This window comes from Acomys russatus, chromosome X, assembly GCF_903995435.1.
Source record: "Acomys russatus chromosome X, mAcoRus1.1, whole genome shotgun sequence".
Lineage (NCBI taxonomy): Eukaryota > Metazoa > Chordata > Mammalia > Rodentia > Muridae > Acomys > Acomys russatus.
The window spans coordinates 17,794,634-17,938,812 of NC_067169.1; the positions used below are offsets into that span (position 1 = coordinate 17,794,634).

At 40.8% G+C, this 144,179-nt stretch overlaps 1 protein-coding gene across 1 annotated transcript; it reads right to left on the bottom strand.

The window, feature by feature from the left end:
* Nucleotides 1-7,782: 7,782 nt before the first annotated feature.
* Lancl3 (LanC like family member 3) lies at nt 7,783-108,611 on the bottom strand. The gene is made up of 5 exons (XM_051142164.1): nt 107,734-108,611; nt 23,977-24,100; nt 20,053-20,250; nt 13,451-13,658; nt 7,783-8,470 (listed from the first exon to the last, which is right to left on the bottom strand). Exons 1-5 carry the CDS (start codon nt 108,304-108,306, stop codon nt 8,311-8,313), a joined length of 1,263 nt encoding a protein of 420 aa, XP_050998121.1. The 5' UTR covers nt 108,307-108,611; the 3' UTR covers nt 7,783-8,310.
* Nucleotides 108,612-144,179: the final 35,568 nt, after the last annotated feature.

The following is a 144,179-nucleotide window of genomic DNA, read 5'->3' on the forward strand; positions in this document are numbered from 1 at the left end:
TTAAGGCAAAGGATTATCACAGGTTTTACATTATGAAGCGGACCGTGTGGAGCAGTTGGGCAATAATCCAGAGATGTACGTCACTTTTAAACACAATAAAGTCCAGTTTGTAACAGATTGTTTTCTACAGTACAAAACTAATGCAGAAAGCACATTGGAAAGATCACAGTGTTTTGGGATATTATAAGAGCAGTTAAAAGTTTCTGAGTCAGTCTTGCTACCGAAGAGGTTTTTATTACGCCATGCAGTGGACTGTTAGCAACCTTCTCTGCGAAGCTGAAGCAAATTCAACTGGCAATTGTCCTTCCTGCTCCTGGAACAACAGATAACAAAAGCTAAAATCTGATGAGCATTTCTAAGTTGATTCTTCTTGGTCACAGTCTGCACATTAACTTATCATAGGCACCACACCTTTTTGAATTATCCTTGAGAAAAACATATACAATTAGAGGTTAGTTTCCCTGCCAAACACATAAGTGGATCTTCATTAAAAAATCAACATCATGTATTGTAATATATTTCCTCACTAGGAACAAAATACCCACTATGGGTTTTTCAAAGTACGCATTGCTGTAATAGACTTATAGAAAATGCTGTTTGGAGAAGTCCTATAGTTTGGACTTGAAAAATCATACTTTTTTGCCAAACGTGGTTCATAATTATTTTAAAAGGATTTTTGGTTTGCTTGCTTTTTATTTTATGTATGTGAGTGTTTTGCCAGATTGTATATGTGTGCCATTTGTTTGATATTTCCAGAGGCCAGAGAGAAACTTTCATCAATTTCCAAGTTAGATCCACATCACCCTTGGCCATCTCTACTTTAGTATTCTTTCCTTATTCTTTTTTCCATGTTTATTAGACATCTTATATTTAGCCAATGAGTCAATGCTATCTTCTACCTCATCTTTATTTTTCTTGAGCTTTGTCACATAAATATCCACTTCTTTAATATTTTAAACATCTTTCATAGATCTCATTCTGACTTATTACTAACAAAGCTGATTGTATTTGTATGATTTTTCATTGTGAAATGTCACATGGACTCCATAGTTACTTCACTATTTTTAAAAATATGATAATTTCAATTTTTTATTTTTGTATGTGCAATATATATTTCATTTCTGAAAAAAAAAAGAAAATGCTGTTTGGGTATAACCATATGTAATATGTCAGAAATCATATGTAATATGCCAGAATACTTGAGAATTTGGTTTTATTATAAAATCCTATAGTACAACACTTTGTAATATAGTAAAATGCTTAGTAAAATGTTCTTCTGCACTAAGTTTAGAACTGCCACTGATAGATCTTTCAAACATCTCAAAGTACTAACGAAATATAATAATTAGCAAGAAGTCAAGCTACATGATTTGGGCAAAAAGGCATCCTTACAAATCCTCTCAATTGGTGTGCTGGTATTTCAAAATTCTTGCTATACACAACACATAAGTGACGTTGGATTTAATGTTAATAAAAATTAAAGGAATTTTTAAAGTACTAATAACTGTTTCCTATTATTTGGTTCATTTTATGATTTTGTTTTACTCATAATTATACAGACAAATACAGAAAAAACAGAACTTCAGTAACAATTCTAATCTATTGAACAGTCTTCGACAGTGAATAGTATGTTAAACTATGGTGCTTGTTTCATATTAGGGATAATGAGCAGTAAGCTGTTTTACCATAATGACAATGTACTATTTGGTATGGCCCTAAAAGATTAAGGAATTGCACTGGTTTGCTGCCTATGAAATGTACCATTAGGAAGATGAACTTTTTAAACCCAATAATGATACAATCATGTGTTTATAAATACAGTGAGCTGTGCATAAATGAAAACCATTTTGGTGACGTAGATTCTCTTTACACTAGGATATGATGCTTGACCATTCCCTGGCTATATATGGCTTTTCAACCTGTAGCACTGATTTCTACGAAGTCCATTTTTTTAAAAATTCTGTTGGTTTAGTGCCACTACATCCAAGAGATTAAGATTCACACCTATCTTCCAAGAGCTCCCCAAGTAGTTTCAAGTTGGAAGAGCTCTTCTGTTATTAGAGACTGGACTGTCCTTTACCAGATTCTGAGACCAAAGTATTGCACTCAGAGCACTCCACTCGTACTCCGATATGGAACATCTAAGTAATACAAAATATACTGAATTTAGAGGAAAAGGAGTCTACTGCTGCTACAGTCTTCAGAAGACACCTCTAATATCAATATACTAAAGTCCTAAAAGACAGAGGCAAGACGGTTATGTGAATCGATCTGCTTACTTGAATATATCCACATGTAAGTATTACTACTTTCAACCTGAACCAAATTCAGTGGCATAACTTATTTTAATGATAATTGCCACTTACACACAGATAGTAAAGCGTCAGGGGATGGTATCAGACATCCCACTAAAATACATTGTAGTGCGGTCATTTGTTGAAGACAGTAGACACGCAACAGAGTTTATGTCTTCTTTAAACCGATTGCTACATCACAGCTGCTTCACACACAATGCAGGACTGTACGCTGAGGAACACATCACACCCAAAAACCATGAGGAAATTTTCAGCAGAGCTGCACTGGTCTATGTGTATGAACTGTTTATACATCTACACACTCAGATGTTTCTCCCATCTCCGCTCTCTTGGAGTCCTTCCTGAAAGCACGAGAAGAGAGGGTGTATTGGGGTACTGTTAAAGATCTCTTTCTATATGTAAGACTAAAGCCATCTGCTGGTTTCAATTTAGCGAGTGATTATTCTATAACTAATGGGCTGTCTTGCCTTTTAGATGATTCTGAATATAAAGAAAAGTCTGTTCACTGGAGCCATACAGTTCACCAGCCCTCCTTCTACCCCAATGCAGAACAAAACTACAGAAGATTTGGTTTCCCATTTAAATAACGTTTCAAAGTTCATTCAGAATGGGTGAACAACAGGTCTCCCCAAAGGAAATGAAGATGCACAAGATCCCACAGAGGAGACTTTGTTATGGGTAAAGGGATCTAGATAGAAAGGACAAAGTTCAATATTTAAAGAAGATGAAAATAAACATCAACAGCATCACCCATTAGGTCCCAACCCATTAATGTTTTCAATTTCAAAGTAAAGTGAGAGATTGCACCTCTGATCAAGGACTTAGGACCATGGGCAAAGTCCATATAGGAACAACTTCAGTTTCTGTCTTTTGTGACACTAAAAACAATATGCTCAGTCCCTTTGATGGGGTGGAAGCACAACACGTGCAGCCACCTTATTCTCAGAGCACGGGTACTCTTGTGGCAGCTTGCCCTAGACTTGCGATCTGACCTTGGAATACTCCCAATTCTTGCTGCTACTGACCTTAAAGTCAGCCCTTTTGTCCAAAGTGGAGTCAAGTCCAAGAGCCCTGTGCTCTTAGCTAAGAACAGATGTGGACAGGAGTAAGAAGGAAGCCTGCCTTCCCAGGAGAAAAGAGGTCATGTGTGTGATTAAACAGACATAGAAAAAAAAAATCCATTATCCGAACGAGCTATTTAGAGATAGAGGATGAAAAATGCTGAATTGAAGGTGGTTTAGGATTAAAGAGATTCCAGGGAGCAAGAAAACCCATTGGTAAGACCCACTAAACACACATATGTAAATTCCTTTCAGATGCTGGGCTTTGGGAAGCATCCCCTAACCCTTACCCTGCCTTCTCACCTGCTTTCTTAGCCAAATTAATGCTAAGATCACATGGCCTTAATAAACTTCAGGGCTAATCATTCCAGTTATTAATTTCAGACATACTCAATAAATAATTTAAGGGAGGCCTCAGAAGCAGTATAATTCTATTCTTGTAGGTCACACACCTCTGAGGACCACATTAAAGTGGGGATCAAAGTCAATGTGAAATTATCCTTATTTCCCAATTCATTTTTGCTGCATAGATCTGGCCTGGCTGCCCCTTTTCTTGAGTTATTGACACGACAGTCCTTTATTCTCAGTAAGCAAAATAAATATTTGGGTTAAAAAAAAATAAGGCTTCTAGGCCACACCAGGCAATCCTCTGGGGGTACATTCAGAAACTTCTGAGGTGCAAACACCACAGTCAGAATTGGTGGTAGAATATAAAATGTACACACTTGGAGTTCACCCATCTAGTGGCCTGGACCTTAAGCCCTGCATCAACACATGACATGTGGTCTTTTGCTTGTTTCTTTTTAATATTAACTGAGCATAACTTTCTCTGCACATAGTAGTAACATAAAATATAGAAGCTTTTGTAAGCAATAAAGAGCCTGTATATTACAAATTGCCCCTATGACAAGCCCGTGAACTAGGCAAGGCACCTACTGTATACAGTCACCTCAAGAAAGTGGCAGAACAAGGCTTTGGAATTCCTGACGTGTTCTCTGGACTTTGCTGTTTCCTTCCAATTGTGTATTTTCTTGTCTTTCTCTCTTTGTTTTGTTATTGTTGTTCCTAATGGTAGAATGAGCACCTACGGCTGCATGCATGCTACAAGTGTCCTACTACTGAGTTTCGCCTTCAGCCTGTGTATACTTTCTTAGCCTAGTTCCACATTTTCTTGCACCAAAATTACTGAGCTTTGCTCTCTACAAAGCCAAAACAATTTGCATAACACTTTGATTAAAAATCTCAAAGAAAGCTAAAGAAGTAAGTTGCCAGAGGAAGAGATGGGAATCACTATGGACCCAAAAAATCGTTCTATCTGTATAATGAATTGTCAGAATAGAAGACTGTTATCTTAACAACATCGTTAATTGCCAAAAAAAAAAAAAAAAAAAAAAAAAAAAAAAAAAAAAAACAGTGGGAAATATACAGTCAGACTTCTATTCTATTTAAATATCAGGTTATAAGCTGACAAGAAGTAAAATGTAATGAGATTGGGTAAAATAAATACAGCTAATGTATAGAGGGAAATGTGTAATTGTATTCATGCCACAACCTGCAGTGTTTTACAAAATGTATTGCTATTGAAGTATAAAGTAGTCTCCTTCCTTATTGTTAAGACTCCTTCAATGAGCCCTCAAACATCTCCACTCAGCATTCATAATCGCTTTTGTCCTACAGAGTAAACAGTAGTAAAGCTTGAATAGTGGTGGACATGTCACAGTAAGAGCTGGGGGGGTGGCTCAGCAGTTAAGAGCATGGGCCCTCCTCTTGCTGGAGAGCCAAGCTGCATTTCCATTCCCAGAATTCACATTAAGTGTCTCAGAACTGTCCATAACTGCATCTCCAAGGAGATATAACACGTCTGGCATCCACAGGCACCAGCGCTCTCATGCACATATCTACACACATACATGTAATTTACAATACTTTTTAAAAATCTTTTCGAAATGCCACAGTAGCCTTCAACAGGTAGCAGCAAGCTTCAACATTAAGGATGTTGCCACACATGAAATTGATAATGAAATAAATGACTTGACTTACTTTCCTACTAAAAATATGTGTCTTTCCTCCCTCTCTTGGGAAAATAAGATAGAAGAGGGCCCTCCCAAATCGATAGCACTTTTCTCTCAGGAAAATAAAAAGTTTCAATGATAGGCTTAACAGCCAAATAAAAGTGTATTCCTGTTTCAAATTTACAGAGATGGTGCTACAGAAAGACCACACCCAAACATGACCACTGTTTGGATATGATATACAAAAAGAGTAACCTTTTCATAGTGATCATCACAGAGTTACAGTAACTCTATGACAAGTTTAAAAGGTTAACAGTACTGTCTGTTCTTCCAGAGGTCCTGAGTTCAATTCCCAGCAACCACATGGTGGCTCACAACCGTCTACAATGAGATCTGGTGCCGTCTTCTGGTGTGCAGGCACACATTTGGGCAGAATACTGTATAAACAATAAATAAGTCTTTTTCTTAAAGGTAGGTCCAGTTCTTCTAAAGCGCCTATAAATGTATAAATATAACAGATACAACACATCTATGTGTCGTTCCCTAGTCCTCTGGGTTTGTATTCTGTATGATGAATGGTGGAAAAGGTGGGCATATTTTAAATATGAGGTACCTTTGAGGGGAGGGGTAATTTGTTTACTGTGGTGCTTGCAGATTTCTAATCTAGAATATTTAGCAAACGGACTTGAAAGGAGAAACCCAACTTTGAAGCCTTGTTCTGCTCCTCCCTAGCTCTAAGTCTTCAGGAAAATCACCATAACACACACTGAGTGGCTTCTCAGACACAATAAAAAGCATGTATTCATGTAATAGAAAAGCCCGAATTTTGGCTGGTTATTACCTTTAGCCTGGAGGGCCCATGCAAAATTCATTTAAAATGACATGACGAAGTGCTGTCATTGTCCTTCCAAAAGGAGTCCATTCTGTGGACAGCATCTTCCTTAATAGTTTCCAAAAGGTGCTTGCCCTTCTCAAAAAACAAACAAACAAAAAACAAAAAGCAACAACCACACACACACAAAAAAACCTTCTGGAATCTAAATTTTACCCAGAACACTATTTTCACAGATGTGCAATTGAAGCCAATTTTATATGTTGAAATCTGAGGGTGTGAACATGGGCGAATAAGCCAACAAGGTACATATTTTGCAAGACTTATTTTGTCTGAGATTGTGTTGATGATTGTAAACATACAAAGAGTCATAAAATATTAAAGACAGTTCTTTTCTTTGGTAAGATTCTTTGAGAATCCTATGAATACAAGGGGTCCTCTGTTTCAAAATAAGATCATACATACAACATGCAACCAAAGCCACACAAATCCATTGGGTCACACACAAGGCAGCACACACACAAATGTTTCCAGGCAGTAGCTTATTACCTAACTCCTTCAAAGTCTACCTACAGTTCAAATAGTGTTTCAGCTTATATGGGGATAGATGTCGCATACACACACACACACACACCTACATACATATACACATCCAAATATCTAATGATACTGAAATAGTAGCATCGTATATACCACAACTGTTTCCTTAATATGATGTCTGAACTTCAGTGGTTAAATACCAGGACTGCGGAAAACCCATGTTCTGTGTATTGGCTGCTATTGATGTTCAACAATCCACTATGGACTTGAAGCATTTTTATAACTTGTATTTATAGCAGAAGTAAACTTGATATGACAACTAGTATCAACTGAGGTGATAGCCGGTATCTAGCATGTCCTGTGTTTTTCAAGGCAAGGAGACCAGCCAGGGAGTTCATGCCACTCTTAGCCAAACAGGAGGAAATGGAGTAACATTCTTTCTACAACCACTGCTATTTTTCTCATCTCATGTCTCTCACAGTAACCTATGAAATACAGAAATGAATTACCCTGATTTTTGAGATGAGCTATATTTACCGAGAGCATATTTTACAGTCTAATAACTTCAGAGAGATTACAAAGATAAAGGCATTTGAAAAAATTCTAATATCCACACTATACAGCTTACATTTCAAATTGAGACAAACACATGACAATGACACTTATTTGCTAGGTATGAATTGTCCTGACTTCGGGTTGGTTTTTTTTTTTTTTTTTTTTTTTTTTGGTGTTTTTGTTTATTTGTTTTGTTTTTTGTCTTGTTTTTTATTTGTTTGTGGTGCTAGGCACAGAACTGGGGCTTTGTACATCCTAAACAAGTTACAGCCTAAGCTAGTAAGCTACACACCTGCCTACCCTGAATCTTACTATTCTGAGCTCTAGGAAAGAGAAGGGAACTAAGAAAAGAGATATTCTAAGGCCCACGGCAGCTTCAAATTTCAGTGTTCAAAATAAGTTATGATATAATTTTTTTAAAGTGCCCAGGACAGTGATTTTTTTAAAAATGCACAGATATGCAAATATCTCCACTCAAAAACATCATGAATTTCAGTAAGTAAAGGCCTAGGACGACCAACTGTTTCTGTTCATGTCCTTCACCCTGACACTTGCTCCCTGCTAACAGTTTTTAACAAGACAAAATTACTTTATATCCTGGTGGCCTTTACTTCTGAATTTAGGGTTAGAGGGAATACACAGATGGTCAAATTTGCTCCTCAATTTGAAAGCATTGGCATTTTATCCCCACCATCTCCAGGTCACTTTTGTCTTGTTATTTTTTTCCCCTTTTCTCTCGGGGGTTTTACATCTCTCCCCTGAAACGTTAAGTCTGTGGTTTTTAGATGAGGTGTGGCATCTTTGCTTGGCAGGCTCTCTCTCTCCAGTCTGGTATCACGCCGTCCTCAGCAGACTGATCTCATGCTTCTGGCAGCAATGTGAAGAAGGCTCATGGTTGCGATACCGTTGGATGTGGATGTACGTGGAAAACTGCCTAGAGGAGGCTCAGGAAATCTCAGAGGCCTTCAGCCAGCTGCAACAGGAGATGGAGCCTTTTAAACAAAGACGCTGAAGAGAGGGAATTCAGCCTGATTGGGCTGTAGCAAATCAATGAGAAAGCAAACAGTCCCAGAGAAGCCTTCATACAAGCTGTATATGCTTTCAAGAACCCGTGAGCCGGCTTTGAATTCTTCAGTGAATAAGAACTGAGCAAACCTAAAAAGGAAAAAAAGAAAAAAAAAAAAAAACAGGAACCGTTTCAATATGAATGTGTCCTTATGACCAGCCACAGAATGCTGGTCTTTTGTGAAGTTAACGTTTCAGTGTCATTTTCTTTTCAGAACTGTGTAATTAATTCAAGAAAACTCCGTTCTCTGGGGAGAAAGAGACCAGTTACATAAGTGTTTATGTTTTGCAATAGGTTTTGTTGGCACACAAATCCAACTATTTTTAGAAGTTGCAAATCAAAGTACATTGGCATTTTCTGAAATTGTGCTCCTTCCATTGTCCAATAATTAAAAGTAGAAAAGTCAGCATAATTATCCTACTTGTATTTGTCTTGAAGTGAAGCAAACTGATAGATCACTGGCCCTTTAAAAAATCTAAATAGATTATGTTTCTGGAGACATATTATTTCTGAACTAGGTTTCATGTATATGTGACAGCAGAGGCTGGACCTAAATGTACAGAATTTTACACAGTCAGCTGTGGGCAGCGAAGGACTCAGATGAATGGAAAGATGCCAGCAACGTTTCATAATGATGACATCAAATAGCCAATTCAACTATGAAGCACTGCTGTTAAGACAATCCACCTTTAAAACAAGCCACTGACCTCGAAAAATCTTTGACTTTTATTTCTTATTTAGATTAACTGTAGAGTAGTTGACAGCCTTTCAAGTGCTCTCACCTATGTCATTGTTTTTAACAGATTTTATTCATTTTTCATCAACAACAAAAATAATCACCACTTCTGATGTTGGTGAGATCTGAGACGTGCAACTGTCATAAATTTATATCACTGCTGCCACCCAGGGGTCCTAGAATAAGGAATTGCTTATTTAATCTTTTCCAGGGCCTTGGACTTGTTGCAGGCATCTTAACTAAAGAGGAAAAAATTCATTTCATTCTTACTTATTTTTTTATCAATTGTTTCCTTGATTATGTAAGCACTTAAATAAGATTTTACACTTTTAAACAACACAAAATAAGGCATTTTAGACGGGTGTGGTGGTGCACACCTTTAATTACAACACTCAGGGAGGCAAAGGCAGACAGATCTCTGAGAGCTCCAGGCCAGAGAAACCCTCTCTCGAAAAGAAAAAAAGAAAGAAAGAAAGAAAAAGAAAATGAAAGAAAAAATGAAAAAAATGCCTATTAAGAATCAATCCAAAGCAGGGCATGGTGGCACATGCCTTTAATCCCAGCACTCTAGAGGCAGAGTCAGGCAGATCGCTGTGAATTTGAGGCCAGCCTGGTCTGCAAAGTGAGTCCAGGACAGCCAGGCCTACACAGAGAAACCCTGTCTGAGAAAAAAAAATGACCAAGTGACATTTTAACAACTTAAATAAATGGAAATGTATACCATAATCTTGAATGGGAAACCTTGCTATTTTAAAGACATTAATAATTCTCATGGAAATACCCTGTAATTTGGTGAAATTCTTCCCAATAGAACTGCTTTTAAAGCTGACAAATTGGTCCTAAAATTGAAAAATAAAATCAAGAACAGTAGTAAGGAAAAATTAGAAGTAAGCAATAAAATATAAAAGTAGCAAAATGGCATGTAAGAAAGTCCCCCAAACAAAGCGGTTCATGCATAAAACTTCAATTTGGGATAAATATGAACTGTCAAATCACAGTGCTATGCTAAGAGTTTTTCATCAACCAAAAGTAGAAAACAATCTAGCACCAATGAAAAAATCATATCTAAGCCAGGCGTGCTGGGGCATGCCTTTAATCCCAGCACTTGGGAGAAGCAGGCAGATCGCTGTGAGTTTGAAGCCAGCCTGGTCTACAAAGCAAGTCCAGGACAGCCAAGGCTACACGGAGAAACCCTGTCTCGAAAAACCAAAAAAAAGAAAGAAAGAAAGAAAGAAAGAAAGAAAGAAAGAAAGAAAGAAAGAAAAAGCATACCAAGATAAATAAAATCTTTGCATTTTAAAATAAAATCATGAAAGAACAAGTGTCAGTATTAATTACCTTTTGTTATAACAGTAAAGATAATTTTATAAGTAATACAAAGTACAGAAATCCTCACAGGAAAATTGATGACTTTCACAAGAACAATACTTAGTGCTTTCATATGACAAACATTTAAGAACAAATGGGGAGAAATGGTAAAGAAAGGGGCAGGAGAGATGGCTCTGCAGTTAACAGCATTCGCTGTTCTCTCAGAGAGCTAGTGTTGGATTCCCAGCACCCACGTGGCAACTCTCACTCACTGTCTCTCACTCTAGTACTAGGAAATCTGGTTTGTTTCTCTGGCCTCCAAGGACATAGGGATCACACACGGTACACAGACATATATACAGGCCAAACATCCACACGAAGTACAATAAAAAATTAAAGTAAAAAAGAAAGAGCAATAAAGGAAAATATTTACAGCAAATTTTGTGCAAGAGTTACAATCATTAATATAATCAGCATGCTAAGAAAAAGGGGGAAGGAAAGAAGGGAAAGGATAAAGGTAGGCTTATTTTAGGCTAAAAAACACTTATAAACTTGAAGATTTCAATTCTAAAATTTTAGGCCAGGGATAGAGTCCTCAGTGATAGACAGCTTGCCTGCATTAGCATGTTTGGATGAGACTCTACTCCCATTACTTGGAGATAAAAAAGGGTATATAGAATTTTCAAATATTTCCTACATAAATGCTTCTACCACTATCACACACACACACACACACACACACACACACACACACACACACACAGTATATCTTCATTATAGTGAATGTATATGGTATATTTGAGGCAATTTTGCCTTTATTAGTAAATATTAAACACATGTCAAGTTTCTATTATTTCAAGTTGAATTAATTATGGTACAACTTCATTGAATAATCATTTAGCTGCTTAAAACAATGAAATAAGTCTATGCAAACTAAAATTATTCATTTAAAATTTTAAGTTAAACCAGGCATAGTGGCACACGCCTTTAGTCCCAGCACTCAGGGAGGCAGAGGCAAGAGGATCTCTGTGAGTTTGAGGCCAGCCTGTCTACAAATCAAGTCCAGGATATTCAAGGCTACACAAAGAAACTCTGTCTCAAAAAAAAAAAAAATTAATAAATAGCTGGGTGCGGTGGCTCACACCTTTAATTCCAACACTTGGGAGGCAGAGGCAGGTGAATTGCTGTGAGTTCCAGGCCAACAGGCTCAACAAAGCATGTTCAGGACAGCCAAGATAACAGAAAGAAACTGTCTCAAAAAACAAATAAACAAACAAATAAAATAACACAAGTATTTACATGTGTTAACTTATTCAAACCAGCCAATACCATTGAGAAGTGGCCATTATTTGCCATATGGTACAAATGAGTAAGTTACATGACTGGTTATGGTCACATAGCCAATATGATTCTGGGCATATCCCTTTCACAGAAAGTATCACAACCACGAGGGACTATTCTTTGTCCTCTACCAAGTGACAACATGGATACAAAGGAATCAAATCATATGGATGATGGGGTGGGTCAATGAAAAGCCTCCTAGCTGAGAAGCCATAAGTGCCACACAGGAAAATCCAGACCTCTTGTGACAACTTTACATAGACAGCTTCTAAGAGCCCTCAAAGGGGATACTGATTTCATGCTGCTCGGGTTTTACCAGTCCACTTACAGTCAGTCCATCCAGCGTTTTTCTGGCACAATGAATAAAGTGAATCAGTATGGAGTTATTTCTTTTCCAAACAATTCTGTCTGTTCTACATCTGATTTTCCATCTGTATCAGGGTTTCAGAGAATAAAGTCCACATATATATTCTTAACTGAAAATTTCTACTTCTAGAAATGTACTTGTTAACAAAGGCAGTATCCATTACAGAAGCAAGGGCAGAAACAGGAGAAGTGACAACTATTGATAGAAGTTATTTCGCCCAAATGGCAAGGTCTGGAGGCTCACAGTGAACGAGATTAGTAATCCAAGATGACTGTGCCTCCTTTGTAGCCTACATTCCTTCCTAGACAGCAGGCAGGAAATGATAATCCAACCATATGTGTATTAAAAGGTAGCACTGTTTATAATGAAAATACTGGAAACAATTTAGAGTAAAAATATTTTTTCTTTTGGTTTTGTGAGACAGGGTTTCTCTGTGTAGCAGCCCTGGCTGTCCTGGACTCACTCTGTAGACCAGGCTGGCCTCAAACTCACAGTGATCCGCCTGCCTCTGCCTCCTGAGTGCGCCACCACGCCTGGCCTAAAATAAGAATGTTTAACAAAAATGATAGAAGAGGCCCTTGATGCCTATTATCTAGTATATTAGCAAAATAAAAAGGCACTAGTACCTGTATAAAAAGGACAGAGTTTGATATATAGTCCCATATGCTTGATTTTACAGACAATATTCTTGGGAAAACAAACAAGACAGTGCCTCCAGGAAAGTCACCTAAATGGCTGGAGGGCCTGGTTCCTGTGTTCCTGTTTTACACACTTGAAACCAGGTGGCTATATTACCGACTTAGAAAATTAATTAGATTAAGGTTTCAAGTTTCATCCGGGTGCTGTGGCTCACGCCTTTAATCCCGCCCACCACTTTGGAGGCAGAGGGAGATGGATCTCCATGAGTTCAAGGCCAGCCTGGACTACAAAGCAAATCCAGGACAGCCAAGGCTACACAGAGAGACCCTGTCTCAGAAAAGCCAAACCAAGCCAAAACAAAACACCAAATGAATGAACAAACAAATGAACTAACTAACTAAATAAATAAATAAAGGAAAGAAGGAAGGACAAAATGATTTCAAACACTAGGACTCAGAGTGTAGCTCAGTAGGTAGAGTACTAGCCTAGCAGACAAACTGGTGTGGTGGGGACACCTGTGATTCCCGAACTTGGAAGATGCAAATGGGAAAGAGCAGAAATTCAAGGTCATTGTTCACTATATAGTGAATTTGAGGGCCAGCCTAGGATATGTGAGATCTTGCCTCAAATAAGGAAAATAAAAGGATTTCTAAGAATATGCACATGGAAACAGCTGACCTTTGGGCCCGGTAGATGTATTTCGAGTTTCCTGTAAGACGGTAGAGCAGAAGGAAGACGTAGGCACTGCCAGCTACCCCGTGGCAAATCCCTGGCCCCTTCTTCAGCAGGCCTTTCTGCCATGTTAGCTCCCCACATCGGATACACGTGTCCAAGTACTGTGGTTTCTTGGAAACGAGATAAGCTTTGGCAAACAGATAAGCAATTCCTGTAAAAACATCAAAAGACAGGGAGAGGTGACTTTCGAGGTTTTTAATAACGCACAGCTTCTCAGAGGTGGATGCCTCACTAATCTCCAAGCATTCTAAGACAGCGTGTCTGAGATGTAGCCTGAGACACCGCATTTCCTTTTTGTTTTCTTTTGTTTTGACACCCCTATATTTCCAGCAAGCTGACTTTTAGGCACTATGCTTTCAGTAGCAAGACTATAGAATGTTCTACAGGAGAGTGTGGTTTTTTCCCCAGTGTGATTAGTTTAAGCTGTTTTAATTCTGTCATGGAGCTGGCTGCTGGAGAAAGAGAAACCTTTTGACTGAAGTATCTCAACGAATATGATCTACTATTTTCTTTACAAATGACTTAATATTAAATGATACCTACATACTGGGAAACATTATGCACATGGGGCTGTTTTAAAGGGCAGTTTACCCAGCTTACTAATTAACCCCATAGACGGTCAGAATTTGGAATGTTTACATTTCTATTACAATACCCTTTTCCTTAAGAGCAAAACTAGAAGTCTTTCCAAGAATAATAGCGCAAAAATAAAACAACCTCCGTAAGGCTTCGACTTCAACTTTGAAGTGAGTCCTTCCCATGCCCGGCATTCCATGGAAAGACACATTCCTTCGAAACTTGTCAACAAAGGCAATGCACAAGCCAGAAGCAAGAGAAGAGACCAGACACATGCCAACTCTTAATTGAAATTCTTTTCTCCAAGTTGCAAGGTCTGGATGTTCATAAGGGATGATACTAGTCATCCAGAATGAGTCTGCCTCCTGGATAGCCTACTTTTCTCCAATACAGAATGACCAAGGGCTTTTTAAGAACCTGTTTAGTGGTAGAATACTGATCTAGTAAGGGTGGGGCACTGGAGTTCGTGCCCAGCACCCTCCAAAACTACATATAAAAAGTGGGAAGCCATGGCCTTGAATGGAGTAGATATCTTGAGGAGCTCACTCACTAAGATTTGCTCTGCCTTTCATTGCTTTGAACGAGGTATTTATATACAACTCAATAGAGAAAGAGTTTTCTGTGTGACCATAATGCAGGGCAAAAGGAGCTTGCCTCTCAAAGGGTTCTATGCTGGGTTTCTGCTATTACTATCTTAAGATTCCTAATAGTGTTTTTTTTTTTTTTTTAATAAGCGCTTTTAAAAAATTTTTGTACTGAACTGCATAGCTAGTCCTGGCCCTGGGGAATGTAAAAGAAATGCTAACGATGGCATATGCCCTTTTCAGGTAGCCACTGTAACTAACAGAAAATAAGGTGTGTGTCCGTGTTGCTGCTGGGACATGCGGTGAGTGGTAGTGTCAGTAAAACTAGGGAGATGAGCCAAGTGAAATTGTCCTGAGGGAAACGGTCAGGAGAGGCCTTGAAGGGAAGAAGGGATTTTCTGCTTTGTAAGCTGCATAGGAAACTCCAGGCCCAAGAGGAGGCAAGCAAAGCATATCAGGCACTAAGATCCCAGAGACAAAGGGGTTCCAAGACATTTGAAGACTATACACCACAAGATCAGTGTGGCAGCATCCTAGCCAAGGGGCCAGCAGGGTAGAAAAGTAGGAATGAGTTCAGATGATGGATGGTGTGATAGTTTCTGTTAGGCCTTTTAGACTGCATACTGTGGGTAATAGGAAACTACTAGAAGTCGCTGTATTATAAATTGGTTGATTTTGATTTTTGCACAACAATGTCTTTGTCTTTACACTGTATTGCAAGAAAAGACCTAAAGAAAGGCAGGATAGCTCAGAGCTTGTTTTGCTAGCAGAAAGATGGGAATGAAACTTGTCAAAGAGCAACTTCATAGGATGTGGTGGCTGTTTAGATACCAGTTGAGCATGAACTACATGGCAAATGCCGATTTCAAAAGGCCACTGTCTTTAATGGCTTTTGGAGATACAAACTAGGCTGTGTGTATACAAATACAGCTATGGGACCACACAGGAGGGTCCTTGCCCTATAACTGCTGGAAGGTAAGGCCTATTAGACTATTATCATCTGAGTACTGGAGGATGAGCAGGAAACCAGTGAGGTACCTGGCTCAGCCCCCATTTATCTTACCAGCAAGTACATGATATCTGAGTTCTTGTTAGCTGGCTGCTAACAAACCTCCTGGATTCCCATCTTTGGTGACTTCCTCACAGGCAAACAGATAGTAGTAGCATGTACTCAGGCCTCCAAAGTTGACTATCAAGACAGAATCAGGTTTTTGGGGGGTATATTTTGTGCCCATCAGCATCCACCAGAATCAAAGGAAAGCTAGTCTCCATGAAAGTCACGCCTCTCTGGCTTTTCTTTGTCTGTCCTACAACCCTGCAGCCTACTGGGTTCCCCCAAGAATGTGCTCTGTTTCCAGACACTCAGAAAGTGTGCCGGGTGAGAAGTGCTTCTGCCAAGGCAAAGCTAAAGGGCTCCCTACTGTACAGGTGTCTTCGAATGATACAGAAAGCCCTTTGTGATCAACATCCTGCCCTGCTTGCTGGCCTCTTCTGCGTTTTCTGATTGAAGCTTTTCACTTCTGCAAAACCAGATTAACTGCGGTGCTTCTACACTTCTCAGTGCCCGCGTTATTCTTGGAAGATGCTGTCTATTTTTCTTGGCACAACTTAACCCAGGAATCGCTTTCTTTAGGAAGCCTTCTCTGAATCTGGAGGCAGCATAAGAAATCTCTTTTCTTGGCTCGTATTTCATGCTGTACATAGTGCAACGCATATACCTAACCAAAGGAAAATGATCTGTTTCCCTGTTTGCCTCCCCTACTATAAGTCAAAACACCAAAGAGCAGGGACTTTATCCTATTCCTTTCTTTTCTCCTCATCTGTGGTGTGGTGTTTTGCCCCCATATAGTGCCACAGATGTCCACTGGCCCTGTGATACTTCATTTATCACCTAGCAGAAGCTGGCACTGAAAGCAGAGTAGAAAAGAAGATAGACCAAGATGGTTTAATTGTGATACCAAGCAATTAGCCCCAGAAGCCACAAGCTGTAGACTCTATGGCTCTAGCCAGAGTACCAAGTACTCTTCTCGAAGCCTGGGATCACAGAATGATATATGTGTAGCGACCTTGAAAATGTTCTCAATTTCTTAGCTCCCACTATGGCCTAATTGAAACCATCCTAAAGCTTCCCGACTCTCTTAAGGAAAAGGGTGTCAGGTTTCTTTGACAGTGATAGGAACTTTCACAACTTGTTCCCCCCCCCCCATCACTAATTAGCATTTGACAATATGAAACACAAGGCAGTGACAGGGTATGACTTTGTCAAACACAGCTAGGAAATTAAATTACAATTTAATGCAGATGATTTGGGAGACTAAATCTTTGAAATGTGGGATCTCCAGAGACTTGTGCCAGGTAGAAGACACTGTCTCAATACACGGGAGCAGCAGCATCACCCAGGTTCATGGTAGGATGTGTAATTTTGCCAAGCCATTTACAAAATGTGGTTACCAACCTGTGCTTCAGAAGCTTTGTTCTTTGTTCAAAGTCACCTATCCAAGAGCCTTTGGGGAATGAATTTTTAAAACTGCTCACACCTGTGTTTCACACAGAGTAAAGGAAGTGCACTGTCAGTGTTACCAAAGTGCTGATGTAACCTGATGCCGTGGAGGAGGTTATTTTAGCCACAGCGTTTGTTTCTAATGATTTTGCAAATGACTTCTATCCTGTATTTCAGAGTGCTCAAGGTTATGAAGGGATCACATGAGTCTTCCTGCAATACTTTATTACGTTTAGTGAGGGGGGAAAAAAGCTATATGTTACTGTAGGTATTTATAAATGTGGGTGTTTCTAAAAGCATCTGAGATATAGCCCTTAGGAATGGCAATGGTCCGGGTGTAAAACTGTGTCAATGGTGACAAAAATACCGAGATTCACTACTCCACTTCAACATGTTCATTTCAGGTTTTTTAAAAAGTGACTTTTCTCAAGGGCACTTAGCTGGTTAGTGATAGAACTACAGTTAGACCCCAGATTTGCTAACCAATAGTCAAGAACTAGTTATACATTTCATACATAATAACTTGGGCAGTCACTGGTCGGGGTGGGCTGAAAGAAAGTCAGCTGGAAACAGTGGCTCAGATAAAAGAGCATTAATGTTAAGTTCCATGTTGTAGCTTCTCTCTGGCAGGGTTTTAAGCACAGGACTGGACTGTCATCCCAAACCATCTGTGCTGCTCATACATCTATTCTCAAGATATTTTTTTCTCAAACAAATGAAATGATTTTTCTAGACCATTTCCTGTTAGATTTGGAGGTTTTTTTTCTTTTACTCTAGCAAGATCTTGACTGTCTTTGACCTGCATTAACCAGTTTTATAATCGCTCCTCAGTGAGGGTTGAGGCTAACAGAAATAATGGGCCTCATCCTATTAGTGAATCAGGGTTTTTTTTTGATACTTCAGTGATTACATGGATTTAATGATTTTTGTTTTGAAGCAATATATTTATGCCACTCTTCTCAAAACACTTAGCATGAATGCTAAAGGATGATAAGCAAAGTCTCCAGTGTCATGAATCCTATGCTGCAATGTCATGGCACATGATCTGCTGAAACAGATGACATTTGGCACACATAAAGGGCAGAAAAGCAGCCATTTAAACACCTACATCAAGAGCAGGCTCATTCACTCATCTTAGTAAATTATCTTCCCACTCTATTAAGGGTTTTTACCAGCACAGTGAGTCTTTTTAAACTATTCTATATTCTAAACTAAATATATTCTATATTTGGGACATCTCCAAAATTCAAGGATCCTGGCATGCTTGGAGACTATCCAGAGACCATCACTGACAATGATTACGGAGAACAGGAAATGGAAGAAGTGAGCATAACAAGAAACATAATTTCCAGAGTGGTAAATAACTGCTATGTTTCCCCCCGAAAAAGGTCAAACCAAGAAGTAATGGGCACAAATTATACCAGGCAGCAGTTAACCTGAACATAATGTACTATGTCCTGGTCCTTTTATAAATACACAGCTTGCCATTCCTTCCATAGTTAAATGTGGCAAGCAGAGAAAATATGGCAATAGGCAGTGACTTATATTAGTCATCACCTCAAACTGTATCAAGGAGAAAGCAGAACTCCAGTTTGAAAGGAACATTAATTAAAGGGGGAAGGGAAGCAATAAAAATCAGGTAAGAAGACGAAGATAAATCAAATGTAATCTAATGTCATGCTCTTTTGTTTGAAGCAGTCTTGCAACCTGAATTAATTCATAATCAAAAATCTTAGAAGGCGAAAGTAGTTATAAACCATTATATGTGCATGAAATTGTCAAGGAACAAATTTAATAATTGTTATTTGATATTTCAATCCCTTTGTCAATTCACTGAATTTATTTGTTTTAGCTTCTCTTAAATTATTCCTTCTCCAAAGGACTAGTTAATGCTGTAATGAGACTTGAAAAAGGTGAGCTCGGAAGAGGTAGGTAAGGAAGGTCTAGCCACGTTTGAAGGCTCAATTTCTGAATTCACTGGGGATAGATTTTCATTTCCTTAGAAATTTCATTAGCTATTCCTAGAAATACCCAGTCGAACAAGAGTTTCAAAGCTGCGCATCTCAAACTTAAAGATTACAAATTTCATAAGGATACTGATTGAGTTATACATTATGATTCCCTGGGTTGTGATGGGCCTGAGATTAGAAATTTACAACCAGCAGTCATGTTACCAGGCCAGGGGCCACCATATAAATCACCAGGCTGCAGATGTATACCTTCTCTAGCTAAAAAAAAAAAAAAAAAAAAAAAAAACGTTGAAAGGTAGCATTTGATTAGCATGTTACATAAGTGTAATAGCGACACTGAATTTTAAACATTGCAACATTGTAAAGAATGTATCCTATCGGTTTTTTTTTTTTTTAATGTTCTGGATTGAGCCCATGTTCTTCTTTGCCCCAATCAAGTGCTCTACCAACAGTGCTGTGTCCCTAGCCCAGCTACCTCTATATTGAAATGAGTAGCCTACTGAAATAATGATATTTGGATTATATATCATCAAAATGAAATCAACCTATTTCCCTTGGCTTTTGATTCTGGGGCTCCTGACTCTTTTTTTTTTTTTTTTTTTTTTTTTCATTCATGCAGACCAGCATTCTGAACACAGTAATCACTCGCTCTACCACTCAGAGACCCTACAAGTTTGGGCTACATTTGTGATTCACATTATATTTTGTGGAAATACTTGTTTAACATTATGGATAAAGTTAGGCATTTTTAAGCCCATGGAATCCTTTAAAGATCGAGATATTTTTAGTTTTCAAATCTCTCAACTCGATTGCTAGGACTTAGGATGAGGAACACCCTCAAATCTCAGAAAATGAACCTCCCTTTGGGTAAACTCAATGAAAGACCCTGTTTTCAGACAACAGTGTGTGCGAGACCTGGAGCGCCATGGCACCAGTGGACCAGTTCGTTCTCTCTCTCGATGGTCTCTCCAAGCTCAGGTGGCCAGTTGCAATTCTGTTCCTGCTCCATGAGGAAGTCCACACTCTGCCACACCAGCTCCCGATCCGAAGGCTTGAGGTGCTCATGGTAAGAAAGAAGCATCTGGAGAATGGATGACAGGCCATGAGCTGCCCCTGTATGGACAAACAGCATAATTTATCCACCAAAAGAGGAGAAACAGTATAATTTAATGAAAAGAAAACCATGAGCTTTTTTTTTTTTACATTAAAATATTATTTGAAAGCCAGGCGTGATGGTGCATGCCTTTAATCCCAGCACTCGGGAGGCAGAGGCAGGTGGATCTCTATGAGTTTGAGGCCAGCCTGGTCTACAAAGACAGACCAGGATAGCTGAGGTTACACAGAGAAACCCTGTCTCAAAAAAGTACTCAAAAACACATATAATACTATAACAACTGAGTTGATAAAAAACAAAACAACCCCCCCCAAAAAAACTAAATAAAAAAATACAGCTTGCAGCCCAAAACTGGCTACTTTTGTGAATCAAGTTTTATTGTAACATAGCTATAGTCATCCATTCACACACTGTTCTCTGCTTCCTTCGTGTCATACAGCAGACTTGTATTTATGTCTGAAACCATATGGTTAGCAAACCCTAAATAAAACTCTTAAGCTCCTCATAGAATATTTGATTTTATGAAAATGTTCCCAAAGCACTTGAAAAACAATTTGGTCTGGATACCCTAATAATCCATTAATCCATTCAAAATATAAGCATTAAGCATCCACTATGCACCAGATGCTATAGGTCCTACGGACAGATGAGTGAACAAAACAGAGAAAGTCTTTTCTTTGGCAACATTTCTCTTGGCGCCAATTCCTTTAATTCTTCACAATTAACACTTGTGCTTTGGCCATTATCTTACCATGGAAATACAGAGATGGATATGAGTTTGCTCATACTCTGGAAGACCTCTCCATTTCAGAAAATGAGCCATGTTTGAAAACAAATATTAGAACAGAAGCGGTGACGTACTCTATAATAGATGTGTATCAGGAGAATGATGAGTGACTCTATGTGGACAAGATGGTGCCCGGCGATTTTGTTAGACATTATTTCTAGGTATGTCTTGTTGACTGCTTGTGGAAACAATAAACATAGAACCTGTGGACTGATTAAAGAAGATTGCTTTTGTCAATTGTAGACAATCCTCATCTACTCATCAAAGGCCTGAATGGAACAAAAACACTAAGAAATAATTCTCCAGCGTAGACATTTGTCTTCTTTCTGTAGACTTGGACTTAGCCTGGAACTCGTCTGGATTTTCATCCTTATAATCCTTTAGGCCAAGTCCTCTACTAGCTCTTCATTATTTATACAAATAAACAACATCATATAAATATTTATATAATACATGACATATACAACTTAGACTATATATGATGTATACTATTTAGTTTTATATTAAAACATATTATACATTATATATTGATAACAATTCTTAGAAAGAATCATGGGTTTTCAGGAAAATATTTACACATTTACAAGAAAGTTGGCTTGTGACATGTATATCAATGGCCCAAATCGCCAGTGATTCTCTTAAAAACAAAACAAACAAAAAAACAACTCTTAGCCAAGCATGATGTATGCCCATGCCTGTAATCCCAGCATTCAGGAGGCAGAGGCAGGTGGATCTCTGTGAGTTCAAGGCCAGCCTGTCTACAAAGCGAGTCTAGGATAGCCAGGGCTGTTACACAGAGAAATCCTGTCTTGAAAAAAATCATAAATAAATGAAAGCTTTAATGAAAGAACTTTAAAAGACACTGCTGGTATTTTGACACACTTTGCACTCCATACTTCCTGCCTTAAATATCTGTTATTTTTGTCTCTGGCCACAAGAATATGCTCAATACACTGTGACAAGGCAGAGTTACCAGGCCTGGAGCAGCAGCAGCCGCCACTGAACCAGAGAGCACATAGATAAATGGCTGAATTTCCTCAGCCATTGGGTAAGACAATTCTGAGACATGTCCCATATGGCTGCTAAGAGTCCTCAGTGGGACTAAGCCTGTTCCAGTTTGAATGTGAAATGTTTTTCATCAGATTATACAGTGAATTCTTGTTCTCCAATGAGTGGTGCTCTTTTGGGAGATTGCAGAAACTGTAGAATGTGCGTCCTATCTGAAGGAAATAGGTTATTTGGTGTATATCTTTGAGAGTCTTCAGACTCTTCCAGTCCCCTGATAACTTATCTACCATGAGAGGAGTAACCTCTGCCATATGCTTCTGCTACCACGATGTTCTTCTCTATTATGAGACTGGAAGTGACATGGCCAGCTGACAACAGAATGAACCTTCTGAAACCCCAAGCCAAAAAAAAAAAAAAGTCTTTCCTCCCTTGAGTTGTTACATTAGGCAATTTGTAAAAGCGACTCAAAAGTCTAACATAGAGCCTCTGCTATCCAGAACTGCTTGTTATCTCACAGTAAACTAAACTCTTCCTCTTCCCTGTCTCACTTCTCCACCCTCCTCTCAATGCTTTCTAGGATCATATTTCAAATACATTTTTGTATTCAAATCCTGTTTCAGGGTCTGGGCTTACAAAGACTTAGAAAAGAGTGTAGAACTTCTTTGAGAAAACTCTCATAGACGTTGCTAATTAGCCATCCCTCCACTCATTTGGGTCCCCTCATTAAATGCACGCTCTGTGGCAAAGGTCCAAGGATCACAAAAGCTAAATGAATGAAACCCCATCCTGAATGTGCGCAAAACCTGACAGGGCAGTTGAACAAGTGAGTCACACATTACAGTATGGTGCAGGGAGGACTCCATTGACAGTGTGGGCATGATGTCACCCGGCTTGCTACAGGGGAAAATACCTGAAACATGTCAACGATTCTCAAGATAGACTTCAACAGCCTCCTCCCTAAGCCACAGAAAGTGTCTTAGTATATCCCATAAGGTTTCGCACAGAGTTGTGAAGTCTGGGTATTCCAAGGAGATGAAGGGTTTGTGGGCCGTGAAACAGTCTAGGCAAAAGGAACATAAATAATAGTTTAAAGGTAAGAGGCTGTTTTGTGTGTGGAGAAAAAAAAAGTACAGTAGACAGAAAGAGACATGGTTTAAGGGTCGCTTCCAAAGGGCCTTACCAATCTTGCTCGGGGCTGTAAGGACTCAAACTGGGAGGAACTCATGTTTTCTTTACAGGAGTCAGAGCTCAAATTAAGAGTCAAAATCAGTTCAGTTGCCTGTTATGCATCTGCTATCACTAAAAACTTAGAGGACTAATCTTATTCCCCTATGCAAAACCACTACTTAGAACCAGCGTGACAACTCTTCGCTGTATCTCAACAAAGTTAAGCCATGTCAGGAAGCTGAAACAGGATATCTGACAGCCTACGCGATGTATTGAGACTTCTACCTCAACTAAATAAACAGGTGATATAATAAAAGCTTTATTCTTCAGTGAATATAAATGCTAAAATACTTACGTATTTTTATCATTCAGACTATGAAATTATATTAAATTATATCTCAACTTTGGTTTTCTTTTTCTTTTCTTTTTTTTCATTTTGGTTTTGGCTTTTTTTTTTTTTTTTTGGTTGTTGTTGTTTTGTTTTTTGTTTTTGTTTTTTTGTTGTTGTTTTGTTTTGTTTTGCTATCCTGGACTCACTCTGTAGACCAGGCTGGCCTTGAACTCACAGCTATCCTCCTGCTTCTGCCTCCTGGGTGTTGGGATTAAAGGCGTGTGCCACTGTGCTTGGCTCAACTTTGGTTATCAAATGTCCTAAAGTATTTCTGGTTCATTAATAATAATGGCCTATAGCAAAACTGAAAGCACTCCTTCTTTACTCAGGGTTACTATTAGCGGCTCTCCAGCCTGTGTGTGTGTCACTCACCCAAGTATTCGGTTCCATAGTAGGAATACATCAAGGGGAACGGTTTTCTCTTCTTCAGCGCATACTGCTTCCCAGAGTCCAGAATCGCCTGACATATGGATTTAATTTGTGCTGGGGTCAGTACCTGATTAAAGAAAGAAATCAAGAAACCAAAGTCAAAAGAGGACCTCTATTTCTGTCCCCTCAGACATTAAAAGGGCCACCAGCATATCGCCAGCTTCCTTTCCTATATGTAAAAACCTGTGGGATACATTCCACATTTTCCTGAACACTAGGTAAGCACTGTAACAATTAAGTTACATCCACAGGCCCTAGAGATAAGAGTTAACCCATCAGGCTGTGCGGGCACACACCTTTAATCCCAGCACTCAGGAAGGCAGAAGCAGGCAGATCTCTGTGAATTCGAGGCCAGCCTGGCCTACAAAGCAAGTTCTAGGACAGCCAGGGCTACACAGAGAAACCCTGTCTAAAAAAAAAAAAAAAAAAAAAAAGAAAGAAAAAAAAGAAAGGGGAAAAAAAGCTTTGTTTTTACCACTGGTTCTTCTTTTCATTCAAGTTTGTCTACCCTCTTCAGAACATTTAAAACAGACACTTTTGCTGTGATAGGTTGTTATAAAATGCAAAGACCACCATCTAGATGTTCTATCATTAATCTTTGTCACTGGAACAAGAATTTACTCAGGAAAGAACAAATAGTGCTGCTAATGGATAAGGCTTAACAAAGCTACTACTCCTGATAAAATATATGCTGCAGGCCTGGCCCACACATCAAGTCTTTGGTTTGAGGCATTTATTTAGGCTGTGCTTATAAAGCCATGTCTCCACAACAAGCTACTGCACGACAAATTCAGAGCAGCCACTTGCATTCCCAGAATGAAAGCAAAGTTAGTTGTACCAAGACAAAAAATCACGTTAACAAAACAAAAAAAAAAAAAACAAAATCACATTAACATCAAAAGGACTCGGAATAAACAAAAGCTGACATAGAAGGCCTTATAGTCTTTCACATTTTGTTCAATTGTCTGTAATCAGTTTTAGGACTATGAAGAAAGATGAAAATGTTCTCAAGCCTCCTAAACGTCAGGGAGTTTGAGTCTCCTCTGGTTTGCACTGTGTTCTGTGACCTGCCTTCCCTCAGGGGCCAACTGGATGCTTCCTTTGGTTTGTTTCCTCTCTCACCAGGCTTCCGGCTGTGACGCAACACTCCCTCGCTGTGCTGTCTTAGATCTGTATCTCACTAGACTATCAGTCCCTGGAGAGGAAAGATTGTGGCCGTTCATCATTTTGGATCCTTGGTGCCTAACACAGAATTGCGGTTGGGGGAAGAGGAGCCTTTGGTAACAGATGAGTAAGTTCTACAACGTGAAGTATAAAATACAGAGTCCTCTTTGCCTTACCCCATCTTCCATTTCCCCCTTTCTTTCAGGAGCATTTCTTAAGCTTATACTCCATTCTCTGCAGACAATGAACATGATAGACACGACACTGGCTCTGGGGACACCAAGCTTCCAAAAAGGCAAATGTGAATAGAAAACTAGTGGTTAGGGTGACCTGGAAAAAGTGATCTACAGTCCAGCCTGATTGAAGGAATTTATAATCAGGAAAAAGCTCACTGAATTTTGGCCCCTCTCCTAAGACGCATATATTATATTTCTTTATCTATATCTGTAATTAGACCAACCAATTCTTTTTAGATAAAACACCGATCATGGAAGCCATAGCTTTCCTCTGTTTTACCCAATATTAGGAAAGTAAAATACAATCCAGTTTCTGGGTTCCTCGAATCTAAGACTTAGTTAGAAAAATAATTACTGAGAGAGGAAATGGTTGCTCAGTATGGCATACATCCTATAGTTCAAGCACTTGGGAGGCTGAGACAAGAGAATCTCACGTTCTGGGTTTGCCTGGCCTATATACTAATGCCCCATTTCACAATATATATTTAAATATATTAAAATATAAAAGGAAACTGTCTCTTCGTTAATTTGCCAATTAAGATTTATTGAGCTACTATTCTAGTAAGGCCTTCACAAGACATCATGGGAAAATTCTTGAAAACATGTGTCACATTTTGCCCTATGGGGAATTCACTGTTTGTTGATAGAGATGAGAGGTAGACAACAGCCTAATGCAGCAAGTAAAGCTCACAAGCCTAGAGATGAAAAGAAACACAGCTTCCCCAAGATTTTACCTTCTCCTCAGTTCCACTTGCTCAGAAACAATAAAACACTGATCATGGAAGCCATAGCTTTCCTCTGTTTTACCCAATATTAGGAAAGTAAAATACAATCCAGTTTCTGGGTTCCTCGAATCCAGATTCGATTTCACGGCTTTCGATTTCAACTTTCCTTTTTATTAGCTGCCTGTCTTTGTCTCTTGATTCCATCTCTTTTTTTCTTCCTATCAAGGAGAATGCCATCTTCCTATGGATCACCACTGTCACATCCACTCAGACGTGGGGCCTTCCTTTACCTTATAGCATATTTCTTCTAAATGACTTTCCAACTCTAAACTTATGTAAGTTGTCCCCACTATTCATCTGCCATATGAAAACATTCTGTTTTTTAGTTGGAGCAACTGATTTTATATTGAATCTTGTTGTCTAAAGTTTGCATCATATTTCTTTGGGAGGGGGTGGGTTTCAAGACAGGGTTTCTCTGTATAGCCCTGGCTGTCCTGGAACTTGCTCTGTAGACCTGGCTGGCCTCGAACTCACAGAAACCAACTAACTAAGCAGGGCTCACAGGGGCTCACAGAGACTGAAGAAGCCATCACAAGGCCTTCAGGGGTCTGTGCTAGGTCCTCTGCATAGATTACAGTTATGTAGTTTGGTGTTCTTGTGGGACTCCTGACAGCCTAGTTTTCTTGCATCTTGCTCTGCTGTGTTCAGGTGATATCCTGAGAGGCCTGCTCCTTTCTGAAGGGAAACACAGGAGGGAGTGGATGTGGCAGACAGGGGAGGTAGGAGACTAGAAGGATTAGAGGAAAGAAATGTATTGAAAACAAAACAAAAGTCTTGCATCATTAATCTCAAATCGGCCCCTCCATTATGGTTTTCTTTTTAAAACTTGCTAAGATCCTTGGAGGGTTTGGACCTAAGAGGATTCTATGCTGGTCCCATCTATCCTCTATTTTCCTAGGAACATATCTTGCTTCTTGACTATCTACAGATCTTGTCTGTCCTGTATTGATTCTGAGTCCCCCTGACAGACAATATTTTTTGTATGTGGTAGAAAACGGCCGGTGAATTTTCAGAGACGCACTCACCAGAATTCCTAAATTACCCCAATTTTTCCTATTTGCTTTTCATATTCAAAACTGAAAGCTGTCTTATCCTTTCTTCAGTTGAACATGTATTCATCTTCTGTTTGTTTTGAAGCCAGAAAAAGAAATCAGCTTGCCCCGTGTATGGCGCCCTCCCCCATTCTTTTCATCCCACAGCTCAAAACAGGGAACGAATTTATAAAATATTCTTTCAAAAACCTTGCCTGGTCATGCGTCATGTCTGGGCGGTTTCTTCTTATCTCACTGAAACACCATGAAAAACAAAGAGAACACCGGAGCTTGTTCAGCTGGATAGAGAGTAGTTGTGCGTGCACTTCCTTATCTCCAGAAACAGACAAGACCTACCCTGGAGTTTATTGATCAGCAAATAAAAACTGAAAATGGTTCTCCTTAAAAGTCTGGGTGTGGGAAAGAATACTGAGAGAGAATATTTGTCCCTCCTCCCCCTAGCCCCTTAACAAACAGTACAGAACAAAAGCTGCGGGCCAGGGAGGAGTTGGGAGTGAGTCTTAAGGGTAAGGGCCTGGGGGGGGGGTTGTTCTCTATACATCTGCTCTGTCAAACAACCCTTCATTTCCTGTTTCAAGCAGTCAGGAAGGTGAATGTGCACGTCCTCTGAAGAGATGCCCTCAGGGCACATACACTCAGATATCCTGGAATGAGGAAGCAGCATTTCCACTATGGACTGTGTGACAGGAAGCTGCCTAGGCTCTCCCTGTTCATCAGAGCTCTCCTAAAACAAGTCTGATCCCTTCTCCTGGATTCTTAACACTGAAAGCCTAATAGTGTGTTGATACTTTGGCTTAATTAGGCATTTTTCAACTTCCTTTCCCTACACTGAATTAAAATAAAGATCTCTCAAAAAAAAAAAAATGCAGAAGCAGGTCTGTGGCTGTTTGCTTTAAACAGTTTCATTAGTTAAATGATTCACGTCACTGACCCTGTAACATAGTCTTATTAGCCTGGCCTCTGAGTATGAAGAGATGAAAGAGCAATAAAATAAATTATATGTTTCTGGGTCCTGCCTGAAGGCTATGACTGAACCACATCCGTGCAGAAATGACCTTCGCTCAGGAACCGAATAGAATGGACTAAGCTGCGAGATGGTTGCCCCACACTACAGCCTCTGTCCTGGCACACAGCCCCTATGAACTAGCAATCTTTGTTAGCTATATCTCTTTGTCTGGGCATCAGATACCCCTGGCCCTTCCCCCATCAGCAGTAATTGGATTTTCAGATAGCAGCAGTGAAATCCTAGGTTTATCAGTGTGGTAAGGCATCCTACGCTATCAAATTCCTCTTCTCAACAATTTGAAATGGATATTGTAAAAGAAGTGAAGCTGTCGGTAATCACAGTCGATGCTGACTGCAGGTCATGAGGTAGAGATGGGCCCACGCACAAGCGGAGACTTGGTGGGTTAAATATGCAGGAGCTATGAGGGGGAAGACGGAATAAGCCACCTCGAAGTGAAAGCGAAAAGAGGCTGGGGCAGGTACACCAGCAGAAACAATGATGTGGAAAGAAACGTAGAGACAGGTAGCTGGTCCCCATAGCTCTTAATTCCTGGCAGTTTAGGGAAATCCCCTTTAAGGCATCCTGCCACGTTTTTTATACAGCACACACACTCTCATCCATTGTCCTAGCTGGAGTTACTTTAAAAAGCCTCAGGTGTATTGTCTCGCCTCCTCCCCAGGCCTAGCAGCCCTGATTGGAACAGCAGCTTGGACATAAAGCCAACTCTTTCTTTATTCACATTTCCATCCTCCAAGCAACATAGCAGCTCCGCTGCCTGCCAGTCTAAACCTTCCCAGACAAAACAGTGATGAGGCCTGAATCTAAGACACACATCAGAGACTTCAGTCTTCCTCTGTCCTCTGTCGCTGGGCATTGTCAAAAGCTCATTTTAAACATCTGAGATCTCACAAGTATCTGCTCCTCAAAGTGTGGGCCACAGACCCGAAGTCTTGCCCTCAGCTAAGAACCTTTGGAAATACAGATTCCCAGGCCCCAGTCCACAATCCATTGTATCAGAAACTGAATTTTAACAAGAGCACCAGGTGGCATGAACTCACATTCAGGCTTGAGAAGCACAAGGTTTAAATTATCCATGAATTCCTAAAGGCCCCTGATGTTACACGAGGTCCTGATGATAACCTGTATTTAAATTGCTTAAGTCAGACTTAGTATGTTTTCAAAATGGCTTAAAATATTTTATTTTTTAATATTAAAATTTTAATAGTTTATAAATATGCATGCGTGCCTGAATATATGTCTATGATGTGCCACATGCATGCAGTACCCAAGGAGGCCAGAATTGGGATTGGATCCCCTAGGACTGGAGTTACAGACAGTTGTGAGCTGTCATGTGGGTGCTGGGAATCAAAGCCTGGTCCTTTGGAAAAGAAGCCAGTGCTCTTAACTGCTCTCCAGGCCCCAGCCCCCACCTCCCAACTGCGACTACCATATCCTTGGTTTCTGTATCAAGGAAAGGAAAACTGACAAGTTTTTGCAAACAGGTATTAAAGATAGTGCTTAGAGGTCGTCATCAACTCCCTATAAAACTCCTTTCATGACCCACTTAAGAAAGCAAGAAGTTAATAAGCTTTTATTTTATTATAGAGGGACAGCAATAACATTGTCTTACATTTTCTGGATCACGAGACAGAAATTTGAAAGTCAGCTCTATAGCTGAATTGAAAGTCAGACTATAACCTCTTTCTTCCCTCTCCCTCCAGATAACAGTGTCATTACAAGTAGTTGGGATGTATCCTCCCTCCTTCCTGGTATTCAGGCACAGGGCAGCTTCACCATTGTGTCTCTTGTCTCTAGGTATGGTACCAGTAACAGGGACAATAACACATGGCATACTACAAGACAGAGATCAAGACAATTCTGTATTTCCAGTGGGTACCAGGGCAGAGTAGAGTAGCATCCTACTCTCCATTGTAAAATTATTTTTTTAATTATCAATCTAAAGAATGTCAATTTGAAATGTTAGGAAATTTTCTATAAGAACAATATTCACATGTGGATATTTGCACTTCTGCTTTTATTTTGGGGGGGTTCTTTTTGGTTTGTTTGTTTGTTTGTTTGAGATAGGGTTTCCCTTGTAGTCCTGGCTGCCCTGGCTTAGCTGTGTAGACCAGGCTGGCCTCGAACTCACGAAGATCCGCCTGCCTCTGCCTCCCAAGTGCTGGGATTAAAGGCATGCACCACTGCACCCGGCCTCACTTTTGTTGTCTCTGGAGCTGTAGTCCGCTTGGAGTTCTCTGGGTTACTTAGAAAAGCCAAGCCTTTCATGAAATGTCTTTAGTGGGTAGATATTTATATAAGGTAGCGAGAAGACAAAACATGGAACAACAATGTATACACAAATCAACTTGAAGCTCTTGATGAACATGAGGATTCTAGATCTGTTACGTCTAAAGTGAGACTGGGATTCTCCATTTCTAACAACCATATGATGCTGAGGCTGGTGCTATTGCCTCTGGACCACACCTGAAGAGGCAAAGGATGATGGGAGCAGAGGGGCTGGTTTTAGTACACAGGATTTATTTCTCTTAGGAAAGGTGAGAAATCTATAATGAAAGAACTATAGGGAATTTGAAAAACAGTAAGGGAAGAAAGAGAGTATGCCAAGCATAATGTTATACAATCATTAGATTACTCAGAAAAAAGAAGCAATGTGCTGCATGCAGGAAAAACATGCCTACATTTGCAAAGCCCAGTGGGGAACTCTCGTAGCCACTGTGGCCAGGCTTGTTATTTTCTTAATTAGTCTCCAAATGGGGCCTGTGTGCTGGTGCAGAATGAGCAAGTTCCTTCCATCTGGTTTTCCTGATGCTCCCTGACTATTACTCTGCTGGGCAATGAAGAACGAGAGGCAGGCTGCTAGAGCAATGATTACTCTCCAGTCATTAAAGGAACTCAGCAGGGAATTCCAGTTGGGAACAGTTGGTCCACTACCATTTCACTGTTGTTTCTATTTCTCTCTCATGTCAAGAAACATGAACCTACAAAACACAGCAACCGGAAAAGAAAAACAGGTTTGACTTCATTTTTGCGGACTACTGACTTTAAAGACTCAGAGCTACTGATCACCCAGTCAGTATCCAGTGTCACTACAGGAGGACTCAAAAGGGGATCAAGACACTTACCATACCTATCTGCTCAGGTACTAGTAAGACTACATAAAAGGGTAGTTGGTTTTTAGAATATGGTTGCACGTTGCAATCACTGGGGAAATATTGAAAATTCTTGCCTTGTTTTTTGTTTTGTTTTTGTTTTGTTTTGTTCTGTTCTGTTCTGTTAAGACAGGGTTTCTCTGGGTAGCTCTCGCCGCCATGGAACTCACTTTGTAGACCACAATGACCTTGAACTCACAAAGATCTATCTGCCTGCCTTTGTCTCCAAGTGCTGGGATTAAAGGCATGTATCACCACTACCTGGTTTAAAAATTCTTAACACCTAGACCTAAGGCCAAACTAAGGGTATCATAATGCCTGGGTAGCACACTCCAGCATCTTCATATGTTTTTAAGTTAGTTGTTCAAATGATTATAAAATGTCAATGTTGGGGCTGGAGAGATGGCTCAGAGGTTAAGAGCACTGGCTGCTCTTCCAGAGGTCCTGAGTTCAATTCCCAGCAACCCCATGGGGGCTCTCAACCATCTATAATGAGATCTGGTGTCCTCTTCTGGCATGCAGGCATACATCTGGCATGCAGAACACTGTATAAATAATAAATAAATCTTTAAAAAAAAATGTCAATGTTGAAAAGTACTGCCACGAAATAGTAAATTACTACAAAAACATATAAAGACAATATGAAAAAGAAGAAGGGGGAGGAGGAAGAAGATTAAATGGAAGATAAGCAATAGGTGCAATAGGTATGGAGAAACAGCCTTTACTGTAAGACAAACATGAAGAGGAAGCACTGATGTAGGCATAAATGGCTATGCTGGATCATGCTAGAGGACTCCAAACACTCCCCAGTGTTTCCAAGCCAGCTAACAATATACCACGTGATGGAAGTTAATGAAGAAACCATAAAACACAGCAGACTGTGCACTGGACTAGTAAGCAGGAGATCTTGGGTTTGAGATCCAATTTTGGCATCATAATCATGGTTAAGTGCTCAGACTTCACTTCCGTCTTTTTGTCAAATAAAGGAGTGAAGCTAAAATCTGTCTACTACCTAAGTGGTTCTCATTTTGTGTGTGTGTCTGACTACTGGGCTTATACAAGTCAGGATCACCCACCGTGCATGGGAAAAATGTTCATGGGGCCTTACCATTCCTTGATGAACTACTGAAAATTGACAGATTCTGGAAAAGAATCAGGCATAGTATCCAGTTCTGTACTTACTCATGAGCCTATGGGCTCTAAGGAATAGTTCTAAATACGTGGTAGCACAGACACCCTCGTTAAACTCTGCAGGACGCAAAACAAACGTAAGGTGAATCTTGGAAAGAGATTTGCAGGAAAGAGGAACCGACAGAGGTAGGAGTGAGATCAGAAAGGCAGTACAATAAGTTGAGGTAAACCTTTGCTACATGACAGCCTCGCTTTAAAAAAAAAAAAAAACTCAACAAAACAAAAGCAAAAAACATAAGCATGGAGTTCAGAGACAGACCAAGACCTGGATCCCAAATGTTGACTTAGTACTTGCTAGTAGTGTGGATTCGGGTAGGTTACACAATTTTTCCTATTATGGTTTACATATAAAGTACCCCTTAAAGAAGCTTTTATATTAAAGGACTGGGGTTGCTACTTTGGAAGCCATGGAAACATTGGGAAGTGAGGCTTAGAAAAAGCAGGTCAGGGGGAAGGGAGTGCTTGTCCTTAGGGGCTGTACCTTCTCCTAGGCACCTGCCTATCTCTATGCTTTCTGTATGCTCCTCCCAGGCATGATGCTCTGCCCACCTCTGGTAACAGGAGTGCTGCCCAACCATAGGTCAAAAACTGAAACAGTGGGTCAAAATAACTATTTTCTTCTTGTAAGATGTTCTGCCAGATGTTTTGATACATTAATGAGAGTGTCACAGATTGTAGGATTGTCACTTGTGTCCAAACATGAGCAGGTTGTTCAGAAGCCTTTGGAACTGGTAGGAACTCAGATGATTAGTCCTTCCCGCCTGCCTCCGAGACAGGGTTTCTCTGTATATCCTTGGCTGTCCTGGACTCGCTTTGTAGACCAGGCAGGCTTCGAACTCACAGCAATCCACCACCTGCCTCTCCCTCCTGAGTGCTGAAATTACAGGTATGCACCACCATGCCCGGATAGATGATTAGTTCTTTAGGAATGAAAGTTATGCTCATGAGGTTTCCGGAAGAGGCAAATGTTTTATTGGAAATTAGACTGGAGGAGAATCTTTGGGGATTCCTTTGTGTGTGCAACATCAGATGTCTTCCTCACTTGTCTCCTTTTTTGTGTGTGATAGGGCCTCTCACTGAACCTCCAGCTCACTGATTTACCTTCACTAGCTGGCTAGCAAATGCCTGCCATCTACCTGTGCCTGTCTCCCTAATTCTGGCATTACAGGTATGCACTACCTGCCCAGTTTTTACATAGGTTCTGGAACTGAACTCGAGTCCATGTGCTGCTGCAGTACTGACTGCACAGACTGAGCCATCTCTCTACCCATCTCATATTATATTCTGACAAAGAACTTCCATACATGTCCCTGCCCCAAGACACTGTAGGAATCTGAGTTTAAAGGCAACAGGATAATCTGGCCCAGTACATATCCAGGTGGCATTTCAGCTGCACCATAATTATTGCCACTTGTGTTTGGCCAGGTTCATGGTAAGATTCAGTAGTGAAAAGTAGGCCAGAGAATCTTGAGATACGGGGGGAAATGCTGTGTTAATGAAGAGAGTTTCTAAAGAGATTAGCATCCTTTCTAGTAGAAAACCTAATGGACTACAATAACATTCTTAAAACTGTCTATTTACTTTGGGCGTAATAAAAAGAAACAGCTAATGGAGGCCAGTCCTCTCCTACTATGTGGGCTCCCAGGATCAAACTCATTAGGCATGGTTGGCAGCAGGTGCCTTTACCTGCTGAGCCATCTCACTGTCCATAAAATCTCTTTACATCAGTTGCTTGAACATCTGGATTCACCAGTCATCTACTATCCCTAAAATAACTGACCACAGTTTGAGTAAGTTGAACATCGTGTGTAACAAAACACTTGACAAAGCCAACGTTATGTTTTGGAAAGACTGATTCGGGCCCATGAATTCAGAACTTTCAGTGCACAGGCATCAACTCCATTGATTCCGGACTGGCTGTGGGAGCATGAGTCAGAGAAGGTGTGCTGGTTAGCCTTCTGTCAATTAACTGGAAACGATCTCAAGTCATCTGAGAATGAACCTCAATTGAGAAAAATGTTCCCATAAGAATGGCCTGCAATGACTGGAGCCTACCATAGTTGTCTTCTGAAAGACTCCACCTAGCAGGGGACTGAAGCAGAAGCTGAGTCTCACAGGCAAACTTTGGGCAGAGGGCAGGGAGTCTTATGGAAGAATGGGGGGATAGAGGGACATGGAGGGGACAGAAGCTCCACAGGAAGACCAACAGAGCTAACAAATCTGGGCCCAGGGGGCCGGCAGAGACTGATGCACCAACCAAGCACCATGCATGCATTGAGAGGACCTAGGCCCTGTGCTTAGATGCAGCCAATAGGCAGCTCAGTCTCCATATGGGTCCCCTTATTAATGGGAGCAGGGGCCATCCCTGCCATGTACTCTGTTGCCTGCTGTTTGATCATTTCCTCCTGGTTGGCTGCCTTACCAGGCCACAGAGGAATAGGATGCAGGCAGTCCTGATGACACTTAGTAGGCTGGGGTCAGTTGAGAGGGGAGAAGGGCTTCCTCTCTCTGATGACTAGGGGAGGGGAATAGGGGACAAGAGGGAGGGAGGGTGGGACTGGGAGGAGACAAAGGAGGGGGCTACAAACTCTTAAAAATAAAGTTACATTTTAAAAAAGATTGGAGGCTGGAGAGATGGCTCAGAGGTTAAGAGCACTGTCTGTTCTTCCAGGGGTCCTGAGTTCAATTCCCGACAACCAAATGGTTACTAACAACCATCTATAATGAGTTCTGGTGCCCTCTTCTGGCGTACAGGCACACATGCAGGCAGAATATTGTACAAATAATAAATAAAGCTTGGCTTGCAAGCAAGCCTGTTGGGTATATTTTTAATTGCTTATTGATGTAGAAGGGCTCATCCCACTGTGGTCAGTGCCATCCCTTGGCAGGTGGTCCTGGGATGTATAAGAAAACAAACTTATTGGGTGAAAAGATGGCTCAGCAGTTAAGAATGCACATATCATTCTTCCAGAGGACTGAAGATTAATTCTCAGCTCCTATTTGGCAGCTCACATCTGCTTGTAACTCTAGCTACAGAGGATTTGATACCCTCCTCTGGTCGCCTCGAGCACCAGGAATACACATGGTACACAGACATACATGTAGGCAAATTACTCATACAAATAAAAAGAAATAAAATTTAAAAACAAGAAATCAAATTGAGTAAGCCAGGAAGAGCAAGTCCTCTATGGCCTCTGCTTTCTATCACATCAACAGAGTGAAAACTGTAAGTAGGTTACTTATCCAAGAGTGGACAGAAAGCAGAGAAAGAAGAAAGAAAGGACTAGGACCAGGTATATCCTTCAAAAGCATCCCCACTTTCTCTAGCTAGGCCCAAACGCCTAAATTCTCCAGCATCTCTCTAAACAAGGTCACCAGCTAAGGACCAAGATTTCAAACATAAACCCGTGGAGCACATTTTGCATTCAAACCATTAACTCAGACACTTAATGCATACTACATATTAGGCCCTCCCCTGTAAGCCAGTGATAGATGAGGACACCATTGCACTATTCTCAAGCCATGGCCCATCTTTTCAAGTAAAGATAAGTTTGTAAGGGCACCTACTGTCAACCAAGCCAAATAAGTTGGATACTGGGGGCCCACATGGTAGAAAGAGAGAACTGATTCCTGCAAGTTGTTGAAACTAAAGCTATTGGTTGCATGGAAGGAAAGGACAAAGGAAGAGGGGAACTATGGTTTGAAAGTTAAAACTTCAGGTATTTTGGAGCATCAGTAGATGATGCGCACATGATACTGTGCTAGAGAGATTGGTGTAAAAGTGACTTTTATTCCTCTGATATAACTGTCATCCTGGAGGCTTACTGCTAACCTAGTCCTAGTCCTGGAAGCTTCTAGCCTCTGTAAAATCTAACCCAGACCTAGGATGTTGCAGCCTCTGAGATTTACTGCTGAATAAGCTCACCCTTTCTAGTTCTTTCTGAATTCTGGCTGGCTGGTTCAACTCAGCTGTTCTGGCGTAAACTCTTCTCCAAGCTGACTGATTCAACCTGGCTTCTATCTTGGCCTTGGACTGAATTGCTCTGCTTGGCCTCATACAAACTTTGGCAAAATGTTCGAATCTTCTGGCTCCTTCTCATTCTTTGGTTTGTTCTGTCTTCACCTGTATCTAGCTTGTTCTCTCTTTAACCTCTCTATAAAACTCTCCCCGTAAAGCTGCCTTTGAATTCCGTGAACTGAACTGCCACAAACTCAACTCCACTGCACTGCCTCTCAACTCACTGACTCCACTGAGCTGCCTGAACAGCACTGACTAGAACTCACATCTGCAGGCCTCTGTCTCCTGAGTGCTGGGATTAAAGATGTGTACCACCATAGCTGGACTTAAGTTTTTTACCTGAAACTTGTTCTATACCAGGCTGGCCTTGAACTCAGAGATCTGCTTGCCTCTGGAATTATTCAAGCCAGAGTAGCCATGTTGCTGGATTAAAAGTCCTCCGCAGATTAGAACTACAGACATATGTGGTTACTTAGAATAGTATAAACAAAAGAAGCCTTTCCGATCCTAAAAGGCCAATATTGCTCTGCATTTGTGACTTCCTCTCCTGGTTCCCTACTTAACATTCTCACATCATATCCCTTGACAAATTTCAGTTTTGTTAGGAATGCAATCCTGTGTTCAGCCCCTGTTCAGATAGTGAATAGCCTTAGCCAAACACTACAATCCCCTTATTCCTTGAAAGACAGTATTTTTTATGTCTAGGGTTGACAACAGATTTTGATCAATGTAGAAATCTGCAGGAACTTCTTTTATACTTTTTTTTCTTCATAATAGATAAGAATAAAATGGATGGAGTTGGCTGTTATGGCTGTCATTCTGATGATTTTGTTATTTTGAGTAATACACAAGATCTGATGGAGAGACATGTATCTTGTATCCTGTGGCAATCAGCATGTGGGTGAAGAGGCAATACTAAAGAAAATTATAAGGGATAAAGGAAATTTTGGGGGGCTTGTGTACATCATTAAAACATGTGTACCACAACCAGGACTACTCATCTTCAGACTCCCGCTATGAGAAAGTTAATCTCTTTTGAAAAGTTACTCTTCGTAGCATTATTTAAAAACTTGTCAACTTGGTAGGCAGCTGCCAACCGAACAGCATTGCAAGCATTCATCTCTCTGTTTTGCCCATGTACATCTGCTTATGCAAAATCCTATACTGCCGGAGCTCTTTAATTAGGGGCCAACAGCCTAAGCAGGCAAATTCAAATGCTATGTCCACTTTTGTCTGTACTCGTGATGGACTCTTCTCCTAGAGCTCAGGGACAAGGAAAGGAAAAGAAACTGTCACATTTGCTGCCACTGTCATAGATGATCCCTCCAATGTGCCAGCCTGACAGCTGATCTTCAAATCCTCAAGGCTGCATTGGGAAGACAGAGGAAGCTCATGGGAGCCTTAGCAACAAGTGCTCTGGAGCAATTACCTCCTTTTTGAGGACATGCTGTCCTCTCAACTGAAGTGACTCTGTTATGTAGTACCTACTATTGACACCTTAGAGAACAATTCATGAAAATGATTTTTGATGAACAATACTTGAACAAATTGCAGCATTTAAAGGCTATTCCTTCTCATAGAGGCTTTCCAAAGGAGTAGCTAAAAGAGTTGCTTTTGTTTGATTGAAAACTGGCGAGGGAAAGTGAAGAGTCTTTTAACCTGCTTAGATCTTTGTTCCTTTCCCCTAGTACCTTAAAATACATTTTAATGAGTGTGCTTCTCACTGTGATGTGGAGCTGGCTTGGTCATGAATGGTACCTTCTGCATATGCAAAGCTAAGGCTATTGGACAGGAGGAGAGGATGAAGGAAGAGGGTAGCTAAGGTTGGAAAAATCTGAACTCCACACTTAGTCCTTATATTCCCCTCAACAATTTAATCCTTTTGACTTCATTGTCCTTATATGTAAAATGAAGTGGCTGACTTATCAACTCTCTTTGGTCTTTTCTTGCTTATAACAATACCTAAGTAAGGTATTAAAGAGAAACCGTCCCTTTTGTCCATGCCCAAAGCAATGTTGTTGTACTGACATTTTCCAATAGTTTAAAAGGAATAGAAATTACCAACTGCAACAGTTTCTAGCTTGGTGAGTGCAGAGCCAAAGTAACCATGGTGAAGAATATTTTCTAGCATGGAGAAAGATCCATTACCTTCAGCATGGACGGAGAATTCTCGCTAAAGCGATTCCTTTGGAACAAAGGAAGGTATGAGGATTTTATTCATCAGGGAGGCTACAGTCATTCATACAGCAGAGCATTTCCGGGGCGGGCACCCTCCTGAGCATATTCAGTTAAGAGTTGTATTTCTTGAGCATGCTTAGTTTGAGGTTACAGTTGAAGAAGGAGAAATGGCAGTCATGTTTTGGTGCAGACTTATCTCAAGGTCGCACAAGACATGTTTGAAAAGGTAACGGTAGACAGGAACCCTTGTAGGTATTCTTAGCTTACATCATAAAAATGGTGGGCAGGAACCCATCTGGGCATGCTCAGAACTTTCCTCATGAAGTTGTAGGAAACCTGGGGTCCTCCTCAAACTAAGGCACCAGCCAAGGAGAATATAGGCAGGAAGCTTCGAATCCCTACCAAGACCTAGCCGACAAACAGGATATTCTCCACCATTGAGTGGAGAGTGAGATCTGACTCTCACACGAACCCTGGTGCCCCTTTTCTGACCACGTCCCCTGGATGGGGAGGCCTGGCGGCACTCAGAGGAAGGATAGCAAGTTACCAAGAAGAGACTCGATATTCTAAGGGCGTAGACAGGGGGAGGAGGGCTCCCTCAGTCACAGACATAGGGGAGGGGAGAAGGGGGGAAGTGGGAGGGAGGGAAGAATGGGAGGAAACAGGGGAAGGGCTAACAATCGAGATGTAATATGAATAAATTAATAATAAAAAAAAGAAGTTGTAGGAAACAATGAGAAAAGGTACTTTGGAGGTTAGGGTTAATATCAGAGTTTTTCCTTGGAGGTTAGCAGCTAATAAAATGATTCTGGTTCCTTTCCCCCAACCCTGATTTCTTTTAAGAAAAAAAAAAGGTTTGCCCAGGGATCTTTAGGAAAGCTAGATTTTAAACTTTTAGATAGAATTCTTTTCTATATAAATGGCATATGGAAAAAGGAGATTTGAAGTGTCCTGAAAATAAAGATATAATCAAAGGATCTGCTATCACCCCTGCCTGATCAAAGTGGAGGCTTGGCTGGGTGGCTCTTAGTCACGATGCGCAGAAACATTTCTGAGGCTGGTTTCAGTTTTAATGCTCTGCCTATGAGGAGGGAAGGGGCAATAGAAAACGTCAGGAGGAGCCCACTCTATGGCCGAACAAGAAATGTTTCCAAGAGGACTTTTTTGATTGGGCTTTGAGAACATCCAAACAGTTAGCACTGACTACAGGAAGCAAAGCAGGCACCTACCTGTTCCTCAGCAAGGTGAGAGCAGGTAGCTAGGAAGTACAGCAAGTACTAAGCAAAGCAGGATTTACAACCTTGCATGTTACTACCTACAAGCTCTTGCCTTAAACAAAGCCTTCTGCTGTAAACATTTATGGAGCCCTAGTTGAGACTCACTAGGAGAACAAGGAACAACAAGAGAGAGAAATCCTTGCTACCATGGAGATCTAGTGGACAACCTGAATAAACTCATATCTGGTGCTGTATTCTATTCCCCCAATATACCTTCTTTTTCCAGTCTCCATAAAGAATGACTGTTTTAATAGGGCTGTTTTGACAAAGAATGCACCAGGAAATGTACAGAGTGTCTCATCTTATGTCGTTCATGGAAACTTCAGCAGGAAAAGAAATCCATTCTGTCACCAGTGGCCTGGTGACCATTCAACTAAGGCCATTAGAATTGTAAATACGCACATAGGAAAAAAAAAAAACCAACTGCTACAATGTATAATTAGATGGGGGACTTTTGAAAAGCGGAGGCCACAAGGATAAAATGCGTGTTCCTTAAAATTTATTTTTGGGAGGAGGGGTAATTGTGGGATCAACCACTTTTCAAAAATCCACTTGTGATGCTGGAGCCACATACCCTGATTCCCAGGGCTTTGCAATGCAAACAGAGTGCTGTTTATTATTGCAAATAACACAGGTGGGTGCCCCAAGGAACACAGTTTAGTACTATGTGCGTCACATAGCTTGATGGAATTTATACTTGGTCACATACGAGACACTTAATTACAGGCTTAATAATAGGTACCCTCCGGGTAAATGTGCCTCATTAGCTGTCCTGCAAAAATATTACTGACCCTGATCGCTTACTACCTTTTAACTAAACAAAAGCATGCCACTCCATGAGAATGCAGAGAGGAACCTCATGCTTAATATGTAAAAGGTACTGGTATACTCAAAGTATAAACAGTTAAAGGAAGGCACTTACAAATTAGCTCTGCTGAATTTATTCTAAGAAGCAATAACTAAGACAAAATTTACCTAGGCATCTGAACGTGCTTAAGTATACTTGCGCATATATATATGCACATATATATGCACATATATACATATATATGTATTATTTATAATGCAGACTTCTACTACAGTACATTGCTGTACATAGAAAAATAAATACTTCAGTTCACCCACACAGGGATGTTAATAGTAGCAGAGCACTTACTGAGATCCTGAGCTCAGTCCCCAGCACCAGAAATGTAGATGGCCCAAAGCAGCATAGCCATATAGAAGCAGATTCTACACACGTGTCGAGCAAAAGAAGCCATACTCAGAGTATTTGCTGTATTATCCCATTCATAGAAAGTTCAAGAATAGGCAAATTTCAAATATGGTCATAAAGATCAAAAAACTGCTTTTCCTTTTGTATCTGTGTGTAGTGAGGGAGGGGTGCATTGATTATTGAGATAACAGTCCTCTTTAGGTGAGTAGAAATACTCTGTGTTTTTGTTTTTGGTTGGTTTTGGTTTTTTTGAGACAAGAGTCCCTGGTTGTCCTCGAACTTACTCTGTAGACTAGGCTACCCTCAAACTCAGAGATCTGCCTGCCTCTGCCTCCACCTCCTGAGTAAATGTTCTGTAGTTTGATACAGATCACCTATATATGAATTATGTGGTTAAATCATTGGGCTACATAGTTAAGATATTTTTATGTGTTTTGCTATATGCAAATTATACCTCAATTTTAAACAAGTAAAAATAGGTCACTCTATTGAACACACACACACACACACACACACACACACACACACACACACACTCATGCATATGACACACAAATGAACAAAGAAAGAGAAAATGAAAAAATCTAACATACAGTGGCTCAATTACATAACATCCTTTTTCTTACACAAGTCTAAAGTGGACAACTGCTGATATTATTCAATGACTTGTGGTATCAGAACCAAGATGATGCAACTCCCTCCCTCTTCGTTCATTTGGATTCATGGGCACAAAACGATGGCTACAACTCCAGATGCTGTATTCAAGGCAGAAAGAAATGGAGAAGGGCAGAACAAGCACGTATAGTTTCACGGCATGACACTAGGAGTTTTTGCTTAGCATGACCATCCATGTTGAAGGTTAAAGATTAGAAAATCAAGCAATGATCAGAGAATTTCCATGCCAATCAAGACTCAGGTTCCTTCAGCAAGGCAATGGCAAATGCGGGCCCAGTAGATAACAACATATCTGTGACCACACTGGATTCTAGGAATCCATATTATCTGGAAATGTGTTAGCTATTCATGAGCACGTCTAAACATGGAAGTTATGAATGGCACATTTAATTCTTTTTAAAAATGCATTGCTTCATACTCTATCATCTAGGATGCTTCAACTATGATTTGCATTGCATTGCAGAAGCTGTGGTGCAGGAATGGCTCAAGGCCTTTTCTCAGCTTCCAGCCTAACTAAGCAGTATACAAATACCCTTTCTACCACAGTAACAGAGGATTATAGGACGCATGCACAAAGGATGCTTAGCTTTCTCGAAATATACTGCTATTTCAGAAATGCCTAATCATTATGATTTCAACATGTGAAGAGAAATAGTATTTCCTTTACATTTTGATCTGTTTGAAAGAAATGCAAGAGAAAAGGGAGACTTTTAATTCACCAACTAACCAACTACAGTCTGTCTTCACCTTTAAGACGAGTGGGTGGTAAGAAGCAGAGAGATGGCTCAGTGGATAAAGATGCCTGCTGCCAACCTGATGACCTCATCGCAAGCCCCAGGACATACATGATTGAAGGAGAGAACTGGCTTTAGCAAGTTGCCCTTTGACCTCCACAAATGCACTGAGGCACTCCTGTGTATGCATGCTTATGAACAGGAGTGCCCTCCTTCCCTCCCTCCCTCCTTCCCTCCCTCCCTCCTCCCCCACATGCGAGATAAATAAATATGTAATAAAAAATTTTAACAGATGAACCTGTGGAACGCATGGCTTCTCCACATTCTTCGACGTCTGATGTGACAGTTTCTAAATCAACTGCAATCAAAGGACTCTCCAAATCATGAGGGGTATTTTCTAGAATGGTCCAGATTAATGTTAGTTTTCAACTGAGAGTCCCTGCCCTCTTCTAGGTGAGAAAACACCATGGGAAAAGATAGAATGTACCCACTCAAATAGTAAAAAAAGAAATTTAAATCTAACTGACATTTGCATATAAATAAGATTGTGGGGTTGTGTTTTGTTTTAATTTTTTGTTCTGTTTTGTTTGCTTTCAAGATGGGTCTCATGGACCACACACTAGCTTAAACTTACTGTGTACTCCAGGATGACTTGACTTTCTTTTTTTTTTTTTGACTTGACTTTCTTGTTCTCCTACCTTTGCCTTCTGAGTACTAGTATTACAGGGGTCGGCCACTATTCTTTGTTTATGTACTTCTGGTACCGAGGATCAAACCCAAGGCTTCATGGATGCCAAGCAAGCCCTATCAGATGTGCTACATCTTTTCAGCCACCGTGTCAATAAGATTGTGTTGAAAGAGAGAATTACCAGTGGCTTTGTATGTTTAAGAAAATAATTTTTTGTTTTTGTTTTTGTTTTTTTCCACACCAGGCTTTCTTTGTGTAACAGCCCTGACTGACCTGCACTCGCTCTGTAGACCAGGCTCCCCTCAAACTCACAGAGATCCCCCTGCCTCTGCCTCCTGAGTGCTGGAATTCCAGGAGTGCACCACCATGCTCAGCCCTAAAATTTTATTTACTTTATACACCTTTAAGTATTAAAAAAATATGGTGGGTGTGATAATGGAGAATTTGTTCACCAAATATATAGCAATGTTTCAGTTTCCTTCTCATGTTGATTTTGTTCCTATTTCAACTCATATTCTTAAAAAATAATAAGGAAAAGAAGAAACATCAGACATCTATTAAATAGTCGTGCATTTGCCAATGGACTTTTCCACCGGACTTTGAGGGGAAGAGGCATTGAAAAACCAGCATAACATGAAGTCTTGATGCCTGCAGTTGGAAACTGTATTGACTAGCTATATATGAACCCTTCTAAATTAATTGTCATCTGGATTACACCCAGAGACCTTAAAGCACACTGTTGTTCTAAAGGTCTAGGTTTCTGTTACTCTCAAAGAGGTCGATCTGGATAGGAGTTTGCTCTGGTGGCATGAACCCTCACCTCCAGCTCCCTACTGTTCTGGTCTTACATCTTTTTCTTTAACTCTCTCAGGCTTCTACTATTCTGCTATTGATTCTCCCTTCTATTCTAATATGTTTTAATACATGATTCCAATACAGCACATTTTCCATGTATTACTGACACATAGTTTTTATTGCTTATTAACATTTTGATACATTTGCATTTATAATCTATTTGGGGCAATGAGGCATTATAGAGTATAAATTGTATATATAATATGCTTTTATCTAGAAATATTTCAGTGTTTATATCATATAATCACAGATATTTTCCCACCTAACTACAGTGTAATTATCAGTTGGAAATTTTAACCCCGATATAACATCAATACAGTCTATATTAAATTTTTTTCTGATAATCCCAATAATGCCACTTAAAGCTATTTCATTTTTGGATACAGGAGTTAATCCAGAATTGGTCACACATTGTCATTTACTTTAAAAAGGGACATTTAACTGTTATGTCCCCTTACATTTCATTGATGTGAAAGAAATCTTCAACCCCTTTCCCCCCTTGACTTTAATTTTTTAAAAAGAGTATGAACAATTTATTTAATGAGCTGCCTGCTAATTTGAATGCTCCTCACTATAAAGTTCAGTTTGTGCACGTGAGACAGGAAGACTCCAGAAGTGATGTGATATTCCTGTAGAACATAGTATTGAGAAAGACACAGCACTTAACTCAGATTGGTGCTTCCACTTCTAGAATTTAAGTTACTATTTGGTGACTTCCTATTGCTTGAGAGTTTATAAATTGTGACAACTCTACAATTTCATTGCTAATGACTCAGGCCTTTTTTTTTTAATTAAATACTGGTTCAGCAGTAAGGTGTGTCATTGCTTAAGCCTGGCTACTTCCCAAATGAGAAGGTTCAGAATTTCAGACTTTGGGTCAAAGGTGAATAGTCAATAAGTTCAATGTGCTATGGAAGTTAGGTCTATCAGGCAACTGGAGAGGAAGACAGATAGGTGTAGGAAGTCAGTGTGCACTTAGTCAAAGTCAGTGTGCACCAGTCAACGAGGATCACAACCTCTGATTTCAGGGCAAGGGTTGTAGGCACGATTCCCAGTGTGTTATAAATTCCCAGTGTTATAAAGCTAATGGGTGAAGTGGCTCTGAGCCAGCAGGTGTTAGTCATAGGCTTTAGCAGAATGCAAAGTAAGGTGTTCCTGGCTACAGTGGAGTCTGGTAGGCGAGTGCTATCCCATTCTCCTCCTCACTGTTGCCATTACCACATTTTCCTCTTCCTCCAAAACAGGGTTATGCACATTGTAAAGTGTATGCCCGTCCCCTAGCAACCTCATGTCCGTTCAGCATCCAGACCAGCAGAACCAGTGTGTGGCACAAGATTATATGTCTCCTACAAGTCCACAGATGATGCTAGTGATGCTTGTTCTGACCGTCCTTTGACTTTCAAATCTGTAAGTGGGCTATGTCTGAAAGTCCAGTGCTATAAATATCCACATAACACAAGAGTCAATATTACTGTGGAATTACTCTCCACACTGCTATATAGAAGCTTCTTTGACTCAGTGAATTCAGAAGTCCCTTGAATGCTGTACCAAGTCCTTTAAATTAAAAAAAAAAAATCCTAACAGAGTAGAGTAGTAAGAAAAGAGAACAGGGGCTGGAGAGATGGCTCAGAGGTTAAGAGCACTGGCTGTTCTTCCAGAGGTTCTGAGTTCGATTCCCAGCAACCACATGGTGGCTCATAGCCATCTGTAATGTGATCTGATGCCCTCTTGTGGCCTGCAGGTGTACATGTAGGCAGATCACTGTATACATAATAAATAAATAGTTTTTTAAAAAGAAAAAGAAAAGAGAACAAGACATACATGGCACATTGCCAAAGCAGAAATGAAGCACCAGAACAGTTAGGCAATGAAAAGCGACTTCATTAAAAACAACAACAACAACAACTCATAAGGCATTTCCTTTTAATAGCCTTAAGAATGAATGTGTCCCACAAAAGAAGTAGCTCCTCCTAACAGGGGAAAGGTTGGCTTTGCACCCATGCTCACCTTTTACATGGAAAATGATAGTCTACTTACAAAACACAATACACCTGGTGACTCAGGATAATTTCCTCTTAGCAAGCCCCTCTAAATAGGCCTGTCACAGGCTTCCCATAATACTCCCAGATGTTCTAAAACTGTGAACATTAGAACCGAAGTAACAAGGGCTTCCGTTACTCACAGGAAACGGGGACCTGTTTATTATTAACAATTCACATTTCTTGAAATTTCTTAAAAATCAGGCTTTTTTTCCCCCTTTTTTGGTAAGGCTGTATTTTGAAAAAATAATTAGTAGCAGTGTGTGTATACCACTGTGAAAGGTCAGTTCTGGGCACTCTACCAGAGACACTATATGAAAAGGTAGCCTAGAGATGTTGTAAATTGTTTATTACTGTTTGTGTTCAGCTCAAGGGAAGGTATTTTTACCTCTTGAGAACAAAATGCTGGTTGACTCCAGCAGAGGGAGCCTCTGAAACAGCTCAAAGCAAGCCTAAAATGCAGCAGCGCACCTGTGTTCTTGTCAGAAAGAATTAAGGGTCATTTGCCAAAGACAAAACAGAACAAAACAAAAAGCAGAAAGGAGGTTATAGATTATTGATATGTAAAAATGTAATGACCTCAGACAATCAATACTTGCTTAGTGAACAGATTGTGTCTTTTGTGAGGGAGCTATCATCCGGGTTATTTTCATACACATCATAATTAATACCCCTGACTTCTGGGAAGAACTTATGTAATCATGCTTTACTAGGGGTGAATCTTTTGTTAAGGTTCTCTGAAAGCAAATGGTGGCAAGACTAACGTTCATGCCAACTCAAGGGAAAAGGCTCAATCCTGATGTTATTAAAATTCTGAGATGCATCGGGCACAGTGGTGCACACTTGGAATCCCAGCACTTGGGAGACAGAGGCAGGTGGACCACTGTGAGTTCCAGGGCCAGCCTGGTCTACAAAGCGAGCCCAGGACAGCCAGGGCTACACAGAGAAACCCTGTCTCAAAAAACCAAAACCCAGCAGGGCATGGCGGCGCACACCTTTAATCCCAGCACTCGAGAGGCAAGTGGATCACTGTGAGTTCAAGGCCAGCCTGGTCTACAAAGCGAGCCCAGGACAGCGAAGGCTACACAGGGAAACCCTGTCTCAAAAAACAAAAACAAACAACAACAAGATAAAGTTCTGAGACGCTAGAGATTTTATTGTGTGTTCACAAAACTAGAGAGGGTAATCACCTGGTGTCTTCGTTCTACTTTGATAGAATTTTATGTTCTCATCTTTGCCATATATCTGCCCAGCTACTCATGGTTCTGATCATTTGAACTGCTTTGACCAAACTTTATGTTAGTGACATGACAGAAAGTTGAAAATGGCCTGCATAGCTTCTACTCTCTGAAACACATGGGGACCAGCAGAACAATACTCATAGCCCTGTAGCTATTAATACAAAATATCAGTCTTTCTTATTATAAACCATTGATTACTATAAAGCAAAATTTGACTAAATACAACAGCTTTGCAGACAACTCCAATACATAGTTCAGAATACTGAAGGACTGAGACAGTGGGTTGCTCAAACAAAACACAGAAATTCCCAGGGATGCCCAGCAGGTCCATTCTACTGCTTCATTGTCCAGAATGGTATGCTGTGACTAGCTATTACGGTAAGAAGGGGAGGTTAGGAAAGGATTGGGTATTGTAAGCTTCTCCTGGAGATGTCAAGACCCATCAGTACAGAAGGGAATGGAGCTAAGAAGTTGTGTAGTATATGCCAGTGTTGTCAGGGTCTGCGATGCATGCACTTTCTTCTACCAGTGCCCAGTGTCAATGCCATGCTTTAGAATGGGTGTTCAGAAGCAACTTGGAAGTCCCTTCAACCTAGCCTGGGTGATTTAATATGGTGCTGTAGTTCTATTTGTCCTCTGGAGTTTCTGAATTTGTCATGAGAAAGACATAATACAGGTTAATGGTGGTGTAACCGGAACCAAGAGACACATGGAACCAACCTAAATCCACACAGCATTTCCCAGTGAGGTGGGGGAAACATAAATACTCAGAAGTCACTAAGACTTAGGGATGTTTTGTTAAATATTTAAAAAATAATTCATCATGGTGTTGTGACGTTCTCCCACCTGATTGTCAATTCCACACTCCAAACAAGTGGTCAATGTCCATTTCTAAGCACTCAGAGGTACAGCAGGGTAGCTACCAGACCAAAGAGTTCCCCGAAGAGTTTATAAGACAGTTCTTTCTTTCCAGTACCTGCATTCTTCCTGGTCTGTAATGGTGTAGGCTTTCCTCCATATAGAGGCAGTCTCACCCAGGGAAGGCTGTCACAGGAAGGTAGTGAATGTGAACCAATCCATGTCCTGCGTCCAGTGGGGATGGGGGAAGGGCTCCTGATGCTCCTCAGTGTGGTGGGGGAGGAAGCACTGGAGAGTAGGGTTCACCTGCTTCCCTGGATATCTGATAGAGGTGCTAGTCCTCAACCACCACTGACTGCTTGCTGCTGCAAAACAGTGCATTGGGATTGCTAATTCTCTCCAAAAGTCAGGCCAAAAATATTTGAAAAGGAAACCATGAAAAGGAATAACAACAACAATAACAACAACAACAACAACAACAACAACGACAACAACAACAACAGAATGCCAGAAATGTGCTACTCAGTACATTTGGGGCCACAGCTGATACTAAATAAATGTATCAGACCCTATGTGGACAATGGTTAATAAAGTAAATTTAGCTCTCATTCTTTTGGAACTTAAAGCATGTCCAATTATATCATTTTTACAATAATTTAATCAAATAAAACAATTTCCAGGTGTATAAAATATTTAAGCCAGAAAAAGAGTAGTCATAAATGTATAGAAAAAAAACTTGCTGGGCACGGTGGTGCATGTCTTTAATCCCAGCACTCAGGAGGCAGAGGCAGGTGGATCTCTGTGAGTTTGAGGCCAGCCTGGTCTACAGAGTGAGTCCAGGACAGCTAAGGCTAACACAGAAAGACCCTGTTTCGAAAAACAAAAAACAAAAACAAAAACCCTCTAGATGAATGACTACATTTGTGTTGGGAGCTATATAACAGATGATATTAAATTTGAATTTTTTTTTTGAGACAGGGTTTTTAAATTTGAATTTTACAAAATAGAAAAAGAACAAAAATTCTACAGAATAAGTGGGAAATGAACGTGCAATATCACATATAATGATGTGCAAAAGGCTTAAGACATATGCAAAGCTTATCTTCGTAATTAGAAATATGCAAATTACCATGAGATAGCATTTTCAATCTAACAGAGTAGCATAAATTACGGAAGTTAAGCTGACAACTCAGGCAACTGGTGGGGAAAAGTCACTTTCATAGTCTGTTGAGGGAGAAGGCTAATATTTGCTACCTCTTTAGAAGATTAATTTGGCAACGCTGATAAAAATGACCTTAATAATTCCAATGACTGTTGCAGATATAAAAATCAGTACTTCTTATGTTCTGCAGTGTTGGGTGCTATGGGACAAACAGAAACAATACAGCACTCATTAAATAAAGCGCAGTGCATTGTTGTACAATGAAGTACTGTTTAGGCATGAAAGAAAAAAGTATATGTATGTAATGTACTATATATGTAAATGTGGAAATTTTCCTAATAAATTGGGTCAACTAAATAAGCATGGCACATGTAATGTGCATTGTATGCATGTTCATGGATACATTTGGAAAGGTTTGGGTTAGATTCAGCAGAAGTAGGTAAAATTAGTTACCTCTAGAGATATAAGGATGAAACCTGGAAACTGGGAGTCTAACCTTGAATACACTTGGGTTTGGGTTTTTTTGTTTTGTTTTGTTTTGTTTTTTGTTTTTTTTTTTTTTTAGTTATTGTTTGTTTTTGTTTTACCAAGTGCAAGAAATGCTTTCGCAAAAAACCCAGTTAACAAAAAGTTAACAATAGGTTGGGCATGGTGGTGCACAACTTTAAGCCTAGCACTGGGGAAGTAGAGGAAGCTGGATCTCTGTGAGTTTGACTCCAGTTTGCTCTACATACAGGGGGAGGAAGTTCCTTTCGGTCACAGTCACAGGGGAGGGGAGTAAGAGGAAAATGGGAGGGAGGGAGGAATGGGAAGATAGAGGGGATGGGATAACCATTGAGATGTAATGTGAATAAATTAATAAAAAAAGAAAATAACACATTTAGAAAAAGAAGAATCAAAAAGAAAGAAAGAAAGAAAGAAAATTCTAGGCTAGGTAGACAGTGAGAGGCTGTCTCAAAACAACAACAAAAACTATAGTAGACAAATAACTGAATTGCCCAAAAAATGTGCAGTAAAAAAAACAATAACCTAGTATAGGCAAAAGAAATTAATGTTTTTAAAAGAATAACTTTTTTTTCAAACAACGATCTATTGATCAGACTGTGGAAGGTTGAATTTTCAAAGACTATCAATATGTTTTACTGAGTAGTCAGAGACTGACATGCAAACTAATGACGGTTTTTCAGTTAGTAGGGGAAGTGGGTTTATTTACATAACTTTGAGGACACAGAAAAGATAATGTTGGCTTTATCTTCAAGGCTCATCTTCTACTGGAGAGAGACGGAAGGCTTAACACCTGCCTTTACACCTATGCTATGACTGTTTGGGAGCAATTAAAGTGTTTCTCAAGCACTGGGTCATGGTGAAACATCGAAACAGTCATTTCCTGTTGAATTAGGAAAAAATAAAAGCATAACATTCATGTTATGCATAAGTAGAAAGGCTCTTGTGGGCGTGGGGTGCAGAGCACACATATTTCAGAGGACTGAACTGCACTTGGTTAAATAAGCTGCACTCAGTGCAAAAGACTGTTTGGCAAAGGGTACTGTTTCAAGGCTGAGAAGATAACTCAAAACATGGGGCCTGAGTTCAATTCCCAGCATCCCAGTAGAAAAAATTCTAACTGTGATGATGCCTGCTTGAAATCCCAATGCCAGGGTGTCAGAAACAGGTAACTTCCATGGAGCTCGCTGGCTAGGTAGCCTACCTACATCCTTGGTAAGTTCCGAGCCAGTAAGAGACCATTTCAAAATGCATTACAGCACCCGGGGAATGACAGCTGAAGTTTTCCTCTCTCTTCCATACACATGCATGCACACATGTGCCTGCACAACACACATACACACACAGGGACCCAGACACATGGACACACAGACAAAAAAGAAAAGTTGCTTGCTTAACTTGTATATCCTTGGAACGAGCTAAGAAGTAGTCCAGTTGGTGGGATATGCCAAAGGTGCCTTATAGGAGTATTCAGTTACGTCTGGGACAACATGAGGTGTTCTTTTTTTCTTTTTGAGATTTAGCACTGGCTAGTCTAAAACTCTCTATGTAGACCAGGCTGGCCAGAAACTCATAGAGATCTGCCTGATTCTGCCTCCCAAATACTGTGATGAAAGTCATATGTGAGCAAACCCTGCTAAAATATTAGATTTTAATCTTATGCACTGCAGAATCCAACCTATGTAGTTGGGGGAGGAACAGACCGGAGGCTTCACACAGGATTTGTAACATCAACTGTACCTAAGTATCCAAGCAGGCAAACAAGAGCAAAAACCTGAGGATCCAGAGGGTCCTAGAAACCTACAAGAAGAACATTATGACGGGCGGATCTGGGCCCAGGGTTCCTGCTCAAACTATGGCACCAGCCAAGGACAATACAGGCGGTAAACTTCAAACCCCTACCCAGATCTAGCCAATGGTCAGAACATTCTCGAGTGGAGAGTGGGATATGACTTTCTCACATACTCTGGTGCCTCACATTTGACCATGTCCCCTGGAGGGGGAGACCTGGTGGCACTAAGAGGAAGGATAGCAGGCTACAAAGAAGAGACTTGATACCCTATGAGCATATACAGGGGGAGGTAATCCCCCTCAGTCACAGTCATAGGGGAGGGGAATAGGGGGAAAATGGGAGGGAGGGAGGAATAGGAGGATACAAGGGATGGGATAACAATTGATGTAATATGAATAAATTAATAAAAATATATATATTTTTAAAAAGAGCAAAAACCTGCTGGTAGGCCACTGGCAAACTGAGTAAACAGACACTAGTGAAATAGCATATTGAATAGTGAAGAAAGGAGTGTTCAGGTTGGCTAAAGAAACTTATTCTAGTTGGCAGTAGCCTTAGAAGGCAGGGGAAATAGAAAACTAGTGTGTTAATTTATAACAGTCTGCTTACCAGGTGGAAACACATAATCAGCAGATGGAGAAGAGGGTGTGGAGGCTCTTGTGAGTAAATACTTGGGCTCCTCATAGCAATATGAGTGCTTAATAGTGAGCTACACAGGGCTGGAGAGATGGCACAGTGGCAGAGGACCTGGGATGGATTTCTAGAACCCAGGTCATGGCTAACTAACCAGCTGTAACTTCAGTTCCAGGGAATTTGGTGCCATCTTCTGGCATCTGTGGGTACTGCAGGCACGTGGCATGCAGCTACACGTACTTAAAGCATATCCTGAAGCAACTGCAGAAACAGGGAGAGTAAAAAGGGGCCACTTCTGAGTTAGGGGAACAATAGGGAGTGGAATATCAGGGTACAAGGAATCTGATGGGGGAATAGGACAAATGGGGGAATCTCTACTTAGGCAGGGGCAGGGGAGAGAAATACAGAAAGAGACAATAACCATAAGAATGTCTGAAAAAAAAATACATAAGGAATCATATTAGTAACTACCTACCTAAAATACCTGCAGTGTACATAATTCTGTGCATAGATATACATATAAATAATTTTTTTCCTATCTGGGCTGTCAATACTCCTTCCAAGAGACCAAGACCAACTATCAAAAACTCTATTGTCAACACTACCACAGCCCCCAAGGCCAGCAGGCACTCCCTGGGAACCCACAGACCACTTTGGCCAGGGAAGCAGGAAGACTAACTGCAGATCTTCACTTGTCCCTGCTTCTCCTCCAAGTCCACTCCCTCAATCTCCTCCCTGGCCCTGAAGAAAACCACCTACTGCAGCTTCACCTTCCTCCTTGCCTCCATCTCCCGTGGATCACTCAGATCTTTCCTTCCAACCTTTCTCCACCTCCACTCATTCCTATGTCTCAGCCAAACTCCAGTAGGCATTGCACTGGAAGCCACCATCCAAGCCTGCCAGAGGAGCAAGTGGGCCAGAGAAGAGGGTGGGTGAGCTTCAGATCTTCACGCTCCCTCCACTCGTCCATAGCCAATCCACCAGTCTTATCCCCAGCTCTGCAGCAGACAATGTAACACAGCCTATCTGCACTCTTCTATTTCCACTCTCAGGGTCTAGCAGACCTTGGGTGGAACACACTGCTTCCTCCTACATATGGAACCTGTCACTTCCCTCTTCTCGCCCCTGAGGAGAGAAGCCTGAGGCCTGAGGGCAGAGGCCTGAGAGCAAAGGACTGAGAGGAGAGGCCTGAGGCCTGAGGGTAAAGGAAGAAGAGGCAGAGGCCTGAGGACAGAATCAGAGGCCTGAGTGCAGATGGAGAGGGCAGAGGCAGGCATCAGTTCACAGGGCCAAATCCAAGGGCAGAGACAGAGGGCAGCTGCCTGAGGCTAGAGGGCAAAGGTCAGAGGCAGAGGGCAGAATGCAGAGGCAGATGACAGTGGTCAGAGGGCAGAGGGCAGAGTCAAAGGACAGAGGGACGAGGAAGAGGCCGAGGCAAAGACAGGCCATACCAGAGACCAGAGTCATAGGCCAAAGGCATAGGCAGAGACAGATTTCAGAGTTGAGGTTAGAATCAGAGGCAGAGACAGAGGGCAGAGTCCTGAGGGTAGAGGCCAGAGGACATAGGTCAGAGGGCAGAGGCCAGAGGCTAGAGGGCATAGGTCAGAGGTTAGAGGGCATAGGTCAGAGGCCAGAGGTCAGAGGGCAGAGGCAGAGATGCAAAGGCAGATATAGATGTTAGAGGGCAGTGGCAGAGGGCAAAGGGCCAATTGTAGAGGCAAAGAGCAGAAGATGGCAGAGACCAGAGGGCAGAGGGAAAAGGGTAGAAGCTGAGTCATAGGGCAGAGGGCATAGACCAGAGACCAAGGGCAGAGGCAGAGGCAGAGGCAAAGGGCAGAGGCAAAGGGCAGAGGCAAAGGGCAGAGGCAGAGAGCAGATTTAGAGGCAGAAGGCAGAAGCCCCTGCCTCTGGCTCTGTCCTCAGGCCTCTTCCCTCAGGGCTCTGCCTTTGCCCTTAGGCCTCTACCTTTCCCTCTGCCCTCTTCCTCTTCCTCTGCCTCAGCCTCTGTCTTTACCCTTAGGCCTCTGCCCTCAGACCTCTGCTCTCAGGCCTCAGGACTTTGCCATCACAGGCCTCTGCCCTCTACCTTTGCCTCTGACTCTGCCTATGTTCTCTGCCTATGCCCTCTGCCTCTCCCTCTCTGCCCTCCTCCCTCTGACAACTGACATCTGCCTCTGCCTTCTACCATCTGCCCTCTGGCCTCTGCCATCTGGCCTCAGGTCTCAGGTCTCAGGCCTCAGGCCTCTGTCTCTGCCCTTGAAATCGACCCTGTGCACTGACCTTTGCCTCTTCCCTCTGGCCTCACACCACTGCCCTCTGTTTCTGCCCTCTGGCTCATGCCCTTTGCCTCTGCCTCTGCCTTCTGCCTCTGCTCTCAGGCCATTTGGATCTAAGGCCAGACACAGACCACAGATATCGTTTAATACATTAACATTTGCCACAGCAAATCATTTAATTGAAAGAGTAGGGAGGAAAGACAGACTCCTCCTGTGAGCTGATGGAAAAATGAAAAAAAAAAGCACCATTATTAATGTAAGGCAGCAAAATGTTATCAATATTCTATTTAATGCTACTTTTACTATTCTAATTCAGTAAATGTGAAAGTATTTATGATGGATTGCCATTGATCCACCAACACTTATTTCCACCATAAGGTGACCTTCAACTAGATTTTTCTTTCCCAGAGAAGTTTTCTGGAACATAATACTTGTGGGAACAGAGTGCTTACAGAATCAGTGCCCTTCAGAAGCAAGCAAACATCCAGAATTTACATGTAAGAGTCAAGCAACAGCATCTGCGTCCTTGGCAGATGCTGTGTAGTGTTCTGTGCTGTCTGAGAAGACAATCAGAGACAGTGTATGATATCAAGGCATGAATGCTGGCACAGCAGAGGAAGGGCCACTCGACTAGTACAGGCTTCCCAAGAGCAACGCAATGTCAGGAAAACATGGCCGTTTGTTCTTCAGAGCTCCCAAGCCAGCTTGACACAATGTGGAAAAAGGACATTTTGTATTAAGGTTTCTTAATTGGATTAAATTAGACAAGGAAGATATCAATGTGTCAGAAGCAGGACTGTGATTTGTAGAGATCTGTACAGAAAAGGCATAAGCTAAAAGTGTACCGATGCTTCGCCAGGCGTTTGTGTTATTTCAGGGCTCTAGCCCAGTGTACTTTTAAGTGGCTCAGAATTCTACTGTAAGTCCCCTAGGTCTCCTTTAAATCCACTGAGTAACCATTTTACCCCTACACTTCACCTTCCGCGCCTTTGTTCAGGTTTTTCTCCTTCCTGGCACTGCCCTTGCCCCTGATTTCACCTATAATATTAGTGTCTTTCCCTGTTGCCGGGAAAGAATAGCCTGACAAGAGAAACACAGTGAAAAACAGTTTGCCTGGCTCACAGTTCAAAGGTGCAGTCCATCACAGTGGGGGAAGACAGAGTAGAGCAGCCTGCTCCAGATAGTCGTATGGCAGCCACAGTCAACAGAGAAAAGTGCATGCTCCTTCCCAGCTCTCCCTCTCCACTTACGCAGTCCCAGATCGCCTGCACTGGGGATGCCCCTGTCCACAGAGAGGCCCATCTCCCAGGTGACTCAAGATGCTGTCACGTTGACAACTAACAGTAGCCACCACATCTACTAAAGTCATCTTGTAAAATACACCACCGAGGGCTTATCCTAAAACTCTGTCACTTAAGAAAACAATGTAACAGTGAAATCCTCCTTTCAATACTGGGTAGTGTACCTAGTAGAAATGAAAGATAATCCAAATCTCAAAATGCTGGAAATTATATGTCCTGGTTGTAGTCAATGAGATCCCAGGAAGACTTGCTCAGAGGCGTCTAGCCATGATTTGTCTCTTTGATAAGCAAGCAGAAACAGGGATTTTTGCATTTGAATATAAATGGACAAAGATGTGATTCTTAGAGCTCCAATGGCTCTCGTGATTATGAGCAGTTGGAAAGAAGAGGACTACACAAGACACTGAGTCAGAAACTAGTCCTTAAATATCTGAAAGGCACTGGCAATAACCAACTGCAGGCTACTTCTGTGAGAAGGGACAACTCTTCTTACGGCATTCTCAGTCAACTTTTCTGCTCTAATCAAATGCACTTTGAGCTGATAACCTTTCCCCCATCCTCCAAGGGCCCCCAGGAAACATTTCGTAGACCTTCCACCCCGCCGCCAAGCAAAATACCTTCTTCTCTCGCCTTTATTCTTGCAGACACATCCACTGCTATTCCTTTCTCATGTTCACATTTTCTCTTTGAATTGTAAGCTTTTGTGGACACGATCTTAATATGCTCATCCTTCAAAGAAATTGATCTTCTAAAAGCATGTTTATAAAAGCTCAGTGGGCATATATATCCTGTGAGGATCCTGTAAAAATGCAAAGTCCTAGACCCCAAACCACAGAAGCTCTGATTCAGTAGGTCTAAGATGTAGGAGGGCGGGGCTCAATATGTGACTTTGAAAATAAGTTCTGATATGTCGTCAAACTATCTTCTGAATATGTATGTTTATGCCCATAGGCTAGCGCTGCCCTCCACCTTTGTCAGAGAAGCTATTTTCTGAAGTGAATGTGTGATTAATACAGAGACTCGTGCGTGGCTGGTCAAAGTGCCCAGAATAAGTGACTATCCAGTGTTCATCATGAAAAAGGACACTCTATCACTTCTTCCAGGGCTCAGGGGTGGGGTGATAATTATAGGGAGTTACTGATTGTGGTTGCTTAAGGGAAGGCAAGTCATTCACTAGTGGGTTGCCCATACCCCATTGCATAGCCCCACATTCATGTCCACATGTGTCATGGGAAAACAAAAGCAAAAAGGCACAAAACTTGAGAGGGGACTTTTTGAAAGCAGAAGGGAAAGGAGCTAGTGAAAGTGGAAAGGGGCTAGTGGTATGACCAGGAGGTAATATGTATGAATGAAATACAGATAAAAATAATTAACTAATGACCCCAATTTTAACAACTCCCCAGATTGCAATGATGTGCTGGTCCAGAACCCATCCTCTCTGAAGAAAAACTGATAGAAGACACTACATAGTGTTTATATTATATTTTTTTTATCATACATCATCTTTTCCTAGCGATCTCCTTCATGTTTCTACTGTGTCCCCAGTATCCTGTGAACTCTTTGAAGGTAGAGACCACATTTTATATTCTTTATTAAGTCTGAAGAGTATCTAGCCCAGTGATACACAAACACACACAACCAAGCCAATCCCTTTTTTCTTCTCCTCCTCCTCCTCCCCTCTTCCTCTTCCTCTTCTTCTGACAGGCTTTCTATCTGTAGTCTTAGCTACCCTGGCCTCACTTTGTAGACCAGGCTGGCCTCAAACTCACAGAGATCTGCCTACCTCTGCCTCCTCAAGTGCTGGGATTGCCAGCATGTGCCACCGCACCTGGCTCCCTTTCCATTCTTTTGGAAAGTTTAAGAGTTCCATCTCAGTGGTGGAACTTGTGCTGAGTATATATGAGGTCCTAAGTTCCATCTTAAGCACCACACATACAAACAAAACCTTTACTGAATGAGCAAGCGAGTGAGTAAAGTGAATACAAACACTACTCTGTAGATCAGCGCTGTTATTTTAACATTAATAAGTGAAGTAGACCAGTACTTCACTGACATTCATTTAGAGACTTGAGGATTTCATCCCTGATTTCTGTTGAATGGGGGTCACATATTTTTATGGGTCACATATTTTGTATTACACACTCCACTCCCTCCACTTTTCTGAGACAAGAAATGCTTCTTAAAAATAATCAAATAAGTAAATAACTTTCCTTCCCAGAAAAGGCTCTGTGTCACGTGTTTGTATTATTTGGTTGTAAAACATTATCCAGAATGGTGGGAGTGAGTGGCCAGTTCTTCCTGGAACATTAATGGTCGAATTGCTGTAGGGAACATAAAATTTGATTATTATTTTGCTGGGCCTTGTTCTTGAAAGGCCCTGTCATGAGGCAAATTTGTGATCTGAGAACACAATGCGGGGGTGCAGGCCTAAATTGAATATATCACACAAACGTGTTGAGTGTGAGTCTAGGTTACTGATGGAAATACTTGCTTTCACCCTATAATGGAAAATAACCTCTTTGCTAACCACAAAACATTACATCGTGACAGTATCTGTGAACAAATATTGCTTCTACATCTGCTGGTATTGCTGTTCGGATGATTTAACAAGAAATATTCACATCAGCAGGATGCTCAAAAAGTGCTACTTTTTCCAAAGCAAAGGCAACGATAAAAAAGACTCACAGAGTAATAATCTCAATAAAAACTTGCTGAGCTGTTTCCTTTTGATTCCTTGTTAATGCATGGGTCAAACAACTTGTTTAAACCATTAGAAGAAACTGTGGCAAAGGCAATGGCTGATGCTAGATTTATTTCCAAGGTTAAAAAGTTGAGATGAAAAGGTACACATTACTTGCAGTCTGTTAATTTATTTTCAACTTTTGACTATACAGTGGCAGACTGGTGACCCCAATTCTGAATGACAGTTGAATTATTCATTTAACAGTCATTTACAAGGCCTCTAATCATAGGTGTTAAGTGATCACTTTTGAGCCTCAATTGCAGGAAAAGTTAAGTACTATCATTGTGTATTTGCTACAGGAAGCTAGAGAAACCACTATACTCACAAATTCCCATAGTACTCACCTGAAAATCAGGATAATATAAATTACCTCAAAGGGTAAAACCTCATTCCTCACAATGGGGTCCATGAATCTGCGGCAGCACCACCATCTACGTTCCAGTTAGCAATGCAGGATGTTGGATCCTACCCCAAACCTACACTGCTACATGATCCCTAGGGGACTTTTCTGCACAAAAGGAAGCAGGGTGTGAGGCCAAACTGTGTGAATCCCAGTCCTCACACTTGCCTTCTGTGAGGCCCAGGCATGAGTGGCACTTTGTGCCTTGTTTTTTGTTTTGTTTTTGTTTGTTTGCTTGCTTTTATCTTACAAACTAGGGATGGTAATTAAAACCTCAATGCAAAAGGCTGTTGAGAGAAGTAAATTAATCAATATATTAATACATATACAAAACTTAGAACAGGGCATAACACTCAAAAGAGTATGCAACCAGACTGCAGTTGTTGTAGTGAGGAGGTCTTGAGTTATAAATGCAGAGAATAAATAACAAACTTAGAAAGTATTGCATAAACTCTGGGTGTGCTGCCTTAAGCCTGTACTCCATCATTTGGGAGAGAGAAAGATTAGGAGTCAACACCTAAGATCCAATACACAAGACCATGTTTTCAGAACAAAAAGGGAAGCAGTGGGTGGCAGTAGACAGAATATAGTTGAATGCTGTCCGGCAGGTGATTTAAAAAAAGAAAGAGTACACAAAGTTGGGTGGGTAGCAAAAGCTTATCTAGGGGGGAATTGTAGGGGAGGGAGGGAGTTGAATGTGATCACAGAATAGAAATGAGTAAAGAAATAAAAAGAAAGGAAGGGGCAGAGGAAGGGAGGGAGGGAGGGAAAAGAAGAGAAAGCCAGAGATAAGAGTAGATAGGGGAGGGGAATCATGGGAAAATGGGGGGGGGGAGAATGGGAGGATACAAGGGATGGGAAAAACATTGAGATGTAACAAGAATAAATTAATAAAAAAAAAAAGAGTAGAGTCTCCTTTGAGAGGATTATGCAAAGGAGATAATGATTGTGAGGCCATCCTGGGCTAAATAGCTATCTAAAAACAAAAACAAAAACAAACGAATGGACTCTTACCTTACAGTATTTGTAACTTGGATCTAATTTTGCTTCCAGGTGATCCCCATTGGAAATAGGAAAAGTCACAGCAGTCTCATAAGTATCCATTGAGACAGTTAGTCAAAGCTTCCTGCCAGGAGCCTAGAGCTCAAATGAAGACTCTAAATTATAATTCATCAGTCCCACCTTAACTAATGCTGCTCTAGACAGCACTAAATGACTAATAGGTTGGAATAAAAAAATCACATTCCCTAACTTCTCCATTTTAACGCAGATCTCATATAAATTACTGTCTGAGATTTATAAAGCTGACAGCATTGAAGAGAATCCCATCTGGCAAGCTGCGTGGAAACAAATTGGTTCTGCTCAATGTGGGTGAGGGGTTGAGGGGAAGCCTACATGTCTGCACTATTTCCTAGGACAATCTGTATCATGTAACGGCTCTCAAATTTGGCTATCCATTAGAATTGCTGGCGAACTTTTCAAAAATACTGATCCCTGGGTCTCAACCCAAAAGATGCTAATTTAACTGTTTCAGAGTGGGACATGAGAACTGTTTTACGTTCCCCAAGTAATTATAATGTGCAGCTCTGGTTGAGAATTATGGCTATCAAACACATTAGGCCCAGAGATGTAGCCGCTAAGACTTAGTGGGTAAGCGACTAAGTGACTTCCTTTGACTTAGTGACTAGTAAAAAAAGATAGCATAAAACAAGAACCACGGACAAAAAAGGGGTTGAAGAAAAGGGTTTCAGGAGGGAGCACAAATGAGCATTTGGTTTTTATGTCCTGAGTTCCGTACCATCAGTGCAGTAGTAGTTTCTTTAGTCTGATTTAGTTTTGGACAGACATCACGAACCAAGTACAAATTTAAAATGTTATAAGAGCCGGGAGATGGTGGCGCACGCCCTTAATCCCAGCACTCGGGAGGCAGAGGCAGCTGGATCTCTGTGAATTCGAGGCCAGCCTGGTCTACAGAGGCAGTCCAGGACAGCCAAGGCTAACACAGAAGAGACCCTGTCTCGAAAAAAAAATTCCATAAGAGAAAAGGGAAATTTGTAGAAATGTAAAACTGACAAAATGAAGGATTGAAAAGCACCACTCAATACAGTTGCTATCAAATCTATCTCAAAATTCCAAAATTTATTTTCCAAAACAGCCTACACATTAGTAGAATGGACTAAATAAATGTTTATCATTCACCCAGTGAAAATCACAGGGAGTAAAAAGGCATGACCTTCTAGAGTACAGAGCATGGTGAACTTCCCTGGCTCAATGTTGACAAGGCTGAAACCAAAGAGCACGAGAAACATGAATCAACTTATATAAAACTTAAAACTCAGAAAAATGAATCAATGATTAGTGAGGTTTGGATGTGTGGTTATCTTTTAGGGAGGTCCTGACCTGGAAGTATACGAAGGAGCTTGCTGAGTTACAGTGTATGCACATATACCAACATTCAGTGACTCAAACTATTAAGATGTGCATGCTTTATTACATGTAAGGTTTACAGCAATAAAAAAAACAACTTTCTATTCATAAAGATGTACGTATTTATATGTAAATGAGTGTTTTGCCTGCATGGGTATCTGTGTACCCCATGGGTGCTGGGTGCCTACAGAGCACAGAAGAGGACACTGGATCCGCTGGGAAAGGAGTTAGAGATGGTTGCAAGGTGCTGCTAGGTGTTAGGAATGAAACCCACCAAGTTCCTCCAGTGTCTTATTTGCCATTAGTATCACTCATGTCATAAATCTTACGAGCCTACATGCAGACAGGCCGTGTTCTGGTTGTAGGACACAGCAACTTCCTAAATGGACAGAGCCCCCGCCCTCCTGACTCCTGTGTTGTATTGTAGAAAACAGACTATAGACCAGAAACAAATGTGTGTACCATGATGTCAGGTAAATAAGTGCCACAAAGAAGCATAGTATGAGGAATGCAGAGTCTGTGTGGAGGCCAAGTATGCTACTTTTTGGTGGCATGTTCAGAAAAGGCCTTTTTGAGAAGAGCAATCGTTCAGAAAGTCAAGATTTCTGGTTTCCAACCTGTAGTAGATTAGAGGCATCACGTTGTCATCTGAAGTCATAAAAAGTCAGAAGTGAGTACCAACTAACAACATGAGTCGACAGCCCCAGGAGCTACAGTCTAGCAGGCCTAAACTCTCAGGGACCAAGCACTCTACTACTCTTTAGAGCATCCCTGTGATAAAGGCAAAACCCTGTCCTAGTACTTCTTTAACTATCTTATCACATTTTCTTGGTCTCTGGTGAACTTGGCAGTGAGCCTCACAAATGCAGGGGTGTAGTCCTCCTAACCTTCTCATATACTCAGCAGTACTAAAATGAGGAGACCTAGTGAAGCAATTAATAAACCTTTCCTATCTACCTGGCTATGTGATGACACGGCACATTGGTACACGATCAATTCCATAATTATCTGCTGCACAGTGCAATACTGTTCAGAGTTAAGGATGAATAACAGACCGATTTTTAAACTTTTGACATTGAGAAGTTAAAAGAAGAAGAGAGTCTCAACAATCTAGAGGACTCTCTTACAGTCAACTACTCTCAAACATGTTGGAGAAATGAGGTGTAACTGCACCAATTGGTCCTGCCTGAATTCCATCTGAGCGATTTCCCTACCATTTCATCCAGAGCAATGCTATTTAAACATCATGATTGTCTTGGTTGGTTTTGATTGTCAACACAACACAACCTAGAATCATCTTGGAAAAGGGAAATCAATCGAAGAATAACTTCCATCAGATTGGCCCCATGGGCAGGTCTATATGGCACTGTCTTGATTATTTATTGATGTACGAGGGCCCAGAGCACTATGGGTAGTACCATTAGTAAGCAGTTAGTCCTGAGCTACATAAGAAATCTAGTTGAGCAGGAGCCAAAGAGGGAGCCAGCAAGCATCATCCCTCCATGGTTTCTGCTTCAGTTTCTGTCTCCAGGTTCCTGATTTGAGCTCCTGTCTTACCTTCCCTTATTGATGGACTGTAAGCTATACCTATAAGCTAAATAAACCTTCTCTGCACCCAAATTGGTTTTGTTCAGTGTTTTATCACAGCAACAGATAGCAAAAATGGGCAATGGGGCACAGAAGACTCCAGTCACACTTCTAGGTCATACACTATGTAAGGGGTACTGGAATTTAAACTCAAGCATCATGGTTGCAAAGTCTATTCTCTGAAACCTCTTAGTCTACTGCTTCTCAATAGATAGTTACAACTAGTTAGTCAAGTCGTGTTTGTGACCTGGCAGCTTCTTTTTAAGAAGAAATATTTGGTATCAGGCCTTTCATTCATTCTCTTGATCTCCTATCTATAACTACTTTACGGTGATCTTGAGTATCTTAGTCACTTTTCTATTGGTGTGATAAAACACTATGACTAAGACAACCTATACAAGAAAATTAATTTGGGGCTTACAATCTCAGAGGGCTAGAGTCCATGATTTTGGAACAAAGGCATAGCACAGAAAAAGCTGGGAGCTTACACCTTTATACCCAAGTTGTAGGCAGAGAGAGAGAGAGGGAGAGAGAGAGAGAGAGGGAGAGAGAGAGAGAGAGAGAGAGAGAGAGAGAGAGAGAGAGAGAGAGAGAGAGAGAATGGCATTGTCTTTTGAAACCTCAATGCCCACCCCCAGTGACACACCTCCTTCAACAAGGCCACACCTTCTAACCCTTCCCAAATGGCTCCACCAACTGGGAAGCAAGTATTCAAACATATGACCCCATGGGGGCCATTCTCATTCAAACCACTTCACTGAGCATTGAAGGAAACCTTCCCCAGTCCATCTAAGAAAGAGATCATGTGCCTTATCTCTTAGGTTTAATTTCTGATGAAAAACCCAGCAGGATTCATCCACTTGTGCTATGCCTGAAACCTTCCTTTGGCTTCTGCAGTGTCCTTAGCTTTGATAAGCATATTTCTTTACCTTTCTTATTTCTCATACAGGACTTGTCTGGGTGCATTTATACATAATCTCTCAGTTTTCCACAGTAATACCTTGCTTATGATCACATACTCCTTCAGTATTCTTGCTGGGATCACCTTTCAAATACTGCTCTTAAATTGTCATTTCAGAGTGTACTTTTTGGTAAGAAAAATTAAGATAAGGAATGTGGGGGGGACATACATACACACACACATACATACACAGACCACAGACACATAGCTACTACATGTAGGAAAAGTTCTAAACTTAGTGGATTTCTTAATATGCTGAGGAGGGACATGACTGCTTGGGAAAGTGACCGGCTAATGCTAGCAATTTCTTCTGTTTTGTCTGGCTGAAAACAGAAAGCAGGGAGATTTCCCAGCCTGATGAATCCTACCCACACTGCAAGCTTCTGGGCAAATTAAATGATTGTTGTTATTTTGAACTGTCACTGCCCCTCCAGTGGAGTCTGTGTGACAAATGTTACCATGGTACCGAGGCGATGACCCCTACCAAGGGAGAGCTTCCTGGAACTGGTCTGATGTTCTTGCCAGGAGTAACTAATCGCAGTCCCCCTCCTTTTTCCTCTTATCACTCATTGTTTGGGAAACACCCTGACTGTTTTTCTGAATGTTTTCTCTTTCTGTCTTGTTTTTATTTTCCTTATCAAATAACTTTTCAGACATAACTGTGTTGCTAAGCAACCCTTTACTTGAAACTGCAGCCAAGGGTCATTCAGTCAAGTTTACCACTAAATTCCATTCCACTTGTTAATGAAAACATGGCTAAGAATTAATCATAGTTCATATTATGACTTACAAATAAAAATTTGAATAAGACTCCAGATAGTGGCAGATGAGCTAAGAAAACACACTGTCTTGATTCATAGATGTTTGGCATAATGAGAGAACATTGACCTTTGATAAAGAGAGCACATGCACTGATACTAATCTAATGACTTATGAATGATTATTCAAGATTGACGACAACATAATTACACTGCATCCTGTACTTTTGATTTGTATGGAAAAATAATGTAACCACGAGCATATCCCCCCCCCCCATCTAAAAATGTGTATATAAATAAACCTGGCTTGCTTCTCTCCAAAATACACTCAGAATCAAACAGCACCTCTGGGTTTGTTTCTGTTTGTCACTCGCCTTATCTTTGCCCACTGACGCTTCGAGAACTCCTGACCCCAAGGACCTATACCCAACTGAGACGGTCCGCAGCATTGAACTGTTAATTTTTGAAGTCATTTTTTAATATACAGCTGTAGATAACAAATATACTTTGTTCTTGGGGAATAGAAAGCAGGCTGAAATTTTTTTTATCAAACCTTTAAGTCACAGTGAATTTTCTCATTTTATGAAGGTTGCTATGGCAAGTCCTCTCCTGTATCTCCATTCTTTTATATCTCCAATTCGACTGCAACAACAGGAAGAATTTCCTGAGTCACCAACAGCAAGTGCTCTCAGGTGACTGTAAGTATTTGCTAATTGATAATGTTGCTTTTATCCCATTCATCCTGGTTTCCTTGGAAACTTAATTTTCTCTCCGAAAAACAAATTTTAGTGCACCAGAGACAGAGCTTTCAGTATATTAGGTAGGCTTAATAATTCTAAGAACCCACACGGTCCAATCTTGGGATAATGCCTCCTTTAACAGCCAGAGTTAAAATGTGTTTAAAGCTCCTTTAAAGAAAACTTATCTTTCAATGTACAATAATTCAGTCCACAATAACATTTCTGCAAACCCCTTCCCCATTTTGCAATTTCTTTGTCTTTCACAGCTGTTAAAACACTCTTTCACACTTCAGTGGTTTCTCAAGTCCCAGAATACATCTGTGTTGTTTTTATCTCCTTCTCTATTTCCTATTTTTCATCCTATAATCATGAATTAGTCTCTATCAACAAGAATACATTTTGTTTCTTTAGGAAGGTGAAATGGACCATAAAGGGGGATTTACGCAAGAAAATATTAGTCTAATCAATGGTCCTGCCAAACCCCATACAAAGAACTATAGGCAACTGAGAAAAACTGGGAGCAGAAGTGGCCTTCCCCACAAAAGAGCACACCAATTGGTTTTCTGGTGCCAAATGGTCTACCCTGAAAACATACATACAGATAGCATTAGACAAACTGAATAGGTTACATTTAGGAATACACACACACACACACACACACACACACACACACACACACTATACACACATATATAATATATACATAATAACATAGTATAAATATAATATATTGTTTATTGTATATGTGTGTATTATATAATATATACATATATATACACAAATGCATATGTGCATGCAATAGCAATTATTTTTTCAAAGACCATGAATTTGACGGAGAACAGGAAGATATTCAAGTATATAGAAAAGTTTGGAAGGAGGGAAGGGAAGGGAGAAATGTTGTAATGAAATTATAGTATCAAAATTGAAAACAGAAGATACATAAAAGAAAATATGGGCCTTTTTCAGCAGATGGAAAGTTGTTGGATAGAAGTGGAAGGGACAAATATAGCTATACTTTGGATATGAAGTATTCACCCTCACCCCAAGTTTTACCACTAAAAAGCTTGATTGCTCGCCAAATGACTTTGAGGGAGTAATTGAAGCATGAGTTTTCTGATCTACTCAATTAACTCATTCACTGAGTCTTTCACTACTGAGATGGGGTGGAAACTATAGACGGTCAGGTCTATTAAAAGAATGGGCTTGGGGCTGCTTTTGAAGCTTATATCTTATCTCAGGCCTTAGCGTCTGCCTCTCTGTTTCCAGGCTGCCATGAACTGAGCTACTGTATTCTAGCACATACATGCTCCTGTCATGGTAATGTTCCATGCTCAGGCCCTGGAGTAACACAGCTAACTAACTATGAACAGAAACTTTTGAAATTGTGAGACAAATGACACCCACTCTGCACTGAACTGCTTTCTCAGGTACTTTGCCACAGGGCAAAAAGTATGACTAACACAGTTGTTAGGTAGCTTAGTTTCACAAAGAAGCTTAGCATTTAGGGGTTAAGATGTTTTTAGGTCTAGACAGATGTTTTAAGTTGACAGAGATGAGATATGATAGATACTGATTTTCATTCAGAATTTTAGATGCACCAAGATAGGAAAGATGTTTTATTCAAGGCTGCCAAATACAAATAAACAAAACACTAAGAATGTAGCATTTATATAATTCCTGATTGTGTCATGGTTCTTCTTGCTATAGGTAGTTTGTTGTATATATGTGTAATAATATAAATGTATATGTAAAAAATAAGAGATGTTTAATTAATTAAAACACTAAAACAATTCAAAAACATTTTAGCTATAGATCATATTTTATCTGTACTGGCTATTTTTATGTCAACTTGGACACAAGCTAGAGCCATTTGTGAAGGGAAACTGCAATTGAAAAAATGCCCTCAGTAGATTGGCCGTCAGGCTAGCCTGTGGAACATTTTCTTGGTTCATGTTTGATATGGGAGGGACCAGCTCACTGTGGGCAGTGCCACTCCTGAGCTGGTACCAGGACCTGGGTGCTATAAGAAAGCCATGGAGAGCAAGTCAGTAAGCATCCCTGTTCCGTGGCCTTGTATCAGTTCCTGACTCCAAATTCCTGCCTTGAGCTTCTTTCTGTCTTGACTTCCCTAGAAGATGGACTACAATCTATTAAGATGAAGCCATTTGTACTTCAAGTTGATTTTGGTTTTGGTGTTTTATCACAGCAATATGTGATGTATTACATGCCACTGAAAGAATTTGGTTTTCAAATTTAATCTTACTATCAGGAAAATTTCCCAGGCTGTAGTATCCAGGAAAATTAGAATCATGTTTCTGGCAACTAATGAGTTAAGTGGCACTGACAAACACAGTTTCTGATTATTATATTCTTATTTTAAGTGCAACTTTCTCTGTCACTTCAACTGCCCATTTCTTTTTTGTATGTTAATGTGAAAATTCAAAATGAAATAAAATTAACCTGGTAAAGTTTAGGATTCTAAAGAAGTATTTACTATCACTCATTGCTTTATATAATAAAAAATACCTTGTTAGATATAATCCACACCTATATAATCTCATTGGCATTAATTTGCCAAGATCTTTTTTACTCAAGGATTTTCTTGGTGGAGCCTGATTTAGAAATATATAAGAAGTTTGTGGGGGTGCTGAAGAGATGGCTCAGAGGTTAAGAGCACTGGCTGTTCTTCCAGAGCTCCTGAGTTTAATTCCCTGCAACCACATGGTGGCACACAAGTGTCTACAATGTGATCTGATGCCCTCTTCTGTCGGGCAGGCACAATGTAGGCAGAACTAAGTCCAGTTCTAGGGGATCTAGTGCCGTCTTCTGATCTCTGTGGACACCATGCATACATGTGATACACATACATTCACACACATAAAATAAATCAGTGAGACAGCACTATAGTAGTAGTTAAGCCAACAAATGTCCCAGCAGACTACTCCATTCCCTCAGTACTAGGGTGTACAGGACTCACTCAACTCCATCCATCCATCCATCCATCCTTCCATCCATCCATCCTTCCATCCATCCATCCATCCACTGAACCACTATTTTCTCTTAATCCTACAGGAAACTCAACATTCTGTTTTCTTGCTGTCTTGTCTACATTCTTCTAGACCAATGGTTCCTGGTATGTTCTCTGAACAAACACTATAAGCCTATGACTTGAGAAATCTATAGAAATGCCAATTCTCTGGCTCTATCCAGACATGTGGAAATAGAAACTAGTATAGAGCTCAGCGGTGTGTATTAAGAAGGCCTTCGGGTGATTTGGATGCCTGCTGGGTTGTGAAAACCATTGCTTTAGAATGTAAAAATGGACCAGAGTGGTATAGTGATCTAAGATGCAAAGGACCTTGAGTTTACTTCTAGGTTCTCCTATTAGTTTACTCTATCAAGTTCAAACACCTCTTTGGACCTGATTGTTCTTAATCTACAAAATTAAGGACTCGGGGGGATGAAATTTACATTGTAGAAAGTAACAAAACCACCTCAGTCAAGAGCTCTAGATGGGTACTATAATATTTTGATATGTGATTCCATTTAGGGGGGCGCCATTTTTAGGTAAGGTCTCTTGCAGCTCAAGCTGGCTTTCAACTCACTATGTAGCTGAGGCTAGCTTTGAATTCCTGAACCTCCTGCCCCTTCCTCACAAACACTGGTATTACAGGTCTGAATCACTCTACGTACTTCATCTCCATTTTTTTCATGTAAGTTTTTTTTTTTTTTAATGTTTCAGCAAAGGCCAACCCAACCTTGTCAAAATGACTAACTACCTCAAATAACTAGAAGCTGAATTTAAAATATTTCTTTCAAAGCCAAGCAATCTGTGTAGGTTGCTGATGAATGCTCTTTGGCACTTTATCTCTTCTAGAATTTATTGTGTCACATCCAGAAATACTAATGCATCTGATCTACTGGGGACTCTTGGGGTGAAATTATTTTTCTATATCTTTCAAGAGATTCATAATTACACTTCAGCTTATAAAAAATAATTCTCTCTGAACAAAAATAACTCAACATTAGTTATACTTGTTATTAAGTTTCAAATATAACACATTATATTTATATTAATATTTCAATACTTTCTGCAATGATATTTAAACTTAATTTTAATGACAAGCATAAGATTTATAGTCTAACATAATAGTGTGACATTCATTTTAGAAACCATTCATTGTTCTCTACTGATGAATTCAACTGAGTAGTTTTTGAGCTGTGACCAATCTTAAGCAGAAAACAGAGCACGGATTGGGTGCGATTTGTTTAACTTAAACAAATGATTCACCCCATTTATTAAAACTTCAGAATGTGACAAGCAAATTTATGGTGAAACAGACTCTCCAGATGGGCTAAAATCTTGACACAAGAAGCTATGAAATTAGCTCAATTTTTCTACTACTGAGCAAGTTCAGGAAGTGAAAAATGAGGTTTTTACCTAAAAAGTCACGGATAATAGGTAAACTGAAGAGCTTACATAGTCACAATGAAAAATGTTCCAGGATCAGCAGAGAACAAAGAAGTAAATGTACTTCATATGGAAGGGAAATCCTTGGCATGGCGCTTTGCCTTTAAGAACAAACATTAAAAGAAGACAGACAATGCTGGCATGAATACCACAACCAGGGCCAGGAAAAGTCACAGGCATACCTGGGCCATTCTTTAGCCCTAACTAGTTAAGATATGTTTAATGGCAATAGAACACTTTATTCTCTGCCAGGCACTAATGATGGCAAAACAAAAAGGAGAGGAAAAAAAACCATAACAAGAGACTTGGACCTTCCTGAAAGAGATAACTAGATTACTCCAGTCATGGTGTTCCTGAGCAAAGGAACTCTTGAAGACTCTTTTCCAGCTCGTCGGCTGAACTACTCCATCATACAGGTTTTAAAAGTTGTTGAAAAGATGCACTTCCATGTAAAACCATCACAAAATCCTATTACAGTGTGGAGATTAGGCTGATGTCAGGCTCCCTGGGCACGGAATTGCTTACTAGTTAGAAATTCCTTAGACATTTTGTTTTGAAGACCTAAGAGATGCTTCTTGGATATTTATATTGCCATATTCTTACTTGGATTATTTGAATGACTGCACCTATGCCCTCTGGTATTGCTTTTTAACCTTCCTGGGATTTATTTTCTTTTTTAAAAAAAGATATTTTAAGACCTGAAAAAATTGATCTCTGTGCTCAAAAAGTTTATACTCTTGCATGATGCAACCATTCCCAGGACTGGTAATAAAACCTCACTGTACCTCAACTGTTCACTTTGGGAATCTGGAATTGTGGTACATGGTGGGAAAAGCGTCCTTACTTGAACAGCCTCTAGTAAGATCTTCAGGCACTGAGTGCCAATGAGCTTCCCTGATAAACAGTGCTTCACATGTGCTGCCACTACTCAATGCTGGGGGAATTAACTGCACATTTTTACTTCACTGGCAGAAGATTCTAGAAAGCCTGTATCTAGTTTCCCTTAGGCTTCACTCTATGTACTTTTTTCTTTTATTCATTCTGCTTTCTATCGCCCCAATATTAAAGAATCATAGCAGCAGTTGTGACTATACGCCAGCTCTTCTGAGCTCTTCTGATGAGTCATATATAGCCTGAACTGGCTGAAGATCTACACATGAAGGATGAGGATCAGGACAACCTGCAGTTTATGAATGAATAGGTCATATAACATGCCAGTTGGCATTAATGTAAAGAAAAATAGGCACTGTGAAGCATGAAAGACAACTCGGGGTAACGGAGTCAAAGGGTAGTAGTGTGCTGTAATAAATAAGGAAATAAGTATAGACATCATATCTGACCAAATAGGTAAAGACGATGAGGAGATTAAAGCACCATGTAAAGGAATGTTTGTTAGGCAGAGGCTATAGTTTGTGCAATAGCCCTAAGGTGGGGTGCACCTGTTTCTCAAGCTCCACTAAGAATGATAATTTGTCTGAAGCCACTTGAACCAGATGGGAGTTGGAGTAAGACTAGATAGGAGTTGAGGCTCTACAAGTAGGGCCAGGAAGTGGTGTCCATTTAGACCCTTGCATGTTATCAAGAGGATAAATTGAACTAAGAACAAGAGGATGACTAAGAGAATGGTAATTATGAGGTGAATATAAAAAAGACATTCACTATTGATGATCACAGCCATTAAATGGTTTGTATTTGTATTGGCAGGAAGGGCTACTCATAGCTGCTAAGTCATAATATTTCCATCTTAAGGCGAGAACAACGGGAAAACAACATAATAGCTTAACGATTGGACTGAATAAGCACTACCCATTTGCTTTTTTGGCTCTGAACTCAAACCATAAATATCAAGTAGGTATTAGTGAGTGCCACACTACATCCATCTGGTCTCACTTTGGGTTAATAGACATTTAATACCTGCTACTGGCTCTGAGAAAGTAGTGGGAAATAGTTCGTGATACCTGTGAAGTGAACAAAGCAGGTTGGGATTCTTTATAGCAGCACCACGAAGAGGTGATGGATGCAAAGTGACACACACCTGTATAAGTGTGAGGTGCTACTCAGGACCTACCTTCGACACCTTTCCCACCAGACATGTCTCTCTATACAACCCTGAGAACACAGTCCCATGCACTTATTCCCAAGAAACTATCTCCTGCTACATTACCTCCTTTGGCACATTGCAAAACCTATCTAATGTCTTTCCCTCTCTAAATCCATTGCTTGTCACTTGACTTTGTTGTTTTTCCCACCCATGGAAAGAAAGTCCAGTTGTCACCTTTTGAAATTGAACTTGCTCATATGACTTGAGTGGTTCAATAAAATGTTGTCTCAAGAGAACGTACAGGCTTCTATCCCTACTCTTGGAATTCAGGATAGCCTATCATTCTACTGCCAAACTGGCTAACTGAAAGATACAAGGGAGCCCGTTCATTCTAGACCTGCCAGCACTAGCTCTTCTTGAAGCTCACTATAGACACATGAGAAAATCCAGGCGAGATCAGCCAAGCTGGTCACGAATCAGAACCACCAGATGACCTGCAGACTTGCGAGCAACAGAAACAATAGCACATGTTCCACACAATTTGAGGTCATTTACGATAGGGCAATAAATAACTGACCAATGTAATCCAGGCTTGACTGTCTTGGAACAGTTCTCTAGTTACCTCGCAAGAGGACTTCCACAGTTAAAACCGATTGATTAAATAATCAGTGTGAGCTCATTGGCGACGAAGCTATAATAATACAAATGTGGGTTTATTGGAAGCGGCATGGGAGGGGCAGGGGAAGGGAGAGTGCGAACTGGGGCTTGGGGGAAAGGGAAGGAGAGAGGGCAGGGAGGTGGGAAAAGGGCAAAGGGGGAATCAAAATGTTTGATTTATATGGTGAGTCTCTGAGACAGGGGAAGCCCCTGCCCTGCAACAGGACCTAACAAAAACAGCTGGGAAAAATATCCCACAGCACCTGTAAAGAGAAAGGCAGATCTGACTACAACTTCAAAGAAGGACCCAGAGAGAGGCCACCGACTTCAAAGATGTGGTGCTGTGCTTCACGTTAGGCAAGTCCTTATCTTTTCGCTGGAAAGTCCAGCAGTTGTCATACTGTGTTACGCTCTGTCTTCCCTAACTCACCGGGAAAAGAGCGATTAAGTGTTGGAATCACTGCCTGCTGAAGTACAACAAGGGGCATATTCTCACATGGCTGAGGGGGAGACTGAGCCTTTGGCCAAGGGGGAACAGCAGGAAGGTCACCGAAGGTAACAGCCTAGGTGAAATGTCAGCAGGCTGCCCAGCAGGGAAGGTGCCACCGCTTCAGCATTGCAACTTCATTTTATAGAGCTGAGATAATATTTTTCATATCCCAAGAACAGCTGAGTCACCCATTTTGTTGTCTGTTTCTTAGGTAGCAAAATGCAAAGGTAATTTAAACCCTGAAAGTATCTGTGATGCTCAAATTGCACATTGTTTCCTTTCTTCACGCCCCACTCACTTCCATCCCTTCTTTACTGACATACAAGGTCCCTTTAATTATTGTGCCCGAAAAGACAAGTTCAATATATTTCTAGAACTTTTCAGAGTCTTTCAATACAATGTAATTAAGAACAGAGGAAAGTAGACACAGTGCTACATCAATTCAAACAACTGCAGTAAGTTATTTTTCATTCATTCATCAATTTACTGGACATCAAATACAGTGGTGAATGTGATTTAAAAACAACAACAACAACAACAGTCCTTGACCCCTGGAGCCTGAGGTCTTTGGTCTCCATTCAAAGAGCTCTTGACACAAAGTATCAACGCAAACAAGTTCCAAGTCTTATGCAGAACAAAAAGAGGGGGCAAAACTTATATGTCAGCCAAAAAAGTTGAAGCAAGATGAAGTTAAAAGAACATTTCAGCAGGGCGCTGATGGCGCACGCCTTTAATCTCAGCACTTGGAAAGCAGAGACAGGCATATCATCTCTGAGTTCGAGGCTAGCCTGGTCCACAAAGTGGGTACAGGGCTACACAGAGAAACCTTTTCTCGAAAGAAAAAGCAAAACAAAACAAACCAAAAAACCAAAGTAGCATTTCTTTTTCATTGTTCACAACACCCAGAAGCTGTAACTTCCAGTCATGTGCTCTGAAGTCCATAAGAAACTGTCTGAAATTCTAGTTCTGCTATCTCTGCCATGCTGTTCCAGCAGGACCATGCCCATGATTTAGGTCTGGGCACAAGATATTTTTCACTACCTTTTGAAAGCATGAAAGGAAACTCTCTAGAAAGAACCAAGCTAAGTCTAAATGTTATCAAAAGAAGGCTGCTGTGTTCTTTCATGGCCACTAGTCTCTGAAACACCTTATATGGGAGTTTGTGAAACACACCTATTTTTCTTAGATAAGTGTAATAAAATTAATTTGCCTTTCATCTCATTTTTTCCCCAGAAATTCTAGAATATGTACAATATGGAAATCATCCCTTTTAATTCATTGACTATAGTATAGACAAAAATGTACGAGCTATTCTGAGCCAAAAAAAAAAAAAAAAAATACAGAGAGGATTAAACTAGATTATCACCTTCAAAATATAAAAAGCAACACTGAAAATGTAAACTTAACTGTAAAATTGTTTTTTTTTAATCGAGAACATTAAAAAAACACTACAAAAAGTGAAAATTACAATTTCAAAAGAAGAGTTAAATCACTGAAACAACTAAATTATTTTAGTAAGGTTCAATGAAGGGACACAAGTAGTTAGATTCAACAGTTGGCAAAATCAAATAAAAATCTAATTAGCATTAGTTGATAAAGAAGGATACCTAAAAACGTAAAATAAAAAAAAAATACACCAAAAGCACTAGAATAAAAGCTATCAATACTCAAAGAACATTTTTTAAAAGAATATATACATGATCTCAAGATTTGCATGTTCCATCCTGCTTCATTAGAAAAACAAAACGTATTGATTGCTCTTTATCAACAGCTGAATCCTGAAGCATCCCAAGAGGCATTCTAATTATAATTAATAATGCAAGGTTTTCTTTCAGAATCAATAGGGATTCATTAAGCTGATAACACGAGCTGTTTAACACTTGACTTTCTAAAAAGATGGCAGGATAAGGGGGACCACCATGATTGTGACTTTGAAAATTCTGCTGTTGATTTTCAAACCAGATTTGTCTGCAGGGTGCAAGGACCATTAGCGGTTTCTTTGAAATCCAGGTGCTTTCATATATAAATATATATATATATATCACCAAAGAAAAAGGAGTTTGGATACTGAAAACCTGTTTGACCTTTGTTTCTCCCCACTATCAAATCTCTCTGCTATACAGTCTACTCCCAGAAATTAAAAACGCATTTGGCAAAGAAAAGAACAAAGTTGTATCACAGCAGGAAGGGGAATTCTACTTCTAGGTAATTTGGGTATGACACACAGAGAACACTCAAAAGTTGTTTTGTGGGCTAGGGAGATAGCTCAGTGGGTTGAGGCACCTCCACCAAGTTTGATGACCTGAGTTCAATCCCCAGGTCCTACGTCGTAGGAAGGACGGAAGTAACTCTTACAAGTTCTCCTCTGACCTCCATACCCACTTGATGATGTGATCCCCCAACACACACTCAGAATAAATAAATAAATGTTACCAAGAAGAGACTTGATACCCTATGAGCATATACAGGGGGAGGTAATCCCCCTCAGGAACAGTCATAGGGGAGGGGAATAAGGGGAAAATGGGAGGGAGGGAAGAACGGGAGGATACAAGGGATGAGATAACCATTGAGATGTAACAAGAATAAATTAATAAAAAAATAAGTAGGAAAATAAAAAATAAATAAATAAATAAATGTAATTTAAAATTTTTAAAGAAGGCTATTAATTCTTCCTTGTTTGTGAATGGGTTTCAAGGCAGTCCAGATCACTGCAAGCTTTTCCTGATATCCTCATGTGGCCACGCGATAGCTGTAGTCTCACTTTGGAGGAGAAATTAGTTAGAGATTTATTGGACAGCTGCTGCTCTTTGGGTAAGCTGAGTGCCTTTTCACTTTTACTCACTTTGAATACAGACATGGTCTCTGTGTTCTGCATTCATTCTGCAACTGTGATGGAGGAAGGAGAAAGAAGTGTACAGCAAAGGCACTTACGCCGCTCACTCATTGAACAATGGCCAACAGTTACCTACTTTCAGACTTATTTATGCATTAAAAAAGTCATCCTGATCCGCCCATCATAATGTTCTACTTGTAGGTTTCTAGGACCCTCTGGATCCTTCTATTTCCTATTATCCCTTGATTATCTTTCACACGAACTCTGGTGCCCCATATTTGACCATGTCCCCTGGATGGGGAGGCCTGGCGGCACTCAGAGGAAGGATAGCAGGCAACCAAGAAGAGACTTGATACCCTATGAGCATATACAGGGGGAGGAAGTCCCCCTCAGTCACAGTCATAGGGAAGGGAAGTAAGGGGGAGAGTAGGAGGGAAGGAGGAATGGGAGGATACAAGGGATTGGATAACAATTGAGATGTAATATGAATAAATTAATAAAATATATTTAAAAAGAAAAGAAAAGTCACCCTATTTCAAGCCACTACAATTCAGGCATTTTACTACTTTTAGCTGAAAACCTTGCTAACGGATGCATTTGGCGAGGAAAAGAGTCCAGTGCTCACCTTCAGATCTGAGTATATTTCATTGTCTGAAACAATCCCTATTACTTTACAGTAATAGAACCTTTGGGAAGAGAAGTATGTATGATGCTGTCTTAGGGTTTCTACTGCTGAGAGGAAACACCATGACCAAAAAAGCAAGTTTCGAGAAAAGGGTTGATTTGGCCTACATTTCCATATCACTGTTCATCACTGAAGGAAGTCAAGACAGGAACTCAAGCATGACAGGAGCTGATGCAGAGGCCATGGAGGGGTGCTGCTTACTGCCTCGCTTCCCATGACTTGCTCAGCCTGCTTTCTTATAGAACCTCGGACCACCAGCCCAGAGTGGGAGGTACTACTCACCATGGGCTGGGCCTTCCCTCATAGATCACGAATTGAGAAGATGCCTTACAGCTGGATCTCATGGAGGCATTTCCTCAACTGAGGCGCCTTCCTTTCTCATGACTCTAGCTTGTGTCCAGTTGAGACCCGAAACCAGCCAGTACAGTGGCCATATGTAAGTGCAAAAATAGTTCTCATGATTCCTGTTTCACTCGTGCACAAAGCAAACAATGAAATGCTCATTGTATTATATAGGAGTTACCCATCTCACGCGCCTCTGGCCACCAATAGCTAATTGAAGGTTAACAGATGAAAGCCAACAACATCAGTGAGTAACACATTGCAAAGACCTCATTTTGTCTTCTCTTAGAGATGGCAAATTCTCTCTGATGGCATGCTTTAGACTTCCCGTCAGCGTGACAACTGTCATAACCTTTCCCTCCAACAGCATTTGCCTGTTAGAAATAAACCTGACAACATTTTGATGAGGATTGTTTCCAGGAATTTACACATGATATGCATATGTCCTGTCACTGTGCGATAGATCCCCTCAGCTTCTGACCTAGGAAAGTTTAACACCTAGGATAAAAAGATCCCAGAGGGTAAAGATATAAAAGGGGGTGGTTTTTAAGGTGAATACTCTGTAAAAAAAAGTTAAGTATTATTGTTCGATGTATATAAGGATTCAGATAAAGACTATCCTGGGTGACTAGCATAAGCTTCTGGTGGAGGGTTAAACGACTATCCCAGGGTTGCCATATGAAAGAAGAGGTTCAACAGCAGTTAGCACCTCGCTATGTCACATGTGGTCCTTAGACTAAGGAACACTAGCATCAATAGAATGCTATGAAAAATTAGTAAGTAGGCTGGGGCCCCATCCAAGAACTCTAGCATGTTTCCCAGACAAGACAGATGCAAGTGGGTTGAGAAGAAATTTTCTCACAAGCTGTAAAACCCGGAATTATGGGAGGCCAGCTCCTACCACTTCAGGGAAGGGCAGTCGACATCTAATATTTAAAGGACGATGGATACTGCAAAGATGTGCACATTTGTCATAGGGACAGGAAGGAAGCTACTTTGCCTGCAGCACCACCAACTGATGCATTTGACAAGTCCAAAAATGATTTCCCCCCAAGCTCATTTTTAAAAGCTTTTAAGGTTAGTACATACTCAGTACAATGACATGTGATAATAGTTATTACTGGAAAGCATGCAATGCAAATTTTCACTAAGAAAGTGCCTAAGTCAACCCCCGTAAAGCAACACGAATATCCCCAAATCCAATGTGCTGTCTCTTTTAAACCACACGAAAGGCTACCCTAGGCATTTGTGCTACTTGTGCAGTCAGAAACTCTACAGTACTGCCAACAGACTGTCTAAAAAATTTTTTCCAGGAAAACCAGGAGCTTATTCACAGCCAATCATGGCACCAATTGACCTGAGAAGTAAAACATACACATCTTACCCTTCGAAAGAGTGTGAACATCTCATCAAACATGAGCAAATATATTCTGCAGCCTCTCCTGAGGTTGACAACTCTGAAGGTCAGTGGTATTCTAACAGTCTCCAAGGAAAGATTCACACTAAGGTTTAGAAAAGTCCGTGTAACTTCACTAAACACAAGCATGGTCACTGGAAGAAGAAACCCTTTCTTTTTGTTTTTGTTTGTTTGGTTTGTTTGTTTGGTTTGTTTGTTTGTTTGTTTGAGACAGGGTTTCTCTGTGTAGCCCTGACTATCCTGGACTCGCTTTGTAGACCAGACTGGCCTCGAACTCACAGAGATCCACCTGCCTTTCCCTCCCAGAGTGCTGGAATTAAAGGTGTGTGCCCTTTATCAAAATAGCATCAGGAAATTGGTACAACAAGCCAGACTGGAAATCTTTGGCAACAAAGTTTCTGAAGCCAGCAATCTTGGGCAAGAATCTTCAAAGTGTCCCTGGAGCAGAAATATAAACACCATCGGGCAACTTGTTAGAAAAGCAAATTCTCCCACTCCCTGCCTCCACCCCTGTGTAAAACCACTACCCTATGTTTTATTAAGCATTCCAGGTGATTCAATGAATGTGAACTTTTGAAAAGCATTAGAATCAATACCATAGAAACTGTCACTGGTAAAGGGCTAGTTTCATTTTGCTCATTTTATTTCTAATGGATCATGGATTGCTACTTTCCTAAAACAACATATCGATTCATTGGTACAGAAAAGTGAAATAAAAGAGACATACAAAAATCCGGTCCCACTTTTGTATTATTAGACTCAAATGGCAAAAAAAAAAAAAAAAAATTACACAGTTTAATTGTTTAAAAAGTTCAATACTTACTTTTTTGTGCTTACATCCTTGTAAATCAATAATATATTCACAAAATGGCATTGGCCATCGAGGTACACTCTGAATAGCACTGCTCTATACACCCATAAGTGACCTTCCCTCAACACTACATAATTTTCTCAGTTCCAAGATGTACTTCTTTTTTCACATTGCAACATAAATATTGGCCACAAGGTAGCAGGACTTAGCTCTTACAGCCTACATCAGTGCATCAAAACTCTAAGTGATGTTAAACATGGGTTAATATAAAATGATGGGGGGGTTGGCTTTTAAGACAAAGAAATGCTGAATCACCAGTGCCTTCTGTGTCACAAAGGTGATATTTTGTGGAAAATCCTCAGTAAGGTAAAAAAATAAACTAGGTTAGTGGTGCCTACCATATTAGGGTGGGGAATGAGGGGGTAGGGCATACCAAAAGAGAGACCCTGATAATAGCTTCAAGGTTACTTTTCCTCTAAGGTGATATGAACATTCTGAATTTACTGGCTCGGTGACTATACAACTATATAAATATGTTGAAGTCACCAAATTGTATGTTTTAGTGAGGGAATTGCATGTCATGTAAATGACATCTCAAGGTAATTGGTAAAATGGGAGGCAGTGTCTGAAGAAATGGAACCGATTAAAGTTATAGATCCGCAAAGACAAAAAACATAACACATAACAAAGGGGATTTTAATGAAAGGTATACTGAGGCTGGAAGTGCCAACAACAAAGAAATCTTAATTTCCAGCATCTTAATTTCCTAATGAAAGAACTTCAGAACAAGAGGCTATTCAAAGTGTATCTGGTTTCATTAGTTTTCTGTTGCTATGACGAAAAGCAACTTGAGGGAGGACAGCAGGTTTTTGTTTTTGTTTTTTGTTTTTTGTTTTTTTTTCTGCTTACAGGTTCATCACTGAGGGAAGCCAGGACAGGAACTGGAAGCATCAACCATGGACAAATACTGCTTATTGGTGTCTCCTCCTGCCTTGCTCATCTCCCTCTCTTATATAGCCAAGACCCACCTGCCTAGGGATGCTAACACCATCAGTCAGCTGGGACCTCCTACAATTAATAAAATGCCTGACAGACATGGCCACAGGCCAATCTGACTGAGGGAGTTCTTGTGTTGAAGCTCTCTTGCCAGGTGACTCCCAATTTGTGTCAAGGTGACTGCTGAAGTTAACTAACTATAACAGTAGCACTCATGCTTGAGATCTCTTGAATAAAACAACACTAACAAATAAAACAATATTGCGCTGCCTTTGGCTTTCATTTGGTGTGTCAGGACAGGCACATAGCTTGCCTAATGTAAACTATAAGATCCCCAAGGTTTGAAAACCAGTATTTAAAGCCACGTGACACCAGTGTTAATTGGAACCTCTAAGAAATGACCTGCCCAAGGGAAAGAATGAGATACTTTTATATGACTGATGGTGAATTACCTGTTTAGTCAACCTGTAGTTAAATAAAAAAAGCAACAGTTGTGCCGTATGGGCTGTCACCTCATTAATTAAAAGCTCATGTTACTGGGAGCCTTCCCTTCTCTGAGAAGAAAAAGACAAGGGGAAGAGGGGGCATGATGGTGGGGCTGGGAGGAGAGGAAGGAGGGGCTGAGATCAGACTGTAAAGTGATTAAATAAATAAATAAATGGAAAAAGTAAAAAAACAAGCTCAGAAATACTAAACTAAAGAAATACTAAGTTACTAAGCTACACTAGAGAAATCTTAATTCACCATGTGCTCCAGAGATATTCTGAATGTTCAGCTTTCTTTCAAACATCTGGTTTAACTATTTGTTCAGGTGTGTGTTTATTCAGGATTGGAAGAATATGATTAGGTACTCATTTCTTTGCTGTAGTACAAGGACAATTACTAGAAATCAATTTTGAATCTGTGGTTTATGATTCATATTCAAAAACTATTTAGGGAGATGAAGCTTTACTATAAAATTAAAGCCACCATTTTCTATATAAAGTTCACCTTTCTTCTTTTAGGAAAATCGTGTGTGTGTGTGTGTGTGTGTGTGTGTGTGTGTGTGTGTGTGTGTTAGAAAAAAAAAACAAAAAAGAGAAACCCTAATTGCTCATCTGTCAAGAGAAAATGCAAGCCTTAAAATAGTAAGTTAAAAAGGTTCAGAAACATATGCAGGATTTTATCACCTACATGAATATAAACATAATGGAGATTGTTTTAAAATGCAAAATAAAAGCTTTTTAGATGCAAAGCACTGTGCAGTCCAACATTATTCTTTTTTAGATGCTGTCCTTAGTGTTAACAAGAACAGAGTTCTAGTTGTTCTCACAAAATGGCATGATGGATCATTTTGACCTGTTACAAGCTAGCATATTTCCCACTTTGTAATGAAAAAGGCAAAACGTACCATCCTGTGACTGCCAAAAGGCTGATTCTAAGTGACAATATGACAATGTTCATGACTAACCAATAATTGTGTCCATCAAATACCAAATCCTAAGTGTCTCTGCTGTCAGATCCTTAAGAGTAAAAACGTACTTAGGAAAAGAGCTGGTGAAGCGTCATATTCAAAATATGGCTCTCCCTTATGGAAATTGCATAACTCAGCCTGAAAAGGGTTATTGGGTTTCATGAAATTAAAAGCATTTCACCTGCCTCACTTCTTCTTTGGGGAAGTATGGACAGAGACTATTCTGTTTGCCAGGGAGCTAACCAGGACTCATCTTGGTAGTAGTAACACATTGATGGCAGTGAAGACTATGGAGCTGTCCTGTGTATGATGCAGGAAAGGCCCCATAGGATGTGTGTGTGTGTGTGTGTGTGTGTGTGTGTGTGTGTGTATTATATACATATAATATACGTTATATATATCATGTGCAGTAAAGAGTACACACAAAAGAACACCTAAGGACATATGGAAAGGTACTGAGAAATATAGAAAAAAATAAGAAAAATACTAAAAGAAAATCAGAACAGATGTAACATTGGAAACTTTCTGCTTACTGACGTCCCACCTTACCATGGCTTATGTAGGCACCATGCTTCTTTCCATCATAACACTATCAGTCAGTTTTCTATGTTCTATTCAGAAATGTCTTTCTTGTACTCAGATGCCTTTTAGATACCTCCCCTCTGTGAGATTTTGTAGACAACTAATTAGGTCCTAAATCCTCAGATTGGTCTAAAAGCTCCAAATGGTCCCCTGATGGGCCTCTCAATAAACAGAAAACAAAATATTTACCATTTTTCTCAGTATTTATTGACATACTCAAGGAATAAGAAATTTTGGAAGATTTTATTTATTTCTGTGAGTGCTCTACCTGCATGTACACCCACAGGCCAGAAGAGGGCATCAGATCCCAGGACAGATGACTGTGAGCCACCATGTTGTTGCTGGGAATTGAACTCTGGAGCTCTGGAAGAACAGTCAGTACTCTTAACCTTTGAGCCATCTCTCTATTAGGAATAAGAAATTTTATTTAATGCATATGTTATACTAGATGAGTGATACAAAAAGATCACAACATTGGAAAAGAATTTGGGTTCTACACTTGACTCAATTCCTTATCAATGGGAGATTGTAAAATATAGAGGTCAATGTTGGTTTCTAGGGGTTTTTTCTTAGATTCCCAACTAGTTGATGCCTATCATGTACTTAAGCTGTGCATGGTGGCGCACACCTGTAAGACCAGCACTCAGGGAGGCAGAGGCAGGCAGATCTCTGTGGGTTCAAGGCCAGCCTGAACTTCAAAATGAGTCCAGGACAGCGATCAGCTCACACAATGGCTCATGGCAAAGCGTCCCAGAGACAGTCTAGTTTAGGTCCACAAGGGGTAAAACAGGTAATTCAGACTAATATAAAATGAATAATTAATTTATACTCTGAGGAACCTAATAGTTTCCTAGTGTGGAGCTCCCATGGAAACTGAAAGGTAATTTAATCAGCTCTAAATAAATAGCACAAATAAATAATTATTTAATACTCAGAACAGCCTACAGTTCACAAAAGCTGATATGGTCTCTAACTAACACAAAATACTTGACAATGTCTTTAATCCTACCACTCTGGAAAGAGGCAGAGCCAGGGCTACACAGGAAAACCCTGTCTCCATAAAAAAATAATAATTACATCTCTATAAAATATATTTTAACTCCTTACAATCTTGTTCTAATTTATCAACACAAGGATGTTTGCATATTCAATGATAATATTATTCATTTTCTTTGGGGAAAATAAAAATGTAACAGACCTGAATAAAAATTAGACTGCTAAACTGGATCATTCTATGCTTACAATAACGTTCAACTGGAGGGCAAAGACTGTAGTATGTTGAAAGAGAAGTTTTATGTTTATGTTAACAAGAAAAGAAAAAGGGCTTTAGATTCCACTCAAAATAAAAAGGATCAGATATGACAGAGGGAGACCTCCTAAATATCTTGGCTACAGACACAAGAAGAAAGAAATTAAGAATACCAAACAGAATAGGTGACAAAATGCTGAACCCTCCACATGGGAACAGCTCTAAGACTGACTGAGACATAAAAATGTCTCCAGCCAGTCCTTCAGCTATGGCCAATAAATCCTTGGCTACAATAACAAATGTTTATCAGGTCATACCATTAAATTAACAGCAACATTACCAAATGTCCTGGCAAAGGCACTTAAGCTCTTTCAAATGTTTCCTCTTTTCTGGTCTGAAAATGAGAGAAGGAGTTTCTAATCTGGCATTTCTTGAGAAGTAAATAGAATAGCTCACGTAGCAAAAGGTATCTTGGCAACATATTGCTTCGTTAATTAACTACTACCAGTAGAATGGATTAGAAGCATTTCTGGATTTTGAAGCATCTGAATCATGGATACAAGAAACTTTTTGTCTCATTGTGTGTCACATAAATGCTTCAAGCATTCTTGTATCCTACTCATCTGTCCCTTCACTTTTAATCACTTTAAAGGAAACCGTGTCATCCCCATGGAAAAGCTTAATAAATGTATTTTTCATGATTTTACTCAGTACTTCACTAAGACAGACTTTTAAATTAAAGCATACGAAGGGTTAAATTGGCCCAGGGCTATAAATTCAAATTCAAAATATTGAAATGTCTGTATTTTAATTAAATCTTAATTAAGTGTGACTCTTACAAATATAAGGATTATAGGAAACCATATTTCTACTGTTAAATATGGGCTGACAGCATTCTTTTATAAATGGCTTCATTGTTTAATATATGTTCTCCAGGAATAGTATTTCATTATTGAGCAGATACAAAGATACAGATATGTCGGCTGAAGAAGCTTAGGGAGCTAATGTGCATGATACAGGCCTACAAGTAATAAAAATTATTCTGCTTGAGACCCATGCTAGAGAACACTTTAACATCTCTTGTCACAAAAAAAAGAGTGAAGAACATTAAATTGGGTGAGTAGGATGTGGGGAGAATCTAGGAGGACTTGGTGAGGGAGATATGATCAAAATACATAGTATAAAAATTAATGAAAATTAAAAATAAAATAACGTTAAGCCATGCACAGTGGCACACGCCTTTACTCTCAGCACTCAGAAGGCAGAGGCAGGTGGATCTCTGTGAGTTCGAGGCCAGCCTGGTCTACAAAGCAAGTCTAGGACAGCCAAGGCTACACAGAGAAACCCTGTCTCAAAAAAACAACAACACACACACACACACACACACACACACACACACACGTAAAACTAAATGAACTCAGTAGGTTGCATACATGCATATATGTAAATACGTAATAAGAGGTTAGGAATATGAGAAGGACTGGGGTCATAGGGGAGTTAGATGAGGGAAAAGGAGGGATGGAAATGACATAAAGACAGTACTCATGTATGGAATTTTAGACATTTTAAATTAAAGACAGATACTAACCTCTGACTACTACTCAGTCCCAGCTAAAAGAAAACAAGAAAATAGGAAAATGAAGAAAAATAAAGAAATATTTTTATAGGTATAAGACATGGGTGGCTAGAGTTAATGGTTCACCACAATGTTGAACGGAAAGAGAATAAAGATTTAAAAGCTTCCAAAAAGAAAACCAGAATTGGTTTCATGAAAGAGTCAGTTAACACAGTACTTTTCATAGCAACTTAGGAAGCTAGATGATGGAACAGAAGTCCAAATTTAAAAAGAAAGCTATACCTCAATAGGAAATTTATAGCAGCTCAAGTTATCTGTTAAGTATAAAAGTACAAATGTTGATACTAAAGATCTCCAACCTTAAATCACCTTTGGTCCACCAAAAAAGGGCTCGACCCAAGAAATAGAAAAGTGTAGGTATCTCAAAACCTGGAGTGGCAAAAGCAGATGTGGTAAAAAGGAACCTATCAGAATAGTGCTAAAGGACCTTTTGGATATGCTACGTATGAGGAAGTGTTGTGATTGGTTCAAACACCAGCCACTATTTGCATATAATGCTTAATTCTGTCATGATTAGTCCAAACAAAATCCAACATTTGCATAAACGCTTACTTTGCCATGATTGTTCCAAACAAAAGGCATCATTTGCATAAATTTCTTACTTCTGCCATGATTGGTCCAAACACAATGCATCATTTGCATAAACACGTACTTTGCTGTGATTGGTTCAAACACAAGCCATCATTAGCCTTAAATGTTTACTTCTGCACTGATTGGTCCCAACACAAGCCATAATTTGCATAAAATGATTTTACTGGCCTGATTGGACCAAAGAGAATCCATCATTTGCATAAAAGCTTACTTCTGCAATGATTGGTCCAAACACAAGCCATCATTTGCATAAAAGATCACCTCTCCCATGATTGGTCCAAATAGAATTTTCATGAATGTTTACTTTGCCCTAATTGGTCCAAGGAGAATCTATCATTTGCATAAACAGGCACATTGCCATGATTCGTCCAATCATAGCCATCATTTACATAAACCCCTTATTTTACTCTGATTGGTCCAAACACAAGCCATCATTTGGATTAAATCCTTACTTCTGGCATGATTGGTCCAAATACAATCCATCATTTGCATAAAAGCTTACTTCTGCCATGGTTGGTCCACAGAGAATCCATCATTTGAAGAAGAGCTTACTTCTTCCATGATCAGTCCACACCCAATCCATCATTTGCATAAAAGCTTACTTTGCCCTGATTGGTCCAAACACAATGCAACATTTGCATAAAAGCTTACTTTTACCATGATTGGTCCAAATAGAATTTGCATAAATGTTTACTTTGCCCTGATTGGTCCACAGAAAATCCATCATTTGCATAAAGGGGTACTGTGCCATGATTGGTAAAAGCATAGCCATCATTTACATAACCCCTTTACTTTACCCTGATTAGTCCAAACACAATCCATCATTTGCATGAAAGCTTACTTCTGCCCTGATTGGTCCAAACAGAATGCAACATTTGCATAAAAGATTACTTTTGCCATGACTGGACCAAACCCTTACTTTACCCTGATTGGTCCAAACACAATCCATCATTTACATAAAAGCTTACTTCTGCCCTGATTGGTCCAAACACAATCCATCATTTGCATGAAAGCTCACTTCTGCCCTGATTGGACCAAACCCAATGCAACATTTGCATAAAAAATAATTTCTGGCATGATTGGTCCAAATAGAATTTGCATAATTGTTTCCTTTGTCCTGATTGATCCACAGAGGATCCATCATTTGCATAAAAGTTCCTTCTGCCATGATTGCTCCAAACACAATCCATCATTTGCAAAAAAGCTTTACTTTATCGTGATTGGTCCAAACACAATCCATTATTTACATAAGAGCTCACTTCTGTCATGAGTGGTCCAAATACAAAGCAACATTTGCATAAAAGGTTACTTCTGCCATGATTGGTCCAAATAGAATTTGCATGAAAGCTTACTTTATCGTGATTGGTCCAAACACAATCCATTATTTACATAAGAGCTCACTTCTGTCCTGAGTGGTCCAAACACAATCCATCATTTGCATAAAAGCTCACTTATGCCCTGATTGGTCCAAACACAACACAACATTTGGATAAAAACTTATTTCTGCCATGACTGGTCCACAGAGAATCAATCATTTGCATAAAAGCTTTACTTTACCGTGATTGGTCAAAACAAAATCCGTTATTTGCATAAAAGGTCACTTCTGCCCTGATTGGCCCAAACACAATGCAACATTTGCATAAAAGCTCACTTCTGGCATGATTGGTCCACAGAGAATCAATCATTTGCATAAAAACTTTACCATGATTGGTCCAAACAAAATCCATTATTTGCATAAAAGATCACTTCTGCCCTGATTGGCCCAAACACAATGCAACATTCGCATAAAAGCTCACTTCTGGCATGATTGGTCCACAGAGAATCAATCATTTGCATAAAAGCTTTACTTTACCGTGATTGGTCAAAACAAAATCCGTTATTTGCATAAAAGGTCACTTCTGCCCTGATTGGTCCAAATAGAATGTAACATTTGCATAAAAGCTTCCTTCTGCCATGATTGGTCCACAGAGAATCCATCATTTGCATAAAAGCTTGCTTCTGCCATGATTGGTCCAAAGATAATTTGCATGTTTACTTTGCCCTGATTGGTCCATAGAGAATCCATTATTTGCATAAAGGGGTACTTTGTCCTGATTGGTCCAATCACAGCCATCATTTGCAAAAACCCCTTACTTTACCCTGATTGGTCCAAACACAATCCATCATTTGCATAAAAGCTTACTTCTGCCATGATTGGTCCACAGAGAATCCATCATTTGCATAAAAGCTTGCTTCTGCCATGATTGGTCCAAAGATAATTTGCATGTTTACTTTGCCCTGATTGGTCCATAGAGAATCCATTATTTGCATAAAGGGGTACTTTGTCCTGAATGGTCCAATCACAGCCATCATTTGCAAAAACCCCTTACTTTACCCTGATTTGTCCAAACACAATCCATCATTTGCATAAAAACTTACTTCTGCCATGATTGGTCCAAAGAGAACCCACCATTTGCAGAAGAGCTTACCTCTGCCATGATTGGTCCAAAGAGAATCCATCATTTGAATAAAACCATTACTTTACCATGATTGGTCCAAACACAACCCATCATTTTCATAAAAGCTTACGTCTGCCATGATTGGTCCAAAGAGAATCCATCATTTCCAGAAGAGCTTACCTCTGCCATGATTGGTCCAAACACAAGCCATCATTTGCATAAAAGCTTACTTCTGCCATGACTGGCTCAAAACACAATCCATCATTTGCAGTAAGCTCACTTCTGCCATGATTGGTCCAAAGAGAATCCATCCATCATTTGCAGAAAAATTTATTTCTGCCATGATTGATCAAAATAGCCAAACCAAAAAAAAAAAAAAAAAAAAAAAAGCCAAACCAAATTAATAGCTAATTATATATAGGAAAATGGCTATATAAGAATTTCATTTTAATATATAGAAATAAATTATTAGAAAAAATCCATGGTTTGTAAAAGTGGTTTAGTTTTTACCTCAAATGAGTTAGAGCATGGGTGGAGAGAGGTAGAACAGGGACCTCCTATTATTTTGGAACCCTGCCAAGTGTCTTAGATTAGCTAGTGTGATCTTTTTGAGGAATATGAATAATGGGGACATTTTTCTTTAATAACCTTACCTATATGGTAGGCAAAAATCTTTTCACAATTTATTCTGTATTTTGCATTTACCCTTTTCACACTGGTAGTTTTTTAAAATAATTTTTGGTATGTACAACTAAGATACACAGCACAGTGTTTAAGGGATGTATATAGATAGTTTAAATGTTGTTATTTTTAAGCAAATTAGCTGATCCACTGTTTTAATATAATTACCATTACATTATTTATTTACCTATTTGTTTATTATTTTTAAGTTTTTTAAGATGGGTTTTCTCTGTGTAGCCCTGGCTGTCCTGGAATTCTCTGTGTAGACCAGGCTGGCCTCAAACTCACAGCAATTCACCTGCCTCTGCCTCCCAACTGCTGGGATTAAAGGCATGCACCACCACACCTGGCTAGTTTTACATATGTATATATGTTTAGGGATGACCACTTGGGGTTTATAAACCTGAAAACAATTAGCTGTCCCTCTTTCAGCAGCCATTGGTTGCTCTTCATCTAGCGATGTGGACTTCTGATGGTTTTTCCATCAAAGTTGGCATAATCTACCTATTATATCAATCTTACTGACTTTGGGTTAAACTTTTAGGAGTCTCTGTTCAAAAATATTCTAATCCTTCACTGGAAGTATTTTCACTGCTAACATTGTTAATTTCTCAGAGTTCTTTTCCACTATGATTGTCCTTCTCAATAATATCCGGCTTTGTTGTCTACATGTGGTCACTTTCCCTTTCACTATCTCAGTTTGCACACTGGAAAGTGTTAGTTAGACATTTGTGTTTTCTTTTTTTTTTTTTTTTAATTAATTTATTCTTGTTACATCTCAATGTTTATCCCATCCCTTGTATCCTCCCATTCCTCCCCCCCCCCCCCATTTGTGTTTTCTTATGCTCAATATTAGTAACAAAATATCAAAAAGAACCCTGCCTCAGTTTCAGAGCTTTCATCCCATATTTGGTGGACTGATGGTTTTGGGGCCGGTTGTGAGATGGTACCTCATGTTGGAATCATATAATGGATAAAGCTCTCTCACCTCAGAGCCAAAGAAGGGAAGGTGGTTGGTTCCCACAGTTCCATCTGAGGACACCCCTTCCCTCCCCCAAACAACCAAATCCTCTGATTAGGCCCTTCCTCTTACAGGTTCTACCAGCTTCCAATAGCACCAGCTGAGGACAGAGGACACTGGAGGCCCAAACTATACATGTTCCCAGTATTACTTGTTTCCTCCAAGTTTTCAGTTTCTTTGTTTCTTTATTTTGATAAAATAAGTGCTTTTAAGATCAAATGTTTTAGCTGGGCGTGGTGGTGGTGTACACCATTAATCCCAGCACCTTGGGAACTCTGTGAGTTCAAGGTCAGTCTGGTCTACAAAGAGAGTTCAAGGACAGCCAGGGCAGAGAAACCTTGTCTCAAAAAACCAAAACCAAACAAATAAAAGACCACATGTTTTATTCAAATGTCTTTTAACAGACAATTGCTTTTTCAGTTTCGATGTAAAAACCTCAAAAGGAAATTGGGGCATAAAATGGGTTGTTGGTGGCCTTTATATTGGGTAACAAGGCAATGTAGCTATAATTACACTAGGATAGAGTATTCTTCCAAATACCAGTATCTACGGCTATATTTTTTTCTTGAGTCTGAACGCCATACTTACTCTTTTAACTTGCTGTTAGAATCCAAGCATGGCTGCCAATGTGGTAGAAGTTGATTCAAAGAAAAATCTAAGTATGCTTGCATGTGTGTCATGAAGTCCTCACAATTGATTCAGCATGGATATTTGCATATCACACTGTGATTTTTTTTATGACCTAACTTCTACCTGTAATAGAAGTGATACATTTACCATAGTGGCTAGCATATAGTAAGTTCTAGTGTTTGACCTAATTTTCTGGGATTTATACTAAGTTTGTGGCACTACTATCATATGTCTTCATCTAGTTCCCACACTTCAGGGATGTTTGCACAAGTTTAGGCTAATAATGCTCTCAAGAAGTATTGTCCAAAGCACCAGCAGTAACAGACACACAAAAGTACAAACTCTCAGGCCCAGCTGTATACCTGCTATGTCAAATCACTGAGAGTAGAGGCAGCCATGCCAGCTTCACAAACACATGGTGATTCTGATGCATGCTCAACTGTGGGAAGCATCGGACCCAGAGGTAAAAAATATAACAGACCAACACAGATCTTAAAGGCAAGACCTAGACTTACTTGGTGTGATCCTGAAGGTCATTAGGAGAACTAATGAATCCATATAGGACTTTGCTGATTGTGGATAATGAAAAGTCACAAGTACTAATCATGAGTATTGTAGTTATTAGTACCAAATGCATTATTATTAGTGACTGTATAGGAGGTAAAGAATGAAATGCAGATTTAGTCTGTAAAATCAACGACAAATTGCACTATGGTTTTCTGACACAAATCAGAAAGTGAATCACTACAAAAACAGTTCACTTCACTCTTTTTTGTTTTGTTTTTTTTCCGAGACAGGGTTTCTATGTGTAGCCCTGGCTGTCCTAGACTCACTTTGTAGACCAGGCTGGCCTAGAACTCACAGCGATCCACCTGCCTCTGCCTCCCGAATGCTGGGATTAAAGGCGTGTGCCACCACCGCCCGGCTCACTTCACTCTTTCAAGGCTGAAGAAATACCTTGAAACAATCATTAATTGTATTCATTCTTTTCTAAAACAGGCTACCGAATATACATGGTCTGGATCATTGGCTGAGGAAAGGTTATTTGAAGTTGTCACTTCAACAAATCACAACTACCAAAATTCCTCTAAAATTCTGAGTTAATACTGGGCAAACAAATGCGCTTCAGAAGGAAAATAAAGTTGGGGGTGGGTAGAACAAGAAATCAACATTGCAACATCATTTTCTTGGCATTTAGCAATAGCTTTAAATCAATAACATGATTTCCTCTAGGGACATAGCAAATCCAGCCCCTGTATTAAGTTCGTAAGTAACCTGTTTTCTTTTAAACAGAAGGGAAGAGCTTTTTCCCCCAAAGGAGAGGGTAGCTCGTATAGATTCATATTTCAGGAGTGATGCCCAGGCACTCGATTTACTTTGACACATAATCTGTCTGAGCAGCTCAGTTTAATCTCCTGTGTGGCAGAGCACAGGATATTCCCCTCTAGCCCGCTGCGTCCTCTGTGAGAGACCTCAAAGCTCTGCTGTCACCATTCAAGACACAACAACTATATAAAAAAAAAATCACCTCAGGGGAATAGCAGGCAGACTGAAGAAAGTCCAAAAAACCAAACCTGTGCTGTCTGCTCAACAGCATTCCACTCCACATTAGGGATGATGATAGTCAAGAGCAGAAGAAAAGAATGGTTGACATGCAAGATCCCTCTCTACACCGAAAGAACACCCCCTCCCCCCCCCCCCCCCCCCCCCCGCTAAACACACTCTGAGCCTATCTCCAGTGGGCTCATCCTAGCACCCCGTTCAGATTAACCTTCACAAATGAGAAAATTCAGCCTTGAAAATGCTAAGCAGCTAACCTAAAGTCAACAATTGGGCTGCACTTGAGCCAGGATTCATGCCAAAGCTAGCGACCCTGAGAGCTCTGCCTTTAACTACCCCACTTAAATACCTTTCTGAGGCTCCAACCTATTTCAACAGCTGCAATTTGTAACACAAATTCTTCTTCACAGGCCACTTAGATAAAGGTTTTAAAAGAGAAATTTATCAGGAGTGGTGACACAAGCCGAAAATCACAGCGCTTGGGAAGCTGAGGCAGGAGGATTGCAAGTTGAGGACAGACTGGGCCAACACAGTTCAATACCAGCAAGAGCTATGCAGGAATTCTGTCTTGAAATAGCCCACAATTTTTAAAAAAACAAAAAATAAAATGCATATGTTGAGGATAACACTTCCTTTCTGATTGTGTTTTGGATCTCTTTGAGCTTAGTTAGATACCTGCAAAATTGGCTAAGAATGTGGTTCCTTCCTAAAGTCATTGTATGAGTGGAGGGGGATTCAGCTGGTCCCTACAGTGCTTGCTTTCAGACCAGAGATGCTCTGGTTGCCATGGACACGAGATTTCAACACACCACTGAGCAATGAAATCTATTCTGAGCAAAGAAACCAGCCAGCAGACAGACACAGTGCCATCCAACTGTACATTAATGCTATGGCCAATATTTGTTTTGCCACCTCTCATTTAAGTGATGTCCTCTCCAGTGAAGTCTGTAATACTTTATCTGTTGCCTGGAGACAGTTTTCTTATGACTCAGATAACAATACTCACCCTTCAACACATCAAAGCCATCCATTGCTGGAGTTGTTGGATGGTTGAAGCTATTCATAAAGAGTAGTCTGCCCTTACACAAAACAAATGGATGAGATGAGTTCATAAAAGCTGAGTTTGCCCAAGTGTCTAGCACTCTGAGTAAAAGTGGTCTGTTAGCTTGATAGATTTCCCTAGTAGTTAAATTCACAAAGAAAATAATTAGAATGAGATAAATATCACCTAACTATCTACCTATGTATAGTTTTAAATTTATATAAAGATTATATTATGTACATAAAATTTTTAAAAGTTAAAAGGAAAATATTTAATCACCTTCAATTTCAGTTTTTACTGAAGGAGAATTGGTGCTTTCTGTCATACAGGTAAAATGAATTGCACAATTTGAGAGAGAGAGAGAGAGAGAGAGAGAGAGAGAGAGAGAGAGGAGAGAGAGAGAAGAGAGATTTCATGAAAGCAACATGTTTTGTTTGGTTGTTTTGTTTAGTTTTCTTTTGTTTTTTTCTGGAACAAGCCACGTGTCCAGGGGATTGTGTACTTAATTAAAGATTGTAGGTCAGAGATCAGTTTGTGAAACTAAGTCATGTTAAAACACAACTGGACATATCAGAGACTGTTCGTTCAGTTTAATCAAGGCCTCATTTCTAGTCTGTGAGAGATATAAAAAAAAATGTCCCTTACACCCTTGGATGAAATTCTCTGTGTGTTGTGTATCCGCCAGTCACGTGATCAACACCAGTCACTATATATTAACTATCATAAGTAAAACTATCCAAGAGTTAATGAGAAATTAATATAATCCATCATTTCCAAATGCAGAGATTGATAAGTCTAGTACAATTTCATTAAAAGCATCTTCTTATAGTCCAATGGCAGTTTGTTACCGACAAGATTCAATACATTTAAAGGTTAGTGTACTTAAAAAAAATCTTACTGTTTTTACTTTTCAAATTTATTTAGTCACAAAACAAAATTAACCAAGCTCTCTTCAAGTAATTACAATGTAAAGAATACTTTTGAGCTTTAAAGGAACATTTACATCAATACCTGAAAAGCTATAAACTATATCTAAACCTAAATGGGTTGTTTTGTCCATTAAATATTACATCAGAAACGCTTTAAAAATTAAAAGGAAAATGTTTGACCACCTTCAATCAGTTTTTATTGAGGGAGAAGTAGTACTTCCTGTCATACAGATAAAATTAATTGTACAATTCTAAAATGGAAAGTGGTATTGAGCACATGTTTTCTATTTTATCTGGGATGCTACAATACAGAGCTTCTTTTTGTGTTATTAAATAATTCAAAGTTTCTAGTATGTGGTTAATTAGGCCCTTTAAGAACAGAACCGTCTGGGGCTCAGAAGATGGCTGAATGAATAATAGTATTTGCTATGCAGGCATGAGGACCCCAGCATCACATAAAAGCTGGGTGCTTAGAAGCCCAACACTGAGGGCTGTGGAAAGGTGATCCTGGGCCCTCACTGGCCAGCCGCTGTAAGCTTCTGATTCAGTTTGAGGCCCTGCCTTGGGGGAATAAACAGAAGAGCAATGGCGTGATGTAATGCTGTAGTCTCTGTATGCATATGCTCACTCACTCGCATACATGCACCACACACACACACACACACACACACACACACACACACACATACACGACCTACACAGTTTCCTTCACCACACACAGTTTTTAAAAAAACATTCTGTACCCAATGGAAAATGATTACTAGGAAAAAGTCCGTGCTTCCATCTGTTCATTCAACATGTTAGTAGAATCCCTAAGCTTGTCGGGTCATGTGCTCACGCAGTGATCTTTCTTTCCATCAGCAAAAACTGAAAAGTGCAAAGCTGATATTGTGGCATCCGTGGAAAAAGGTGATTCTTAATAAAGGACAGATCGTGAAGATCATGACATTTGGGGGACATCAGTACAACTTATTGATAGGAAACCCCCTAAGACTGGGAGATTTTATATTCACAACTGCCCAACAGACCAACAGTAGCAGCATTACACATAGACTTTCTAAAAAGAGAGAATTGTGTCTCAGTAAGACCCCCTGGGTGCTGATTAATTGGCTCTATTGGTCTTCTTGTGGATGTCCTGACCTCTCTCTTCTATTCTCCCACACACACACAGACTCTTCCACATCTCCCTGCACTCCTCCCAATGTTTGGCTGTGGCTTCCAGCATCTGTTTCCATCCACTACTGGGTGGAGCCTTTCAGAGGACAGTTATGCTAGGCTCCTGTCTGCAAGCATAGCAGAGAATTGCTATAGTGTCAGGGGTTGGCTGTCTCCCGTGGGGTGGGTCTCAGGTTGGTGCAGGCATTGGTTGGACATTCCCTCAGTCTCTGCCCTATCTTAATCTCGCTGCACATTTTGTAAGTTTTGGGTGAAAGTTTTTGTGGGTGCATTGGGGTTCCCCTCCCTCCACTAGGAGTCCTGTCTAGTTAGATAGTGGCGCTTCAGTATCCCTGACCCCTGCTAGGAGGTTTCTCAGCTAGAGTCACTCCCACATCCTCCCAAGAGCCTACCCTGATGTAGGTCTCCTGCTTGTCACAGAGATGCCTCCACCCACAGTTTCTCTTCCCTCTGCAAGCCCTCTGTCCTTCCCGCCCCTTTCTCCGTAGGTCTGATCTCCACCCTCATTTCTCTCTGTGCTTCCTCTCCTACCCTGTTCTCTCTATTCAGCCCCCTCTGCTGTCTATTCTATGTCCCCTTCTGAGTGTGATTTAAGCATCCTCACTTGGGTCCTCCTTGTTACTTATCTCCTTTGGATTGTAGTACAGTTTTCCTGTACTGTACAGGAGTTCCACAAGAAGACAAACAGAGCCAACTAACCAGGGCCCAGGCTGGGAAACTTATGGAGATGGAAGCACCAACCAAGGACCAGGCATGGACTGAACCTAGGTCCCGTACACAAATGTAACTGATGGGCAGCTCGGTTTTCATATGGGTCCCCCAGTAAGGGGAGCAAGGGCTGTCTCTGACATGGACTCTGTTGCCTGCTTTTTGATCACTCCCAGGGCTGCCTTGCCAGGCCAGGTGGGGGTGGGGAGGTGGGGAAGGATGTATTCAGTCCTGAAGTGACTCGATGTGTTCAGGTGAGTTGGTGGGGAAGGAGCTCCCCTTTTCTGAGGAGTAGGGGAGGGGGTAATGGGGAAAGAAGAAAGGAGGTGGGACTGGGAGGAAATGAGGGAAGGGACTATGATCTGGATGTAAAGTGAATAAATAAATAAATAAATAAATAGATAAATAAATAAGACAGAATTATGGGTCTCACAATAGACCCACCAACCCCAAACCTGACTTTGAACAAATGTGAGAAACACTAACTGAAAGCACATAGTTGACAACCAACTAGTGGAGCTTCAAGTCTCATGTCTACCACTGCCCAAATGTGCATTCTTCAACCTACCTGTGCCTCGGTTTCCTCACTGGGTATTAGAAACATAGTAGTATTGCACGGTTGTTCATAGTATTAAGTAATGCATACATATGGAGAAAATGGAAATAAGTTTAATAGGAAGAACAAGCTTGGTAATGTAGCACAAATGTATATCATCGATATCAATATATTTCATGTTTCATTGCTTAAAAGTGAATTGAAAAAATGCTCACACACTGACACATGAGTGCTTATGGTGATAGATGTGTTAATTAGCCTCATGTGCTCATATCACAATGTGCCAAAATATTACATTGTACCAATACATATAAATAATTGTTTTTGCACTTAAAAATAAAAGCAAAAATTTTAAAAGTAAATCAAGTTACACTTTACTGCACAAACAATGGGAACATAATATACTCAAATTGCTTACATCATGTATGGAAATAAGTGATTATGCAGTGTTAGTTTCTTTTATGCCTTTTAGCATTCAAGAGGGCATTCAATTGTAAGTGACATATGCTCTAAACTGTATCCCGTACACTCATCCCACTTCTTGGAAGTTCTATAATCAAGCAAGTAGGACTTGATTATACTGGGCTTGACTGGCCTACAATAATCCAGCTTCCCCAACACTCTTGTCATTTGGAGGCAGTCTTTAAGGTTCATACAAGCAGCGTGCAACACACACCTGATTTTTTAAAATGTTGATTTCTCATATCCTTTACCTGTATGTTGCTGGATAAGGATTGACATAAACAATAACAGCACTCATTCTCTATTATAGACACACCCGTCCTCATTTCACCCCACTGAATTCTTTTTAAATCCTCGATTGAAAAGAACATGAGAACAGGGGCATCCCAAACCCTGGTGATGGGAATGGAAATCGATGTTGTTGCTTGCTTTGTACTTTTTTTTCCAGCTGTACTCTATCTTTTTTTTTTTTTTTTTTTTTTTTTTTTTTTTTTTTTTTTTTTTTTTTTATTAATTTATTCTTGTTACATCTCAATGTTTATCCCATCCCTTGTATCCTCCCATTCCTCCCCCCCCCCATTTTCCCATTATTCCCCTCCCCTATGACTGTTCCTGAGGGGGATTACGTCCCCCTATATATTCTCATAGGGTATCAAGTCTCTTCTTGGCTACTTGCTGTCCTTCCTCTGAGTGCCACCAGGTCTCCCCCTCCAGGGGACATGGTCAAATGTGAGGCACCAGAGTATGTGAGAAAGTCGTATCACACTCTCCACTCAACTGTGGAGAATATTCTGACCATTGGCTAGATCTGGGAAGGGGTTTAAAGTTTACCTCCTGTATTGTCCTTGGCTGGTGCCTTAGTTTGAGCGGGACCCCTGGGCCCAAATCTGCCTATCATATTGTTCTACTTGTAGATTTCTAGGACCCTCTGGATCCTTTTATTTTGCTGTTCTCCCATGCGTCTCTCATTTAGAGTCCCAATAGGATGCCTTCCCCTCTGTCCCAGTTTCCTGGTAAGTGAAGGCTTTCGTGGGACATGCCCCTTGGGCTAGTATGCAGATATAAGTGAGTATATACCATTTGATTCTTTCTGCTTCTGGGTTAACTCACTCATTATGATCATTTCTAGCTCAATCCATTTATCCACAAATTTCGGGAATTCCTTGTTTTTAATAGCTGAGTAGTATTCCATAGTGTATATGTACCACAGTTTCTTTATCCACTCTTCTACTGAGGGACACTTAGGCTGTTTCCATGTTCTGGCTATTATGAATAAGGCTGCTATGAACATGGTTGAGCAAATTTTCTTGTTGTGTGCTGGAGCATCTTCTGGGTATATTCCAAGGAGTGGAATAGCTGGGTCTTGAGGAAGCCCTATTCCCATTTTTCTGAGATAGCACCAGATAGATTTCCAAAGTGGCTGTACTAGTTTGCATTCCCACCAGCAATGAAGAAGTGTTCCTCTCTCCCCACATCCTCGCCAGCATGTGGTGTCGCTTGAATTTTTGATCTTAGCCATTCTGATGGGTGTAAGATGGAATCTCAGAGTTGTTTTGATTTGCATTTCCCTGATGACTAAGGAGGTTGAGCATTTCTTTAAGTGTTTCTCAGCCATTTGATATTCCTCTGATGAGAATTCTCTGTTTAGTTCCAAGCCCCATTTCTCAATTGGGTTATTCGGTTTGGTGGTGTTTAATTTCTTGAGTTCTTTATATATTTTGGATATTAGACCTTTGTCAGATGTAGGGTTGGTGAAGATTTTTTCTTCTCTTTTTTGTATTAATTTATTCTTGTTACATCTCAATGGTTATCCCATCCCTTGTATCCTCCCATTCCTCCCTCCCATTTTCCCCTTACTCCCCTCCCCTATGACTGTGACTGAGGGGGACCTCCTCCCCCTGTATATGCTCATAGGTTATCGAGTCTCTTCTTGGTAGCCTGCTAGCCTTCCTCTGAGTGCCACCAGGTCTCCTCATCCAGGGGACATGGTCAAATATGGGGCACCAGAGTTCGTGTGAGACAGAATTTTACCATGAAGCTCTAGGTGGTTTGGAACTCACTAGGTAGCCCAGGCTCGCTTTGAACTTGCAGCAATCCTCCTACCTCAGCCTCCCTTGATGTAACATCTTTGAAAAGCAATCTGACCATCTCCAGCAAATTAAAAAAAAACCCACACATGTAAATTTTGACTCAATCTCAAAAAGTGTTTCCTGTTTGCATGCTTGCAAAGGTAGGTAAAAATGAACAAATACAAATATGAATATATATAAACTATGTGTATGTATTTTATACATGTATATACATGGGTATGTGTGTTCTTTTTAGTGATATTTGTTATAGAAGAAAAATGGAAAAAGGAAACTAGGAAGTGTAAGTGTCCATCAATAAGGTTAAGTTATGTCGCAGCCAAACAGAACCAAAATAAGAGACAAATAGAACCAAACTAAAGAGATATTTCTCTATATAAGATAGGCAAAGATGTCAAAAGTATATTACACAAAAGAAGTATGCTTCAGAGGACATGTGTAATATGATTGTTTGTGGAATGAGGAGATGGCTGAAAGTAAATTCCCAGTATCCAAATCAAGCAGTTCACACCTGCCTGTAACTCCAGCTCAAGGGGGATCTAACCCCCATGTCCTCTATGGCACCTATACACACACACACACACACACACACACATGGAAATAAAATAAATATTAAAAATGTCATTATCTGTGCAAGTGAAGAAAACACACAAAATACACTTTTGTAAAAAAAAAAAAAAGGAAATTTTAAAAATTATTAGTTTGTAGAAAGCTAATTTTACATTATCTCATTTAGCTTGTCATATGAATATAGCAATAATAATCACAAAGAAAAATGGGGCCTGGTAGAGATCTCCAATTTAGACTCTCTCCACACAATGTCTGGCTGTGAGTCTCTGCACCTGCTCTCATCTGCTGCCAAGGAAGCCTCTCTGATGACTACTGCACAAGGCAGTGATCTAGGCCCCTGGGCTATCCAGCCTCTGCTTCCTGGTCTCAACATGAGGGCTTTTTCCTTGTCTTAATGTATCATGTTTTGTCAATGTTTGGTTGTTGTCTCTTGGAGGCCTGCCCTTTTCTGAAGGGAAATGGGGGGTGAGAGGGATCTGGGAGAGAGGGAAAGTGGCAGGGGGAGTTGAGAGGGGTGAAGGGAGGGGTGAAGGGAGGGGTGAAGGGAGGGGTGAAGGGAGGGGTGAAGGGAGGGGAAACAGGTTGACATGTATTGTATGAGAGAAGAATATACTTTAAATAATAATAATAACAACAATAACAACAATAATAATAAACCTTTTTATGGGACCCCCCCAAAAAGAAAGAAAATATGGACCATGAATAGTTTCTGCTATAAAATACATTCTGAATATTTACTAGCATGAATTTCAATGAAGTTAATATCATAGCTTATGTTTGATCACTAGCTAGCTAACAGCAAAATCAAGACAGTCTACATTTGGCATGGCACATAGAGGTGACCAAAAAGGGAAGGGAAACACTGACAGCAGGAAAAGTGAGAGGGCACAGACAGATCATGCCTTGGGAAGCCAAGAGTTGGCAAACCTCCCTGTAGCCGTGTCATTCTCTCTCCTTCTTGTCAGAACCTGTGTCCAATTTTAAAGGTTAGAAATGAAAGACAACTAGTCCTCTCTGCCTTCCGTAAAACTAGAACTGGCCAGGCACCAAGGGATGGGCAATGAGTCAGAAAGGAAAGTCTTCTAGTATAGAACCTTTTACATGATTTTAAAAAAAACAGATGCAGAGAAAAACACAGACTTTCTCCCCTGGACTTAAGCTACACAAGAGCATGATGCTTAGAAGGCAGCAGCCATCTTGACTATAGAGGGATGGAAGAGCTCACACAGGAGAATAGAGGTGAAAATAGGAAGGGTGTGGCTTTTTGGTTGCCTAGCCAACCTAGGAATGACTTAACTCTACACTTTTTTGTTAAAAGAGGTAATGAATGTTCTCCTTATTCCAATCATATTTCCCTTAATTGTTATACATACATAAACATATATACACATATAAATATACATATACATAAATATTTAAATGCAACCTGATTAGTCAGCTTTGTGGTTCTTGTATGTATGTGGTTTCCCTTCCTTTTTGAGATAGGAGTCTCACTATGCTACACAAGCTGGTCTCCCATTTCTGGGCGCAAGTGATTCTCCTGCTTCAGTTTCCTGTGTACTGGGACTATGTGTATGTACCACCATATATGGACTCAATCATGTTTTCTTGGTCATTCTGTTATTCTCAAATAAAAGCATCTCAATGTGGTGGTGTGGATGAGGATGACCACTATAGTCTCAAATGTTCGAATTTTTGGTCCTCAGTAGAACTGTGTATGAAAGATTAGGAGGTGTAGCCTTGTTAAAGGAGATTTGTTTCCAGAATGGGCTTGGAGATTTCCAACGTCCAATATGGCCTTGATAAATGATCCTCATGCCTCTGTTTCTTCCGCACGTCCCAGCTGTTCACTAGGAGTTGCCTTATGAATATGCTGAGGACCCAATTAAGATCTCGGCAACTTTTGAGCGGGGTGTGGTGTCACATGCCTTTAATCCCAGCACTCAGGAGGCAGAGGCAGATAGATCGCTGTGAGTTCGAGACCAGCCTGGTCTATAAAGCAAGTCTAGGACAGCCAAAGCTACACAGAGAGACCCTGTCTCAAAAACCAAAAACCAAAACCAAACAAGCAAAATAAATCTTGGCAACATGTAAATCACAGCAGGCAGCTGGAATCTTGTATTGGAGCATGGTTTTTCTACCTGATATTCACGGTTACACTGGATTGTCTGTTAGTAGGAACAGAAAGGGCTACCATTACTTTTATTAAGCAGCTACTATATGTCAAGCATTTTATCTAGTCTATCACATCAACTTCCAAACATGCCCCTTTGCCTGGGAAAATAAAAGTACATCTGTTTGTTAATTCATGTACAATATAAGCTCAGCATGATGCCTTTATGTCTGTAATGCCAGCGCTTGGGAGACTGGAGCATGAAATCTGCTATGAGTTTCAAGGCAGCCTAGGCTACTCAGTGAGTTAAAGGCCAGCAAGACCCAGCCTCCAAGGAACCACCAACAGAACAAAACAAAGGCCAAAGCCAAATATTGGGCTAGGCAAAGAGAGAGACAGAGGACAGAGAGAGAGAGAGAGAGAGAGAGAGAGAGAGAGAGAGAGAGAGAGAGAGAGAGAGAGAGAGAGAGAGAGGGAGAGATCTTGACTCCAAACCAAATTTTAATTAAAATTGTAAAAATGCAGACTATAACCACCAGTAATACTTGGGAACTGTCACCTATAGAAGTCAAAGGTATGTGTGTCTCATACTGCAGTTGTTAAAAATCTCTCAAAGTATCACTGACTCCTGTTTCTAACATACCCCAATCATAAGATTCATTGTAAAACTCCTAATGTGGTCCTTAAAAAGCACCTATGCTGCTGCATTCCACTTTTTAAATGTTTGGGTCTTGGAATTGACTATAATGGGTTTCTTTCTGTAGTTCTAATTTTTCATTTATAGATTTGTAAATGTTAGCCCAAGAAGTCCTGGAAAGCTCACCAGACTGACAAAGGAGTCCTTGGTGCAAAGAAGATTTTAAAAGAGCCACATAATTATGTCTTGCACGTGTCTGTGTGCGCACTAGACATACTACGCTCCCACCCTCTTATCATTCTTAATATGAACTATCTACTCAACATACAGAAAATCAGTGATTTTTTTTCAAAAGGTAAATAGGATCAACATACTCACTCCTTTGTTTAAACACAGAACAAATGCAAGCCTCTAACTTTGGCTTACATGGCCCCAAGAGATAGGATTTTAATTTACTTCCCCATATGGGACCCTCCCATGCCTTTGAACTTCCTTATCTCTTATTCTGTTTCATTGAGACCCCTAGCCTGGATGGTTTGGTCCTTGCTGGCCTCTCTGCCAGAATGGCCGCTCTTAGGGCCAACCACTTAATTCTCCTGCTCCAATTTTGAGACATAACATGCCTTCACAAAACAGCCTTTCTACCATCCATTCCCAAACAGCAGCCCAGCTTTCTCTGACCTGACCCCTGCTCTACTGTAGTAATTCCCGAGTACTGTTTACTTCCTTCAGATGAGTTCTTATAGTCAAAGCACAGCTTGCTGCTTTTGCTCACTGCTAAACCCCAGCATCTAGCGCAGTGCTTGGTACAACAGAAAAACCTAATACTCATTTAATTAATGAATAAAATGCAGAAAAGATCAGTGAAGAATTGTTTTACAAGGCTCAGCTTATCTCATCTTATAAGATTTATTAATCTAATTATGAATGTGGAAGTCAAGGCTCACAATTTTGAAGCTATTTGTCCAAGATCATTGAATGACAAACTTATTTTAATGGGTGCCCTAGATCTCCCTTAAACCATTCCCTCCTTCCTTATTCTCCACCAATCAGAAGATGGCAGAACAGACTGACTGCAAATATTTATGGAATGATTTCTTGGGACTTCAGTGACCCACTATGTAAGCCTTACACACTTCAAATTCACTTTCCTTAAGTATTTCTTGGAGGGTTAAATTCACTGGAAATGTTATGTAGATAGGGTAATTTGGTGTCTATGCTTGTTTCTCTATATAACACATTTAAAACATTTCTCAATTATATGAACACAAATAGAAACTTCAAACAATTAAGTGAAAGGAAGAAGAGTAATCTAAGGATGGAACAAATTAGGTAAACCTCTAGGTGAGGGCTGGTGTATGAAAATATATACGGCATCGTGTTTTAGGCCCTGTGATCTATAATTCTGGCCTTCCACTTTCTAGTAGGTAACAGAGACTGGGAAATACAATCGGTCACAAGACATATTTCAAAGACTAAATTGATTCTATCAATTGTGAGAAAGAACACAACTGTTTGTTTCCACCTCCAGAGACAAATACCTCTGTGGACCATTATAACAAAAGCTCAGTATGGGACTGTGATGAGCCTTCTCAGTTACAGTCCCAGAAATCAATACAGCAAGCTTCATACAATGAAGTGTTGCAGCACGAACAAATGGACATGGCTCGTGTGATACCCAAACCCACACAGCATCCTATTGCTTTATGACCTAAATTGTGATCTATGAGTCAACCATGCCAGTCTCACCTAGGACCTTAATTAGAAATGCAGAATATCAGGCCCCAACCCAAGGCTACATCAGATTTTTTTTCTATATTTTACTACATATTCATAATATTTATGGCAATTTTTCTGTATTTTGCTGACAAGATCTTCAGGTGATTCCCATGCAAAATAAAATTTTATAAGTACTGCTCTAAGTGGGTCAGTTTGCTTTGAAGAAAATTTTGTAAGAATCTATAATTTATTCAAATCACTCATTCAATAAATATTTACTGAGAATCCAGAAGTAGGAAATGCTTTCTTTAAACATAGTACCAGAAACACTAGCATAAGGGAAAATATTGATAAACGAGATGCCATTTTAAAGGTAGGTTGGCAATGTACATAACACAGACAATATTTGTAACAATACAGAAGTTAGGTACCTCTACATATCTGTTAGGCATATGCATAGGCATAATATTGAAGCTACAGCAACACAAAAATATCCCCATCCTATGGAATTTATAGTCTAATTAGCGAAGACATAAATAAACAGACTGAGTAAAATAAAGCAGGGAAGGAGGTAACTTTAAATAGGGCTGACAGGAAATGCCTCAGTAAGGTGGGAAGACCTATCCAAGGTCACAGAGCTAGCTATAAAAAATATCTAGAGGAAGTGTTCCAGGTCGGGAGAACAGAGAGTACCAACCTTCTGAGACAAGAGAATGCCTAAAACAACAAAAGGCTAGTAAGGTTTCTGAACACTGAAGAGGACGCAAAGTAGGCTTGATCCTGTGAGGCTTTCTCGGCCATTTTAAGTGTCAGTTTTAACTAGGAGACGGGAAGCCACTGGAGAAAAGAATGCTGAGCAGGAAAATGACGTAATGAAAAGTGTCTTTAGCCCACCCAGATCTAGCCAACGGTCAGAACATTCTCCACAGTTGAGTGGAGAGTGGGATATGACTTTCTCACGTACTCTGGTGCCTCACATTTGACCATGTCCCCTGGAGGGGGAGACCTGGTGGCACTCAGAGGAAGGACAGCAGGCTACCAAGAAGAGACTTGATACCCTATGAGCATATACAGGGGGAGGTAATCCCCCTCAGGAACAGTCATAGGGGAGGGGAATAAGGGGAAAATGGGAGGGAGGGAAGAATGGGAGGATACAAGGGATGGGATAAACATTGAGATGTAACAAGAATAAATTAATAAAAAAATTAAAAAATTAAAAAAAAAGAAGCCAGCTTTTGGAAAAGGCTGATGAGTGACTTAGGAGGGGGGAAAAAAAACCTGGCTCAGAGTGATTCACTCACTCCATTACTTATTACGTGGCACAGATGTGTCAAATAATGTAAGAAGGATCTAAACCAGGGTGCTAAGTAAGGATCTAAACCAGGGTGCTAAGTAAGGGAAGTGACAGAGGAAGGTGAACGTAAATGACATTGAATGGAAAAAAAAAAGATCCTGGGACACAATGACAGATTATTTATAGAGAAATGACACACAAGTTAGAAATTCAATTTAATCAAGGTTCATGGATCATGTAACTGAGAGAAAAGCTGGCAAGGAGTCAGGGAGGGGGAGGTGTGCCAGTCCCCGCCCTACACATTCAAAGCCTCAATTTCTTGCATTGCTGAAACCGAGGTCAGCACTAGGAGTAAGTGATCTAACAAATTCAAAGCTGTTCTTTTAAACATCTTCGGAGCTTCTTCTCCTGTTCCGTCTCCTGGGAAGCACCAGAGGACCTCAATTTGATTAGTACAAAAAGACAGATCCGGGTTGGTAGGAGGTCAGAAGAAAGATCTTAAGTGGTTTTGTGTGTGTGTGTGTGTGTGTGTGTGTGTGTGTGTGTGTGTGTGTGTGTGTGTGTGTGTGTGTGTGTGTGTGTGTAATGGGCTGTGGACTGTTTGCGGACCACCAGTTTCTGTGCAGAGCCCTCCTGGTGATCTGGCTGATTTTCCACTCTGCCAATTCTCTTGTGGAGAAAAAAAACTCGAAGGCACGGGCAAAAGAAGAAACAGGCTTAAGGAAACCAACTGGGAGAGAATGCTTAAAAACGAAAATCGGCTACCATCAGACTGCAGGGTCTGGGAAACAGATGCAAATTTAATGCAAATGAATGTAAATCTCTCTGTGGCCTTCTAAATGGTTTTATACAACCGGGAAGGGCCCTTGGGAAACAGCTAACAGATAACAATGACTCAGAAGCAGTGCAAACTATTTCAAGACAACGTGGCCCATTGCTGCCCTGCTAGCTTAACGCATCCTTTAGCAATTTTTTCCCCTTCACTTGAATCAACTTCACCTGCTGTTAAAAAAAAAAAAAAAAAAAAAAATCAAGCCTACCTGTGCACTGATTACCTAAGCTAATTATACATTTAAGGTGCTCTGTATACCTTTATTTTTTTTTCTCCAAGTGTTTTTCTCACCATATCAAGCCAAGTTAAATGTGTCACTTCCTCCCAAGAACAGTAGGTTGTTCCACTCGATTATGAATGAAAGCGCCTCTCTTTCAGTTCTAGTTAGTACAATGCTTTATAGTTGTTTTGTTTTGTTTTGTTTTAATTTCCTCAACTCCACAGGAACTGGCAGATTTTCTTCTAATATCTACATACTACATTTAAAGGCAATTCAGAAAAATGTGTGTGTGTGTGTGTGTGAGAGAGAGAGAGAGAGAGAGAGAGAGAGAGAGAGAGAGAGAGAGAGAGAGAGAGAGAGAGAGAGAGAGAGGGAGAGGGAGTGAATTGCCTTCAAAAAGCCCCTGAAAAAGCTATTCATCAAAAGCTGCCTGGTCACAAATGCTGTGGTTTGGTCAACCCAAGTATTGATTTTAAAATGGAAAAAAAAAAAAGCACATTTGATTGAACTGAGTGTATTTCTGCTCACACTTAGTTGTTTTAAAAGACCATACTCCCATCAAATACACATTTATTATGAGTCACAGGGTGAATTTAATAGTACATAATACAGATCCACATCAGACCTATGGCTGGCAGCTTGGTTATAGCCCCAGGAGTTTAAATGCAACTTTTCTGCACATCACTCCCTAAAAGTTTTATTACTATTTTAAAATCTAATGTTCAAGGGTGCTAGCATGGTTCAACGGAAAGAAAATAACTTTTCCCCCGTTTTTAAACATTCACTTTTAAGGGCCACAAGGTCAACCCCTAAAAAGCTATGGGGCAAAGAGGCATCTAGAGTGATGCCACCAAGTTCACTGCAAAAACCAGGAACAAAGCACAAATCCAGGCAATCCAGCAAACAACAGAGCTGGGAGAAAGAAAAAGGATGGACAAAAGCAGAAGGGGATAAAGAAAGCACAGTGCCAGACAAAGAAATAACAAAGAAGAGAGGGGTGCTGGACCAGGGAAGGTGCTGTGAGCTTGGAAGAGTCGGAAAGCAGGACTCCCCCCGGGGAAGCGGGCAGCGGGCGAGCGCCCCCCGGCGGCTGGGGCTGCGTCTTACCTCTTGAGCGAGTTTCTGCTTGAGCACGAGCGCGGCGCACAGGTAGCCGGCTCGGCCCACGAACAGCTCGTCGGAGCCGCACTCCAGGAAGGAGACGGGCGCGCAGATGGCGCACAGAGCCCGGAACTTGCCAAGGGGCTGCACGTAGTCGGAGCGACCCAGGGCGTGGTACACGAGCGTGGCCACCGCGTGCACGCCCGCGCCCCCGAGCAGAAAGGCGGCGCGGGTGTCCGCGTCCGGCTCGCCCCACTCCTCGGCGCGGGAGCACGCGTCGATGAGGCGCTTGGCGGAGCGCAGATAGCGCTCTCGGGCGGCGGCGAAAAGCGGGCTCTGCGAGACGTGGTAGAGCATGTAGGCCACCCCGGCCACGCCGCTGTACAGACCCCCCTGGCAGCTGCTGCCCGCAGCTGTCGCCCCTCGGGCTTCAGCGCCACCCCCCAGCGGGGGCAGCTCCTGAAGGATGCGTTCGATGGTAGAGGTGACCAAGGGCGCCACCGCCTCCTCACACTGGCCCGCCAGCAGGCTGCCCTGGTAGTCATCGAAGCGGTTAGCGAAACAGCGCTTGGTGTCCATGCTGTCGCCCGTGGGCCCCCAATGTCGAGCTGGGGACCTTTTGAGGGTGCGCCCTGCAGCCCGGCGCCGCACCTCCTGCTCTCAGAGGCGCTCGGATGGCTGTGGATGCGGTGGGGACGGGCGAGGGGGGGTTGGAAATGGAGCGAGGAGGGTGAGACGGGAGGTGACAAGAGGAGGCAGGCGCACTGAGGGATCACGGAGTGGGTGGCCAAGTGGGGCAACGGGCTGCCGCGAGGCTCCTGAGTGGCCTGAGAGAGCGCGGGGAATGTGTGTCGCGCGCCCCCCTCCCAGAGGCCGCGCCCTCGCCAAACCGCCCCCCTCCTGCGCCGCCGCAGCTCCGAGCCTCTCCAAGGGGCCGAGGTGATCTCCTCAGGCAGGACCCACGCGGGGCCCGCGCCACTCCTCCCGCTCCGCCCCCGGCTCCTCCCCTCCCTGCAGAAGGCCTGGGAAGTGCAGGGCAAGGATCCGGAATGCTGAGGCTGGGCATTAGCACACCTGGCAGCCAAGGTGATGACTTCCAGTCCCTTGTGTGTTCAGAGTCTTTGCCTCAGTTAAGCACCAGCTGCACCGCAGGTTTCTTTCGCCTCGGACTTATTGAATAAAAAGTCCGAATATATAGCAAGAGCACTACGTTATAAACATTCGCAGTAAAGTTTGTGGAGCCTCTGAACTAGGCTAAAGTGCCAGAGAATACGCAACTGGGAGTCATCTTTCAAGCTTGGCCACAAGGCATTCTTATTCCAAATGCCTCAATACCACGGGTATTGAGTATGTGAGGGGTGGTGTGTAACGTGTTTTATGTTTTTAAAGGGAAAATGACAACTCCTTGGTTGCCTTCTACTCTATTAGCTTGCTTGGCGTACCCAGGAATCAAACCCCAAAGAACCCCACTAGATTTTGGCAAGGGAGTGAAACCCCCTACCTGCACCTATCCCTGCTCCCCCGTGAAATTAGTAAGAGGCCAATAAACATCGTTAGCCTAATACATAAAGCTTAGGTAAGAATTTAATTTATCCTTTGACCAGCCTTCCTCTCCCCCAGCCACCCGCGCGCCCCGTTTCCTTAGCTTACTTTTCATTCCCTTGTTGGTTCCCTCCTATTTATCTTCCACAGGCGACACTCCCAGTCTGGTCTGCTATGTGCTTCGGAACCTAGTAATAGAGTAAGTATGCACGTTCCAGGACCTCCAGAGGTGTTAGGTGAGTGAGGAAAAAGACGGAAAATAAACACTTACGCTCTTTCTTATGCTCAGCTCTTTTAAAATAATTCTTCCTTTTACAAAGTATTGCCTGTTGAAGGCTAAAAGAGGCATGTGCATTTTCAGAAAGACCGCGAAGACACACGTGTAAGTTACTCATCGGAAAGTTTTTGCCACTTCGTACCGAAGGCAACTATGTCATTTATTGTAAAGGTCGCTTTTGTTTGGAAAGCGCGTTTACCTCCAAAAGCACCAGTGGTTGCCATGTGTGAAATAAATCATGACGATCCATTCTCAGTACCGAGCAAGCGTGTTTAGAGAGCACCGGAGTACTGCAGAGGAGCAGGAGGCACTAGGCCCCTGGCTGGCTTAGTTGGCAGCTGGTGCCTGGTTTTCTAGGTGCTCTCAGTTCACCTTAGGTTAAAAAGTTGCAGGAAATCTACTACATGACTGAGCCTATACACCAGAAAAGAAAAAAAAAAAAAAAAACTGGAGAGTTGGGTCAGTACATAAGAGTACTTGGTGCACTTGCAAAGGCTCCGGGTTCAGTTGCCAGCACCCATATGGTGACCCCCAGCAATCTGAGTCCAGTTCCAGGGGATCCAACGCCTTCTTCAGGCCTTTGAGAGTACTAGGCACATACATAGTGCACATAGGTACATGTAGGCCAACACTCCCGCACACAAAAATACAAATAATCTTTTAAGCAAAGCAAAAGAAAAGGATGGGATCTAAAGCCCCAGGATATAAAATAAATAAGACTTTGCATCTTGTCTCCGTTGGATGGGGAATTTGGAAAGGGAACAATACTAGACAGCAGGAAGGCCGCACCTCCCTGAGGAGCTCAGCCAGGTGGCAGGAACAAGTTAGTTAGAATAGAAAAACCAAACTTTACACCAAATTGATGCACCAGCCATTTTTGCCTGACTTCATTTTTTGCTACTCTGAGTCTCCAGTATGTTTATTATAAAGTAAAGAACATTGTTTCTTACAATTTGGAAGGGGGCACTCAGAGAATTTCTGTATGTGATAAGAGAACATCTGGGTCTTTGGAGAGTGGGAGACACACCCTGCCCCGTCTTTGTGTGTTCTGCTTTGCCAGACCTTGGTCTCTTCCCAACACTTTAGATAAGAGCAGAGGTGCAAAGCAGAGGTTTAGATAGATGACAGGGGCTGTGTATTCCTCTGGTTCTAGCTAGAATAAAGAGGAGAGCATAACTCCAGAGTTGGCAAAAAAAAAAAAAAAGTCATATCTTTTTACCTCCACTTCCATCCCTAATTCTATCAAGGATTCCCAGTGGGACCCGATGTGTAACTATAAGAACCCTTGACTCCCCTTCTTTTCAAGGACGTTGAGTGCCCTCCTCTGTACTGTAGCTAAAGCAATGGTAATAAATGCCTTCTGCCATCTAAAACTGCAATTACAGGATTAATATAAGAATTTCTGGCTCTTTATGTAATTTCTTTTCAGCTCGCCTTTTCCTGTTTACAAGGAGTTTCTCACTTCTCAAGGTCATTGATGTCTCCAAAGGCTCTTGCAAGAAAGTAAACTTTCTTTAATTCCCAGGCTAAAACAGACCGAAAGGGGAAAAATATAAAAATTCAAGTTGAAAGAAAATTTGCCTGAAACTTGAAACTCACAACACCATAAAAGAGGCTTGTTTTCCTCCTCCTCCTCCTCCTCCTCCTCCTCCTCCTCCTCCTCCTCTTACTCTTCTTCCTCCTCTGCTTCTTCCCTCTCCTCCCCCTCCTTGAAACAGTCTAAGTAGCCCTGGCTGTTGTAGAAGTTGCCATATAGACCAGGCTGGCCTCTGCCTTCCTAGTTCTGGGATTAAAGGCATGTGCCATCACTCTGACAAGTGGCTTTTTTTTTTAAGTCTGTGTAGAATATTAATTATTTACAATGTGCCATGTATATAATTTGGACTCACTTCTTGTTCAAGGAAATGAAATAAGAAACAGTAAGTAGAAGAGAAAATTTAAATTATTGCAAATGAATCAGATATGTCATATTTTATAAAGCAGTTAAAGAGAAAAGAATATTCTATATAAGTATGTATTTTGTATCACCAAGTGACATTTTGTCCTTGGACTGAAAAAAATAAATGAAGACAAAATCAAGAAAACTTAAAGCCCAGATGGGAACAGATAAAGAGACCCACAGCCAGACATTATACAGAGAAAGAGTCTAAATTGGAGGTCTCTAACAAATCCTTCCTCTCAGAGCTCAGGGGATCCCAAAGAAGAGGAGGCAGAAAGAGTGTAAGAGCCATCAGCGATGGAGTATACCAAGAAAACAAGGCCCTCTAAATCTACTGAGCAAGGTACATATGAGCTCCCAAAAACTCAAGTACCAAATACAGGGCCGGTATGTTTCTATACCAGGTCTCTGTATTTATAGCATAGCTATTAATCTGGTGTTTTTATGGGAAGTCTGGCTGTTAGAGTGAGTGGGTCTCTAAGTCTTTTGCCTGCCCTTGGGACTCTTTTTCTCCTGTTGTGCTGCCATGTCCAACTTCCATATAATAGTTTCTGCCTCATTTTATTATATTTTATTTTGTCATGTTTTGCTGTTATCTCTTAGAAGCGTGTTCTTTTCTATTGAGAGACAAAGAGGGAGTAAATCCAGAGGTGACAAGAGGTGGGGAGTAATTAGGAGGAGTAGACAGAGGGAAAACGATAATCAGAATATATTATATGAAAAAAATCTATTTTCTATAAAAGAAAAAAAGAAAGAAAGCCACGTTGCAGAAAGTCTGAATGACTTTATGGAAGACAACACTTAAGGCTGAGAGATATTTGATGATTAGAGTTTATGAAAGTTCCAAAAGTTAATTTTAATACATAAATGGTAACACTTGCAAGAGTTGGTTGAGAAAACCAAAAGATTTATGTCTTTTTAAAATAATCATTGGGGAGGGGTGCTGGAGATATGGCTCAGCAATTAAGAGCACTGGCTACTTTTCCAGAGGTCCTGAGTTCAATTCCCAGCAACCACATGGTGGCTCACAACCATCTGTACTGGAATTTGAATCCCTCTTTTGGTGTGCATGAAGACAGGGCACTCAAATTAAGAAAGAAAGAACGAAATCTTTTAAAATATTGAAAAAATAATCATTTGTGGTTTTGCTAACTTTGTTAGGTTTTTAACACTTATGAAAATCCAGCCCTAACAAAACCATGATTTACTTAGGGTTGTTTTCCCTAAGCTTTATCTAAATGTTACACAGAATTTAAAATGACAAGATAAATGAAGGGACAACTGGTAAAGTTGTCCTTCTGGGTGTTAAGCAGCTGAATAGTGGAAGCCTATACCAATGATGATAAAGACTCAAAAAGGACAGCCAATATTTGAACTTTTTCCTCCAAGTTCAGCCCAGACTCAGGGGGATGATAGGACCCCTCTAAGAAGTCACCATATCCTCTTAATAAGCGAGGCCATAAAGGGTGGAGATCAGGTGGTGGGGGAGAAGGAGGGTGGGAGATGAGGGGGCTGGGAGAAGGAAAACCAATGGGGATGCCCCTCTGGGACAAGCTGGAGACCTGTGATGGGGCTCCTGGGTGGATATGAGGGTGACTCTAGCTGAGACTCCTGGCTGTGCGGGATATGGAGACTGAAGTAGCAACCTCCTATAGCCAAGTAGAACTTCCAGTGGAAGGAGGGGGACACCAAGCCACCCATAAATTTACCCTGCCAACAAGATGTGTAGGGACAAAGATAGAACAGAGATTGAGAGACTGTCCAACCAATGCCTAGCCCAGCCTGAGACCAAGGAAGAGAGCCGACTCTGACACTATTAACAATACTCTGCTATGCTTGAAGACAAGAGCCTAGCATAACTGTCCTCTGGGAGACACCACCCAGCAGCAGATCGAAACAGAGGCTGAGACCCAGAGCCAAACATTAGATGGAGCTTGGAGAGTCTTGTGGGAGAGTCTTGTGGGAGAGTTGGTGGAAGATAGAAGGACCTAGAGGGGACAAGAACTGTACAAGACCTACAGAGTAACCTAACCTGGGCCCATGAGGGCTCACAGAGACTGAAGCACCAGCCAAAGAGTATGCATGGGCTGGACCTAGACCCCCTACACATATGTAGCAGATGTGTAGTCATCATGTGGGTCCCTAACAATTAGAGCAGGGGCTATCTCTGACTCTGCTGCCTGCCTTTGGGTCCCTTTCCCTTAGCTGGGCTGCCTTGTCTGGCTTCAGTGGGAGAGGATGCACTTAGTCCTGATGTGATTTGCTATTGAGGGGACAGGGGGAGTTGGTAAGGGGGCTCCCCTTTTCTGAAGAGAAGGGGAGGAGAGACAGGGTAAGAGGAGGGGGGCGGTGATAGGCATGTAAAGTGAATCAATTTTTTTAATTAATAAAAAATAAGAAAAAAATAGAGGCCAAAAAGTCTCCAGAGATTGGAATTGAACCGGTGCACATGTTATAAGAAAAGGAATCACTAAAACACTCGGGCTATCTGCAGTAATACAAAAGTTATCATTGTGTTGGGCTCTACACCATTGGAAACTAGGTGTGTGGGAGATGTGTGTCTTGCCAAAATATAAGACAAAAATATAGTTAAAAACAAGCCCCAAATTAGAGGACTTCTAGGATGACACCCTTCCAGGGTGTACAAAGAAACATATAAAGTAGAAAAAGGAACACGTGTACTCAGGATAGTGGACCACCTCTCTGGGTGGATAAAGGCTTTCTCCTTCCCAGTTGCTATTGTTGAAAATGTGATTGAGATGATCTTAAAATAAATCATGCCGTATTTGGCATTTTAGAAAATATAAAGTCAGACAATGGTGACCACTTCACTTCTAAAGTATGGCGGAGACTTGTGAAAGCTTATGAAGGTCAGGCTACCATGCCTCGTGCTTTTCCTCATCCGGGAAAATAGAATGAGTAAAACCTTTTATCCTTTTGGTTGTTTTGGTTTTTGGTTTTTCGAGACAGGGTTTCTCTGTATAGCCCTGGCTGTCCTGGACTCACTCTGTAGACCAGGGTAGCCTTGAATGCACGGAGATCCGCCTGCCTCTGCCTCCCTGAGGGCTGGGATTACAGGCGCGGGCCACCACCACCCAGCTAAGAATGAATATAACTCTTAAGTAACCTCCTACATCTCAGTAGATCCATGGACCTCCCTCACCAAAGAAACCAAAAACTAATTTTTGAAAAATTGTCCCTCATGTCTAAGGGACTTCTTGCTTGTCCAAGCCCCATCTTTGGAGTTTTCAGTCCATCAGTTCCAACTTCACCAACTGGTACTGATACAGACCTGGAGAGAAGACAAGTTCCAGACCAGCTGAGGAGGTTCTCATCAAATGTGTCTGACCATCAATACAGGCTGCTGGAAAGGCGAAGACCTACTACACTCTAGTCAAAAACCAATCAAGGAGGCACCAACATCCAAAGGAAAAGACGAATGAGGAACATTTGGGCCTTTAAAGTAATTCTACAAAGAGCCTCATGGTACCTTATTACCTCATGGGCAATAATGGTGGTTTGGCTTTGTTTTTATTTTTCTCAGCATATTGCTTATGTTTCTGCAATTGCGAAGCAGAGAATCCTCTAAAAGAACACTTCGGCCCACTTTTTAAAGCCCTTAAACCAATTTAGTCTTAGAGCTCTGCATTTCCGTAAGAGAATCCCTAGCTGCCCCTCTCTCTGAAGTCTAATATATGTACAGTAGATTACTGCTGTACAGAAAATAGAGAGTTTTCAAATAGGTTGCAGGAATGGCCATATATGTCTCCATATTCTTTGCCTATTAACTTAATGATGGGTGAAACTAAGACCTCATTACCTCTTACTATAAAATATGATGTCTGCCAAGTTTTACATTATAGGAATCTCAAAATTCAAACGCAACAACAAAGATGATAATTAAGGACAAGGACATAAGACAGACCTTAAAATGTAGAAACTGGGCACGTGGAGGATTGAGTTCCTGTGTGGGATGGGCAGAGTCTCCAAAAGAGCCCTTTTGAACATTGTTGGTGACAAATAAACACCTGGTCACAAGGAAGATAAGAATGGATGATTTGGGAGAAGCAAGAAGTTGGCAATGTCTAGAAGCCTGATTTTTTTTGTTGTTGTTTGTTTTTGTTTGTTTGGTGGGTGGGTGGTTGGTTGGTTGGTTGGTTGGTTGGTTGGTTGGTTGGTTGGTTTTTCAAGACAGGATTTCTCTCTGTAGCCCTGACTGTCCTGCATCTCACTCTGTAGACCAGGCTGGCCTGGAAGTCACAGAGATGTGTCTGCCTCTGCCTCCCAAGTGCTGGGATTAAAGGCATATGGAGGAAGGCAGAGGCAGGTGGATTGCTATGAGTTTGAGGCCAGCCTGGTCTATGAAGCAAGTCCAGGACAGCCAGAGCTACGCAGAGAAACCCTTTCTCAAAAAAAAAAAAAAAAAGGATAGAAGCCTGCTTGAACTTCCTAGGCTACAAGCTTCTTGAAAGGCTGTTTTCTGATCCAGTGAAGTGGCAAAATGCAGCCTCAACATATCCTCCCGGGTATAGCAAATTCTTTAAGCCATCCAAAGTCCCACTTCTGGCTGTCATTTAATTAACAAGTAGTATTACTTATTTTAATATCATTACTTCACTAGAATGTCGTCTTCTGGAAGGTAAGAGATTTATTTACTGATATTCACCCAAAGCCTTAGCGCAGCCTTAAATTATTCTCTGGCATAGAAAGAATGGACTAAAAGTTTATCAAATGAATTCACTAGAGTAAAAATGTCATTGTTAAAATGCCCTGAAGTGCATGATGCAACGTGGGATCGTTGTAGGAACTTTAACCTGACATGCTTAAATGCTTACATCATTATTGAATCCTTTTGATCTTGGAAAGGTGAGAAAGTAAACATTTTATACAATTTCTGCCTCTTTTATCAGTTTCCCCCCAAGATCTGGTGACCTCTGTACTGTACCTTGAATTCAAATACTTCACACATTCTATTTTTACTAACTAACCCTGTGTGACAGATATACTTTCCCAATATGGCCACAGTGCCTCCTATACCACATGCCTCACTCCAAACAATCAATGTGACCTTGGCATTCCTCTCACTAAGAAATAGACACATGCCACGTCCTCTTCATTTGGGTAGGCTTGTGGCTCTCATTCAATAGATTGCAATGAACAAGTCATAGCATGGCATCCAAGGCCTCAGAGAAGGTGAGGCATCTTCTGACTTACAAGCTAGACCATTCACATTTGGAGCCCCAAGTGCTCTTGTGAAAAACTGTCTACCCTGAAGTTGCTGTATTGTGAGAAAGCCCAGACAGCTGACATCATCAACTGACAGGCAGATCAATGAGCCACTTTGGAGATCCAACCCAGTGCAACCTTCAAATCACTGCAAGTCCAAATGAGCATCAATCTTCCAAGCCCATGCAGAATTTCCCAGTCACCAAATTGTGAGCAAAACAAATTAATTATTTTAAGCTACTAATTTTTAGGATAATCTCTATGCAGCAAAGGTAGCTAAAATATCCTGCTAGCTTCCCATCATCCAATGCTTTGTTTACTTTTTTTTAATGTGTATTGGTGTTTTGCTTGCAAGGATGTCTGTGTGAGAGTGTCAGATTCCCAGGAACTGGAGTAATAAACATTTGTGAGCTGCCATATGGGAACTGAATGCCATATGCTGGGAATTGAACCAGGGTCCTCTGGAAGAGCAGCCAGTGCTCTTAATCACTGAGCCACCTCTCTCGCCCCATAGTTGTCCCTTCTTATCAACAGCATCTACTTAAGTGGGGGAAAAGATAGTTGGTGAAATCATTATCTCAGAGAAATCTAAAGGAAATAGAAGCATAGAAATATGCAGAAAGTTATGTCTGAAATTTTCTGTTGATTTTTTTAAGAAGTAACGATTACTCAACAAAAAAAAAAAGTGCAGCCTAGAGAAAATCTTACCAAGGCTATTTATTTCACTCTTATCTGCAAGATTTACCCTGATAGTCGCAGAATTTCCAGCAGCATTTGCTGACACATGGCTCCCAGCATGCGGTTTCTACCATTTTGCTGAACTGGCCAGTTCGAATTCTTCCTCAGTATTCCCTTATTATGTGAATTGTGCAAAACCATGGGTAGAAAGCAGTTTCTGTGCTGTTATCGAAAAAGATCACATAAGATTATGCACAGTGTTGCAAGAAAAAAGAATATTAAAATAAAAAAGGTCTTCATGTAAAGTATTGATATCTCAGAGCAAATATAAAAAATAAATAATTTTATGTCTTATAAACCTGGACTCTTTATGTTATGGGCTAGGTAGGCTATATTTTGTTGTTGTTGTTTTTTGAGACAGGGTTTCTCTGTGTATCCTTGGCTGCCCTGGACTCACTTTGTAGACCAGGCTGGCCTCGAACTCACAACGATCCAATCTGCCTGCCTCTGCCTCCCGAGTGCTGGGATTAAAGGGGTACACCACCACACCCAGCATAGGTAGGGTATCTTAAAATCACTTTTAAAAATATCCCAAACTTTTTCTCCAAGGATTCGTCTTCAAAATGGTTGAAGTGACTGAATTGCACTGTATCCAGTCTTTATACTCTACCCTGTGTGAAAATTCATCCTTGATTTCTAAGATTAACAGCATAATTGGACCCTTATCATTTCTTCTGCATTCTCACCCTGTCTTCCTATTGCTGCAAAGAAGCACCATGAGCAAAAAACAAGTTGAGTAGGAAAAGGTTTATTTGTGTTACACTTTCAGATCATAGTCCATCATTGGAGAAAGTCAGGACAGGAACTCAAGAAGGGCAGGAACCTGGAGGCAGGAGCTGATACAGACACCACGCAGGGTGCTACTTACTGGCCTGCTCCTGTGGCTTTCTTATAGAGCCCAGGACCATCAGCCCAGGCATGGTACCATCCACAATGAGCTGGGCCCTCCCACACCAATAACTAAGAAAATGTCAGATTTTATTAAGGCATTTCTAAAGTGTGAGGTTCCCTTTTCTCAGATAACTCTAGCTTGTGTCAAGTTAACAAAAACAAAAATCATCAACCAAAGCACTTGGATTAGGGTAATAATAGTAAGAAGAGAGAGATTTGGAAAATGCCAAAAGATAAAAGCAGACAAAATACACACAATATGATGACTAACTCAATGGGGGAATAAGAGAAAAGAATGAAGACTTAGGTCTTCTTCTGCTCTGAGTAAGTTGGTCAGTGGAAGTAAATCCACCAAGTAAAACAAATAAGAAGTAGAATAGCAATGGGATACAGGACAGCGGTAATTCAGTTTTTAAACCTGACTGTGATTTTACAGTACTGTGGTAGAGAAACAACTTGCACCTATATCATCATACATAAACTAGACATAATCAGGGTACCACAAGGTGAGCATCATGTAGCTGCAGGAAGAAAGCGAGCTAAATGTAAAGCCACACAGAGAGAAAATCAGAACCAGTTAATAAAAATGACTTGGAATGACACAGCACACGCATACATATGTATTTATATGTGTATCTAAATATATAATCTCAACAAATATGTCCAAAGATAAAACCAAACTTCAAGGTGCAAGGGTGTTGATGGAGCTGAGCTTTGGAAATGAAGCACTCCGTGGTAAGCACGCAAAGGTGAGATGGATAGCCTTCAGCATGAAGATCGTCTAGGATGTGCATGTGGGCGCGCGCGCGCGCTTGTGTATGTGTGTGTATCACAAGCCTGCCCAACTAGAACTCTGAAGTGAAAGGATTAACCTGCAGCCACTGGCAGGCTCCATATGGCTGCAAGAAGTATGCTAAGGATAAGCCCACACAGAGGAAAGCAGTAGTGAATACTAAACTCAATGCAAGTACAACCTGCTGTGGCTGCAGTTCCCCTACCCAGACTTAAAAAGTCTTCTCGCTTACAGAGCCTTTTAAGTACAGGACACAAAAGCAAAGAGGTCTGGCTTCTTGCCGGTTTTCATCTTTTGTGTTTCTTATTATTTTTGAGACAAAGTCTTGCTGTGTAGCCCTGTTTGACCTGGAAATTTCTATGTTGTCCAGGCTGGACTCACACTAACAGAGATCTGCCTGCTTTTGCTCACCAAGTGGTGGAAATAATGGTGTATGCCACCATACCTAGCATTTCTTTAAAAAAAAAAGATATAATTAATTAATTATATGTAGTTATATATAATATGTTATATATAATTAATATGTCATCATATCAATTAATTTGTGTGTGTGGACAACTGTCTGTGTGCAAATAGAGGTCAGAAGAGGGTTTTAGGTTTCACAGAATTGGAGTGAGCGATGCTTGTGGGATGTTGGTGAAGGTCAAGTTCATTGCATATGTGGTGGGATCTGAACTTCAGGCCTCATGATTGCCCAGCAAGTACCCTTAACTGTTGGGCCGTATCTCCAGCCCACAGGTGTTGTTTATTTGAGGTAGCTTACTGTGCTTTGTTTGGAGAAACTAGATACCTGCAGAAGGAAGAAAAAAAGAAAAAAAATGATAATGCTGCCAAAGTTACATTTAAAAGAATGATGGAGAATAGCTATTTCTACAAACTCTTGGAGAATGAGTGAATTGTGGTATTAAAATACAACCTGGTATCTCATTCTTGCTCCATCAAACCTAGCCATATGACCTTGAAAAAGCTTTTAATTTTTCTAAGTGTTCGTTCTTTCATCTGTAAACTGACAATTATAACAGAATCTTTCTCATAGACTGAATGGCTACAGTAACACATAAAGGGTTAAGCTTGGTGGGTGGTTCTGCATAGATGTCCAACACTGATCTCTAAACCTTCTTGGCCTGCATGTGCTTACTTCAATAAACTGATGATGACTGCCCATTTATCAACCGGTTTTCATATCTGCCTAAATCAGTTCTCCATAGTAAAAAGTCAGAGACTGAGGCATTATTTTTTGTTTTGTTCTTCCTCAATGATTCTTAAATCAAGTGTTTTCCAATCACAGGCCTAAAGTAAGTGTGTGTGTGTGTGTGTGTGTGTGTGTGTGTGTGTGTGTGTGTGTGTGTGTGTGCATACTCGATGGGGGGAGAGGGAGGGAGAGAGTTTCAACTTTTAAGGTGAAAGAAGAAGAAACTATGCTGATAATAAAGATTCAAGATGACAAATTTCCTTGTTGGTGCATGAGACCGAATAAAATTAATCTTTTTGCCAGGCTGTCTGGCTCTGCAGTAGTGAAACTAAAACTGTGTGACAGAAGGCCATATGTGTGGGCAGATCTGTAACAAGGGATTAAAGGGTCTGAGCACGAGCACTCTGCCTCAGTTCTTTTCAGTGCTTCAAATACTGTGGGCGAATTCTATCGTTTCCACTTACTTTACTAATCGCTCATAATTGAAAATTGTTCTGAAAGTGTCTTTGGGTTTTCTGCAATTTGAGCTGCTTCTTGAAAACCTGAGAGAGGGTAACTGGTTTGGACATAATACAAGTCAGGATTAGTTTTAAAAATAAGAGAAAAACCTCAGTTTCTTCAGCTTCTAATTATATTTTCTCTTTCAATTAAAATATTCCAGAAAACCATTAATCTATTCTTTCAAGGTACAGCCCAATGCCTCATATTTGGTAAAAAATACACAATCACAAAGTTAAAACAGCCCCAGCAGGACTACATAGTGAGACCCTGCCTCCGAAAATAAATAAATACCCCCAACATTCCCAAGCCCAGTATAATTTTATTTCCCTTGCCTTTAAAGAAGGCCCAAGGCATAGAGTAAAATCATCACATGGGCAGGACAGGAAGCCCTTGGTCTTCCTTCATTCCACAGAGACACAGATTCACACAGATACCAACTAATGCCATCTGTGAGATGCCCAGACATCAGGGTCCTGCTCCCTTTACCAACCACTTTAAAGCCTGTGGAAAAATGTCTGGTACCCTCATCATAGTCTCTCTGCCCAGTAGAGTGCAGTGTTATGGGGAAGACATTCCTAATTCTTAGCTCCGTGCTTATCCCTAGAGACGGAAAGAAACCACTGAGCTGTGTGTGTATTGAAAGTTTCAACTTTCTATGGGGTTGACTGAGAATACATGCTTGCGCCTTGACTATCAAGAGCACCGATAGAGGTTGTTGCAGTCTAGGGAGCTCCTGTGCACCCCTAAGAACAAAAGTGAGCTCAGAAGTCTGCTGTTGCCATACAGGACTCAAGAGAACAACAGTCAGAAGCGGCCTTCACTTCAAGGGAGAGAAGCGAGTATATCATAACCTAACAGCTAACCTTTCAGGCTTTGCGCTGAGACACTGGCTTGTACCGAGCTTGACTTGGGAGCTGACAGCACCCACCAAAGTTTAGAGTCTTTGAGCTGCTGAGGGCAAAAAGGCTTAGAAGGCACGCCGGGCACCTTCAGATGATAGATAGAAGAGCAGACAGACACAGAGAGAACTTGAGATTTTACTTCCTGCAAACAACAACCTGGCAAATCCTCTGGCTTAAGTGCCTACACCCATGCATGTAGAGAAGGCATATTCACACACACGAAGATTTGAAGCCTCTAGAATCTTTTGTCCATGATGATCAGTTAAGTCTTTAACCCGTGTGAGCCCTATTCATAATGACTGAGAGCAGTGGTTGCCTGTTAAAATGCAAATACTAACCCAGGATTGCCAGAATCCTATAGAGGCAGTTGAGGGGGCTTGCAGGGTTGAGAAAAGGAGTTTTTCAAAGTGCTAGAATCTGAATCTATAGAAAATAGAAGTGTATGAAGTATAAGAAAGGTATAGCTGACATGAAAATGCTCCATAATCTCATAAAATGAGCAAAATTAAATGCATACTTATATATGAAAGAATCAAGGAACTATTTTAGAACCAAAATATGAAATAAATAAGAAATTTGCTAAAGAAGTTTGACATCAGACTTGATCAAGTAGAATAAAGAATTGGTGAATTTGAAGATGAAATTATCTCATTTGAAGTTAACTCATAAAAAGAAGAAAATGAAAATGAGGGAACAGAATCTAATGTTAGATATATGTAGCTCTCCCTTCCTCCTCATCAAAGAAGATTCTGCAGAAGACAGAAACTGTTACAGAAAGGCACACTGGTCAAGATGCAGAGGCCCCTAATTGATACATGGACAATAGAGTCCTTACCCAGAAGGCTCAGGAAACATTATGAAGGAAGAAGCAAATTGTAATAAGCAGAGGACCCAGGATAACTGCTGCAAGATATTGTGTTTGATGTACCATAGGAAACTGCACCCATGAAATCTCAACAATATGGCTGTCTAAATAAGAGCTGAAAAAAAATAAAAGAAAATACCGTGTGGAAGAGAGAACTCTCACAAGGCCCCACCCCCAGATGAAGAGCTACAGGCAATTAATAACTCCTTTCTTCAATTTTTCCACCCTGTATCTCTAGGATTCTGGCAATTCTGTGTTAGGATGTGCGTTTTTGAACAGCTACCTCTCTCAGTCACTATGAACAGGACTTAGACAGGTTTTAAAAAACAACAACAACTAACCAGTCATCATGGGTAAAATATTCTACAGGCTTTTTGTTGTTGTTTTTTACAGAGCTGAGGACCGAACCCAGGGCCTTGCGCTTGCTATAATGTGATCTGGTGCCCTCTTCTGGTGTATGAGCAGAATACTGTATAAAGTATAAATAAATAAATCTTTCTTTAAAAAAGATCCTACAGGCTTCAAATCTTTGTGCGAACATGTCTTCTCTGCCTATATGACCTTAGGCATCTATCTCAAAGGAATTACCTTTTTTGGTGGTAGGAAGTAACGATCTCAAGTTTTTTCTGGGTGGGAGAATCGGTCTTCTCCAGGGACAGGTCTCCTGAGAGGCTATCCAAACCTAAGCAGTCAGACTAAAGTACATATGCACATGAGCAACACCAAATGAACTCAGAACGCTGTATCTATAAATGTATATGTAAATATGTAACAATAATAACTAAAGAACAAAGGGCCATGAATTTGTGAAGAAGTGACTGCCTGTGGGAGAAGCTGGAGTTGGGGGGAATGTTGTGAATATAGTACTCACATATGAAATTCACAACATGGCTTATAGAATACCATCAAATGGAAAAATATATGTTTCACGGGAGTTTTAGACAAGAAAGAAAGTAGAAAAAAACTTTAAAGAAACACACACACATACACACACACACACACACACACACTTATAGCAAATCCTGATAACTAAAATCCCATATCTGGAAATGTTTTAATTCAGAAATGAAGACAAGGACAATCCTAAGTGCACCATCATTGGATTTTCCTTATGAAACATGCAAAGTTGAAATGAACAATAAGGAGCACACGAGAGTGCAAAGTTTTATGACCAGGAAAACTATATAGACAAGTACATAATGTTGTGATACTGTAATGGTGCTGCTCAGATCACTTTTGGTCATTGCACAGAAATTAAAAGACAAAAGTCTAACCTATAACTACAAATTATGTTCAGTGGTCAGTGATATAAAAGATTTAAATTAGAATATGGATAACAGAGATAGAGATGGGAAAGTGAGGGTTTTGTGTGTGATTAAAGTTAAGTTGTAGTCTGCTTAAAATAGCGTTCTATAATTATAGATATTTTATGTAAATCCCATGGTAACCACAAGGAAAATATATAGAGAGTAAAATGAGAAAAGAATCACATCCCCCCCCCCGAAAAAAAAGGAATCAAAGATCATCACGACAAAATAAAACAAAAGCATAAAGAATACTGTATCAAGGGGAAGAATGACAAGCCCTACAAACTAGAAAATAATGAGCAAAGACTTTCCCGAGCAATAACTGCATTAAATGATAATGGATTAAAAGTGCCAATTGAGTGACAGAAGATGACTGAATGGATTTTAAAAATCAATATCCAATTATACACTGTCTACAAGAGACCCAATTCATAGTCACAGGCTGACAGGCAAGGGCTAGAAAAAAAATATTCAAACCATAACAAAAAGAAGGTACAACGGGCCATAATTAGGTAAACCAGAACAGACTCGTGAAAATTGTCAAATAGGAAAACAGAGTTATTATACCACAATAAAAGTGTGAGTTAACCAGGAGATTAAACAATGATAAATATGCATGCACTACTATGAGAGCATCTAAATTTGTTAAGAAATGAAGAAAGAAGTGACAGTGATAAAAATAACAAAATGGGATGTCAAGAGACTTCGGGAGATCGATAGGAAACAGAGATCCTAAACAACATTATAGACCAAAAGGGCCTAAGCATACAGAACAGTCCACCAAACCATAGCAGAAGATACGCTCTTCTTAGGCACATATGGAACATTTTGTATACACATAGAGTATGTGTTATGTCACTGAAGAAGTCGTAAAATGTTTAAGAAGATTGAAAACACACCAAGTATCTTTTCTAACCCTAAGGATAAGATTGCAAATAAATTGTAGAAGGAAAATGAACAACTGTGGGGGATAAAATGACAAAATAGCAAACACTCGCAGACTTAGAGAATAAATTCAGGGTGGTAATAGAAAGTATTCTAAGAAACATAAAATAGAAGACACCAAAAACATATATATTGTAGCCAAAGCAATAGTAGGAGTTCAATTGATAATGATGAATACAAAGATGAACACTCACATTATAAATGAGAAAATAAATCAAACAATCTAAATCCTCACCTCCAAAAAGTTGATGCTTAGATTCCCAGTGTCTGGGAGGCTGAGGCAAGGGGATTGTGAGTTCTGTGAGTTCTAACCCAGTTCTCTGGGCTACCTGAGTCCATCTCCACAAAATCTGAAGGCCAAAGTTAGTTGAAGAGAAGGAATAAATGAGATTAGAAATAACACACATGAAATGGAGAAGTGACCGCTAGCAGGTAAGCCAGTGCAGTTAGGTGGGTTTTTTCTAGGTCCACAAAATTGACAAACTCTTAGCTCGAAAAAGAGAAGGCTCAAACACATAAAAGAAAAAATTTAGGAGATGAATCACTATTGAGCCACAACAATACAAAGGTATAAGGGACTACAGAAAATGTATAACAATAAATCAGAAAGTTGAAGAAATTAATAAATTCCTAGAAACATAAAGCCCACTGACTGAATTATGAAGAAGCAGAAAATACGCCAGATTTATAATAGTTAAGGAGATTACATGAACAATCAAAAATCTCCCAAAAAAGTAAAGCCCAAGACCAGATGGCTTCAGGAGGGGCCATAATTCTGAAAAGAAAAAATAAATTCTGGCTGCCATAACCATAAATTTTGAAATATCAAAATTCCTAAAACGTCTAAACTCTGGAAAACTCAAAGCATTACTGTTTTTAATACTAACTGGGAATATAAAAATGTTACTTTTGACTGAAAATTTGTACTTTCCAGAATAAAGTAAATTGCAAGGCACATCTTTTTCTATCATAGACAGGCTTCTTTGTTCACTTTTTTGTTCAATTTTATTTTTATTAATTTATTCTCTCATATACTACATGCTAACCACAGTTTCCCCTCCCTCCTTCGGTCCCCCACCTCCTCCTTCCCTCCCCCCACCTCCTCCCTCCCCATCCACTCTTCATCCATTTCTTCTCAGAAAAAGGCAGGCCTCCCAGGGATGTCAAGCAAACATGGCATATCAAGTTGCAATAAAATTACACACAACCTCTCATATTAAGACTGGAAGGAGGAAAAGGGTCCCCAAAGCAAGTAAAAAGATCAGAGACAGCCCCTGCTCCCCCGTTAGGAGTTCCACAAGAACACCAAGCTACACAACCATTACATATATGCAGGGGGCCTAGGCAGACCCATGCAAGTTCCCTGACTGTAGATTCAGTCTCTCTGAGTCCCCTATGAGCCCAGGTTAATTGATTCTGTGAGTTTTCTTGTGGTGCCCATGACCCTTCTAGCTCCTATAATTCTTCCTCCCCCTCTTCATCAGGACTCCACAAACTCCCCCTAATGTTTGGCTGTGCTTTCTTGATGACAGTTGGTTGCATGGACATAAGAGCTACAAGTAGATGAACCATATTCATAGTTAAAAAGAAAACAGAGTATGTGAATGCATGCGACTATGGATATACTTTTGTACATTTAGATGTGTAACTGTAGTTGTCTGACATATTGGAGTGAACAAATCAAAAACCTTTGATGAGATTAATAAAAAGCCATGATAAATTACCAGAGCATATGCACCTGGGCAAAGAATAAAAATCAGAAGAAATTTGATCTTTCCTAAATACAGATGTGTAAAAGTGACATCTCTTCATCTATTAGGAAAGTTTAAACATGTTCACATACAGAACGTCAATGATGTGATAATGTATTTTTATCAAACCAAATCTTGTCTGCTCTAACCTCTTACCTGAGGAGCCTGCCTCAACTAGGGCAGACATTTTCTCCACCTAGTTCATTCAGATGCATAGTAATGCCACAGCCAAACACAAAACAATGGTCTCCCAGGTCTATAGGTATTCATCCCACCTGACATGGTGCATCTATCTTGTGTAAACTTGGAAATTAACAAATGCCTTCCTTAAAACTTGGATTTCGGGGCCTGGAGAGATGGCTCAGTGGTTAAGAGCACTGTCTGCTCTTCCAGAGGTCCTGAGGTCAATTCCCAGCAACCACATGGTGGCTCACAACCATCTATAATGAGATTTGGTGCCCTCTTTTGGCATGCAGGCGTACACGCAGGCAGAGCACTGTATACATAATAAACAAATCTTTAATAAACAAACAAACAAAACTTGCCTTTCAAGCTAAGGCGTGATTGCACACGCCTTTAATTCCAGCATTCGGGAGGCAGAGACAGGTGGATCACTGTGAGTTCGAGGCCAGCCTGGTCTACAAAGCAAGTGCAGGGCAGCCAGGGCTAACACAGAGAGACCCTGTCTTAAAAAAGAAAAACAAGACCTAGGGGAGGGGAATAGGGTGAAAGCGAGAGGGAAGGAGGAACAGGAGGATACAAGTGATGGAATAACAACTGAGTTGTAATCTGAATAAATTAATAAAATTAAAATTAAAAAAAAACTTGACTTTATTCTATTGTGTGCCTCCACCACTGGAGACTGTAATTTTCACCTTTTGGGATTCTAAACATTTGAGATTTGACCTTTGAGGCTTTCAACATTTCTGATTATGACATTTGGGGTTGTGTCATATTTGAGCCTATAAAACATTTTAAAAGGCTGATTATCTAAATTGTGCAAAAAAAAAAAAAAAAAAAAAAAAAAAAAAGAAACCAAAGCATGACTTCCTGTTACAGTTTGAGTAGAATAAGTACCACACAGGTTCTTATGTTCAATGATTTGTCCCCAGCTGGTGGCACTTTTGGAAGAAGGTGAAGCTTTATAAAATGGGATCTATGGGGCTGGAGAGATGGCTCAGTGGTTAAGAACACTGACTGCTCTTCCAGAGGTCGTGAGTTCAGTTCCCAGCAACCACATGGTGGCTCACAGCCATCTATAATGTGATCTGGTGCCCTCTTCTGGCCTGCAGGTGCATGTGCAGGCAGAGTACTGTATACATAATAAATAATAAATAAGTAAATAAATAAAATGGGATCTAGCTTTAGGAAGTAGGTCATAAAAGGGGTTGTTTAAAGATATCCCTTCCTCCAATTCCTGTCCAGCATCTCCATGATCAGCTGTGTTCTTGTCCTGTGCATAATCTGAGACTAAAAATGGTCAAGTTTTTATCTGTTTTGTATGCCCAGTGCTAGAAAACAAAGTCAGGAACGTGTGCTGCTGGGCAATAGTCTGCCAGCTGAGCTACTCCTGCAGTTCATCTACGGTACCTTCTTACAGAGATAGAGAAAAGCTCTAAAATACATATGAAACTTCAAATAACTCTGATTAATCACAAAAGAATTCGGGCATAAACTCTTGCTCTTTTTTTCTTGAGAAAGAAAAAAAAACCATCTGGAGGTTTTACATTTTTTGTTTTAAAACATATTATAAAGCTACAGCAATCAAGACAGTTTGGTACTAACTTAAAGTAGACATCTATGTCAGAGGAGCTGAGTAAAAACCCAGGAATAAAACTAAGTATATATCATCAACTGGGCTTCAACAATGGGGACCGGGTAGTCTCTACAGATATGGAGAAAACTAGATATCGCATCCAAAAGGATGAATATATAGATCAGTAGTGAAAATTAAATCAGAAGGACTGCCACTGGCAGCTGATGGAACAGATGCAGAGATTCCCCAGCCAGACATTAGGCAGTAATCAAATTTGAGAGCTCCATTGGGTCCTTCCCCTTGGAGCTCAGGGAACCCACAGAAGAGAGAAAGGAAGAATGGTAAGAGACAAACAGAACAGAGGACACCAGGAGAACATGGCTCACAGAATCAACTAAGCAGGGCTCACAGAGACTGACATGGCAGTCATGGAGCCTACATGGGTCTATCCTAGGTCCTTTGCATATACATTGTGGTTGTTTAGCTTGGGGTTTTGTGGGACTCCTAACAGTGGAAGTGGGGGCTGTCTCTGACCCTTTTGTCTTCTCTTGGGAACCCTTTCCTTGCACGGAGTTGCCTCACTCAGTCTTGATGTGAGGGTCTGTGGCTAGTCTTACTGCCTCTTGTAATGCCATATTCAGTGGATATCCAGGGAGGCTTGCTCTTTTGTAAAGGGAAACAGAGGAGGAGTGGACTGAGGGAAGTGGAAAATGGGCTGGGGAGAGCGGTGGGAGGAGAAACTGCAGCTGAATGTTGAAAACAAAAAGAAAAAAACTCAAAGTCATTAAACAAAGAAAAACTCAATCTGAATGTAAAATAGGCAAAGGAATGGAGTAGACATTTTTTCCAAAGATATATGAATGGAAAATGAGAACACTAAAAGATGAACTTCACTAATCATCAGAGGAAATGTAATTCTAAACCACAAGATATATTCTGTGCTTAAGATGACCATTATGAAAGAAAGGAAAGAAGGAAGGGAGAGAAGGAGGGAGGGATGGAGAGAGAGAGGGAGAGAGAGAGGGAAGGAGCAAAACCCAGAAAATAATAAGTATTTGTGAGGAAGTGAATGCGTTGCAAAGTTTTCATCCTATTGTTCAGAATATATAATTTTATACAATGTAGAGGCACTTAAAAATTTAAAATACAGCTCTCATGTTATTCACCAATCATACTTCTGGGGGGTTTCCCCCAAAAAGAATTGAAATAAGCAATGTGGAAAGATATGTGCATTCCTATCTTCACAGTAACATTATGCACAATAGCCAGAAGGTAGAAACAAATGAAATGTCCACTGACAGATGAGCAGGTGAAGAAAATATGCCGTGTACACACAATAGGACATTATTCAGCTATCCAAAGAAGGAAATGCTATTATCCTATGGGTGTGGTGAACCTTGAGAAATTATGCAAAGTAAAATATTCCAGTCACAGAAGGACAAATGCTACATGACCCCCCCTTGTAAGATGGATCTAAAGTCCACAAACTGTGGAGAGAGAGAAGACAGGTGCCTGCCAGTGGCTTGAGGTAGAAAGAAATGCAGCTGCTACTCAGTGAGCTAATAGCTTCAGTTATGAAGAGGAAAGAGTACCGGAGAGCTCCCTTAGCACATTATGCTGATAGGCATACCGAACTAAGCCTTTCAATGTTTTAAAGAGAGTAAACAGCTGAGAGTAGTTATATGGTTTTCTAACAAGAAAAATTAAAAGGATAAATGGCTAGAGATTTAAGAAGAAGTAAGGGTATATGATAGTCCCAGGCACAGAGGCAAGTCCTATATGGTAATGCTGTAGTGTCATTTAGGGCCTAGGACCTATTTTTCTGTTCTAATGTTGGTATGGTACAGCTTCAATTTTCCGAATCCCATCATGGTCAAAGATGACTCCTGTAGCTGAAGGCACACAACTTAGACTCTAGGTTTGCAGAAAGGAGGAGAATTAGGGGAAGACAACAGGTTGCTCTTCCGGCCTGGCACAGCCCTTCAAAGATGTCTTCTCTGCAGTACCACAAGGTGCTTATTCCATGCCACCATAGTGAAGTTCAGGATGGCTGAACATCAGTCTGTCTGTTATGCACATCACCACTTTCTGTGACGCTAGGTCCTATTACTAAAAAAAAAAAAAAAAAAAAAAAAATTCAGGAAAGGTCTTACAGGGCTCATCTAGCCTATAGAATTAAATGTTCCATATTCTTTACATTATACATTGCTATTTGCACTATGATCTAGGAGCCTTAGCCCCCTTGTGATGAATTTATCCCGACATGAAAATCGTCCTGACTCTGGTGATAAGCCTTTACACAGAAGCATATCCCAGCTGTTAAGAATGCCTTGCCTATACCAATTGACACACCAACATAAATAGGGAAAATCTCATAAGGCCCTAACCCTACTAACCCTAGATAAAGAGCTATAAGCAACTGATGGCTGCCGAGAGAGAGAGAGAGAGAGAGAGAGAGAGAGAGAGAGAGAGAGAGAGAGACAGACAGACAGACAGACAGACAGACAGACAAACAGAGACAGACAGAGAGACAGACAGAGAGACAGAGAGATGCACACACTCCTAACAACGATAATAAAGAAAAGTATCAACTTGAGGGAGTGCACAGGAAGGGTTTGAGGTAAGGTAGTTGGGAGAGGTTGGACAGAGGAAAGGATATAATTCAATTAAGATCATATACAAAATTAAAAATAAAATAATAAAATATCCTTCCTAAAAATTAAAAAACCCAACTGATTAATAAAGAAAGCATTGTCTATATTGAGCAGGTTCCATTAACCCCACTTTGTTTTTCTAGAAAACTTTTAGCAACAGACCAGTACTGATGGAGTGAAAATGTGACCGTGGGGGAAAATGGAAGGGAGGGAGGAATGGGAGGATGCAAGGGATGGGATAACAATTGAAATGTAATATGAACAAATTAATAAAATATGTTTAAAAAGAAAATGTGACCGTGAACTGGAGCACACCACCAGGAAAAACGTTGTCATTCTAAGACTCACAAACTGAAGAAAACGGATGATTGATCTAATTTCCTCAGGGTTCTCCCTCCCTTGTCACCTCATCCCCCATGTGTTTGTGTTTTTGTGTCTGTGTGTCTCTGTGTGTGTCTATCTCTCTGTCTCTGTCTCTCTCTGTCTCTGTCTCTCTGTCTGTCTGTCTGTCTCTCTCTCTCTCTCTCTCTCTCTCTCTCTCTCTCTCTCTCTCTCTCTCTCTGTGTGTGTGTGTGTGTGTGTGTGTGTGTGTGTGTGTGTGTCTACAGTGAATAAACGGAGGTCAGAGAACTACATCATGTCTATCTTTGTTGTACACTGCTGCACACTGTTAGCTGGCTTGCAAGCTTCCAGGGATTCTCTTGCCTCCCATTCACCAGTAGGGGAGGAGTGGGCTTAAAGACTCTTGCATTGCTACCTTGGGATTTTTATGTTGGTTCTCAGTATCCAAACTCAGGTCCTCAGGTTTTCAAAGCACGTGATTTACCCACTCCATTGAACCTTCTCAGTAGTGTTCGGGTTTATTTTTGTAAATTGGCTCAGATTCTTCTGATAGCCTAAGGATTTCAGTTGTTGATAATTCTTTTTTTTAATTTTTAATTTGTTCACTTTACATCTCAATCATAGCCCCCTCCCTTGTCACTTCCAGGTCCCACTCTCTCTCTCTCTCTCTCATCCTCTCTCTCCTAGTCCTCACAAAAAAGGAGCCCTCCTCCCTATCATATGACCTTAGCCTATCAAGTCTCATCTGGACTGTCTGTATCCTCTTCCTCTGTGGACTGGCAAGGCCGCCCTGCCAGGGAACATGAGCAATGTGGGGGTGGGGGGGCAGAGTCCATGTCAGAAGTAGTCCCTACTCCTCATATTATGGGACCCAAAAGGAGACTGTGCTGCCTATCTACTACATCTGAGCAGAGGGATAATTCTCTTACAACTCCACTGGCTTCACTCCACACATGCCCAACTAAAGTGAACAAATGTGTTTTCTGACCTATATTACAATGTGAAGAAGTTTTTGCTTGTCTTTTTATCTGAATTGCTTCATATTCAGGAGGAATCCAAAATTTTGGCATTTTCCTGGAAGGCAGAGCTACTTCCTTTCTACATAATTAAGAATACTAGATTGGACTAGAGATGATGGCTCGGCAGTTAAGAGCACTATTCTTCCAGAGGACCCAGGTTCACAGACAACACATGCAGTAAAATCACAAATTCACATAAAAATAAATAAACCATTTTTTAAAGTACTGAGTTATAGTGTTCAGTGTCCCTTTAGCTTAAATCTAAGTAGATGACTACAATGCACCAACAGATGGACTTGTCAGTCTAACCACACTTTGAACTAGAAGCAACATTATGCACATCTTCTCATTGGGTGATGTCTGTCTTACTTTTCTATTGCTGTGACCAAAACACCAGGACAAGAGCAACAAATAAAAGAATACATTTAATTGGGCTTACCATTTCCAAGGGTTAGAGTCCATGATGGTGGAACACAGGCATAATGACAGGAGTAGCTGAGGGGTAGCACTGATCCATATGCAGGAGGCAAGAGTGCACACTGGGAATGCATGGGTCTTTTGAACCCTCAAGGTCTGCTATCAGCTACACACCTCATGCACAGGGCCAAGCCTCCTGATACTTCCCAAACAATTTCACCAGTTGATTTCAAGTATTCAAATATATGAGCCTATGGGGACATTCTCATTCAAAGAATCTTTTTTAGTCAGTATTCTCTATAGTAACAGAACTTATAGAGTGAGTGTGTGTGTGTGTGTGTGTGTGTGTGTGTGTAAGAGAGTGAGGAGGGGGGAAGAGAGAGAGGAGGGATGGATGGAGGGAGGGAGAGAGACAGAGACAGAGACAGAGGATTTATTAGAATGACTTGCAGGCTGCAGTCCAGCTAATGCAAACAACGGCTGGCTGTGAATGAAAGGTCCAAGAATCCAGTAGGTGCTCAGTCCACAAGGCTGGATGTCTCAGCTAGTCTTCAGTATACATTAGAATCCCAAAGAAGGAGGCTGTAATGCCAGTGAAGGAACGGATGTGCTAGCAAGGTAAGAGCAAGTAGGCAAAAAGCAAAAGCTCCCTTCCTTCATATTCTTATGTAGGCTCCCAGTAGAAGGTATGGCCTGGATTAAAGGTGTGTCTTCATGCATCGAGAACTGAAACAAAGGCCTGTGTCTTCCTACTGCAGAGATCTGAAACTAAAAGTGGATCCACCCACTTCAAATCATGCAGCAGAAAGTCCCTCACAGGTGTGCCCTCTATTTCTGGATTCCAGGTAAATCCAGATGTGGTCAAGTTGACAACCAAGAATAGCCCTCACAAGTCCACCACTTGTTAACTAGACACACAATCATATCTCATTATGCACTGATTAATTTCCAAATGAGAACAATAACCAGGTCAACATAACACCTAAATATAATATAACTATCTCTCATACAATAGCAAATGCATTTTATATTTACCCAGGTCATAATTACACCTAACATGATATAACTATCCATCATACAAACACAATGTATTATAAATTTAGAATAGGTAGCAATGTCCCTTGAAGACATTCTTTTAGTATCTCAAACAAAAATATGATAACCACTGATATTCTCTAATCGGTGTTACATCTCATGACAAAGAAATTAAGAAAAACTCCCCAAATATCTGTACAAATGCATGCTTAACAAAATGTGACAGAAACACACATCTCAACTATAATCCTTAGTTCTGTAACTGGTCATGTGGCCTTAGCTGGCACTTATAACCACTTTCTTCTACTACCTATTCTGCATTTCTTCCACCCTTGGCAAGAACCCCAGCTGGCCTTGTCTCTTCTAGCATGCTTTTTTTTTCAGCACAGGAGTGACTCATATCTTCATTCCTGACAGGTCTGTGTCCTTTGTCATCCTGTTTTTATTAAGCTGTTGCAGTTTCCCATTGATTTTAATCACAGGACACAGTGACACCAATAGATGCCCTAAAGGATCACCTGCACTCCAGACATAACATTTCTTACCTCCCGTGTGGAGAAGCAATCTAATTACCTCTTGGTAAACTAGATCAATCATCCTCCTAACACTGTTGTGATTCCTTCCTTAGCCTGTTGGCTTAAGTGCATCAGAAGCCCACAGCAGCCAGGGGGAAGGCTGAGCCTCCAGGTCAATGGAATGCTTGTTGTGGCTCCTGGCAGGAGTGCTCCCCACTTGGGAACCAAAATTTCTAGGTGAACAGAACTTAAGTTGCAGGAACAAGAAGTAAATTATTTTCTTAGTGGGTCACTAGGGGTGATAGTGAATGAAATGATTTGCTTTCCCACCCCTTGATCAGCAGACCCAGGGATCCTGGCTATTGGAGAATCCATACCAGGCAGGCAGATTGCTGTGAGTTCGAGGCCAGCCTGGTCTATAAAGTGAGTCCAGGACAGCCAAGGCTACACAGAGAAACCCTGACTCCAAAAAAAACAAAATAAAATCTACTCAAATCACCATATTCTACTCCTTAGTCCTATGGGCTTGTAGCCACAACATAATGCAAAAATACATTCAGTTCAACTTCAAAAGTTCCCATAGTTTATTACAATCTCAGCACTGTTTAAAAGTAGAAAGCTCAAAATCTCTCCTGAGATTCATACAATTCTTAACGGAAATCTCATGTAAAATCAAAATAAAAAAGCAGATCACATGCTTCCAACATGCAATGGCACAGAATATGCATTATCATTCTAAAAGAGTGGGAAGGGAACATAGTGATGAAACACTGGACCAAAGCAAGACTGAAAACCAGCTACATCTCAATGTCTGATGTCACAGTGCTCTTCAGACCTCCCTCCTGTTTCCACTTTGTTGACAGCAACACACTTGACTCTATTGATCTGGTTCCACACCAGCTCTGCAGCTCTCCCTGGCAGGTATCCCATGACTTGGACATCTCCAACATCTTGGTGTCTCCAAGGCAACCCAGGCTTCACCTTCACAGCTTCATGCAATGGCCTCTCTGGGCCTCCATGCAGGGACACCCCTGATAGATGCATGGCCTCAGTGGCTCTCCTTAGTTGTAGAGAGAGATTCAATACCCCTTCTTGTAATCTTGACTCTGAAGCCAAAGCTGCCAAGATGTTTACTTGCTAGAGCTAGAACACGGCCCCCTCATTCAAATACCTTTTCAACCAGCTTTCTGTTCTTGATGCTTTCCTTTGCTGCTAAGCTTGGCTGTCCTAGAACTCACTCTGTAGACCAGGCTGGCCTCGAACTCACAGCAATCCGCCTGCCTCTGCCTCCCGAGTGCTGGGATCAAAGGAGTGTGCCACCATACTTTTTTAAATTTTAGTTTAATTTTATGTGCATTTGTGTTTTCTGATCTTGAAGTTACAGACAGTTGTGAGCTGCCATGTGGGTGCTGGGACTTGAGCCCTGGTCCTCTGGAAGAGCAGTCAGTGCTTTTAACTGCTGAGCCATCTCTCCAGTCTGTGCCACCACACTTGAAGCAAACTGTTCTTTAATTCCTTTTCACAAGTTGGAGGCTTAGTTGGGTGGCATCTTGCCCTGAGGTCACCACACCCCTTTTTCCACTTAGGGTCCAGTTTCCTGTAAACTTTTTATCCCTTTCAGCACTGGACTTAACTCTATTCCACATCCTGGTGCTGCTTTTCTCCTCAAACATTTTGTTGTTTTCCTTGCTTAGCTTGCTCCTTTTCATTCTAGATCTGCGTTAAGAGAAGATCGCTGTGAGTTTGAGGCCAGCCTCGTCTACAGAGTGAGTTCTAGGACAGCCAAGCTTAGCAGCGAAGGAAAGCATCAAGAACAGAAAGCTGGTTGAAAAGATATTTGGAAAAAAAAGAAAAAAGAAAAGAAAATGTATTTGAATGAGGGGGCTGTGTTCTAGTTCCAGCAAGTAGAACATCTTGGTAGCTTTGGCTTCAGAGTCAAGATTACAAGAAGGGGTACAACTAAGGAGAGCCACTGAGGCCATGCATCTATCAGGGGTGTCCCTGCATGGAGGCCCAGAGAGGCCATCGCACGAAACTGTGAAAGTGAAGCCTGGGTTACCAGGCTGCCCTGAAATCATTTCTGCCAATGCCACCAATCCAAAACTCTTTAATTTAGCCTCAAGCAGATTTTTCAGAGGAAGTCAAAAAGCAGCCAGCATTCTCAGACAAAATGTCAAGAGAAAGATCTCTAGGCCACTTACTAATATTCTTCTTCTCTGAAACCTTTTGAGCAGAGCCAGCATAGTCTACATTGCTCTCAGCACTGTCTTTCCATCATCTACTAAGATGGCCCATTAAGCCCCACTTAAAAGGTTCAACTGCTTTCCTAATCCGAAGGTGAAAGTCCATATTTCACTAAAAAGAACCATGATCAGAACACAGCCAACTAATCAGGGCCCAGAGAGGCCTATGGGCTCTGAAACACCAGCTAAGGACCATGCATGGACAGCACCTAGGTCTTCTATATAGATATAGCCAATGGGCAGCTCAGGCTTCATGTGGGTCCTCTGTTGGACCCTAGAGTCCACTCGGGTAGGGGGGTCGTCACGAGAGACTACTCAAGGACCACGGTTGTTGATGCAAAAGCACAAAAGCTGACACACGTCAGGGGGGTCTCAGCACTCACTCGGGAGGGAGGCACCCCGAGTCACTGTTACAGGCTGCTCTTAAAGGCTAAAACCACAAAGGTTAGGAGGGGCTGCATGCCCTATATTAGGATTGGCTTTGGTGGTCGCTAAGGGTGCTTGTCTAAATGTTATTGGCTATTGCAGGGGTCGTTGGTCTTGGGGGCTATTCTTGGCAGGGAGGGGTGTTGGGGAGTTTCCAGAGAGCTTCCAGATGGTACTTTTCTGAAAATTGTTTACCTTAGTTGAAATTGTTTATCTCGGTTGGCCACTTTGATCTCAGAAACTGAAACTGGCCTTCAATTCTTTCTGGGTCACTTTCCCAAGCTTGTCTGGGTCACGTTCCCAAGCTTAGGCTGAGAGAGAGAGAGCCTTACACTCTAGTAAGGAAAGTGGGGGCAGGGATGCTGTCTCTGACATGGACTCTGTTACCTGCTTTTTTATCACTTCCCCCGTGGTGCAACTGCCTTGCCAGGCCACAGGGGAAGAGGACAAACTCAGTTCTGATGTGACTTGATGTGCTGAAGTGGATGGGTAGGTGGGGCTTCCCTTTTTTGAGGACTAGGGCATGGGGATAGGGGAAGGAGGTAGGACTGGAGAAGAAAATGGAGGGGGCTACAACTGGGGTATAAAGTAAATAAATGAAAATAATAAAAACAAACAAACAAAAACAGAACTATGGTCAGTCTTGCCACAGCAATACCCCAGTCCCTGGTACCAATTTCTGTCTTAGTGAGTGTTCTTTTGCTGTGATAAGACACCATGACCACAGCAACTCTTATGAAGGAAAGCATTTAATTGAGTTTTGCTTAAAGATTAAGAGGTTTAGCTTATTATCAGCACAGGAGAAGGAGCAGAGAGTTCTACATCTGGATGGACATGCAGTGGGAAGAGAGAGCACCAATTGGCCTGGCTTGAGCATTTGAAACCTCAAAGCACACTCACGGTGATAAACTTCCTTCACCAAGGCCACGTCTCCTAATCCTTGTCAAGTAGCACCATTTCCTAATCACCAAGCATCAAATCTATGAACATATGGAGCCACTCTTATAGAAACTGAATGACTTCTCTACCAACATAATAAGCTGAATTGAGCTGAATTTATAGTTTTTTTTTTAAAGCAGATTTATTTGGGGGCAGCTCTCAGTCAGGTTCACCAATCTCACAAGAGGAGGTCAGTGAAATCACAAGGCTGGGGTGGGGTAAAGATTTTTTAAGAGGAGGGGAGGGGAGGAGAGTTGTGTAGTGATGGTGAGGTACTGGGGTTATAGTCAAAACTAAGTTCCCAAGGTAGCGTAGATGAGATTCTAGTGGCAGTATCCATAATGTCCAGTACCATGGACATTTTGGCACTAACTGTAATAGTGGAAGTTGGGTCTTCAATGAGTGATTCTATTGGATGCTTTTGAATACTTTTCTAGGCCCTTGGCAGGTGCTCAGAATTCTAGACACTGCCCCTGCCCCCAACTGGCTATGGGATACCCAGTTTCCTCCTAATAAGTTGTTTTTGTTTGTTTTTTGTTCTAGTTGACCTTGGTTGTTTGGGGTTGACATAACTTCAAATCTCGAAAAATGTTCACAGTTTCTATTTTCTGCTGACCTTTTTTGTTATAATATTTTTCTATTTAAAACCAATATTCCCCAATGTGAAAACAAATGCAAAAGCAATGGGATAGTTTTCTTTTACTGTTAGCAGCTGTTATTGCTCAACTACTATTTCTATAAATTTTAATATTTTTCTCACAAAGTAAACTAAAACCAAATTATTTCTTGATATTGTACATTTACTTAACATTTAAATTTTCTGAGCTGTTTAGACGTGATCGTGTGTGTGTGTGTGTGTGTGTGTGTGTGTGTGTGTGTGTGTGTGTGTGTGCTCATCCCTGTGTACACACATGGAGAACAAAAGTCTATTACGCTTCACCTTGAGACAGGGTTTCTCATTGCATTTGAAGTCTGCCACTTCTACTTGACTGTTTGGCAGCAAGGCTCTGAGACCTTCGGGTCTCCACCCACCAGGGCTAGTGCTACAGATGCAACTGCTGTAATTACCTTTTCCTGTGCATGTTGACATTTGAGCATATGCAGGGACCACTTTACCCACTGAGTCTTTCCCAAGCCTCCTCTGATGCCCTTAAGACTTCATGTTATTCTTGCCTATTCATATTTAGTTAGTTGTTTCCATCTTGTCTGTATGTTTTTTTTTTATTTTGTTGCTTGTAAATTCACTCTAGAATTTCACTGAATTCTTCAGATACTCATATATTAGACAAATGAAGCTGAGGTTTTGCTAAAAGGAAGCCTGTATATGCGCAACTATTCTCCTTTGTACTCCCAGGCACATCTGATTCATTTCAAAGCAGTTTTTATATATAGCTTAACAATCTTAATTTTTAAAAAGGTACTTCTTTGAAGGCTCTGATTCTTTGGCCTGGTTTTAATCACATGCTAATTACAAACTAATCTAATTCACCACACTTCTGGTCACATGCACATGCTTGATAATATTTTTGGAACTAGAAGTAATTCTCCATTGAAAATCATTGTATTTATTCCAAGGCAAAGGGTGAAGGATGGTGGGGAAACAAAATATTTCCAGCTTTTCTGTTTCTTGTGTTCACACTTAAGCCAAATTTCAAAGAGATAATTTTGATTTTTGACATTTGCAAGGTCTAAGTCAGGCAATATTTATTGCAATGTATTATTCCTTTAGATCCCTAACGCTTTTGGATCAGCATCATGACCACAAAGCCCTTCCTTGTGGCTGGATGTAAGTCATCTGCAGTGGTTCCCTTATTATCCCCACTCTCTGTTGATGATACCTTCACTGGAGCGAGCCAAGACTTTAGCAGATAATTCTTTCTTTAGTAGACTATGATTTTGGCAAGTGTCCGTGGCTTAAATATCTCATTATTGAACTACTTTTGCTAATGCTAAGCTGGCCAGAAAGCATGACCCTGCTGAGCAGCTTTAAGGAAGGGAAGGTCTTTTGGATATTAATCATCTGAGGAGGTGGAGTTGGTAAAAATCTTTTCCTAATCTGTAGGCTGCCATTTTGTTCTACTGACAGTGTCCCTTTGCCTTACAGAAACTTTAAAGTTTCATGAGGTCCCATTTACTAACTGTTGATCTTAGAGCCTGAGCTGTTGGTGTTCTGTTCAGGAAGGTGTCTCCTGTGCCAGTGAGTTCAAGGCTCTTCCCCACTTTCTTTTCAATCAGGTTCAGTGTATATGGTTTTATGTTGAGGTCATTGATCTATTTGAAGTTGAGTTTTTTACAGGGTGTTATTTGTGGATCTATTTGCATCATTCTACATACAGACAATCCAGTTAAACCAGCACCATTTGTTGGAATACATTTTGTCCACTGTGTATTTCTGGCTTCTTTATGAAAAAAAAAAAAGGTGCCCATTGGTGTGTGGATTCATGCCTGGGTCTTTAAATTGATTCCATGGATGAATGTGTCATTTTATGCCTATACCATGCAGGTTTTTTTGTTTTTTGTTTTGTTTTTTGGGTTTTTTTTTTTTTTTTTTTTTTTTTTTTTTTTTTGCTAGAGTTCCATACTACAACTTGAAATCAGGGATAGTATTATGTGCAGAAGTTTGTTTAGTAGGGCTGGATCTGTAGGTAGATAGAGTTTAAATTTGACTTCATCATGAGTCTCTCATTTTCTCCATCTATAGTGATTGAAATTATGCTGGGTATAGTAGTCTGGGCTGACGTTTATAGCCTCTTAGAGTTTTCAAGACATCTGCCCAGGCTCTTCTGGCTCTCAGAATCTCTGTTGAGAAGTTGGGTGTAATTCTGATTGGTCTGCCTGTATATGTTACTTAATCTTTTTCTCTTGCAGCTTTTAATAGTCTTTCTTTGTTCTGTACATTTATGGCTTGGATTATTATGTGCTGAGGGGACTTTCTTCTCTGGTCCAGTCTATTTGGTGTTTTGTATGCCTCTGATATACATATCATACAAGGTACACATGGCAGGAGTACCTGTGGCTTTCCAGAGAGTGCCTGCTGGAGTTGGGGACCGACATAAAGAAAAGAGTGGGAAGAGGGAGGTTGAGAAGGGACAATCTGTGTGTCCCACTAAGATGGGGGTGAGAGGGAAGGGAGGCTGCTTCGGATGCTCTGTTGTAGAGCACAGGATAAGACTTGGGGATTTGATTTGGAGGAGAAGTTAGCCTTCCTACTTCCCTTGCAGGGGTGGCCTATAGATTAGCAGAGAGTACCTATTGACATTGAAGGGGTGGAATAAAGCAATAAGTGGGAATATGGAGATTAAAAGGGGAAGATCTGTGGGTGTCCACTGGATGTGGAAGCTGGGGGAAAGGGGGGCCTCAGCAGGTCATCTGCTAATGAGCCCAAGGGACTGGATTCAGAAGAGCTGAGGGAAAGGTGAAGCTCTGGTGTTAGCCTACTTGCTTCCCTGACCAGAGTGGACCCTTTCATTTTCAAAACCAGATTATTTCTAGTGGTTTCTTTTTTCTATTCTGGCTGTGTAGAACCTGTCTTGCATTTGGCAAATAAATATCTATGAGTGGATATGGTTCATTGTTTCTAAAGTTTGGTTTTATTCATATATACTACAGAGGGCATAGGAAGTCCAAGGAGTTCTGAAACATTTCATTCTTTTCCTGGACCAATATATTGATGAAAAAGCAGCAACACCACTCATAGGAGATGAACTTCAATGAGAGAAGGCGAGAAACAGGGTGGTCCTCTGGGCGTAAGAATGCACAGAGTGAGGCTATTCAGGGGTGCTGTATTTGAATGAAAGTTTGCATTTGTTAGATGAATAAAGGAGCAGAAAGGAGTTTTCGTTCAAAGGGTTCCCCCATTTAAAGGTAGGAATATTGGGCTGTGAGTTTAGCTTGGTGACACAGCAGATGGTCAATATGTATGAGGCCTAGGATTCAGCTCCAAGCACTAAAATATAAGTAATACCTGATATCTAGTATTTGCTGAGGGCTTCCTCTGACTATGCTGTGAAAAAATATGAATGAACATGGATATTGAAAGACCTTGAGGTTTACCTATGATGAGACTGTGAAGTGAGCAGAAGTTGCAAAAATCCTTGGAGGATTAAAGCTCATAAATGGTGGCTTAATAATTACTACATTAACTGGCTGTTTCCCTGGGATAATGAGGAACTGCTAACAAGTAATAAAATGTTCTTTACCTTTGGGAGTTCATTATAAGCACACATCTACCAGTGGACACAAAAGGCTACCTATATATCTGACCTGAAGATCGGGTTATATTAAATCAAATGCTGCCTTAACGGCAGCACAGCTACTGGTTGAATTTTGATCATTCATCCGAGCACGCTTGGTGGATAGTGCTTCTTCATCAATGCAGGCAAATCATGTGGGTGTGGTTAAACAACATATTCTAATTTAGTTGCTTTGGAATGAGGCCTAAGAAGTAATAATTCTAATAGACTCTTGAATGACACCAATGCTTCTGGTATGTGAGAGCCACACTGGCAATCATAAGCCTGTCTACTAGTTCTCAGCACTAAATGCACCTCATGCTTAATGGAGGAACTTTCTTAAAAAAAAAAAAAGATGCCCTCTGTGAGTTCAAGGCCATCTGGGTCTGCAAAGCCAGTCCAGGAACAGCCAAGGCTACACAGAGAAACCCTGTCTTGAAAAACAGAAAGAAAGAAAGAAAGAAAGAAAGAAAGAAAGAAAGAAAGAAAGAAAGAAAGAAAGAAAAGATAGAACAGAGATTGAGGAAATGGCCAACCAATGACTGGCCCAACTTGAGACCCACCCCATGGGAGGGAGCTTAACCTCTGACACTAGTAATGATACTCTGCTCTGCTAGCAGACAGGAACCTAGCAGAGTTGTCCTCTGAGAGGCTCCACCCAGCAGCTGATGGAAACAGGTGCAGAGACTCATGCCCAAACAATAGGCTGAGCTCAGGAAGTGTTGTGGAAGAGTGGGAAGAAAGATTGAGGGAGCCAGAGGGGTCAAGGATTCTATAAGAAGACCTACAGAGTCAGCTAACCTGGGACCATGGGGGTTCACGGAGACTGAACCACCAACCAAAGGGCATGCATGGGCTGATCCTACTAGGCCTTTGACACATATGAATCTGATGGGCTGCTTGGTCCTCAAGTGGGTCCCCTAAAAATTGGAGCAGGGGCTGTCTGTGACTTGGACTTTATTTCCTCTCTCTTGGTCCCTTTCTCTAGCAGCTGCCTTGTCTTGCCTCAGTGAAAAAGGAGGCACTTAGTCCTGATGTAACTTGATGTGCCAGGGTGGTTTGTTGAAGGGGGGTGAGGTGTGGGGGAAGTGGGTGGGAAGGTGGGACTGGAAAGAGAGGAGAGAGTGGTGTTGATGTCCATGGCTCATATCACTACTACAGAACATGGGGATGTCCCTGTTCAGGGCAACCAACAGGGCCTATGTAGATGTCCAGGATCCATACATAATTGGTTCCACTCCTCACTGGATGCACCATTCTGGAGAGCTGGTCCCATCTCTCATGGGCAGCAACACTCACTCAGGACAACCGGCCCTGCACTTTGCCTAGGCAGCACAGTGGAGCTGGTCTTGGTGGTGGGGGTGCAGGTGAGCTATGCAGGTGAGCCATGATGTCTCAGGGCATGAGAGCTAGAGAGTTGACCCTGCCTCCTGCCAATGGCAGCATTGGGCAGCCTAGCTGTAGCAGTGCTGCAGAGCTCACCCTGGTGATGTAAATAAAGGAGATTGCACAGGCTAACCAATTCAGCTACCACCCAAGCCCAGATCCGGGCCTCTGAACTGGCCCATCTCAAAATCTATATCATCTGCAAATGCTTGGGTGACATGAAAGGGCCAGTCCTGCTGACCCAAAGCTGCAGGATCTCCATGACACAGGGAAACAACAGGATAACCAGGAGGAGTCCTAATGAGGATCCAATATTGATGGTATCAGAGAAGCCAGAGACCTCAATGCAGACCAATGGCTCATTGTAATGATCATCTGTAAGTGAAGATGTTTAGACAGATGGATATACATTGTGACACACTACAGCTTCCACAATGAGATGTTTTCCATGCTTTGTTGTTGCTGTTGTTTGTGTTGGGGGGGGTTGGATGGCAGGGGGGGCAGATATGTGGATATGTGTGTGTGTTTTAATTTGGGGAAAGATTGCAAGGCAGATGTGAGGGGACGGAGAGATAAGCAGGAGTGGAGTATATTATGTGAAACTCATAAAGAATCAATA

Excerpts from the sequence above, each read along its gene's own strand:
- Lancl3 (XM_051142164.1), bottom strand. The coding sequence starts at position 108,306 with ATGGACACCAAGCGCTGTTTCGCTAACCGCTTCGATGACTACCAGGGC. Across the intron at positions 24,101-107,733 it reads AGCAGAAACTCGCTCAAGAG|GTACTGACCCCAGCACAAAT; the intron begins GTAAGACGCAGC and ends TTCTTTAATCAG. Across the intron at positions 20,251-23,976 it reads CTATGGAACCGAATACTTGG|GGGCAGCTCATGGCCTGTCA; the intron begins GTGAGTGACACA and ends TTGTCCATACAG.